Source organism: Cololabis saira, chromosome 18 (assembly GCF_033807715.1).
Source record: "Cololabis saira isolate AMF1-May2022 chromosome 18, fColSai1.1, whole genome shotgun sequence".
NCBI classification, from domain to species: domain Eukaryota; kingdom Metazoa; phylum Chordata; class Actinopteri; order Beloniformes; family Belonidae; genus Cololabis; species Cololabis saira.
In genome coordinates this window covers 2,877,902-3,022,080 of record NC_084604.1, presented here as the reverse complement: position 1 = coordinate 3,022,080, position 144,179 = coordinate 2,877,902, and the positions used below count along the sequence as shown (strand labels likewise).

At 46.9% G+C, this 144,179-nt stretch overlaps 3 protein-coding genes across 3 annotated transcripts; 1 reads left to right on the top strand and 2 right to left on the bottom strand.

Annotated features, from left to right (window-relative positions):
* Positions 1-25,005: 25,005 nt before the first annotated feature.
* Positions 25,006-46,921, top strand: LOC133418502 (endoribonuclease ZC3H12A-like). Its single transcript, XM_061707222.1, has 6 exons — positions 25,006-25,290; positions 28,256-28,621; positions 35,305-35,444; positions 39,471-39,705; positions 40,915-41,021; positions 45,675-46,921. The coding sequence occupies exons 2-6, from the start codon at positions 28,293-28,295 to the stop codon at positions 46,442-46,444; spliced, it is 1,581 nt and encodes a 526-aa protein (XP_061563206.1). The 5' UTR covers positions 25,006-25,290; positions 28,256-28,292; the 3' UTR covers positions 46,445-46,921.
* Positions 46,922-57,744: 10,823 nt separating this feature from the next.
* On the bottom strand, positions 57,745-117,232 carry slc16a10 (solute carrier family 16 member 10). Its single transcript, XM_061746343.1, has 6 exons — positions 116,759-117,232; positions 87,447-87,591; positions 82,943-83,363; positions 67,139-67,282; positions 65,288-65,516; positions 57,745-59,103 (listed from the first exon to the last, which is right to left on the bottom strand). The coding sequence occupies exons 1-6, from the start codon at positions 117,075-117,077 to the stop codon at positions 58,883-58,885; spliced, it is 1,479 nt and encodes a 492-aa protein (XP_061602327.1). The 5' UTR covers positions 117,078-117,232; the 3' UTR covers positions 57,745-58,882.
* An 11,207-nt stretch (positions 117,233-128,439) lies between these two features.
* rpf2 (ribosome production factor 2 homolog) lies at positions 128,440-137,791 on the bottom strand. Its single transcript, XM_061746549.1, has 10 exons — positions 137,710-137,791; positions 135,371-135,503; positions 133,363-133,400; positions 133,130-133,169; positions 132,957-133,038; positions 132,798-132,874; positions 131,471-131,570; positions 130,509-130,611; positions 130,275-130,419; positions 128,440-128,728 (listed from the first exon to the last, which is right to left on the bottom strand). Exons 1-10 carry the CDS (start codon positions 137,730-137,732, stop codon positions 128,540-128,542), a joined length of 930 nt encoding a protein of 309 aa, XP_061602533.1. The 5' UTR covers positions 137,733-137,791; the 3' UTR covers positions 128,440-128,539.
* Between the last annotated feature and the right edge of the window lie 6,388 nt (positions 137,792-144,179).

The following is a 144,179-nucleotide window of genomic DNA, read 5'->3' as shown; positions in this document are numbered from 1 at the left end:
AAAATCTGAACAAGAATATTTGTCTTATTTCTAGTTAAAACAAGACTCATCACGGGAAAAAACAACAATTTTCACCTGTTTCAAGTAGATTTTCACTTGAAATAAGTAGACAAATCTGCCAGTGGAACAAATTTTTTTTGCTTGTAATGAGAAGATAAATCTGATCCCACTGGCAGTGTAAGCATCTGGTTGCAGACTGTGGGATTGTTGCTCCAGTCTCGATCAGAAACATGATAGCTGCCCTCCACGGACACCTGGCCCAGATGTGTTACCCTGACCCTTGAGAACGGAAGTCACAGGTTTCCAGTCAAGCGTGAAGCTCCACTTTCTTCACAGCTGGCAGCTCAATCCTCCTGGTGGTTTCTGCAGAGAGCAGAAGTGATTTCAAGCCAACTCTCAAGTTAACCGTTACTGCCCTCATGAGGGCAGCATGTAGAACGTTATGGTGTATGATTTTTTCCTTCTTCTCTTACTGCATGACTTCATGTTAAATGGCAAAGGGAAAGTCCCGTGACTTTGAATGAACTTGCATTTAGGATCATTTATTTTGCCTGTAAATCTTTTTCTCTTTTTCTAACATGTACACAAGCATTGATTAAAGTGATATAAATATCATAATAATAAACCACCTGTCTTCATTTTTATGTGGTATTTGTGTATGTCATGTCTCTGGCAATGTGAAAGTTTGGAATCTCTTAAATACTTTAGTCAGTGGCAGTTTACATGAAGAACTGATTTAGAGGATGCTTTTGAAAATCTTTTTTAAAAACAATGCCAAAAGCTGAACTCTGTATTAAAGTAAATTGCAACCATGAAGTCTAAATACGAATACATATGCAAGGTTTTCAAACCCTTTCAAGACTCACCCTAAAATGAAGGAAACTCAGATTCCCTCTCACCAGTCAACACACGATACACCTCAATGATAAAGCAAGTTTTATTGGAATCTTTTGTTAATTTGCATCCACTTTGTTATTTTTTTCTAAGTTCTTGATATATATATATATATATATATATATATATATATATATATATATATATATATATATATATATATATATATATATATATATAAATATTATTAATTAATATTAATATTAGGTTAAGTGGGACAATAACGGGTCCTACCTGGTGACAGATGTCACAACAAGACAGTGTACCATTTTTGACATACTCATGCCACAATAACACTAACCACTACTCATCGCTGCAGTGAATTAATTTTTAGAGTGCTTTGTAATGAGTTACAGGTGGATGGTGCAGAAAAACTAAAAGCAGATCTACCAGATCTGCTTATCCAAGGTGGGGTTGCACGGGCAGTAGCTTAAGCAGGGTAGTCCAGACTTCCCTTTCCTCTGCCACTTCATCCAGTTATCTCAAGGCATTCCCAGGCCAGCCAAGAGACTGTCCCTCCCATGTGTTCTGGGTCTTTTCAGGAGTCTTCTTCCAGTGGGACATGCCTGGAAAACCTCACCAGGGAGGATGTGTCCAGGGGCATCCTCGCCAGATGCCCAAGCCACCTCACCTGGTCCTCTCAATGCAGAGGAGCAGCGGCTCTACTCTGACCCCCTCTTGGATAACCAATATTCTTACCCTTTGTCTTAGGGACATCTAAAATATCTACCTGTCAACCACTTACAAACTACAATAATGTGCTCAGAATCTGATCGTTCTACCTTTGTTGATACTGAAATGCTGTGGACATTCCCATGTATTCCTATAATAGAGCCTCAATGAAAATGCAAAGGAGAATTAAAGCACACTTATTTATTATAAATATTTTCAGTTTATATCAACCTGATCTCACAAAAATCTGTGAAATGCCCACGACCTCTCACCACTATTTTCCGTGGTACCACCACGGAAAGTGGTATAATTCCGTGTGAGCACCACGGATATTGTACCATGCAAAGTCAATGGGATCCGTGGTCGTGATATATACACGGATTATGACATTATTATTATGTATAAATGATTCTTTGTTATAGTGGCTAAATTATGAGTTTTCGTCGCGCAAGGTACTGTTTGTTACTGTCAGTTTGTAAAAGCATGTTTTTAACGCTGTTTTAGCAGTGTTTTATTGAGGTTTTAATGTTCACATGCACTACATAATAGGTACTAACACGGAATTATACCACTTTCCGTGGTGGTACCACGGAAAATAGTGGTGAGAGGTCGTGGGCATTTCACAGATTTTTGTGAGATCAGGTTGGTTTACACATTGATTTTTTTTTATTACAGAAAAGAGCTGTGAGAATAATATACAATGCAGGTTACCGGGACCACACAAATGAATTATTTTTACAATCTAAATGACTAAAATTTATAGATCTAGTTAATTACAATACAGCAAAACTAATGTTTAGAGCCAAGAATAATTTATTACCAGGACATATACAGGGGATATTCTTTGAAAGGGAGGGAGGTTATAACCTCAGGGGCCAACTTAATTTCAAAATTATCAATAGACGCACAACACTGAAGAGCTTCTGTATGTCGACCTATGGGGTAAAACTTTGGAACAGCCTGAGCATAGATCTAAAACAAAGTAAAAACATATCACAATTTAAAAAAAGATATAAAGAAACTTTTTTCTCAGAATACAGTGGCGAATAAAAATTTAGATATATATATAGATTTATTTAATATGTGTAGATATATAGATTAATATTATGGAAACATGTTATATATATATGTATATATATGTATGTATATGGATATATAGTGATATATTATACATACAGTATTTATGTATGGGTATATCTCTGTTAATATATATGGATATATAGCTATATGTAGATATGTTGGTAAATGGATGTATATTCATGTTGATATATAGACTTATATTATGTTTTTTTTTGTGTTCTATAAGTAAGCTCATTGATTCTCTTGCTATTTTGGAAAAATTAATATAAGATTTATGGGTAGGACCTGATAAGTATATACTTCAATCCTATATAGTAATATATAATAATATATAGTAATATATATAGTAAAAATATAGTAGTATATAGTAGTATATAGTAATATATAGTAATAGGTAGAAGGCACACGACGAGGGCACGGCCAGAAACACATACATACACATACACACTCACAAATGATGATGATTGTTGTTACTGTTTTATTTTGTTTTACTCCTTAAGTTGATGTATGAGATAGTTATTTTTGTCTCATTTTATTTATTTATTACTATTATTGGGTAGTATTTTTTTCTGGTTGTTTCTGTTTTTTGTTGTTTTGTAATTTTACTTAATTGTTATCATTGTTTTAATTATTGCTGCAATGGTTGCAGTCATCATTAGTGTAAGTTTTTCCTTATCATTATAATTTGTATTTTAGTTGAACTTTTTCATTACCGGTACTCAATGTGAACTTACGGGTGGACCCCAGGAAGATTAGTAGCTGCTGTGCAGCTGCTAATGGGGATCCAATCAAATAAACAAATAAACAAATAAACTCCCTTTCGAATATGCTGGTGGATCTGCGAGGTCTGCCTTGTCTTTTTTTTTTTTTTACTTTTTAGTATTGTTTTTTCTAATTTGCATATTCGAAATAAAGCTCAATAACAGTGTTTTATTGAGGTTTTAATGTTCACATGCACTACATAATAGGTGCTAACACGGAATTATACCACTTTCCGTGGTGGTACCACGGAAAATAGTGGTGAGAGGTCGTGGGCATTTCACAGATTTTTGTGAGATCAGGTTGGTTTATATACACATTGATTGTCTTCAAGTGAAACATTTACATTTTCTTTTAATTTGTCATTTTCACACATGTGGCTCTCTGGCATTCACTGATTGATGACACAGACGCACGTTCCTTCCCCCGTGAGAAACACTAACATCGCAGTTACACGTCTTTCAGAACGCGTTACTGAGCCCCATCCTGCTCCTCTTCAGGAAAGTAAACTGGTTTCCCATTTTTAGAGATATTTACACGAAGTCTTTGCTTTTTGGGCAGAAATGTCTTCTCTCTCGTTACATAATAATAATGACTTGGATTTTTATATAGCGCCCTTCTAGGCACCCAGAGCGCTTTACAGAGATCATTATTCATTCATACACATTCTCACCAGTGGTGGTAAGCTGTATTGCAGTTAGTAGCCATAGTATTGTATAGTATATTGTAGCCACAGCTGCCCTGGGGCAGACTGACAGAAGCGTGGCTGCCATATCGCGCCTAACGGCCCCTCCGACCACCACCAACATTCATACACATTCACACGAGGCAAGGTGGGTAAGGTGTCTTGCCCAAGGACACTACGACAGCAAACTGGGACAGAGCGGGATTCGAACCGCCGACCTTCGGATCATTGGACGACCCGCTCTACCACCTGAGCTACTGCCGCCCCAGTACATCCATCCATCCATCCCTGATTTGTTGTTCTGAGTTTGTTCCCGTTGTTGCCACCAACACCAGAACTGCCACCCAGGCTACAGCAGGGGGCAGTTCTCACGAGGCTAGTGACAATTCAGTTTGCAGTTTAAAAATGATTATATTATAAAACAGGAAAATTACGGGAAATTACTAATACGGGAGGACGGTGGGAAAGAGGGGTAAAATACGGTAGTTTCCCGGCCAAAACGGGAGATTTGACAGGTATGTTATCTGCACACTTGATCCTGACCTTCTGGCATCTGCTCTGGTTTTTAAAAAACTTTTTCTGCTTTATTGCTTCTCCTTCCTTTTCTCCCAAAGCATGGGGAGTGTCTTCAGTGGTGATAGCTGGCGCTGTGTCTGTGCCACGCAGCCGTCCTGGTGCGTCGTCATGGCTCCTGACAACCTACCTCCTCAGCAGACAAGAAACATCTTAACTGCTTCTTCGGATTCACCTGATGATACCGCTGGATCTCGGGGGACCCTAGGGGGAACCCTGGGAAACCCTAGTCTCCAACATCCGTGTGATTCATGGTTTTTAAGGTGTATTTGAATTTCCCTAAATTACCCTGTTTTGTAAGGGGGGGGGGGGGGGGTGTGAGTACACTAGACTAGCGGGAGGTTTGCAGCACGGAGCGGTTTCCGGGCTGCAGAGCAGTGAGCGCTCAGAGGCTTCCCCACCGCCCACACCCTGCACACCCTGCACACCCTGCACACCCGCGAGCTCTGCGTTAGGAAACAGGCCGCACACCTCCGGGGGAGTGTGAACACACCACACCGGTGCTTCTCGTTGTTCATCCACTCTGTTCGTGCACTCAGAGATTAGATGGTGTTGCGATGGCTTCCAGTGCAACTGTGAGAAACCTTGGTGTTGTTTTCGATCAGGATTTGTCGTTTAAACCATATGTTAATCAGGTTTGTAAAATAGCATTTTTCCATCTCCGTAATATTGCTTAGGTTTATATATAAGATTAGGAAAATCCTCTCGCAGAGTGATGCAGAAAAACTAGTTCATGCGTTTGTATCTTCTAGACTAGATTACTGTAATGTGTTGTTAGCAGGATGTCCAAGTAATTTGCTGAATAGGCTCCAGCTGATCCAAAATGCAGCAGCCTGAGTGCTGACAGGAATCAGCAGGAGAGACCACGTCTCTCCAGTGTTAGCGTCGCTCCATTGGCTACCCGTAAAATTCAGAATCCAATTCAAAATGTTATTACGTGCATTTAAAGCCCAAAACATACAAGCATTATTTGCAAGACCTGATAGTGCCTTATGTTCCTGGCAGAGCTCTCCGCTCTCAGAGTGCAGGTTTACTCGTAGTTCCTAGAGTATCTAAATGTAGATTTGGAGGGCGGGCGTTCTGCTATCAGGCACCATTACTATGGAACCAACTTCCAATCTGGGTTAAGGAGGCTGACACCACCTCCACCTTTAAAAATAAACTTAAAACCTTTATGTTTAGTACAGCCTATAGTTAGTGTTTAGTAAACCTCTAACTGGTGTTGGTAAATCTCTAGGTAGTGTAAACTCTAGTGTGTTAGAGTCAGTAGTCATAGTTGCATCTATAGAACAAGACTATAATAGTTAGTCTCAAATATAGCTTGGTGGTAGATATGCTGCTATAGGCCTATGCTGCAGGGGGGCACCGACATGATCCACTGGGCGGTGCCTCTCACCCTTCTTCTCCTCTCCTCTTCCCTTCCTCTCTTCTCCATTTCCATTTTTATTTATTATAAATATTATCATTTTTGTCCATCACTCCTGTAGTTTCTTGTGCTGGCCCCCCTTTTTTCTCTTTTGTGCATGTTTGCAGGCCGGAGCTTCGGGAGCTGCATGCTGACCTGCGGTCACGGTCCCCCCCCCCACGCCTGGTCATCCCGTTGCTGCTTCCCACAAAATGTTTCAGTTTCTTTGTATTACACGCATTAGCAGACCTCCACATGCAGCCCAGTTAAACAGAGCGGTTCAACCAAGTATAGTTCAGTTATACAGTGGGGCAAAAAAAGTATTTAGTCAGCCACCAATTGTGCAAGTTCTCTCACTTAAACAGATGAGAGAGGCCTGTAATTTTCATCATAGGTAACTTCAACTATGAGAGACAGAATGGGGGGAAAGAATCCAGGAAATCACATTGTAGGATTTTTACTGAATGAATTGGTAAATTGCTGGGTAAAATAAGTATTTGGTCACCTACAAACAAGCAATATTTCTGGCTTTCACAGACCTGTAAGTTCAAGTTCAAGTTCAAGTTTATTTGAGATACATCATTGCATAACAATATGAATAATAAAAAATAAATATCAACTGTAAGACAGTGCTAAAAAAGTTCATTTTACTTCCGATAAAGCTTGTACGCTCTTGGGAGGAACGACATCTGGTGCCTTTTTGTGTGACTCATAGGTTGTGTGAGTGTCCTTCCATTGCGCAGTGTGTAGCGACTTGTATTTGCAGACAGGCTCTAGATCATTGGGCTGGTCCCTTCTTTCACTAGCCGATGGAATTCCCTTAAGGTGGCCTCCTCTCTCCTCACCTCCAGAGTGAGGAAGGAGTTAGTCGGTATCCCTATGATGCGGCAGCACCTTCTCTGCAGACATTCCAGTTCCTGGATCAAGTGCTTTGGGAGGCCGGCCCAGACAGGTGAGGCATATTCCAGCACTGGTCTGATGAAGGTCGTATATACCTGGGTCAACACATCTGGGGGCAGCTGTGCTCGTTTGGCCACACTCAGATAATGAACCCTAGGCTGAGCCTTCTTCAACATGAACTGGACTTGTGCATCCCATTTCAGGTCAGAGGAGAGCTGTATTCCAAGGAGCTTGAATGTGTCCACCCTCTCTACAGCCTGGTTGTTCAAAACGATAGGAGGGGGTACCGGACGGTTATGAGGCTCCCTGAGGCTAATAACCATGTTCTTAGTCTTCACAGCATTGGCCGCAAGCCAGTAGGTAATATAAGCTCAGATAACATTTGGCTAAAAAGTCAACTTTAAATCTCACCATGCCCACCAAACGAACTTGCAAAGTTGATGGCATGTCTTAGCATGTAGGTAGTTAACGTCAGCTACTGTAGTTAATTAGGTAATTAGGTAATTTAACATTATCTCCCCATACACTGCAAATTTAGCATGAGTAGGCCTACGTCACTAGGTTAACGTTACTACAGTATTTTGCCCATAACCCACTGATAATAAGAAATTTTAGTTTCATCTTACCTCAATATGCTTTTTCAAATTAGACGGCAAGTTTTTGAAAGCCATTAGCTCGTGGTACTTCGGTGCGCAGAGCTTGCACCGCATTATAAAGGAGTTGTTTTTGCATCCAACCATTTGGAACAATTCCTCCAGGTACGGCCAGGGATGTACAAGTGTTGGTTGGTCTTCCTGGGCCTGGCTACCAATCTCCTCGCTGGTGCTTGGTTGGGACATTTCTCCCGACGAGTTCTCTTGCGTCTCTGCCACGGACATCTTCAGACTAACGTGACCAGCGCTGCTGGAGCGCAACGTGATTTGTGTCATGTGCACGTGCAATTGATCGCGTATAAACCAATAGGGTGTCGGAATGGTATTATGTTTATACTTCTCATCCAACCACAACCAAATTCACTCTATCCGGATGGAGCAATTTAACTGGATAGTTTTTTTTTAAAGGCCGAAATGAAATAGAGTAACGAGGCTGTTTTTAAAATGTAAGGAGTAGAAAGTACAGATAATTGTGTGAAAATGTAAGGAGTAAAAGTAAAAAGTCGTCTGAAAAATAATTACTCCAGTGAAGTATAGATAACCAAAATTTCTACTTAAGTAAGGTAACGACGTATTTGTACTTCGTTACTTGACACCTCTGCCAGCTGGGAACCCAAACATGTGCTGTCACAGGAAAACCTTACACCGCGCTGCCCAGTAAAAGCCCCCTGTGGAGTGAAAACTGGGTCCAAGTACAGAGCCCTGTGGAACACCACAACCATCTCTGAGGTAGGAGGAAGACTCCTGACTCCCACGAACAAACGGGGATCTGACTCGGAACGTTGCTCCTTCTGTCCCCAGCTTCCATGTTCGAGACTCTGTAATCAGTACTCCAGTTGTAAAAAGAATCAGGGGGGATGGTGGTTTTTATCATATGGGGACAGATAATTTGTGCTGATTACAAATAATATAATATATTACAAATAATAGCAGTGACCAAAACACCTGCAGAAATACTGCAGGAATGACATAGCAGCAGTTAAATGCAGCCTTCTGTAAGCTTTAAATATCCACTGGGCTTACATCAAATACATCAAAACACAACAATAAAAAACACTTTTCTGAACTTATCAATATGACTCTGTCCTTCACAGGATAAGTAAAATGGATCACTGCAAAAACTCACAATCTTAACAAGAATATTTGTCTTATTTCTAGTTAAAATGTCTCATTTTAGTAAAAGAAAATCTCATTACACTTAAAACAAGACTCATCACTGGAAAAAAAACAACAATTTTCAGCTGTTTCAAGTAGATTTTCACTTAAAATAAGTAGAAAAATCTGCCAGTGGAACAAGATTTCTTTGCTTGTAATGAGAAGATAAATCTTGTCCCACTGGCAGACTTTAATTGAAACAGGTGAAAATTGTCAAATAAGTTATTTTTCTGGTGATGACTCTAAATGTTGAAATAGCAGTAAAACCACATTCATTGATGAAATGACATGAGGGATGGAAAGGAGGGATGGCAGTTTTACAGGGGGGATGATTTGGACCGTTTTTATTTCAGGGGGGATGATTTGGACCGTTTTTATTTCAGGGGGGATGCCATCCCCCCTCATCCCCCCTCAACTCCAGTACTGGTTGTAATACACTATTGTGATTGATCGAAGACATTGATTATTATTTCATTTTTGGGGAAAAATCAGCACGCGTGTTTTGAACTCTCCCGAACTTGCTCAGTGTCGTAGGCGGGGAGGCTCTGAGCACGCTCAGAGGCTTCCCCACTGTGCACGATGTGCACGCCCCCGGGATTCCACGAGTCTCCTCGGAAACACGCCCACATGTAGGCCTGTAACACCAGAGACGTAAACAAGCTCCTTCCCGTCAGTGCAGAACCCAGCCGGTTGGGGTTCACCTGCCACTCGTGTCACCACAGGTTACTCACTGTTACTCACTGTTACTCACTGCTGTCAGTCCAGACTCCTCACCTGCACCAACTCGTGTACACCTAGGGTTGCAACTCCCTGAAACATAAATAAGGGCCACCTCATCCTCAGGGCCGGCCAACCCGATGGCCTTCACCTTTCCTGACTTAAACCTGAATTGAATTAGATGCATATTTTTGAATGCCATGAATACATGGAAAACAAATTATTATCCAACTATTCACTTTAATACAAAATAACAAAAAGGAACTGAATAAAATACGTATCTTTCTTAACCAGAAACCTGTCCTGCTTAACTTAAAATTGTATAAATGAATATAAAACAATAGAAAGAAAGCAGAACATCCATTCTGTAATAGTGCACATTTTTAGTGCATAACAAAAGTGCAAACAGAAAGTCTGTAGAAAACTTGTAAACATATTTGTGCCTCAAAGGCCATGACTACAGTTGTAGTAAAACAGAAAAGAATAACTTATGAACTCAACAGCTCAATGCCATTTACCATTGGCATTTTCTGACTATTTTCCCTACGTACGCCAGCACCGGCTCGTGTCATTGATTCACCTGTCAGGTTTCAAAGTTGTTACTTTCAGCAACAAATACAACCCATGAAATGGCTAGTGTTCATATTTGTGTAGAAACAAATCACAATAACAAAGCTTGAGATAAAATAAGACTTTATTGATCCCACAAAGGGAAATGTTGGCGTTACCCAGGCTCAAGAGCGAATAACAAGAGTAAGCACAAAAGATAAGATACGACACGAGTACATTTTATGGACGGAGGGTTGAGGAGATAAAGAATATCCTAAATAAGTCATTTCTGCGTTAGCAGCAACCAACGGCCAGATGAAGGCAAGGCAAGTTTATTTGTATAGCGCAATTCAACACAAGGTAATTCAAAGGGCTTTACATAAACATTAAAAGCGGCAAGACACAATTAAACAGTAAATAAATCAAATGAAATGAAATTATAAGAAAAGAGGCAAATAATAAAAAGCACAAGTTGTTAAAAAGTAAAGGCAGTATAGTACAGCAGGTACATCTCATTCTTACAATGGCAAGATGTTTCTATATGGTTAAAACGTACAAAGACCAGGTCAAATACAGTATTACAAAAGAGCTATTTAAGAAATCATATACTTGCTTAAGATATGTTTAGATATTTATGTGGATATTTATGTAGTATATATTATATGTTGAGAAGGATAGTTATAATTATGTAATATATGTTATATATTTTTTATGTATGTAGCATATATATATTTATAGGGATATTCATGTAGTTTATATAGTATATATTTATATAGATTGATATAATATTTGTATTTTCTATATATTGATATAATATTTATGTAATATTTATATTGTCTATATACTTATATGGATAATTATGTAATAATAGGTATGTTTACGTAGTATTTATATAGACTACATTTATATGGATATTGTGTAGATATAATAATAGCAATAATGTAAATTCATAGAGTTATAAAGCGGTAGGAACTAGGAAAAAGTGTAAACTTCTTCCTACTCTTTCAAACCTATGTGCATATGAAGATTTTACTGTTTATTTTCATTTTTTATATACATGTTCGAAATAAAGTCATTCATTCATTCAATCCGATTCGTGCGGTGAATCAGACCAATTTGACAATTGTACGTCCCAATGCCTGCATTCAGGGCTTTTCCATCACTAGTGTAACTTTGCGCGGTTTTGAAAAATCATAAGTATTTAATTTAAGAGTACAGATGAAGGACTCAGACGGCTGCGATACACTTTCTCTGCAGGATGGATGACCCTTCCTTGGGGATTGGAGAGGTTCAGCCGTTCAGGAGGAGCTTGGGTTAGCGTGGCTGCTCCTCCAGGTCCAGGTGGTTCTGAACGCCTCCCCCCTCCTGCACTGGACCTGGGATCTTCTGGACAGAACGCCACGGTTCCCGCCAGGAGGAGGTCTGAAGGAAAGGGAGGTCTGGACCTCTCTGCTCAGGCGTACGTGGAAGTTGATGGACGTTTGTAGCCTACTCGTGCTACCGGGGTCGCCAGACAGGAAAGAGGACACAGGGTTTAGTGGAGAAATTGCTGGTTTTTATTATCACCCTGACCCACACGTGTACCAGCACTCGGCAGCTCCGTGTATTCCCTCTGAGCCCTGCTGGTGCAGCCGCTCATTAAGTAGCCAGGCAGGGTGGAGAGATTGATTGGGCACAGGTGTGCCCAATTAGCTGAACCAGGCACACCTGTGTGCTGCTCCCCCGCAGACCACGCCCAATCCTCCACCCTGCCACAACGTTAAATTCCAACGACATACATGAAGGGTGAAGGGCAGAGCGAGGAAAGAGCTCCATCAGCAGTACCGGCCTGGACCAGCATAGCTCAGGAGATGGTTCCTGAAACGTCTCGTTCTGTCAGGACCCAGACGTTCTGAGCTCCGACAGACACCTGGAGTGAACGGGTCTAGAAGCAGCAGGGTCTTCTAGTCTTCTAGACTGTCTTCACTCAGGGAGTTCCTGATGTTGGGCAATGTTACAAAAGTGAAGGAATCCAGTCCTTTTTGTTTTGATATGTGTAAATTAAAGGAAAATTCGGAACAAAAGTAACTTAAATTAGTAATTTTCTCCATTGTAACCATGGTAACTCCATGGTAACTCCACAGTATTCCTGAAGCACTCTGCTCCAAAGTCTTATCTGAGTTTTGTACCAGGAAGTGAGCAGACACTGATAATAATGAATTTAACTTGTAATGCACTAGCTACGTTTTGTAGCGCTAGCTGCCCTGGGGCAGACTGACGGAAGCGTGGCTGCCATATCGCGCCAAACGGCCCCTCCAACCACCACCAACATTCATACACATTCACACGGGGCAAGCTGGGTAAGGTGTCTTGCCCAAGGACACTACGACAGCAACTGGGAAGGAGCGGGATTCGAACCGCCAACCTTCCGATCATTGGACGACCCGCTCTACCACCTGAGCTACTGCCGCCCCCTGATTGACCTCATCAGGTTTTATGGATCACTATAGTTGACAATCATCTACTGAGCCTGTCATTTTAATATTATAGAAGCTATTGGAAACATGCAGTGAAAATGATTGGTCCGAGTACAGAACCTTGTGGAACACCATGACAGAATTCTTCAAGTTCCTTGAGATTATATTTGTTGTGATTTGGCTCAATATAAATAAAGCAAGTATCTAAAGTATCAGATAAACCTGCCCTACACCGGGCTGGAGCATTCCTCCCATCCAGTTAACATCGTCATGGGTCTGAAACAGACTGTCGTCACTGACGGCATAAAACAACCAACAAACATCATTTCGTGTGATTCATCATTTTAAGAAAGACTCTGAATTTCCCTGAATTACTCTGTTGTTTGAGGCGGAGAGGCGGAATGGAAAACTCTGAATAAACTTTACTGACTTATGGAGCTCAGAGGCTTCCCCCCCCGCCCACACCTGCACCCCCCAGAGCTCTGCCAACATCCTCGGAAACACACCCACATGCACAAACCACACATGCACCACCCACACACACAAGGACAGATTATTAGCAGAGCTGGGTAGTAACGAGTTACATTTACTACCTTACATTTACTTGAGTAAGTTTTGGGAAATGTTGTACTTTTAGGAGTAGTTTTGAATCACTATACTTTTTACTTTTACTTGAGTAGATTTGTGAAGAAGAAACTGTTCCTCTTACTCTGCTACATTAGGCTACGTTGAGCTGTTACTTTTCTTTTATCCCTTTTATCCACGTACGCGTCAATCTCATGACATCACTGGGTGATTCTTTGGGAAAAATGTTTGTTTTTACATGTTTTGTCACATTTACACAGACTCAAACACACACAGAGTTTCTATGAGTTCATGGGCTTGTTCTAGTTCTGCCTGGTTAAAAAAGAAAAGTACAAAGGCTTGAAATTTTGTGCTACTTGTGCTTAATTTATTTTTTTATTCTGTTATTTTATTTATTTTATTATTTATTAAAGTACTTGAATTTACTTTAAGCTTATTTTAATTCAAGCTATTTTTTATTTTTTATTTATTTTAATTTATTTTATTATTTTATTGATTTAATTTGCCTGAAGATGATTATTTTGTACTTTTGTCTGTTTGAATGGTTGTGTTAAAAAAATAAATCAGACGTTACTCAACAGTTACTCAGTACTTGAATAGTTTTTTCACCAAGTACTTTTTTGCTTTTACTCAAGTAATTATTTGGATGACTACTTTTTACTTCTACTTGAGTCATATTATTCTGAAGTAACAGTACTTTTACTTGAGTACAATTTTTGGCTACTCTACCAACCTGATCCCAATCTGATTAGTAGGTACGCTTCCATTAGAGAAAGGAAAGTGAAATATTAAATAAATGAATGAAGATCCATCCATCCATCCATCCATCGTCCGCTGCTTGTCCGTTCCCGGGTCGCGGGGGCAGCAGTCTCAGCAGGGATGCCCAGACTTCCCTCACCCCAGACACTTCCTCCAGCTCCTCCGAGGGGAGTCCGAGGCGTTCCCAGGCCAGCCGAGAGACAAAGTCTCTCCAGTGTGTCCTGGGTCTTCCCCGGGGTCTCCTCCCGGTGGGACATGCCTGGAACACCTCCCTAGGGAGGCGTCCAGGAGGATCCAGTACAGATGTCCAAGCCACCTCAGCTGACTCCTCTCAGTGTGAAGGAGTAGCGGCTCGACTCCGAGCTCCTCCCGGGTGACCGAAATCCTCACCCTATCTCTAAGGGAGCGTCCAGCCACCCTGCGGAGGAAACTCATCTCTAAGGGAGCGTCCAGCCACCCTGCGGAGGAAACTCATCTCGGCCGCTTGTATCCGCGATCTTGTCCTTTCGGTTACTACCCAAAGTTCATGACCATAGGTGAGGGTAGGTGCGTAGATTGACCGGTAAATCGAGAGCTTCACATTTCGACTCAGCTCCTTCTTCACCACGACGGTCCGGTACACCGACGGCATAACTGCGGACGCTGCACCGATCCGTCTGTCAATCTCACGCTCCATTGTTCCCTCACTCGTGAACAAGACCCCGAGATACTTGAACTCCTCCACCTGAGGCAAGACTTCTTCACCCACCCGGAGAAGGCATGCCACCCTTTCCCGATGGAGAACCAAGACCTCGGTTTTGGAGGTGCTGATTCTCATCCCTGCCGCGTCGCACTCTGCCGCAAACCGCCCCAGCACATGCTGAAGGTCCCGGTCCGATGAAGCCAACAGGACAACGTCATCTGCAAAAAGCAGAGACGAAATCCTGTGGTTCCCAAACCCGATCACCTCCGGCCCCTGGCTGCGCCTAGAAATCCTGTCCATAAAAATTATGAACAGGACCGGTGACAAGTCCAACATGCACCGGGAACAAGTCTGACTTACTGCCGGCAATGTGAACCAGACTCCTGCTCTGATCATACAGAGACCGGACAGCCCTTAATAGAGGGCCCCGGACTCCATACTCACCGAGCACCCCCCACAGAATGGCACGAGGGACACGGTCAAATGCCTTCTCCAGATCCACAAAGCACATGTGACCGGTTGGGCAAATTCCCATGAACCCTTGAGCACCCTGCGGAGGGTGTAGAGCTGGTCCAGTGTTCCGCGACCGGGACGAAAACCGCATTGTTCCTCCTGAATCCGAGGTTCAACTATCGGCCGTAATCTCCTCTCCAGTACCCTGGCGTAGACTTTCCCGGGGAGGCTGAGAAGTGTGATCCCCTTATAGTTGGAGCACACTCTCCGGTCCCCCTTTTTAAAAAGAGGGACCACCACCCCGGTTTGCCACCCCAGCGGTACTGTCCCCTTCCTCCATGCAATGTCGCAGAGGCGTGTCAACCAAGACAGCCCAACGACATCCAGAGACTTGAGGTACTCAGGGCGAATCTCATCCACTCCCGGTGCCACTGAGGAGCTTACGAACCACCTCAGTCACCTCGGCTTGGGTGATGGATGAGCACTCCCCACTCTCTGCTTCCTCAGGGGAAGGCATGTCAGTCGGATTGAGGAGATCCTCGAAGTATTCCTTCCACCGTCCGACGATGTCCCCAGTCGAGGTCAACAGCTCCCCACCCACACCATAAACCGTGCCGGCAGAGTACTGCTTCCCCCTTCTGAGGCGCCGAACGGTCCGCCAGAATTTCCTTGAGGCCGACCGAAAGTCTTCCTCCATGGCCTCCCCGAACTCCTCCCAGACCTGGGTTTTTGCCCCCAGGACCGCCCGAGCTGCGGCTCACTTGGCCTGCCGGTACCCATCTACTGCGTCAGGAGTCCCACCGGGCTATGTTAGGCCCCCGAGCAATAATTACATAAACAATGGCAGGTAAAAACTCCCCTAGTGGGAGAAAATCCTTAAGCCAAACAGTGGCAAGGAAAAACTCCCCTTTAGGAGGGAAGAAACCTTGAGCAGCGGGGATAGCATCTGAAAAGAGAGAAACACAGAGAAACGCACAACGGGCACACAAGCCTTTGAAATGTGCAAGAGAAAAAACAAACAAACAAACAGACACGAGAACAGGCAGAGACACAGAGGGCAACCATTTCACATCCCTGAGACTGAATCAAAACTAGGCTACTGCGATTATCTGTCCCCCAAAACTGTGGAGTGAGTATGTAGGTGAGTGAGCAGGTGTGTGTCTGTGTAAATGTCTGTGGGCAAGGTGAAAACAAGGCTTTACCTGAACTGCAACTATAGTGGAGGAGGGAGGGCACAAACACGCCACCCGAGAGACCAGAAGCTGACAAGGAAGGAACCCGAACCCAGGCCACCAGCAGGCCCACGGAGGACCAGAAGAGAGTAGGGACCAGGGCCGGCTTTAGCGAGGCCCACTAAGGTAGGCAGACTGAAATGTAGGGTGGGCAAAAAATTTGGGGGGTCAACCCCCCAAAATGTATAGAAAACTATGCTATCATCATATCCGTTCATCTATCTTCTCCACAGTATGCTAACACAATTGCCCTTCCTGACACTACCCTTTGCATTTACCCGGGCTTGGGATCGGTGTTCTGCCAATCCTTGCTACCTGCCGAGAAATGCTATTTTGTGGTTCTGCGCATGCGCACAGTCGATTTTCAAAGTTTGTTTGCCACGCCCATCATTTACTTGCACGATGTAAAATTGATAATATGGGATGTTGAGTATTTGATCCTTCAAAATACACTACCCATGACATGAATTGCATTACACTTTGTGAACATTATACGATAAAGAGAAAAAAAAACAATTCTATCTCTTTATTTGATATTCATTCAGTCATTGGCCTTTGTTTAACCAGGCAGGTCATTAAGAACACATTCACTAGCAAGGACCACGCCATCAACAGGATACGTTTAAATGATTTATTGATACGAAGATGATAACGATGACGATGGTGATGATAATGGCGATGACGATGACAATGACGATGATGATGATCTATGGATCCGTCGATGCGTTGTGGGGAAGCTGGTAGGGAATCCGCCGCAGCGCCCGGGCAACGACGAACCCCCAAAACCGTGGATTATTTAAGGAGATGAGACTGAGCGGATCTGAGGTCGCTAAGATCTGAGCGAATGTAGCGATGATAGTTGGGAGGACCATCGGCCCATGAGCTGTATGAGGTGCTCTGGGATACGTGGGGGGAGGCTGAAGTGGCGGCTCCGATCCTAAGGAGTGACCGGAGTAGTGCGTTGGGGAGATGCCAGATAAGGAGAGTATATGACGGAAGCGATGGTGAAACCAGAAACTGGTGTCGACTGTCCTGACTCGGACGCAAGGATCTGTTGAAGATGTGCTCTGTGGTTTCCAGGAAGACAAGTAGTTGGCCAGGGTCTCGAAGTATTCAGGGGGGATTGGTCTTCGGGGATGAGAAACGAGAAAGAGAGTCGGTGATGGTGGTGGAGTGACCGGGGACATGTGCTGCATGGAGGATAAATTGATGTATGGCTGAGTGCCAGACTAGACGGCGCATGAACAGCATGATGGATGTGGAGTTGGAGCGTCCTTTATTAATTATGTCGATACTTATCGATATGAAGATGATGGCGATGATGGTGGCGAAGAAGATGGCGATGATGATGGCGATGAATGATGATGGCGATGATGATGATGGCGATGATTATGGCGATGACGAAGGCGATGACGATGGCGAAGGCGAAGACGAAGGCGATAACGATGATGGTGGCGAAGACGATGCCGATGATGATGGCGATGAATGATGATGGCGATGATGATGATGGCGATGAAGATGATGATGAAGGCGATGACGATGGCGATGACGATGGCGATGACGATGGCGAAGACGATAACGATGCCGATGCCAATGACGATGCAAATGATGATGGCAATGACGATGTCGATGCGATGACGACGGCGATGACGATGACGAAGGCGATAACGATGACGATGAAGATGATGGCGATGATGGTGGCGAAGACGATACCGATGATGATGGCGATGAATGATGATGGCGATGATGATGATGATGATGATGATGATGATGGCGATGATGATGATGGCGATGACGAAGGCGATAACGATGCCGATGCCAATGACGATGCAAATGATGATGGCAATGACGATGTCGATGGCGATGACGATGGCGATGACGATGACGAAGGAGATAATGATGACGATGACGATGAAGATGATGGCGATGATGGTGGCGAAGACGATGCCGATGATGATGGCGATGAATGATGATGGCGATGATGATGATGATGATGATGATGATGATGGCGATGATGATGATGGCGATGACGATGGCGATAATGATGACGATAACGATGATGATGCCAATGACGATGCAAATGACGATGGCAATGACGATGGCAATGACGATGGCAATGACGATGATGATCTATGGTTCGGTCGAAACGTTGTGGTATTCGTTTGCACGCTCTGAGGGCCGTCCTGCTGCGAACCATCTGCCATCGTAAAAGCCCCCAAAACCGATTGAAGGAGCAGCATCAGTGTATGGATTGATGTCGTGGGGGTGAGCCAGTTGGTCATCATAAAAGAAAGTGATCCCCTTCCAGGTGGCAAGGAGGTTGAGCCGCAATGAAGCTCGGCACGGCTCGAGTTGTCTGGGGAGATGCGAGACAAGAGAGATGGAACAGCGGAAGCGATGGACGGCAAGTGGGAGATGAAGGCCCGCCCTTGGGGAATAATGCGCATGGCAAAATTGAGGTGGCCCAGGAGGGAGAGGAGTTGGCGTTTGGTGCAGCCTGGGGCTAAGAGGAAATAAGAAAACCGATAAATAAGAAGACCGATTCGGTTGAGCTTTTCGGTTGGAAGAGAAGCCTGAAACAGATCCGTATCGAGAGTGATACCAAGGAATTCGAGGGAGGTGGAGGGGCCCACCGTTTTCTCAGCAGACAATGGAACCCCGAGTTCGGAGAAAACGGAAGTCAGGGTGACCAGGCCGGAAGCGGGTGGCGATGAGAGATGGGTAACGATGAGGAATCATTCAAGAGATGGACGAGGAAGGAATGCCGTGGTTGTTGGAGAGGATCCAGCAGAGGGCCTCTGAAGGTGTCGAAAAGTTAGGGGCTACTCTTGCAGTGACTGACTGCAAGTAGTATGCACCTCGCCAGCGGACGCTGAAGTACGCCAGCCCGGAAGCGGGTGGCGATGAGAGAGGGTGCCAGAAACCCTGGCCGGATCTAGCGGCTGTAGTTGGTGGAGGTGGGCTGAGGGGGGCAGTGGCATCCCGGTGCCAGTAACCCCGGCTGAAGTTAGCTGTTGTAGGTGCTGGAGGTGGATTAGGTGCTGGAGGTGGGCTGAGGGGGGCAGTGGCATCCCGGTGCCAGAAACCCCGGCCAGATCTAGCTGCAGTAGTTGGTGGAGGTGGGCTGGGGGGGGCAGTGGCATCCCGGTGCCGGAAACCCCAGCCGGATCTAGCTGCTGTAGTTGGTGGAGGTGGGCTGGGGGGGGCAGTGGCATCCCGGTGCCAGAAACCCCAGCCGGATCTAGCTGCTGTAGTTGGTGGAGGTGGGCTGGGGGGGGCACTGGCATCCCGGTGCCAGAAACCCCAGTCGGATCTAGCTGCTGTAGTGGCATCCCGGTGCCAGAAACCCCAGCCGGATCTAGCTGCTGTAGTGGCATCCCGGTGCCAGAAACCCCAGCCGGATCTAGCTGCTGTAGTGGCATCCCGGTGCCAGGGACCTTGGGGAGGGAGGGAGGAGATTGCTGGTGTGGGTGGAAATCCGACCTGCGACGACGGCTATGGGCTGATCCGGATTGTCCGCGTCCTGTTCCCTCCGATGGCGGAGGTGGGCTGGAAAGGCTGGAAGATGGTGAGCTGCAGTGATGCCGGATGTTCAGAAGGGATGAACCGGGTGGAATGTGGACGACTGAAGAGACAGAAGTTTCTGGGCGGCTGTCAGGCTCGGGAGAGTGGTGTTTCGGGCACGCCGGCGGCTGAGGAGTTTGCCTCCTCCGAAACATGGCGGGGTGTGCTAGCATCCCGGTGCTAGTAACACCGCTGAGTTAGCTGTTGTAGGTGCTGGGGGTGGGCTGGGCTGGGGGGGGCTAGCAACCCGGTGCTAGTTACCCCGGCCCCGAAGTTAGCTTTTGTAGGTTTGTTTGCGCAGGTTTGGCCGGAACCGGAGAAGTGCGGGAAGCGAAAGCGTTGGGATGACGGGCGGCGGGACCAGCCGCGGACAGGGCGAAACGAGCAGCTGCCCGCGGGGCCGGAACGAGTCGAGGAAGAAAACCGGGCCGAAATGCGGTGGGAGGGAGGCCAGGCACTGGCCGGAACTGGGGGAAGGGCGGGAAGCGAAAGCGTTGGGATGACGGACGGCGGGATTAGCTGTGGACGGGGTGAAATGAGTAGTTGCCTGCGGGGCCGGAACGGGTTGAGGAAGGAAACTGGGTTGAAATGCGGTGGGAGGGATGCCGGGTACCGACATCACGATGCCGGTGGCCCCCAACCGAGGTAACCTGTTGGGACTGATGGAGCTGGGAAGCAGAGGATCCTGGCAACCCGGTGCCAAGAGCCCCTTCTAGCGCTGGCGGTTGAGGCTGCTGAATGAGCATAGCCGGGGTTTCTAGCATCCCGGTGCTAAAAACCCCGGCTGAGTTAGCTGTTGTAGGTGCCAGGGGTGGACTGGGGGGGGGGGGGGGGGGGGGGGGGCGCTAGCAACCCGGTGCTAGCAACCCCGGCTGGATCGCTGCTGTACTTGCTGGAGGTGGGAGCTAGCAACCCGGTGCTAGCAACCCCGGCTGGATCGCTGCTGTACTTGCTGGGGGTGGGCTGAGGTGGGAGCTAGCAACCCGGTGCTAGCAACCCCGGCCGAAGTTAGCTGTTGTTGTTGCTGGAGGTGGGCAGTGTAACGATGGAATCGTTTATGTTTCCACACGGACGGCTTAAGGTGAAGGACCGCTCATGTGCAGTTGAGGTTTCTGCAATGAGGCAACGTTGTTCGGAGATTATGTTTAACGAGAATGTTAATAAAAGACCTTGTGAGTAAAGGTAATGCTCAACGTCCGGTTTGTACGATCGCTTCTCTTTTACTATTGCGGTCTATGGGAAAAGCTTTCGGGGCCCCATGGGATGATTTGATATGATTTTTTTTTTTTTTTTTTGGCGCAGTACCGCGGCTGGCCACTGGAAAATCTTCTGAGTGCGAGACCTGAGGGTCGACGTCACGGCGCTGTCGGAGTTGGCATGATGACGTCATCCGGAAGAGAGCAGGTGTCGGCGGGGCTGATGGCGTGGCAGGCTGGCATGAGATGGTTGAGAAGTTTTTTCTTTTTGTCCATGCGGTGAAAAGGGGCTCCTCCACCAGGCGGTGGCCCTATGGAGGGTGGCGACAGTCCAGCCCGAAACACCTGCAGAAGGCGGGCCGTCGGGGCCCCCTGCCGGGGCGTGGCTAGACCGCCAGCGGATTGCGCAGCCTGGGATTGCCCGCGTCCCCGCCGGTGACGGAGGCGGGCCGGGGGACGGGGAACACACCCGCCGCGATCCCGGATGTTGATGAGAGATGAACCGGACGGGATGGACCACTCGTTTCTGGGTGTGTGTCGCTGGAGCAGGGTTAAACGCGGGCTCCGCAGGAGGCTGAGAGAAAAGAAAAAGGGTTGGAGAACACGTGCGTTCCGGAGGAATAAACCGCCGCCGGAGCGGCAGCCGACGTCGGAGATCGGCGGGCTCTTGGCGGGACACCGGGGGGGACGGGGCGGCTCGGTCTCGCTGCGCGGAGGATGCGCGACGCTCGCGGCGGATTGCGCAACCTGCGCGGATTGCGCAACCTGCGCTGTCGGATCGATGGCGAGGAACACAGGAGAGGAGTCGGAGACCTGCGGCGACAATCACGGATGTTCAGGAGAGGTGAAGCGGACGGGATGTGGATCACAGAGGATGCAGAGCTTGACCGGCTCGCCGGGCGGCCGTGGGGCCGGGAGAGCGGCGCTTCAGGCACGGCGACGGCTGAAGAGTTTTCCTCCTCCGGATCCCGATCAGCTGGTGTTTGCTGGTGATCTCCTGCAAGCCGATCGTGGTCCGAAGGCGATAGCAACACGAGATCCATGCCTGAATGGGTGAGTAACTGTTTTCGAGATACGAGAGTGTGTAGTAGCGTTGACGTGCTGCCCGAGAGCCAGCGTGCATAGAACGAGAGCGAAGAGGAAGTGAAGGTTAGGCTGGTATTTGAAGGTTTGCCGGAAGAGGCGTGGTGCTGGAGGAGGCGTGGTTGAGGCGTGGTCCTACTCCTGAAATTCGCTTGTTAAGCTCCAATTCTTATTTACAATAACGGCCTGGCAAGAGACAAGGACCACTTGGGGGAAAGGGATGTGGGCTATAGGGAGTAAAATACAGAAAAAAACTAAACACAAAAATTGTAGCTCTGCAAAGGTAGAAAACCATTAGGTAGCATTTTTGGTAAAGCAGCAAGAAATGGCAGAACACCGGCACAAATAGGACACTGGCTTGTGCCCTGTTGAGGCTGCATTTATTTTATGTTTTTTGCTTTTTTTTTTTTTGCTTTTTTTTTTGTTTGCTTTTTTTTTTATCAATTAATCGTACCCTACGGCGTAGGCTCTGCGTTGATTTAAAAGGTCCCGCAGCAGGCTGGTGGCTCCACAGCCTGCATGGCACCGCAGCGCGTCTCCATCCCAGCGAGGGCGGAGAGCGCCGGTGTGGGTGGCGGTGCGCTGCGGTGCTGTGCAGGCTCTGGAGCCAAGGCTACACCGTAGGCTACGCCATAGGGTAAAACCGACCTCGGTAGGGACGGTAGGACCTGCGTGACCAGCATCACCATGGTAGGACCTGCAGGACCAGACAGGTGAGCTCTGACCGGGGTTCTGATGTAAGCGGTCCAGTTCCAGGTGAAGCTCCTCCACGCCTAGAGCCTCTGAAGGACTCAGATCCCCCACAATCCTCCAGAACCTGTGGTTCAGGAGTTGCGTCTCACAGCGTCACCAGGGGCAGGGAGGGTCCGCACACCTGTTCAGTACATAACTCGATCACGGTCTCGTGTTGCATGTTGACCCCAGAGACGGTAGAAGAGGACCCGGGCCGTGGTGTCCTCCGCAGGCCTGGTAACGAGGGTTTCACCTCGGCAGGTCCTTCTGATGCTGATGCTGGTCCCCAGGTTCACCGCTGGAGAACCACTCAGATGCCGACCATTTCTCCTTTTCTGAACTTCTTTGGTATTTGGTTTTTGTGGCCTCTGAAGTTAGTGGGGCTGGTTTTCTGCCCCTCTTGTGCAACGAGGTGAGACGTGCAACCGTTTCAGACGTTGCATCAATCTGAGATCAATGTTTTATCAGATAATGTTGGACGTCGGTGTGCCATCAGCGGGCCGTAAAATATCTGTTTTACGGCCGGCAATTTTTCTTATCTCAGCAGAAGTATGAAGCCGTAAATTATATCACAAATAATCATTTTAAGTGTGTCTGTTGACAAAATCAGCCGATTTGTTTTACTTTGTAATTCAATCACTTGTTTCCTCCTGCAGACACCCAGTGATGATACACACCTCCGCTTCAGGGTTCACACCAGAACTTTAATTTCCTGCTTGTCTCACACGGACGCACGCACACACCTTTTCCACATCCAGCATCCTGGTTAGATACGAATAAAAGCCGCCTCGAGGCTGTTTCACTGTGAGTCGGCACTTTTTGAATTTGATGGCAGCAATATGACTAAAAAAGGTGAAGACGAGATTATGTGAAGACGGGGAGACGTGATTACGTGAAGACGTGGAGGTGTGGAGACTTGGAGACGTGGAGACATGAAGACGTGGAGACGAGATTACGTGAAGACCGCAGCCAGGTGGAAGCAGCAACGGGATGACCGGGGGGGGGGGGGGGCGCTGGCAGGTGGAAGCAGCAGCGGGATGACCAGAGGGGGGGGGGGGGGGACCGCAGCCAGGTGGAAGCAGCAGCGGGATGACCGGGGGGGAGGAGGCACGCAGCTCCCGAAGCTCCGGCCTGCAAACATGCACAAAAAAAAATCAGAATCAGAATCAGAATCAGAAAGGGGGTTTATTGCCAAGTTTGTTAACACACACAAGGAATTTGTTGTGGTGATTGGTGCAATACAGTAAAAATAAAAATAGAAATACAAATATAAAAGCAAACAAGTATATGGAGATAAAAAAGAGATAGAATAAAGTAAAATGTATAAACAGAAATAAACAGAAATGCACAATATGAGGATTAAAAAGTGCCGGATATGAATCTTTACAAAAATACCCAGAGGTGTCAAGTAACAAAGTATTTGTATTACCTTACTTAAGTAAAAATTTTGGTTATCTATACTTCACTGGAGTAATTATTTTTCAGACAACTTTTTACTTTTACTCCTTACATTTTCACACAATTATCTGTGCTTTTTACTCCTTACATTTTAAAAACAGCCTCGTTACTCTATTTCATTTTGGCCTTTGAATAAAAACTATCCAGTTAAATTGCTCCATCCGGATAGAGTGAATTTGGTTGTGGTTGTTTCAGATGTTCTTGTCCAGTTTTGTTCTTACATCCGTTCCCTCAGATTCCTGCAACTAAACTTGGATGTACATTCCAATAAAGGTTAGGATAAATGATAACATGAACATGAAGTTTGACTTTTTGCACCATTACAATACTTATAGGCAACTAGTCATCATATCTGCTGCTCTCTGAAACACATGTTAATGCTCAATAGTACACATATATGCTTCTTTAATATATTTGCATTATACTAAGATACATTCATTTTCAATGGCTTTTGTCCTTAATGGCTTTTTTCCCCCTTACATTACTTTTACTTTTATACTTTAAGTAGTTTTGAAACCAGTACTATTATACTTTTACTTGAGTAAAAAACTTGAGTTGATACTTCAACTTCTACAGGAGTATTTTTAAACTCTAGTATCTATACTTCTACCTGAGTAATGGATGTGAATACTTTTGACACCTCTGGGTATACCCACCACCTGGGGGGGGTGGGGACCCACCATGCTGCTGCTGTTTTTCTCCAGGCCCCTCCCCGCCCTGGAAGGGGGCGTGGCCTAGAAGAGCTTCAACAGCGAGTGACAGACTCAGGTGACAGACAGCTCTCAGCTGTGGCCCCGGAGTCGGTCATACGGGCTTCTCGGAGCCGCAGATCTCCAGCCGGCAGCTGTTACACCAGGAAGTGCACGCAGACCTCCGGGGGACCAGAGGACGAGCAGAACCCCGGGTCCTGGATCAGAGCCTGGTCCTGACGAGGAAGTAACGAGCACCAAACCCGGCTGTTCTCTTCCTGGACGGGGACGCGGACGCTTCCCGGCAGCTCCCCCCACTAACCCCGGGAGCAGGAGAGCAGAGCCGGGGGGAGATCCAGGTGAGTCCCGACCCGGACCGGTCCGGCCAAAAAGTGATTGCCTGCCAGAATGAAGAAAATAATTTCTTTTAACTCTTTTAAAGGACCATTACAACACAAAATAGGCATTTTCACCTGCCAAAAATTGATTGAAGGCCAAATACAGTTAATGAAAAGTTGTTTCTGCCTAAATATGACGTTTTAGCGCTATCGCTCCACGAGCTGCTGTGCGTTGTAAATAATAATAATAAATTATTATAATAATAATAATATATTATTAGTAATAAAAGTACTACTCCTGCTCCCGCGGCCAGAAATCACATTCTGGCAGGCAATCACTTTTGACACGACACCGGTCCCCTCCGGGGGTTATGTCAGTTAAAACACCTACACTAGTCTGTTTGGTTTGTTAGGTTTTTGCTTTTGTTTCCGTTTTGTTTTGAGGGTTTATGTTTGGAGATCAGTTTGGTTCTTTAACGGACCAGCCCCAACTTAGGATAGGAAAATGATGAGACCCCTTCATCATGAAGTATGGTAGGGAGAATATTTAACTATGTAATTATTATTTCAATTCAATTCAATTCAATTTTATTTATATAGCATAAAACAGATGTTGTCTCTAGACGCTTTCCAGAGACCCAGAACATGAACATGAACATAAACATAAACATAAACATAAACATAAACCCCCGAGCAATTATTATATAAACAATGGCAGGTAAAAACTCCCCTAGTGGGAGAAAAGCCTTAAGCCAAACAGTGGCAAGGAAAACTCCCCTTTAGGAGGGAAGAAACCTTGAGCAGGACCAGGCTCATAAGGGGGGACCCTCCTGCCGAAGGCCAGACTGGGGGAGTCAGGAACGTCAGCAGCGCAAGCAGGCAGGTGGAAGCAGCAGTGGGATAACCAGAGGGGATAACCAGAGGGGGGGGGGTATGGGGGGGGGCGCAGTCAGGCGGAAGCAGCAACAGCAGACATCCACGTAGGCAGGTGGAAGCAGCAATGGGATGACCGGGGATGGGGGGGGGGGGACCGGGAACACAGACCAGAACTGTTTCAAATCTTTTTTATTATTTTTCACAATGAATATAAAAGTAACAATGTTACTTGTGTTGTGTTGTGTAATGTTGGAAAAAAGAGGAATCTCCGACCATACTGCTTCTATTCTATTCTCTCCATGAGATTCTTAATAAAAAATTGATCACAAAAAAAGTAACAATGTTACATTGAGAAAAACTCTACTCTCTGAGCCTCTAATTGAAAATCTGGACCTTTTCAGAAACTTTTCAAGTAAGTTATTTATGGCTCTTAACAACAGTGATCCATTTTACTTATCCTGTGAAGGACAGAGTCATATTGATAAGTTCAGAAAAGTGTTTTTTATTGTTGTGTTTTGATGTATTTGATGTAAGCCCAGTGGATATTTAAAGCTTACAGAAGGCTGCATTTAACTGCTGCTATGTCATTCCTGCAGTATTTCTGCAGGTGTTTTGGTCACTGCTATTATTTGTAATATATTATATTATTTGTAATCAGCACAAATTATCTGTCCCCATATGATAAAATCCACCATCCCCCCTGATTTTCTTTACAACTCGAGTACTGCCTGTAGGATGTGCGTTAATGTGACGGTAAGAAGATATCAGTTGCCCCCCCACCCCAGGATCATGCACTTCCTCTCTAGGCGTGTTTGGGGCTTTCTCCGCCAGTGACGTCTTGCGCTCGCGCTCAGCAGACATCACCTCTCAGTCGGTTAGTGTGAAAGCCCCCGAGCGACCACACCGGCACGTCCTTCTGACCCCGCCCCTTTCTGACACCTGTCACCCGCTCCACAACACACAGGTGGTTGCCATGGAGACGCGGATGAGCCAGGACCAGGGGGAGGCGGCGCGCGGGATCCCCCGAGCCATTATTTGTAAAGTCTAAAATAACAAAACTTTATGATATGGTAGAATTCCAAACAGCACAATTTCTATACAAAGCCAGGAACAATTTATTTCCAAATCACTCCAAATCACAGAAACTGTTTCATGAAAGAGAGGGAGGGTATGATTTAAGGCAAACATTACATTTCAAGATTCAGCAATATCGAACTACAATGAAAAGATTCTGCATAACAGAATCGGGATGATCCTCTGGTCATCCCGCTGCTGCTTCCACCTGCCGCCCTTATTTTTTCTTCCGACGAAATGAGGGCCTTTTTGCCCCCATAAACGTGCCCCAAAAATCACCAAATTTTGCACCAAGCCAGGCCTGGCGAAAAATGTGATATTTAAGGGTTTGCATTAATGGGCGTGGCCTAACGGCTCAACAGCGCCCCCTAGAAAACTTTGTGCCTCAAGCCCCACAATACGGTTTGACGTACATGCACGAAAATTGGTACACTCCTGTGTCATGTCGCAACTTAAAGAAAAGTCTCTTGGCGCCATGGCCGAAACTGAACAGGAAGTCGGCCATTGAATTAATCGTGTAATTTTGGCGCAATTTATGCCATTTCTTCGGCCGCTTCTTCGCCCCGAACCGTAACTTGCACCCAGGTGTGTTACAGATCAAAATGTGCGTCTCGATCCTGCGACGATGCGCATTACTTTTCTCAGTCAAAAGCGTTTCCGTGGTGACGATAGACGCCAAAAAGTGCGCCCCCCTTCATCTGATTGCTTCATATTTGATAGTTTTGAATGGTTTGACATAAAGACTCGTGGGTGGTTTCATAGGACTCAGTTTTGAGTCCTTGGCTATAATTGGTGCAAATGAACCCCGCCCCTTCTTCTGATTGGTCGATATTTGATAGTTCCTATTTTCTGCCATAACTTTTGATTGGTTTGATATAGAGAGTCGTGGGTGGTGTCATCGGACTTCGTTTTGAGTGACCTTTATTGGTGAAAATTGTACGCGTGAGGGCCCGTTTATCGCTGCTTTTGTATTCATTACTGTTTCATGTTCAAAATAAAATTTCAATTCAATTCAATTCAATTCAATTCAATTCAGGCGTGAGGAGAGCGTGCACGTGGCCCGGGACGCGGCCATGGACCAGCAGCAGCAGCAGCGCAGCTCCAAGGTGGAGCGCTTCATCCGGCTAGGCTACTCCCGCGCCGACATTGTGCGCGTGCTGGAGAGCCTCCGGCACGACGCGCAGACCAACGACATCCTGGAGGAGCTGATCAAGAGGTGCCACGCGCGCAGCGGCAGCAGCAGCAGCAGCAGCGGGGGCAGGAGCGTGCACGGCCCCGGCAGCCCCAAGCTGGTGGCCCGGGGCTGCAGCCCCGCGCACGGCCAGAGCGCGCCCCCGGCGGAGCGCGACGCAGCCGCGCGCTTCAGAGCCGTGGTCATCGACGGCAGCAACGTGGCCATGAGGTGAGTGCGCTGCTCGTGCTCGTCCTCGCCTCCAAAAGGTTTTCATAGGGGGGGCAGATGGGTCCACTTAAATTCTTGGGGTTGGGCACCAAAAATAAAAGACATCATTACAGGATTTTATTATACTGTTGTATAGGGCTGGGGATCGATTCAAATGTCAATAATCGATTCGATTCCGATTCTTAAGATTCAGAATCGATTTTCAAGATTTGATCGATCCGATTCGATTCAGATATTGATTTGGGTTAGTGTTATTAAAACAGTTTTTTCAGCTGTTGCATGAATTATATGACTGTAGTTTTGCAACTTATTAATACTAGTATTATATTGAGATTCAACAGCAAGTATTGGTAGCTAATGATGCTGTAAGGACCAATCAGCTCCCAGAATGCTGATAGAACTGCTTTCAGAAACATTGTGTGGGTCAGAATTATCAAACGGATCCAGGGCAAACAGAGGACGAATGAAATCGGTTTTATTTTTTTGCATATTCCGTTTAAATTTTTTCCATTTTTTGTCTATTTTGGTTTTTAGCATGTTTGTAGTAATGTAGTAATGTTTTCATACCTTTAAAAATATTTAAAGGCAAAAACATGGCACCAGTTATTCTCGTGTCGAACAAAACATTCTTTTTTGGGCATAAATAAAAAAATACTAAAAGTTGTATTGATAAAGAAAATCAATCTTTAGACATACAAATCGATTTTTAGGAATTAATTATGAGAATCGATTTAGAATCAGAAAATCGATTTTTTCAACACAGGCCTACTGTTGTAGTATACAGGCTCAGAAATACTTACAGAAACGCCTACTGATATACTTAGGTTTATTGTGTTACATTTAATGTTACTAATGGTCTAATGTGCATAGACTAGTAGTACTACTGTGAGTGATGGCAGATCAGGAGCGGCTTCCTGGGCCTGGCTGGCTGTGCATTTGGCCCAAATGATTTGGGGTGAAACGCATAACTGACTACGTTTACATGCAGTCAAAATTCGGGTTATTGCTAATGTTCCGGTTACTGAAACATTGGGAATATACCGTTTACATGGTAATTAATCATTCGGGATATCTGGATCAAACCAGTGACGCACGGAGAACGTGATGACGCAATTCCCATCATTTCTGCTTCTTCTTCCTGTATCCAAATTCAAAACAAATGCTGCTTCGTGCAACTTTTCTCTCACCTTCTTGTAAATCTTCTATCCCTTTACTTTCTACCGTCTACAAATGCAGAAATGTTCATATCCTTCATTACATTTATGAAGTGATTAGTCTCCTCCTGGTCTTGTGTTTCTCCGTGTTTATAAGAACTTCCTGGACTCAAAAGACCAGGATTCCTTGTTAAAAGAACATGTGCAGAAAACAAATTCCTGTTCCGTTTGATGGGGATATTCCGTTTGGCGTTTACATGACCCAATATTCAGTTTTAAAAGGAGTAACCCAGGGCTCATATTGGGGTTTTTAAAAACCTGAATATGAGCAAATTCTGGTTATTCAAAGGGGTTATTGGTGTTTACATGGCCGTGCAAATTTGGGTTATTGCCAATATTCGGGTTTTAAAAGGGTTATTGATGCATGGAAACACAGTCGCTGACCATAGAATCTGTGACTGGCAAGTGTTTTTTATTTTTTTATTGTGGCAAGTGGGGTGGCCAGCAAATTTGTAGGCCCCCACGCACGTGCTCGTGCGTGGGGGCTGCCCCCCCCCCCCAGGCCGCTTTTACGCGTCTCCGCCTCATGTCTAGCTCCACGTGCGCCGCCAGAATAGAATAGAATACTTTATTGTCACTATGCATGGGTACAGTGAGATTAAAAGCAGCATCACCTTTCCAGTGCAAGACAGTAGAAATATAAAATCATTGAGCTGAGCCACCGTGCATGTAGCGCTTCAAACATTCTTCATTTTCAGCAACTAATTCACTCACAAAACATGTTTTGACGTGTCAGTGAAAAGAAAAGATTTTTCTCAACTTCCTGGTAAACTTAGTTCCTTGAAGAGGGGGGCACGAGAGGGGGGGGCGTGTCTGTTCAGACCTCCAAAGGAACGTTATAAACCTGCTATCTTAGTTTTAAAGCCTGCTCCAATTTGTTTATCGACTTCCCTGTTTGTGTCTGAGCTTGTTTCGGTTCCTGGATTTGGTCGGAGCACTTCCTCTTTGCAGATGCTGGAAGTAACGTGATGTGTGTCTGTGTGACGGCTCGGGTTTCACGGCCCCCTCGGGTCTGAGAGGAACCCTGGCCCTGAGCTGGTGGGGGTGCAGCGCTGGGCTCCAGCTGGGTGGAGGTCAGAGATCAGGGCCGGCCTTGAACCCTGCTGCACCTCAGTGTCACATGACCTGGTGACACCTGGCCCAGATGACTGGAGAAGGAAGTTCTGGGGGTGGATGTGATCAGACAGTTGAGGCCGCGAGTGGGCGGAGGAATAAGGTGTGGAAAACAACGGAAAAACAGCGCTTCCTGTAAAGAGATGCCGTGTTTACGGCCACACCTGTTCTCAGGTAACTGCGTCACCTGCTCATCGCCCGCACACCTCACTCCCAAGAGGTGCTCCACATCCTGGTTCACACGCTTCTGAGTGGACCAGTGCATTTCCATGACATTAGGTCCGGAAGGACCGACCTTTGACCTCCACACATGCTGGTCCGGCGGTCCGGCGGTCCGCTGGTCCGGTGGTCCGGCGGTCCGGCGGTCCGGCGCGGAAGTTTGACTGAGAGCTGTCACAGGTGTGGGCAGCACGCCCCCCGCCGGGGGGACAAACGGGTCTGTTGTCCCGGGTATTCTCATTAAATTATGGAATAATTTTTCCAAATGTTTCAAAATATGCCTATTTGTGGAAAAAATAGGGAGTATTTGAGTTACATAAAAGCTTGTTATTTGTTTTCTTCCTAATTGTCCTTGTGGTCAAGAACCCCCAACACTAAAATGGTTTGGCCGCTGATCAAAATTTGATGTTATCATTTAATCAGAATGGTCAAAATGTCCGGTCAGCACAAGTCCGGTGCTCAGAGAAGAGAAGAAGAAAATAGAGGCCTCAGAGATTCCCTACACAAATATTTTAAAAAGGGTGGTGACGGTGAAGCTGGAATTAATAAAGTCAGCATAGAGCAAGGTAAGAAACAGCGCAGCCAACGTTTACCAACCTTGTAACTTAACCTAACTGGCTAGCTCTAAAGTTAACGTCCATTAGCTTGTATAAAAACCTGAAGAGCAGAGGAAGAGCAGAGGAAGAGGGAGAAGGAGAGATCCGGGCGCAGGGGGGCCCATCTTAGATTATTTTGTGCGGGGCCCCGGCAAGACTGTCAGCTCGCCTGGTGGGCAGCACGGTGGTTTAGTGGTCAGCACTGTTGCCTCACAGCAAGAAGGTTCCCGGTTCCACTCCCCGGCGGGGTCTTTCTGTGTGAAGTTTGCATGTTCTCTGCGCTCTGACGCCCCGACCTCAGGCCCGGTTCTGAACAGAGCTGCAGAGGACACGCTGGAGTTCACGTTACAGATGTGTGTTAGCATCCGTCATCTGAAACGTGCACGTGGACAGATGTGTTAGCATCTGAAACATGCACGTGGACAGACGTGTTAGCATCTGAAACGTGCACGTGGACAGATGTGTGTGAGCATCTGTCATCTGAAACGTGCACGTTACAGATGTGTGTTAGCATCTGAAACGTGTACGTGGACAGATGTGTGTTAGCATCTGTCATCTGAAACGTGCACGTGGACAGACGTGTTAGCATCTGAAACGTGTACGTGGACAGATGTGTGTTAGCATCTGTCGTCTGAAACGTGCACGTGGACAGACGTGTTAGCATCTGAAACGTGTACGTGGACAGATGTGTGTTAGCATCTGTCGTCTGAAACGTGCACGTGGACAGACGTGTTAGCATCTGAAATTTGCACGTGGACAGATGTCTTAGCATCTGTCGTCTGAAACGTGCACGTGGCCAAATGTGTTAGCATCTGAAATTTGCACGTTGACAGATGTGTTAGTATCTGAAACGTGCACGTGGACAGATGTGTGTTAGCATCTGAAACGTGCACGTGGACAGATGTGTTAGCGTCTGTCATCTGAAACGTGCACGTGGACAGACGTGTGTTAGCATCTGTTGCCTGAAACGTGCGCGGTACAGATGTGTGTTAGCATCCTTCATCTGAAACGTGCACAGTTACAGATGTGTGTTAGCATCTGAAATGTGCACGTTACAGATGTGTGTTAGCATCTGAAACGTGCACGTGGACAGATGTGTTAGCGTCTGTCATCTGAAACGTGCACGGTTACAGATGTGTTCTAGCATCTGAAACGTGTACGGTTACAGATGTGTTCTAGCATCTGAAACGTGCATGGTTACAGATGTGTTAGCATCTGAAACGTGCACGGTTACAGATGTGTTCTAGCATCTGAAACGTGCATGGTTACAGATGTGTGTTAGCATCTGAAACGTGCACGGTTACAGATGTGTGTTAGCATCTGAAACGTGCAAATGGACAGATGTGTATTAGCATCCGTTGTCATTAGCGCCAGGAGTTCACTCTGGGAAACGGTGAAGCTGTTAAGTTTCCGCCTGATATTTTTCAGTTAAAGTATTTCCGGTTTATTTCACTCCAGCACACATTGGTGCAGCAGTCTGAAACACAAACAAACAAACAAACAAACACGCTTTGTTGTGCGGCTGAAAAGCCGGCGGTCTGATAACGGCAGGAAGGACGTGGACAGTATGCAGCATGTTACCGTTACAGTATGCAGCATGTTACTGTTACAGTATGTAGCATGTTACTGTTACAGTATGCAGCATGTTACCGTTACAGTATGCAGCATGTTACCGTTACAGTATGCAGCATGTTACCGTTACAGTATGCAGCATGTTACCGTTACAGTATGTAGCATGTTACCGTTACAGTATGCAGCATGTCACCGTTACAGTATGCAGCATGTCACCGTTACAGTATGCAGCATGTTACCGTTACAGTATGGAGCATGTCACCGTTACAGTATGCAGCATGTTACCGTTACAGTATGCAGCATGTCACCGTTACGGTATGCAGCATGTTACCGTTACAGTATGGAGCATGTCACCGTTACAGTATGCAGCATGTTACCGTTACAGTATGGAGCATGTTACCGTTACAGTATGGAGCATGTTACCGTTACAGTATGGAGCATGTTACCGTTACAGTATGCAGCATGTTACCGTTACAGTATGCAGCATGTTACCGTTACAGTATGGAGCATGTTACCGTTACAGTATGGAGCATGTTACCGTTACAGTATGGAGCATGTTACTGTTACAGTATGGAGCATGTTACCGTTACAGTATGCAGCTGACCAATCAGATAGGCACCTTGCATAGTGTATCCCATGATGCAAGGGGCCACAGCTACATACTGCATACTACATACTAGATACTACATACTGCAAACTACAAACTTCATACTACATACTACATACTGCATACTGCATACTAAATACTAAATACTAAATATTACTTACTGCATACTACATACAGTACTGCATACTACATACTGCTACTGGTCATAATAATATTTAAATGAACAGCCTTAAAAATATTTTTTCTTTTTTTTTTTAATTACTCCTTATTTTTATGCCTTTCAAGTATGTCCTAGACCAGTGGTCCTCAACCTTTTTTCAGTGATGTACCCCCCTAACCAGCGCAAAGCACTTTTGGTTGTAAAAAAAAGACCTAAAACGGAGCACTGTGCCATCAGTAACTGATTTATTAAACATAAAAATATTGCTGCTAGGCTTCAACCACGACTCCATCGTTGGTCCAAGTGATTGGCAGGTGAAGCCAGGTGGTGATTGACAGGTTAGGTGGAACCATCCTGGTGTGAGGGATACTCTGTGGTTTTAGGATAATAAGTTGAATAGCCTACTCCTGAAGATAAAATTCATTTTATGAATTTAGACTTATATTTTCCTCAATTATTTATGAAATATTTATTTTTAAAGGATTTTTGCATGGATGCTACTTTTGAAATATATGTATATTTTAAAATCTCATGTACCCCCTGGAGAGTCTTCACGTACCCCCAGGGGTACGCGTACCCCCATTTGAGAACCACTGGTCTAGTAGAACGTGGGCTCGTCCAGAAACATGAAATCTGCAAATATAAGAGTGCAGGTTTTTCTGGTAGGCCTGACGAGCGTGGACTCGGCGGAGCTCTGAGGAGGTTTTAGGTTTAGGTTTTAGGTTCATATGCGTTCGTCCAGACTCCTCAAAGCGGCTCGTGTCAGATTTTATCTGGGGCATGCGTTGCAGGGTGTCACTACTTCCTGCTGACAAGCAGAAGGGGAATTCCCTCAGCACGCTCACGTCTGCAGGCAAAACAATTGAGTTAACCTCGTCAGCGAAGTTTGACAAGGAAATGCAGGTTTAGGAGCGGTTTATGTGGTGCTGCTGCTCGGCGGTGCCAAGGTTCCTGGTTCCCACCATAAAATATCCAAACCCCGTCAGATGAAGCTGTTCTCAAACCGTTGAAAGGTGGCTCGTCGCCAGCCAGATGACACAGGAGACGGTTACAGACGTGAAACTCTCAGTTCTGCGGGAGGTGACTCATATTTGTGCTTCTACATCAGCAGCTTCCTGAAAAAAAAAAGACCGCCTCGTCTGTTTTTACTTGCAGAAATTAAAAAAGAGGAATTACATCTATTGTCGTTTGTGTGTTTGTAGCCATGGTGACAAGAAGGTGTTCTCGTGCCAGGGCCTCCAGCTGGCCGTGAACTGGTTCTGGGACAAAGGCCTGCGTGACATCACCGTGTTCGTGCCGTTGTGGAGGAAGGAGCTGCCGCGCCCTGAGGCGCCCATCACAGGTGAGGTCACATGACTGCACCGCCTGCAGTTTCAGGGAGGTTAGACAGAAGCCAACAGCTAGTCTGAGGCCACGTTTACAAAAACTGATATTTCCCCCTCCACGTTTTGAAAAATACCATCCACCAATACATGAACCCGCATAAATATCTGTAAAGGTGCTATGAGCAGCCAAACCTACAGGGGGCAGTGTAACGAGAAGATAAAGTCATGCTAGCCCAGGGGTCGGCAACCCGCGGCTCTTTAGTGCCTCCCTAGTGGCTCCTGGAGATTTTTCAAAAATGTTTTTTTCTTCTTTTTTTTCTCTTTATTTTCTCCTTTTTTCCTTTTTTTTTTTTTTTTTTTTTTTCCTTTTTTCTTCCTTTTTCCTTTTTAATTTCGACGTTTTGACTTTTTTCTCGACATGTCGGCTTTTTTCTCGAAATTGTACTTCAACATTAATTTCGACATTTCGACTTATTTCTCGAAATTTTGACTTTTTTCTTGACATTTCCACTTTTTTCTCAACATTTCAACTTTTTTCTCAACATTTCTCCTTTCGCCATTTGCCTTCATTCTAAGGCTTATACAAAACGTTTCATTTTTTGCGGCTCCAGACATATTTGTTTCTTGTGTTTTTGGTCCAATATGACTCTTTCAAAATTTTGGATTACCGACACCTGTGCTATCCAATCGGAATCCTGGAAAAAAACATCAACAAATGACACATGTTACTTCCAGTTACTTCCAAGATGAACGAGAGTCTTTGGTTTGGAGTGACAGAGAAGTGGAGTTACTTGTAGGTGTGACGTTAGAATATAAAACAAGTAAAATTCAAGAAAATATTGACGGTGGCCAAACAAATTGTAAACACAGGTGGCACACATGACGCTGGTGACGTTTCTGTCTCATAATGTGACGTTCTGAAGCCTAAATGTCCGTTTCTCTCTGTTTACAAGCAAACGTGAAGACGGAGTTTTTGAAAATCTCCACTTTAGCCGGAGTTTTCAGAAATTATGGTTTTTGGTGACTTTGAGCTTCGTTTTCGTGTAAACGAACGGCCAAAACGCATGAAAACACCACCGTTTTTGCTACGTGGAAACGGGGCCTGAGCTGTAGACGCTCCTTCACAGCAACGCACTCAGCGACCAGGTCTGCCGTCCCTCCTCGGTTGAGTCTGCGGTCTCTGGGCCGATGCTCCAAACCGCCCGTCGGCGTTTCCTGCAGACACATCTCTGTGAAAAACGTGCTGCTGATTTCCCAGCAGCCCTGATTTTTGGTCACCAGCTCCGAGCTCTGATCCCACGTTTTCTGCAGAACTCCCCGAAGCAGCGGATCGTCCCAATCGCTCGAGAAAACTGCTCCACAGGGAGAACAGACGACCTTAAACCGGCTTTGGAAGACAAATACTAGTTAAAAAAAGTCAGAACTGTTCAGAAGTGGTCCAGACAAGCTCACATGGCCCTGGTGCTTGAAACGCGTCAAACGGGCCGAGAACATGACTGCAGGTAAAAATAGGAGGAACTGAAGTCTTTTTTTGTCTTTATTTTTTTCTCAAACATATTTTTATTGATTTCCACATACAGAGACATGGCAGAACTGTGAAATGCTCAGGCATCCAAGCCCCCATTCTAGCCCAAATCCGATAGAACTTTTCTTTTTGTATTCTGAGGGAAAATGACAACTTTTCCATGATGTAAATTTTGCGGACAGTATCAATCCACTCTGAGGAACTGAAGTCTAAACCACTAAGCAGTCTCAGTTTACTAGCGGTTCATGACACGTCCTGATGACGCGGGGGGTTCTGCCGGGTGGTCGGAACCAGTACTGGAGTTGAGGGGGGATGAGGGGGATGGCATCCCCCCCTGAAATAAAAACGGTCCAAATCATCCCACCTGTAAAACTCCCATCCCTCCTTTCCATCCCTTATGTCATTTCATCAATGAATGTGGTTTTACTGCTATTTCAACATTTAGAGTCATCACCAGAATAATAACTTATTTGACAATTTTCACCTGTTTCAAGTACATTTTCAATTGAAATAAGTAGAAAATCTGCCAGTGGGACAACATTTATCTTCTTATTACAAGCAAAAAAATCTTGTTCCACTGGCAGATTTTTCTACTTATTTTAAGTGAAAATCTACTTGAAACAGGTGAAAATTGTTGTTTTTTACAGTGATGAGTCTTGTTTTAAGTGTAATCAGACTTCTTTTACTAAAATGAGACATTTTAACTAGAAATAAGACAAATATTCTTGTTAAGATTTTGAGTTTTTGCAGTGATCCATTTTACTTATCCTGTGAAGGACAGAGTCATATTGATAAGTTCAGAAAAGTGTTTTTTATTGTTGTGTTTTGATGTATTTGATGTAAGCCCAGTGGATATTTAAAGCTTACAGAAGGCTGCATTTAACTGCTGCTATGTCATTCCTGCAGTATTTCTGCAGGTGTTTTGGTCACTGCTATTATTTGTAATATATTATATTATTCGTAATCAGCACAAATTATCTGTCCCCATATGATCAAATCCACCATCCCCCCTGATTTCTTTTTCACAACTCGAGTACTGATCGGAACCACTGCTAACTGGAACCGGGAGAACACATTTGTAAACACTGATGTTACTCTGACGCACACGACTTGAAACCGTCAAGCTGGGAGGGTTTCACCGATCAGGAAACGCGCTCTTTCTATTTCACAGACGTCAGCCTCTGAACATGTAAACAGGAAGTGCTGCGTTTTACAGTAACAGGCACAACCAGCGGCTCCGGTTCAATAAACCCCAGAACAGAACCAGGGGAGCGAGCAGCGCTGCAGCTCAGATCTGCTTCAACAGCAGCCATAAAAGTAACACAACGAGAGTCGGCCCTGTTATGGTCGGGAGGGGACTGATGGTTCTGGTCGAATCTGGTCGGGTATGGGACTTATTCTTCTGGTTCAATTCAATTCAATTCAATTTTATTTATATAGCGTCTAATACAACAAAGTTGTCTCCAGACGCTTTCCAGAGACCCAGAACATGAACATAAACCCCCGAGCAATTATTACATAAACAATGGCAGGTAAAAACTCCCCTAGTGGGAGAAAAACCTTAAGCCAAACAGTGGCAAGAAAACTCCCCTTTAGGAGGGAAGAAACCTGGACCAGGACCAGGATCATAAGGGGGACCCTCCTGCCGAGGGCCAGACTGGGGGTCAGGGACGACAGGGGCAACAGCACAGCAGGCAGGTGGAAGCAGCAGCGGGATGACCGGGGGTGGGGACCGCAGGCAGATGGAAGCAGCAACGGGATGACCAGAGGGTGGTGGGGACCGCAGGCAGGTGGAAGTAGCAACGGGATAACCGGGGGTGGGTGACCGCAGGCAGATGGAAGCAGCAACGGGATGACCAGAGGGTGGTGGGGACCGCAGGCAGGTGGAAGTAGCAACGGGATGACCGGGGGTGGGGACCGCAGGCAGGTGGAAGTAGCAACGGGATGACCGGGGGTGGGGACCGCAGGCAGGTGGAAGCAGCAACGGGATAACCGGGGGTGGGGCCCACAGGCAGGTGGAATCAGCAACGGGATGACCGGGGGTGGGGACTGCAGGCAGGTGGAAGCAGCAACGGGATGACCGGGGGAGGGGACCGCAGGCCAGCACGCAGCTCCCGAAGCTCCGGCCCAATCAGCAAGCCCCAGGTTAGGTTCAGGGTCGGGGAAAGGTTGAAAAGGGGCAGGGCCAGGGAGAGGAGTCTTGACAGACAAATCTCTCTCCAGCCTGAACGGGCCGTTACCCTGCCCCCCTCACTCCAGCCAGACTGATGGTTCTGGTTGGGTACGGGACTGATGGTTCTGGTCGGGACGGGACTGGTGGTTCTGGTCGGGACGGGACTGGTGGTTCTGGTCGGGTACAGAACAGATGGTTGCTGATAAGCCCCATAGTCTTCCAGAGACTTGTGGGGCAGCAAAGCCCGGCCATGTGTCAGGTGGTATCCTGGTCCAGTACGGACCCTGATCAGAGGGAACCAGCGGTCAGAGGAACCCGTTGACCTGGAAGCTCCGTGTCTTCCAGATCAGCACATCCTCCATGAGCTGGAGAACAGGAAGATCCTGGTCTACACGCCGTCCCGCTCCGTCAACGGGAAGAGGGTGGTGTGCTACGACGACCGCTACATCATCAAGCTGGCCTTGGACTCGGACGGCATCATCGTGTCCAACGACAACTACCGCGACCTGCAGACGGAGAACCCCCAGTGGAAGAAGTTCATCGAGGAGAGGCTCCTCATGTACACCTTCGCCAACAACAAGTAAGGCCCAGTCCCAATCCCCCAACTAGTCCTTCTTTTCAGCACTACCCCTAAATTTTGCGCATTCTCGTGAGGGTAGTGGTGTCCCCTCTTTTCACCTAGGGCAAGTGGCCAAAACGAGGGCTAGTGGATATCAATCTAGCCCTTCAGAGTGAGGGATTTCAGATGCTGACTTCCCGACCTAGGGCCAGAAAAAGTCATTTGAATCAAACGAAAAAACATGGCGGACATTTCTTATTTTTTAGTGAATAAAATCAATATTTTGAGTTCGTTTCTGCATAAAAATGCATTTTGATTACATTTCTAGCGAGAAATATATATTTTACTTTCATAATATTCACTCAGTGAATGTACATAATCACTCGCTTGCTCGTTTTTTCAGATCTCGCCAGAATAAAGGCTGATTTATGGTTCCGCGTTACGCCAACGCAGAGCCTACGGCGTAGGTTACGCGGCGACGCACTGCGTACGTTGCGCGTCGCCGCGTAACCTACGCCGTAGGCTCTGCGTCGATTTAACACGGAACCATAAATCAGCTCCCGAGCCGGCGGCTCTAGATATCCCCCGAAAACATCGGATCAAATTTCTTAACGGGCGTTATTTGGATAAACTGAGCCCAGGTTGGGGATCTTAACGGTTACCTTTACGCCTGAAAAAATATTAAAACTTAATAAAGTGGCATATATACAGCACCTACAGCGTAAAACTTGCTTTTAGCTCTGGGCTTCCTGATATGGTGTGACGTATGTGCAAACGTAACTACGCAGTCGCTTACGTACCCGAATGTAAACCACGCAGTGACGTAGCAAGTGGTGTCCCAATCCCTAGGGAAGATTACAATGGCCCTACTTAGGGCTAGTGGTAGTGAGTGAGGGCTAGTGGTAGTGAGTGAGGGCTAGTGGTAGTGAGTGAGGGCTAGTGGTAGTGAGTGAGGGCTAGTGGTAGTGGTAGAGGGCTAGTGGTAGTGAGTGAGGGCTAGTGGTAGTGGGTGAGGGCTAGTGGTAGTGGGTGAGGGCTAGTGGTAGTGGTAGAGGGCTAGTGGTAGTGGGTGAGGGCTAGTGGTAGTGAGTGAGGACTAGTGGTAGAAAGTAGGGAGTGTATTGGGATTGGCCCTAAGACTTCTTTCTGAGGGCATAGGCGCCTGCAGGCCCGGTCCGGGTCGGGGTTGGTGTCTTGCTTTGGTCTGACTGCGTCACCGTGCCGTTGCAGGTTCATGCCTCCAGACGACCCTCTGGGTAGAAACGGTCCCGCCATTGATGACTTTCTGAGGAAGAAGGCGTGGACTCCAGACAACAGGCAGCAGCACTGCCCATACGGTTGGTTCCCGGGTCTTTAAGCACCCGCTCGTCACTCCCAGTACACGACCATAACTGATCATTTACTTGCACCGTTTATTGTCCGACACGAGAGTGAGATTTAAGCACCTTAAAAACTGGACCTGCTGTTGGTAAGATGTCCTCAGAAGTCCAAATGGTCCAAACGGTACACATCAACCAGAAGTGGCTCTTAGGTTCCAGTCCTCCGAAGAGACCTCGGTGCACCTCTAGGTGGCGCTGCGGGACAAAGTTGGGATTCCTTCATTTGAAGACCTAATCTGTCACTTTGAGTCTTTCAAAGCTTTGAATAAACCCTCCCATTCACACCCGTTCACACGCATCCCTCTTGTTCACACTCGTAAAACCTTTACTGACATTTAAACAAAAACCTGGAATGGAAGTCAAGTCCAAGACGCTTGAATTTGAGAGTTCTGTTGTAATATTTGGAAATGTGATCAAGCGCCTGACATCCTGACATCACCTGACATGTGACTGGAAACCAAATATGATCTTGTGGTTGAAACTAGAGGTGAGGACGTCCGTCCGTCCGTCCCAATTAAGGGTTCAGCTCTTGTGTTCAATTCAATTCATCCATCCATCCATCCATCGTCCGCTCCTTATCCGTTCCCGGGTCGCGGGGGCAGCAGTCTCAACAGAGATGCCCAGACTTCCTTCACCCCAGACACTTCCTCCAGCTCTTCCTCCAGCTCTTCCAAGGGGAGTCCGAGACGTTCCCAGGCCAGCCGAGAGACATAGTCTCTCCAGCGTGTCCTGGGTCTTCCCCGGGGTCTCCTCACGGAGGGACATGCCTGGAACACCTCTCTAGGGAGGAGGGACATGCCTGGAACACCTCCCTAGGGAGGAGGGACATGCCTGGAACACCTCCCTAGGGAGGAGGGACATGCCTGGAACTCCTCCCTAGGGAGGCGTCCAGGAGGATCCGGAACAGATGTCCAAGCCACCTCAGCTGACTCCTCTCAATGTGAAGGAGCAGCGGCTCGACTCCGAGCTCCTCCCGGGTGACCGAACTCCTCACCCTATCTCTAAGGGAGCGTCCAGCCACCCTGCGGAGGAAACTCATCTCTAAGGGAGCGTCCAGCCACCCTGCGGAGGAAACTCATCTCGGCCGCTTGTATCCGCGATCTCGTCCTTTCGGTCACTACCCAAAGTTCATGACCATAGGTGAGGGTAGGAGCATAGATTGACCAGTAAATCGAGAGCTTCGCCTTTCGACTCAGTTCCTTCTTCACCACGACGGTCCGGTACATCGACCGCATAACTGCGGACGCTGCACCGATCCGTCTGTCAATCTCACACTCCATCGTTCCCTCACTCGTGAACAAGACCCCGAGATACTCCTCCACCTGAGGCAGGACTTCTCCACCCACCCGGAGAAGGCACACCACCCTTTCTCGGTGGAAAACCATGGCCTCGGTTTTGGAGGTGCTGATTGTCATCCCTGCCGCGTCACACTCGGCCTCAAACCGCCCCAGCACATGCTGAAGGTCCCGGTCCGATGAAGCCAACAGGACAACGTCATCTGCAAAAAGCAGAGGTGAAATCCTGTGGTTCCCAAACCGGATCCCCTCCGGCCCCTGGCTGCGCCTAGAAATCCTGTCCATAAAAATTATGAACAGGACCGGTGACAAAGGGCAGCCCTGCCGGAGTCCAACATGCACTGGGAACAAGTCTGACCTATTGCTGGCAATGCGAACCAAACTCCTGCTCCAATCATACAGAGACCGGACAGCCCTTAATAGAGGGCCCCGGACTCCATACTCACTGAGCACCCCCCACAGAATGGCACGAGGGACACGGTCAAATGCCTTCTCCAGATCCACAAAACACATAGACTGGTTGGGCAAATTCCCATGAACCCTCGAGCACCCTGCAGAGGGTGTAGAGCTGGTCCAGTGTTCCACGACCGGGACGAAAACCGCATTGTTCCTCCTGAATCAGAGGTTCAACCGGCCGTATTCTCCTCTCAGGGCCTTACACTAAGGCACAGACCAGCCAGCCATATTAAATAAGTAGCCAGCCGGGGGGGAGGGGTTGTTGGTGGTCACGCCGTAGCCACGATCATATACACTGGTCTTAAATGTAATAATAATAATAATAATAACATATTCATATTTATTTTCATTTATTGAAATAGTAAAAACATAAAATAAAAACAAAAACAAAACGAAAAATATAGACAACTGAGGAGTCAAGTTCAACATTATTAAACAAAAGTCCAGAATGCTACCAGTGGTACCCCCCGAAAAATCTAGGGAAGTACTGAAATGAAAATTTGAGGCCGAAACTGAAGCCGAATAAAATTTAAAGACTTGGCTGAGTACCGAATAGCCTACCGAATGCGGTCGTTCAGTTTTTCATTTATTTTGCCTTTTTTTTTTCACAATTGCATAGATTAAATTGCAATGACATTATTAACAACAAAAACAGTAAACTAATATGAGAGGTTATTTCTTACAGTATTAGCCTAAAGGGACTTACTCACTGCCGCAACGTGTTGCCTCCAGTCATTTCAATGAGAAGGCGGCGGCACTCGCAAAACACCGCATTGCATATTCAGCGCCGCACAGAGGCTACCAAATGGAAATGATTATTGATTTCTGAATGAATGGATAGATACGTCGCTTATTTTTGGCATATTATTTTTTTCTTTTCTGGCCTGGCGGGGGCTCTCATTGGCCTGGTGCCCTGCCAAGCCTGTACAATTCAATTTTATTTATATAATTCAATTCAATTTTATTTATATAGCGTCTAATACAACAGATGTTGTCTCTAGACGCTTTCCAGAGACCCAGAAAATGAACATGAACATAAACATAAACCCCCGAGCAGTTATTACATAAACAATGGCAGGTAAAAACTCCCATAGTGGGAGAAAAGCCTTAAGCCAAACAGTGGCAAGGAAAAACTCCCCTTTAGGAGGGAAGAAACCTTGAGCAGGACCAGGCTCATAAGGGGGGACCCTCCTGCCGAAGGCCAGACTGGGGGAGTCAGGGACGTCAACAGCACACAGCAGGCAGGTGGAAGCAGCAGCGGGATGACCAGAGGTGGGGGGGGGGCGTCAGCAGCACACAACAGTCATGTGGAAGCAGCAGCGGGATGACCAGAGGGGGGGGCGTGCAGGCAGGCGGAAGCAGCAACAGCAGACATCCACGTAGGCAGGTGGAAGCAGCAACGGGATGACCGGGGATGGGGGGGAGGGCCGGGAACACAGGCCAGAACGCAGCTCCCGAGGCTCCAGCCTGCAAACATACACAAAAGAGAAAAAAAAGAAAAAAGGGGGGCCGGCACAAGAAACTACAGGAACGATGGACAAAAATTATAGCTATGAGATACTTATAATAAATAAAAATGGAAATGGAGAGGAAGAGAGGAAGGGAAGAGGAGAGAAGAAGAAGGGTGAGAGGCACCGCCCAGCGGATCATGTCGGTGCCCCCCTGCAGCATAAGCCTATAGCAGCATATCTACCGCGAAGCTATATTTGAGACTAACTATTATAGTTTTGTTCTATAGCTGCGACTATGACTACTGACTCTAACACACTAGAGTTTACACTACCTAGAGATTTGCCAACACCAGCTAGAGGTTTACTAAACACTAACTATAGGCTTTACTAAACAGAAAGGTTTTAAGTTTAGTTTTAAAGGTGGAGGTGGTGTCAGCCTCCTTAACCCAGATTGGAAGTTGGTTCCATAGTAGTGGTGCCTGATAGCAGAACGCCTGCCCTCCAAATCTACATTTGGATACTCTAGGAACTACGAGTAAACCTGCACTCCGAGAACGGAGAGCTCTGCCAGGAACATAAGGCACTATCAGGTCTTGCAAATAATGCAGAGCTAAGCCGTTTTGGGCTTTATATGCAAGTAATAAAATTTTTAATGGGATTCTGAATTTTACGGGTAGCCAATGGAGCGACGCTAACACTGGAGAGACGTGGTCTCTCCTGCTGATTCCTGTCAGCACTCGTGCTGCTGCATTTTGGATCAGCTGGAGCCTATTCAGCAAATTACTTGGACATCCTGCTAATAACACCTTACAGTAATCTAGTCTAGAAGATACAAACGCATGAACTAGTTTTTCTGCATCACTCTGCAAGAGGATTTTCCTAATCTTTGCAATATTACGGAGATGGAAAAATGCTATTTTACAAACCTGATTAACATATGGTTTAAACGTCAAATCCTGATCGAAAACAACACCAAGGTTTCTCACAGTTGCACTGGAAGCCATCGCAACACCATCTAATCCCTTCTTAAGATGCTCTGGACCAAGAAAGATAACCTCTGTTTTATCTGAATTTAGAAGCAAAAACATTTCCGGACATCCAGGCCTTGATGTCCCTAAGACATGCCTGAAGTTTAACTAACGGTTCTGTTACATCTTCATAGACAAATAAATCTGCGTATCATCAGCATAGCAATAAAAGTGTATGCCGTGATTCTGGATTATACTTCCCAATGGCTGCATGTATAAACTAAACAAGATTGGCCCTAGCACTGAACCCTAGCACTGTGTTGTGGATCTGAGTCGTGTTCACAGTCGTGGAGGCAGGAAGTGGGCCTTACCGCCCGCTCCTCCTGCACCAGGCTCTGTGGAGATGCAGCTTCACAGGTTTACTCTTGTTTCCTCTCACAGGAAGGAAGTGCACGTACGGAGTCAAGTGTAAGTTCTACCATCCGGAGAGGACCAACCAGTCGCAGATGTCGGTGGCTGATGAGCTGAGGGCCCGGGGAGCCGCTGGATTCCACCCGGAGCCCCGCTACGCTTCGCCCACGCCAGCGGACGACCTCCACCACAGAGTCCCGCCCAGCGACCTGAGGGACGGCGGCCCTGGGAGCCGGTCCAGCCTGGGCCCCCGGTCCTGCGACAGCTGGGACGGGGACGAGGCCTTCAGCTCCCTGGGCAGCGCCATGTCCAGACTCCACGTGCACAGCATGCCCAGTCTGGAGCCGGCCGTCCACAGCTGCAGCAGCGGCGTGGCCAGCTACGACGCCTCCGTGTCCGGCTCGTACGGCCAGAGGCCCGCTGGGAGCGGCCCGGGGTTCTACCCGGGCCAGAACGGGGACTTCCCCCCATGCAGCCAGTGCAGATGTGTTCCCCAGCAGGTCAGGGTGTCTGTCAGCCACCACCGCCCGGCGTGGAGCTCCTGCCCGGCACTGCCTCGGTACAGCAGCGAGCACCTGGACCCGTGGCTGCAGGACAGCCGGGCCCAGAGCCGGGCCCAGAGCCGGGCCCAGAGCCGGGCCCAGAGCCTGCAATGCGACGACAGGAAGGACCTCAGGAACCAGCTGAGCACTCTGTTCCCGCTGAACCTGGTGGAGCAGGTGTTGAACGCTCACCCGCACGTGTCGGACATGGCTCAGCTGCTTTCTCTCATCCAGACCTACAGCGCCGCCCGCTTCTGAGCCCCGACTCGGAGCCAAACTTTTATCCCTGGAAACTGAGCACACTGTGAACGTCTGTCTTTACTCCAGCCTTCGTGCTGGCACACTGAGGACGTCGTTTGAAGCATTAAAAAATGACTAGATCTGGTGAATCGTATATACCCGGGACCCCCTGGGCCCCCCCGGTAGCCCCTAGATCCCCTGGACCCCCGGTACCCCCGGTACAGGGGCTACATGTCCCCTGAGAACCTGAGATCCGGCCGGGCGCCGGAAGCGGATGTTATTCCCTGAACATAAGTGCAATGCACTGGTCTCCATCACCAGCTACGTCTGGAGCCTGAAATACGTGCACGTGTTGTGCACGTGTCGTGTTCTCATGTTGCCTCAAAGTGAGGAACTCTAGATTCTGTACTTCTGTAAAGAACGTTGATAATTTCCATTTGCTGTAGCTGTGATATAAAGAACTTGAACCACTCGGGCTGCTGGTAATGAGCGTCTGTTCATTTACTGAAATGAGATATTTTAAACCTGTTGCCGCTCTGACAGCCTGCGCGCGGATGGAGTCTGTACCCCCTCCTTTTTTTTTTTGGAACTTAATTTTTATTTAGTTTTCAACAACAATACACCACATACATTTTCTTCTTTCTTTTTCCCTTTTTCAGCTACATACAACATTTGTACAGATTATACTTAAGTATTAAGCAAATAAAACAAGAGAAAACAACAACATAATTATTCACTCCAAAATATACGTATATAATAACAAACCCATAAATTAAAAAAAAAAAAAAGAATAGTAAAGTCAATAATAATAATTGTCCACTCCAAGTCACAACGGTGTGTATAGAAAGCAGGCACCATATTTACTCTAGGAAAAATTGGCATGTGTATAAAATCTGTGTATAGAGGGAATACAGTAAGAATTAGGCAGGTGGGCCGAGCAACACTGGGTAATAGACCTCATTTTATTAATAAAGCTATGACAGGATCCACCGCTTAATAAAGGTGGATTTTTGAAGTACCCCCTTCTTTTGATTGACAGCTCATTGGACCATACAGGAGCTTCCCTGTCCCCTCTACAGCCCACAATAGCGAATGAGCGCCTGTATGCAAATGAAGCGCATGTCCCCCTTTTGTCATGAAAAAAAATGAGCCGATTGGAGCAATCGTAAAAACCTTCTATTTCACTGTGTAATGCTAGTAGCAGTTACAGTGATTCTGACGGGGGGGGGGGGTAAAACCTTTTCAAGAGACCAAAACCATCTACAGGACTGTCTCAGAAAATTAGGATATTGTGAAAAAGTTCTTTATTTTCTGTAATGCAATTTAAAAAAAAAAAAAAAAGTACTTCCACTGCAGTTGTTCTGCAGTCATTCTGCTAATGAATCTGACTCATTTAAGTAGAAGAGAAAATAGTGATAACTTAAGTCAACTTTGCTCTCCAAATAAACCCCAGCGTGATCCTCTCCACGGTTTAGTCTCTAGTCTTTTCCGCCCTCTAGTGTTGGTGCTCCTCATCTGTAGTCCTGAACCTGCAGGGGAAATTCAGAGCAGAGACAAGTTGTTTTGTTGTTTTTTTTTACTTATTTTTTCTAATGAAAATTCCGTCCGGTGGTGCTCTTGCTCTACAGGACTGTCTCAGAAAATTAGAATATTGTGATAAAGTTATTTATTTTCTGTAATGCAATTTAAAAAAAAAAAAAGTCATCCATTCTGGATTCATTACAAATCAACTGAAATATTGCAAGCCTTTTATTATTTTAATATTGCTGATTATGGCTTACAGTTGAAGATTAAAATTCCCAGAATATTCACATTTTTTGAGATAGGATATTTGAGTTTTCTTAAACTGTAAACCATTCTGGAGTGTTCAGGGCACGAGCAACCAGGAGGCCCCGAGGCAGACCCAGGATACTCCGGTCCTCCAGACCTGCAGGAGACCCTCCAGACCTGCAGGAGACTCTCCAGACCTGCAGGAGACTCTCCAGACCTGCAGGAGACTCTCCAGACCTGCAGGAGACTCTCCAGACCTGCAGGAGACCCTCCAGACCTGCAGGAGACCCTCCAGACCTGCAGGAGACTCTCCAGACCTGCAGGAGACCCTCCAGACCTGCAGGAGACCCTCCAGACCTGCAGGAGACCATAGACATATATAAAGGCTAGATGACTCGTCCGCGCTGCTGCGACGTCGTCACACGGCGGCCATCTTGCCACAGGAGAGCTCGCTCACTCATAACATTGTGTTTAATGGAGCATGTACTGCAAAACAACCATAACTTGCTCAATTCTCAACAGATTTTCAAACAGTTTGGTTTGTTATGAACGTCAGAGATGTATGCATACTTGTGAATAACTATAAACATTGAAAAACGTACTTTTATATGAAAATAACCAGAAACAGATAGCTATGACATGGTATTTATATTAAATCAATATTTCCATAGTATTCTTAGTAACATTTATATTTACATTATAACATATATACATATATATTATTACCATATAACATGTATATATATATATATATATATATATATATATATATATATATACACAGATGTTATAATGTAATAATTTATAAACATTTTATAATGTCATATAAATACATGTTATAATGTAATATATATATATATATATATATATATATATATATATATATATATATATATATATATATATATATATATATATATATATGTTATATGGTAATAATATATGTTATAATGTAAATATAAATATTACTAAGAATACTATAGAAATATTGATTAAATAGAAATACCATGTCATAGCTATCTGTTTCTGGTTATTTTCATACAAAAGTACATTTTTCAATGTTTATAATTATTCACAAGTATGCAGTGTCATAACTACATCTCTGACGTTCATAACAAACCAAACTGTTATAAAATCTGTTGAGAATTGAGCAAGTTAAGGTTGTTTAAGCAGTACATGCTCCATTAAACAATGTTAAAGTGAGCGAGTTCTCCTGTGGCAAGATGGCCGCCGTGCGACGACGTCGCTCTCCATTGCCAGCAGCGCGGACGAGTCATCTAGCCTTTATATATGTCTATGCAGGAGACCCTCCAGACCTGCAGGAGACCCTCCAGACCTGCAGGAGACCCTCCAGACCTGCGGACCTTAGTCGTCAGTAGACGAACTGCAGGTCTGGATCCAGATCCTGGTGGTCGGTAGACTATAAAGTCTATAAAAATGACCGTTACTCAACATTTATCAGCTTGAATTCACATAACTTTTTCTTTGCTCCATCACCACCTGCGGCAGGTGGCGGTACCTGGTGTTCGGTGGTGTCATTACAACAATCTAAAATCCCATCACTTTGGTCCAGCAGGTGGGAAGTGCGCACAGCTGCGACATAACGCCATAAGCTACGGTTCTGGGGGGGTCGCCATCAGGTCACGATGTAGGGTTCCCGCCTAGGGCTGCCACCTTTCACACTGGCAAAAAAAATGTATTCTCATTAAATTATTATTATAGGATGCGGATGTCTAACTTGGGCATAATAGCTAGATTTCTCAGCTTAACATACTGCTTTTGACTGACAATGGTAACACTACAGCCCGTATCAACCTCAAAATGGACTTCTGTGCCATTGATAAACACTGACTGTAGGATAGGGGGCACCTTCTGATTGTTCTGTCCTACCATACATAAAGCATGCATGGAGTACATATCCTGCTCTGATTCAGAGCTACTACTACCCCCATCTCGCAATAGATGTGCTCTACGGGACCTCCCCCCCACTGCCTTGCCCTGGGGACCTGACTGACCCGGGGTGGGCTTTCCTTTGGATCTACAGGCCCGAATTAGATGCCCTTTTTTTCCACAGCCATGGCATGTCTCGGCGGCAAAACGACAGTCGGAGGGTGAGTGCCGCCCCTTGCACCTGAAGCATTGGGGCCCCGGAGCTGGTGAGACGTGGGCTCGCTGCTCCGAAACCTGGTAGACCGCTTCCCCAGGCTTGGCTCGGCCTGCTGCTCCAGCTTCCTCCCTCCACAGGGCCTGGATGTCCCGCACGTCCTTATCAGCTGTCTCCATGGACTGGGCGATCTCCCAGGCCTTTTTGAAGTCCAGCTCCCGGTGTGACAGCAGTTTCCTCTGAATACTGTCATCATTCACACCACAGACCAGCCGATCTCTCAACATCTGTAGTAAAGTGTCTCCATAATTACAGTCCCGTGCAAGCTTCCTGAGATCAGCCACATATTCTGCAATGGACTCCCCTGGACGGCGTGTCCGGGTATTAAACTTGAACCTTTGCACAATCTCACTGGGCTTAGGGTTGAAATGTTCCTTTAAGGTAGTGACCAAAAATGCAAAGTTTTTTTCTCCAGGTGTAGCCGAGCTCACCAAACTCTTCAATAGACTGTATGTTGCTGGGCCACAACAACTGAGTAAAACGGCTTTCCTCTTACCAGCATCAGTGATCTCATTAGCTGTGAAGAAAAACTCCAAGACTTCACAATACTCTTCCCATGTTTGAGATTGGCTGTCAAATGGCCCGACGGTGCCTATAGTGGCCATACTTGCTTCTCTCCCCCTCCAAAGTTTATCCTCGTCGCCAATGAAACATCCAAGGAAGAATGACAAAGACCAAGGCAGGTTAATTCTTTATCTATTTTCAGGGAGAGCAAACATTCCAACAGCAGTCCCAAAATGGCTGCTCACAGGGCCTGGGTTCAGACAAAGGTCAACACCTATATGGAAGAGAGAGAGGGAGTGCTGCCTCTAGTGGGCAGGTGAGGTTATGACATGAACACAAGACACAGAATATCACAATTATGGAATCATTTTTCAAAATGTTTCAAAATATTCCTATTTGTGGAAAAAATATATAGTATTTGAGTTACATAAAAGCTTGTTATTTGTTTTCTTCCTAATTGTCCTTGTGGTCAAGAACCCCCAACATTAAAATGGTTTGGCCGCTGATCAAAATTTGATGTTATCATTTAATTCAACCATTAGAATGGTCAAGATGTCCAGTCAGCACAAGTCCGGTGCTCAGAAAAGAAGAGAAAAGAGAAGAAGAGAAGAAGAAAATAGAGGCCTCAGAGATTCTCTACACAAATATTTTAAAAAGGTGGTGACGGTGAAGCTGGAATTAATAAAGTCAGCGTAGAGCAAGGTAAGAAACAGTTACAACGTTTAGCAACCTTGTAACTTAACCTAACTGGCTAGCTCTAATGTTAACGTCCATTAGCTTGTATAAAAACCTGAAGAGCAGAGGGAGAGGAGAGGAAGAGGGAGGCGCAGGGGGGCCCATCTTAGATTATTTTGTCCGGGGCCCCGGCAAGACTGTCAGCTGGCCTGCTCCTATGCTTGTACGTCCACATCAGCCCAGATGTAGAATATAGCTACAGGTGAAGAATATGGTGTAAAAGTTAATTTATTTCAATAATTCAACTTAAAAGGTGAAACTAATATATTACCAAGTCTTATTACATGCAAAGCAAGATATGTTGAACCTTTATTTGTTATAATTTTGATGATTGAATTGTTTATTGATTTAATTAAATATTCAAATTTTTTGAGATTTTTTATTTGGGGTTTTCATAAACTGTGAGTCATAGGCTAATCATCAACATTATAACAAATAAAGCCTTGAAATATCTCACTTTGCATGTAGTGGGAAATAATATATTTGTTTCACCTTTAGTTGAATTTACTACGAATGAAGTTTTGCAATAAGTTCAAATTTTCAGATCTCCACCTGTATATTATGACATCAATAAATAAGAGCATAATATATGTCCGTATTGGTTCAATACGGAACGCAACTTTTAATTCTCAATTACGTAAAGATTCCGTATTTTAAGGGAGGGGTGGCGACCCTGTTCCCGCCGTGTACCTGTGTCCACGGTTCCAGGGGAGACATGAACAATGCAGTCAAGTCTTTTCGTGAAAGTGGTGAATTCTCTTGGGTTTGAGGTTCAGAGTCCCCTCAGTCGGGAGGACCAGAACTCTCCCAGGTCCTCTGGAGGGAGGACCAGAACTCTCCCAGGTCCTTTGAAGGGAGGACCAGAACTCTCCCAGATCCTCTGGAGGGAGGACCAGAACTCTCCCAGATCCTCTGGAGGGAGGACCAGAACTCTCCCAGGTCCTCTGGAGGGAGGACCAGAACTCTCCCAGGTCCTCTGGAGGGAGGACCAGAACTCTCCCAGATCCTCTGGAGGGAGGACCAGAACTCTCCCAGATCCTCTGGAGGGAGGACCAGAACTCTCCCAGATCCTCTGAAGGGAGGACCAGAACTCTCCCAGGTCCTCTGAAGGGAGGACCAGAACTCTCCCAGATCCTCTGGAGGGAGGACCAGAACTCTCCCAGATCCTCCGGAGGGAGGACCAGAACTCTCCCAGATCCTCTGGAGGGAGGACCAGAACTCTCCCAGATCCTCAGTCGGGAGGACCAGAACTCTCCCAGATCCTCTGGAGGGAGGACCAGAACTCTCCCAGATCCTCTGGAGGGAGGACCAGAACTCTCCCAGATCCTCTGAAGGGAGGACCAGAACTCTCCCAGATCCTCTGGAGGGAGGACCAGAACTCTCCCAGGTCCTCTGGAGGGAGGACCAGAACTCTCCCAGGTCCTCTGGAGGGAGGACCAGAACTCTCCCAGATCCTCTGGAGGGAGGACCAGAACTCTCCCAGGTCCTCTGGAGGGAGGACCAGAACTCTCCCAGATCCTCTGGAGGGAGGACCAGAACTCTCCCAGGTCCTCTGGAGGGAGGACCAGAACTCTCCCAGATCCTCTGGAGGGAGGACCAGAACTCTCCCAGATCCTCTGGAGGGAGGACCAGAACTCTCCCAGATCCTCTGGAGGGAGGACCAGAACTCTCCCAGGTCCTCTGGAGGGAGGACCAGAACTCTCCCAGATCCTCTGAAGGGAGGACCAGAACTCTCCCAGATCCTCTGGAGGGAGGACCAGAACTCTCCCAGATCCTCAGTCGGGAGGACCAGAACTCTCCCAGATCCTCTGGAGGGAGGACCAGAACTCTCCCAGGTCCTCTGGAGGGAGGACCAGAACTCTCCCAGATCCTTTGAAGGGAGGACCAGAACTCTCCCAGGTCCTCTGGAGGGAGGACCAGAACTCTCCCAGGTCCTCTGGAGGGAGGACCAGAACTCTCCCAGGTCCTCTGGAGGGAGGACCAGAACTCTCCCAGATCCTCTGGAGGGAGGACCAGAACTCTCCCAGATCCTCTGGAGGGAGGACCAGAACTCTCCCAGATCCTCTGGAGGGAGGACCAGAACTCTCCCAGATCCTCTGGAGGGAGGACCAGAACTCTCCCAGATCCTCTGAAGGGAGGACCAGAACTATTTTTCAGATTTTTTCAATTATTTTATTGTCTGTAAAATGGTTCAAATGTTATTTTATTGTCTGAAAAATGGTTCAAATATGTTATTTTGTTATTTGAAAAATTTTAAATTTGTTTTGTTGATGAGAAAATATGTTTCTCTATTTTTCTTATTTTGTTCTTATATTGTTTTTCGGCACTACCTTGTTCTCTATAGCTGATATAACATGAATTACTCCTATGTGGGATCAATAAAGTTCTTATTTTTGCCATCTGAGAAAATTAAATATATTATATTTGGTGCCTAACTGTTTCCCAAGTATATTAGTGCGTGTGTGAAGGAATAAATGAGACGTAAAACGTACATTTCTTTGTAGAAAGGCGCTTTATGAAAATAAGTCAATTTACTTGTATTAGTTTACAGCGCAGTCTTGAACATCCAATATGGCGGCGACGTTGACGGATCGATGCGGCGTCTACGTATAAATGTCTATGGTTTGCCCGTTTGGCAACATGTTTTATAGAACAGAGGAAAAGTCGCAGGTTACTCAGAACGACACAATATGATTTATTAGTCACAGGAAACACATCAAAACTGAGACTCAAAGAAACCAAATTAAAAATATACATATATATGAAACAATGAGACATAAATGGCACACATATTCAAATACAAACGAGTGGTTGGCCTGGCCGCCCAACTGTAGAGAGCAAGTAAACAACAGGTTGCTATAAACACTCCGTCTTTGTCCCAGAAACCTTCAGGTTCATGAACGCAGCACACACTCAGTTTGGTCTGATGGCGAAGGAAAGCAGAGCTTTCTTTGGTTGTGGTGGTCATCTATCTTTGGATGGCATGGATCAACAAGCGCGTATTAAGATGCAGCTGAAGAAAATCAGGGAATTAAAAGTATTCAAACGTATAAATGGCTCTTTGGAAATATGACTGATCAGTCACAATGAAAATGTTTTGAAGCTCAAACCAGGAAGAGTTGACGATTTGCAAGACTCGTGCATTTATTGATCTGTTTTCTAGATAAAGATAACAGCTGGAACTCTTCATCACTCAGCCAGACGGAACAGCGACGTCAGAAAGTCTCAACTGGTTTGTTTTTGTATTCCTAAAATGTCCAAATGGATGTTATTTTTGAATTTTTTTTCACAGGCTCTAGTGGCCCTTTATTCAAGTTTCAGACAGGAAGGGTGTAGAGAGAGAATGGGGATGACATGCAGCAAAGGTGTGCAGGCTGGGATTCAAACCTGCGACCGCTGCAGGAGGACTGTAGCCTCAGTACATGAGCCGCTGCTTAACCCACTGCACCACCGAGCGGCCCGAAACGGACGTTATTTAACAATAAGATGAAGTTGACAAGTACAAACATGAAGCATCTTGAGTTCATGGTGTCTGTAAAAGAAGTAAAAGTTACACAACGTCTCATCTCTCTGACTTGGTTCAGGGAACAAGAAAGGACGTCCTGATAAGATTCCCTCATTTGTTGCATAAAAAAAGGCCTCTCTGGTTTTGTGCAATTGAGCTCAGATGCAGCTGTCGTTCGTACCTGCGGCTGCAGCCTGTTGCTGCAGACGGGGGGGACGGGGAGGACGTTGCGGGGAGTCCTGCTACCCTCGGGGGTAGAAGGTCCGCAGCGTCCCCCCCCTGCAGCATCCCCCCCCCTGCAGCATCCACAGAGCAGGGAACCACCTTCTCAGACGCGTGGCTGCCTGCAGAACGCCGCCTGCAGAATAGGGCTGGGCGATGTATCGAGATTTTAATATATATCGATATATTTTCAAACACGATATAGTACAAGACAATATCGTTTATATCCATTTTTTTTTTAAATAAAAAAGAATGATGATTTTGATATAGCTTATTTTGTGATAAATTGACTTCAATGTTTTATTTGAGATTTGCACAAATGTTTTATTTGCACAACTCAGTGGAAAAGTCTGCCTGTTACTGTCTACATTGTATTAATTGCACAGTGTATTTTAATTGAATTGTTATGCAGGAAAGGGATATTTGTTTTATTTTATTAGGCAGTTTATTTTTATTTCATTTGTTTTATACATTTTGATATTGTGCAGACCTCTGTTAATAAAGGAACCTGTGTGACATTTGGTACGAGGCTGTTTTTTTAAGGGTTTGCCTCAGAAAAAAATGAAGCTAACAGAGATGCTATGCTTTGGGGGAAACCCCAATTATGGTACAGAAAAAATATCGATATATATGGAGTATCGCCATTCAGCTAGAAAATATCCAGATATGACTTTTGGTCCATATCGCCCAGCCCTACTGCAGAACGCCGCCTGAACACCCATTTGAGATCATTTCATGTTGGTACTTTTTGGTCTTTAGCAAGTGAAATCAAGACTGGACATACATTCTTCACAAAAATAAGACCCTGGACACCCCCCCACCCCCACAAGGAACCCTGGACTGGGCTCAGCGTTAATCATCAACGCTCCTGATGTCAATTATTAGTCAGCACGTCTTCAAATGAAGCAGAAATGATAATCTTGTGGGAGTAATGGCGCTTTTCCACTAGCACCTACTCAGCCCGACTCGACTCGACTTGCCCTCGTTTCTTTTCAATACCCAGATCAGAAGTAGGCGGGTTGGAGCGAAGCTGCTGTGACGTATTCGATTGTGCGATTGGGCCAACCCCCCGACCAATCGGTGGCCTGTAGTGTGATGATGTCAGATACAGCCGACTCCGCAGCTTAGAACCTCAGCAGAATAGTTACAGAAAAGTATCTACTCAGCACGTTAGACCCCTAGTGGAGAAGAACCAAACCGAGGTGAGGAGAGTCGGGCTGAGTAGGTGCTGGTGGAAAAGCACCATAAATGTGTAATAGACGTGTTCAAGGTCTTCAGACTTTCTTTGGTCCTCCTGCAGGATGTCGGCAGGCCTGCCGGCTGTCTCCTGTCTGGTCGTTGGCTCTGAGGGGAAATGGTCCGGACGACATCACAGGGACTGGAGGGGGCAGGATGTCGTACTGCTCCTACGCACTAATACTTGGTCTTCAGAGAACGCTCCCGCCCGCAGGCTTGGCTTTACAACACCAGCAGAGTGAGCGGGGAGCAGCGGGACGGAGGACAGACATGGTGGCAGTGAAGCGACACGCTTGAGCAGGGACCCACGTTAAAGGTATAGTCTGTAATCGTATTCAAAAACATTTATTGTTATACTGGGTTAAAATAGTCCTTACATCCTGAGAGTAGCCAGTGAATAATGTGTTCAGAAAAAGGAAAGAAAAAAATCCGACCTCTCTGACAGCTTTAATCCTGTAAAAACTCCCAATCTGTTTTTTGCGCACCGAGTGGCACGGATTGGTCAGAGGACCAGAGGATTGGCAGGGGGGAAAGAACCAATCAGATGCCTTCATTTTAAGTCCCGCCCACGCCCCCGTCTGTCCCATGCGCACACTCGTCACGTCGAAAATCTTGCCGGAAAACTCGAGTCACGTTTGCTGAAGAATGGTGCAGAAAACGAGAAAACGCAGCCAAAAATCCCACCTCCCCAGTATGGGGGTCCGTGGGGATGGAGGCGTCTCCATCCCGGCGAGGACGGAGAGCGCCGGTGCGGGTGGCGGTGCGGGTGGCAGTGCACAGCGGTGCCCTGCAGGCTCTGGAGCTACGGCTATGCCGTAGGCTACGCCGCAGGGTACGCCGTAGGGTACGGCGTAGGGTACGCAGCGACGCGCACCATTCTGCGTTGGTGTAACACGGAACCATAAATCAGCTTCAGTGTGTCTCTGTCTGCTGTTCTGAACACTTCTGTTGTCTCATTTCGCTGGGACGTCGGGTCCCTCCGCCGAGACACAACTTTTGCGGTATGCGTTCATTGTTGTGTCTAAAAATGATGCGCAGTGCCCACCCAATCAGAAACGGTACAGATATTCTGTGATATTTTTTTATATTTATAAAAAAATAAAATTATAAAAAAATAAAGGATCCCCATAACTTTGATTGGGTGGGCAGGACGCACGTTTGGGTGGGCACAGCCCCCCCTAAAACCGGCCTCACTTACAGGTGAATGAGACATGGGGTAGTTTTGTTGAAAATGTGCTGTCCAAAATGTCCTGGAAAACTCGACTCCTGCAAATGCGCGTTCCCCAAAGTTTGTGGGGGCGTGGCTTTGGACGGAGCGCTGACGGGAGGGGGAGGAGGGGGCGGGGCTTAGAGGAGGTGCCATTTTCAAATCTTGCTAGCTCTCCCACATTACTGACTATACCTTTAACGCGGGACCTTTTAATCAGACCACTGCAAACAGCAACGTTTGGCCACTTCAAAGAAGTACATCCCAGAAGTAATCTGACTACAAGCGGCTTGTTCAGAAGGAGCTTCTGGGAGGTAATCTGATTACAGCGGCTTGTTTCAGCCAGTCGCAGCGCCAGTAAAAATGCTGGTGATGCAGAACCACTGAATAATTAAGAATAAGTGGTCATTTAGAAAAAAGTAAAAGGTAAACTGAAGACGGGGGTCTCTCCGCCGGGGCGTGAATCTGCCGTAAACCAGCCCAGCAGAGAACCCGTCCGTGTGGAACCAGTTTCCTGGACCAGGCTCAGGGACAGAACTGAAGTCCTTCAAGTGCATCCGCTCGGATCCCAAAGAACTGAATTATTCCTAGAAGCAGTGATATCCAGCGTGCCTCGCGTCTCTGAAGCCCCGGTGGTCTCACGCTGAGCTCCAGAGGGACGGAGACGTCGGTAAAGGCCTTCCCACGACCTCTGCTCTTCCCACACACCTACAACCTGACGGTAGTGTTGAGAGACGACTGTACACCCATAAAAAAACACCCACAATGCCAGAGGACGGCGTCGATTTCTGCAGAAACACTGATTAAAGACTGAATCTACTGCTTGTCAGTAATTACAGCGTAACTTGTGAACCTCAAGTGATTTTGAAATGTGCAAGCTTTTCCCTACTTTCATTTAAAATTTTCAAGTTGGCAGATCTAATGCATAGTTCTCCAGGATCACAGTTGCGGTGCGCTGCTACAACACGTGACACTGATATGTTTCATTGCATGAATTTAGTCCTACTGATGGCAGTCATCAAAACTTTGGCTTAAAAAACACCAAGGCAGCATGGGGAAAGCTGCCGGAGGGGCAGCGGCCCCAGTCCAGTCTGCTCGGGGGGGGGGGGGCTCTTAGAGGACCGAGTCCCCCGATTTGTTTTCCTGAGCCTTCTGGTGGTCCAGCATCTTCTGGGAGAGGTCCTTGTCCTTGCTGGACGCCTCCTCCTTTTGTCTCCTCCTGGCCTTGGCCTCCACCCAGGGGATGAGGCACAGCACCAGCCCGCCGATGATGGGGGGGATGCCCGCCAGGTAGAAGGCCACGTCGTAGCTGCCCAGCTTGTCCCTCAGTAAACCTGCACACAGACATGGGGGGGCACAGGTCAGTCTGGGTGGGGGCACAGCGGCCTCTAGTGGTGAGCTCAAGGATTACAGTCACCTCCTCACATTATGTCAAATGTTGGGTTTTTGCCGCTTCCTTCACTCTCATATCTATTTACCGTATTGTCCCGAATATAAGACGACCCCGATTATAAGACGACCCCCTCTTTTTCAAGACTCAAGTTTGAACACCAAGTTCAATTTTTATACAGAAAATAATGACAGTACATCTGAAACAAATGATTATAACATATATAATATATTCGAGAGAAAAAGCCTGTTATTTTGACTATTTGAAATCATCATCTTGAAGTTTGCATCATAACTTCTCCTCAGCTGCCGGTTCACCTGCCGAACTTCCACCCACTTTTCTCCAGATTGTCGCTACGTTTCTCCACTTTCTGTTATCTCTTCTCTTATTTTCTTCTCTTTTCTTTCTTATACTATTTTTTATTTTTCTTCTTCGTGACAGGGGTTCCTTTGGCCTGGAGAGTTAAGTTCAGCATTCACTTTAAAGATATCTGGCGCCATCTAGCGTTGTAAATATAATAATAATAATAATAATAATAATAATAAACTTTATTTATATAGCACCTTTCAGACGAAAGTCGCAGCTCAAGGTGCTTTACAGTAACAATACAAATAAACAACAACAGCAAATAAAACAAAAAACACAAATATTTAAGTGCAGTGATATAAAACATAACCCTCACAAAATTCAGTTCCAAATTCCTCCACAGAACAACTACTAAGATAGGATAATATAAAAAGGAATATAAAAATTGAATATATGAATATAAAAAGGTAAAAATGCTGCATGAGTCGTAGGCATATGAAAATAAAAAGATAAAAATATCAACAAATAAGAGTACAAGATAAAAATGATCATATAAAAACATTTAAAAGTATAAAAGTAATGCAGACAGTAAAAACCAATGATATATACGGTAGATAAAAGGAACGTGGCAGCTAAGGCGCGGTTATCTTCTGTTTAAATGCTTGAGTAAAGAGATAGGTTTTAAGTTGTCTTTTGAAAATATCTACCGACTCGGCTTCCCTGATGTTTTTGGGCAGTGTGTTCCATAATTTTGGGGCGTAGTTGACAAACGCTGCATCACCGATCTGCTTTTGTCTGTTTCTGGGAGCTTCTAATAACCCAGCAGCTGACGACCGCAGGGTTCTTTTTGGAACGTACTTTTTTAGAATGTTGGAGATGTAGCTTGGTCCTTGTCCATTTAGGGCTTTGTTATGTAAGTAAATGGGTATAACGTCTAGACCCCGAATGGAAGGCGACCCCCACTTTTTCAGTCTTATTTCAATGCAAAAAACACCGTCTTATATTCAGGCCAATACGGTAGTTGACGTGCACGTAGCGAGCAATCGTTGCCATTCGTCACGGTTGAAAGCCAAGGCAAGTTTACAGCTGTACAGCACAATTCAACACAAGGTAATTCAAAGTGCTTTACATCAACATTAAAAGCGGCAAGATACAATTAAACAGTAAATAACAAATAAAATGAAATAAAATGATAAGAAAAGAGGTTCAGTTAATGAGCTTATGATAGAATGACTAGTATTATTGGTAGCATCGCTCCCAACATCGCTGGTAAGGAGAAACCTCCCTGGAGAAACGGGACGACGCTCACAGGATGTGAACACACGACCGTCACGGGAACCGTGTGACAGGACGGGTCACCTGCATCCCAGGGATTAGAACGTCTATCCATGTAGTGTGTAAGACACTTTGGCTGAAAAACATCCTTAAAACTTGCCTCTGCAAAACATGTAAAGTAATCTCAACCCGGTACAAAGGTTTGCTGTCATGCAGGAAGACTTCCTCTCTTTATTTCAAAGAAAAATTGGAAAAAGAGTTGAGAGAATGGAGAACTGAGGAGGAATGGTTTAATATTTGTAAAACGCAGTGAACGGCCACTAGCTCCAGGATCTGGAGAGAATTCAATTGGAAAAATATAGTCAGATTTTTTATAACTCCAAACATTAGGAAGGAACCTGTATGTTCTGTATGTTGAATGTTTTCCTTGCCACTGTCACTGTCACTGTCACTGTCACTGTCACTGTGACTGTCACTGTCACTGTCACTGTCACTGCCACGGTTTTTCTCCCACTGGGGGAGTTTTTACCTGCCAGTGTTTATGTAATAATTGCTCGGGGGTTTATGTTCATGTTCTGGGGCCTCCTTTATAAAAGAGTGCGCAGGATTCATACTAAAAGTGCACGTTAACCCAAAAGCTGAAAATTGGCGGGCACAAAAAAAAAATCTGGATTTATAAAACCATGTGCACGCACACTTGCACGCAATGGTCTCTTTATAAATCATAGTCCAGCTGGAAGGTTGCGCACGTGAATTCGCCTCATATCCCGCCCCCTACCACTTTTTACCATAAATGGGCAATGCAAAGTAGTTAATGACTGTATTTGCATATGAATGAGCCTGCTGAGCATGCGCAGCGGCTTCCTGCAGTCATTTTCTGCTGCGTCAGGATGAATGAGACATGTCGAGCCACCGTGATACTAAATTTCACGGAGACTGAGATGGAGATGTTGTGGATGAGGTGGAGGCAGGAAAACCACATTATTTGGTGGTCACAGTAAAAGAAGAAAAAGTATATAAATAGTATAAAATAAAGTGAGTGAGTGGCAGCACGCCGTTGCTGCGCTAAACGCCGTGAGTGCCCCGGCGCAATTTCCACTGGGGACAGGGGGGACATGTCCCCCCCACTTTTCAAAATCATGTATTTGTGAATGGTAGGCTCAGTCTGTAATTGCAAATCATCAAGACACTGTGCGAAGGCGATGCGAAGACGGCACGGCAGCCCCGCACCCCCTCCTCCCTCCCCTCTCCCCTCAGTGCTGCTCAAGGCTGATTTATGGTTCCACGTTACACCAACGCAGAGCCTACGGCGTAGGTGCGCGTCACCGCGTACCCTACGGCGTAGGCTCTGCGTCGTTATAACGCGGAACCATAAGTTAGGCTTACGTGCGCGCGTAAAACTCATTATATATTAAAAAAAAAATCTGTGTCCCTTTAGGCTAAACGCTCTACGGAGCCCCTCATTTGTTCTGTCCTCAGTCACTCTACGGTTGTCGCGGTGGGTGAGAGGAGGTTCCCGGGGCGTGTCCTGCACCGCGGCTGCAGCAGCACCAGAGTCCTGACAGGGACACGATTGGCGCTATTACATTACAAGTCTGATATGTGATGACATTAAGAGTATGACATGAATCTGGCTTCATTTCACCACCTCACCGTCTGCGTCGCCAGTTCCCCATGTCTTCAGTAAGTTCCTACGGGAGGGTCAGGGTTGGCATAAAGATACGCAGATTTTACGGTTACCGTAGTTTTTTCTTTTTAAATCCCAACCTTTGCGTAGAAGGTGGCTTGCGCATCTTTCAAGCCCTGTTTTGTGCGCAAGCAAGCTTTATAAATGAGGCCCCTGGTCTCTGGAAAGATCCTAGAGACAACTTCTGTTGTAATAGATGCTATATAAATAAAAAATGAATTGAATATGTAACCAGCAGCCGTGCTGGAGACTACGTGGACACAGGGATGTGATTTTCTGGTCTTGCCAGAAGATAATAGGATATTGGGATAAAATATGGCGGGGTTTAAGAAAAATAATAAGATACGAGATTCCCAAATCTTGTACGATACTTTATTTGGGAAATTTGACACAAGATATAATACAAAGAGGATGAATATCTTGTTAAAGTTCTGCTATGGGCAATAACGAGGTTATGGTATAAAGCAGAGCCAGCAGCCGCGGGGCCGTGGCTGAGCAGTGCAGAAGAAATATTTGTAATGGAAAAAAATTACATATAAACTACGATTACAAGAGACACAATTTCTGGAAAATGGACAGATTATACAGGACTGTCTCAGAAAATTAGAATACTGTGATTTTCTGTAATGCAATTACAAAAACAAAAATGTCATACATTCTGGATTCATTACAAATCAACTGAAATATTGCAAGCCTTTTATTATTTTAATATTGCTGATCATGGCTTACAGCTTAAGAAAACTCTGCAGTAAAAAAATACAATATTCTGGGAATCTTAATCTTAAACTGTAAGCCATAATCAGCAACATTAAAATAATAAAAGGCTTGCAATATTTCAGTTGATTTGTAATGAATCCAGAATGTATGACATTTTAGTTTTTTTAATTGCATTAATTAATTGGTAATAATGGCAATAAGGACATTGATATGAGAATAATTGCTTTGTGAAATTTGTAAAACCTGACACTGTAATTGTTGACGGAATTTTCATTAGAAAAAATAAGTAAAAAAAACAACAAAACAACTTGTCTCTGCTCTGAATTTCCCCTGCAGGTTCAGGACTACAGATGAGGAGCACCAACACTAGAGGGCGGAAAAGACTAGAGACTAAACCGTGGAGAGGATCACGCTGGGGTTTATTTGGAGAGCAAAGTTGACTTAAGTTATCACTATTTTCTCTTCTACTTAAATGAGTCAGATTCATTAGCAGGACGACTGCAGAACGACTGCAGTGGAAGTAAAGGTTTCCGTACAGGGTTGAGATAAGAGTGACAGCACTGATGACTCGGGCAATTATCAGGTTTGGACGTCATAAAAAGCTCAGAGGCCAGTGACAGAGAAAGTCGAGCAAAGTTAGTTCCCTCTTTTAATCCTGTTTTTTTCATTAATGGAGAACTTTGTTCCCCCCACACCATTATTTATATAATGAAAATGAAACAACCAAAACTAAATCAATCCTGTGGGAAATACTGCGTATCCCCTTGGTGCTCCACAGGATTTAAACGGCTGGCCTGCAGCCAGGCTGCTAATCATTAGCCCGGCATCAACCCACCGTCAGCAGCTCTGCACAGATAACAGCACATGTTCAGGCACTTCATTCATCTGGAGCATGAAAATGTGTCCAATCAGAACCTTCCCAACCCCCAGACCTTAAGAGGAATTGGAGAAAGACCATCAAACCTGGGGCCGGATTCACCAATATGTTGTTAAGAACGATCTTAAGAAATGTCTTAAGATCTAAAATTAAGAAGTTCATAAGAAAGTTCTTAAGTGCAATTCCTCAATATTTTCTTAAGAACCGTCTTAATAACTGTCATTTCTTACGAATTTCTTATTTTTCCTACTTAAGACCTTCTTAAAATATGTCATTGCATTGCACGCGCCAACAAACAACATTTATATATAAATATATTATATATACAGGTAGTTTGGTCTTAACCGTCAGTCACTCACTAAACATGGAGAAGGAGAAAAAGAGATGCAGGAACTTTTCAAGGTTATGGTGGATGAGATTAATGTGAGAAAAAAAAATACTATTGGGTAAAATTAATAATAATTAACTACCACGCTAACTAACATGCTAACTAACAGTTAACAGCTCTTTGTGTAATTGATTACAAAGTATATTAAGTATATTTGAGTATCCTCAAACTATGACCTACTAGTCTAAACTTGTCTAAAATGTGTTGAAAAAGGTGAAATTAGAGGCTTATTATTATTATTATTATTATTATTATTATTATTATTATTATTACCTTTTCACAGAAGAAATTTTAAGACAGGTCAAGGTTGTCTTAAAGTTAAGAAAAAAGTCAAGAACAAATTTGAGAACTTTTATTTCAAGAATACCATTTATTCTTAAGTTTTTTCTTAAGAAGAAACTTAAGAAGAAAGTTGAGAAAATACTTAGAACTTTTTTGGAGAATATGTCTTCTTCTCTTTTTTCTTCTTAAGACTGAACTTAAGAAAGAAAGGACACTTAAGAAGATTTTTTTTCTTAAGAATGTTTTGTAAATCCGGCCGCTGTTTTCCATGTAAACCTCAATTCGGAATTACTATTTCCATGTAAACTCGAAGGAAAATAGTTTAATTCAGAATTATTTAATTGGGAATAATTAATTCAGAATTAAAAAACATCATGTAACCGTGGCCAGTGATCCCAAACGCAGCAGAATGAACTGTTTAAGATGCCGTGGTGGCTGGGACCTCCAGGGGCAGTAACTCTGTACGTTACTGTACTGAAACATCACATCCACGCTTTCGTCAAACTCAGGCTGCAGCGGTAACATCCACACACCAGATGTGTCTAGGTGTGTGTTCTGGGCAGAAAGCTTCCCCTCGTGAGTTTGTTTGGTTGTACCTGCGATCGGGGGGCCCGCCACCATGGGGACGGACATGAGGCCCAGCAGGCAGCCGATGGCCTGAGACACGTCTTCCGACCCCACCAGCTCAAAGGCGATGGGGGCCATGATGCAGATGAAGCAGCCGTCAAACAGCCCCATCAGCAGGCACACGGCGATCAGGCCGCCGAAGATGCTGCAGAGGGGGATCATCATGGACATGACGCCGATGACAAAGAATGAAGACACCTATACAGGAGAGGACGTGTTATAGTAAGGTCATCTTATGGGATATTTGGCAAATCTGGGAACTAAATCGTTACCAAGAAATCTCTTCACCAATGTGTTTCTAAAGGTGTCTAATAACATGTCCTAAAAAGTTGAAATTCAACTCCTGGGGGAAACCTCATAAAAAAACTGCACAAAGTCGGGGTACCAATAACCGATTTTCGAAAATTTGAAAATGCTTAATTTGGCGATGGAACGGAAAGTCATCATTGAAATGCTGAACTGAACTGAATCAGTGCGTTTACATGGGGAGTTTAATTCCTCTTTAATTCAGAATTCAAATTAAATCTGATTTAAAATGAGTTAAAATGACCATGTAAACACCTAATTCCGAATGAAAATGGCCATTCCAAATTAAACTTAATTCCGAAATAAGTGGCTGGTTTAAATTTTTAAATCCGAATAGAAAAATCCTGCGATCATGTATCCACTCATTCCTCTTTAAATTAATTTGGGTCTTTCTTTCTGCTCGTTCCCTCCCCCGTCTGTCTCCATGATCTTATATTCCACTGGGCTGGTTTTCCTAACAAAGTTTCAAGATGCAGCAGCAGTAAACGCTGGTCAAGAGCAGAGACCATTTATTTAATAAATAGCTTGGAGGACTCAAAATTGTGAGCTTTTCAAAGTTGTAGCGGCTAAGTTAGTTTTTCTTCCGGTAGTTTAACTTCCGGTCCCCCCCCTATCCAATCAGAACCTTCCCAACCCCCAGACCTGGAGAGGAATTGGATGAAGCCGATCAAACGTGTTTTCCATGTAAATCTCAATTCAGAATTACTATTTCCACGTAAACTCGAAGGAAAATAGTTTAATTCTGAATTATATAATTCTGAATAATTAATTCCGAATTAAAAAACATAATGTAACCGTGGCCAGTGTGTACTTTTCAACTCTTCTTCGTTCTTGGTTTCGTCTCTGAAATTAATATTTGACGTTTTGTTAAAATAAAAAGTCCAGAAACAGATTGAATCTAAGCTCCTTGAAGGTTCTCAGTGTGTTTTCAGGTTTTCTGCTTATTTACGATCATTTTTTGGGCGGTTTCACAGGTCTCCACATCTAGGTTCAATTTCAATTCAATTTTATTTATATAGCGTCTAATACAACAGATGTTGTCTCTAGACGCTTTCCAAAGATCCAGAACATGAACATAAACATAAACATAAACATAAACATAAACATAAACATAAACATAAACCCCGAGCAATTATTATATAAACAATGGCAGGTAAAAACTCCCTTAGTGGGAGAAAAGCCTTAAGCCAAACAGTGGCAAGAAAAACTCCCCTTTAGGAGGGAAGAAACCTTGAGCAGGACCAGGCTCATAAGGGGGGACCCTCCTGCCGAAGGCCGGATTGGGGGAGTCAGGGACGTCGACAGCACACAGCAGGCAGGTGGAAGCAGCAGCGGGATGACCAGAGGTGGGGGGGGGGGGGGGCGTCAGCAGCACACAACAGTCATGTGGAAGCAGCAGCGGGATGACCAGAGGGGGGGGGGGGCGTCAGCAGCACACAACAGTCATGTAGAAGGAGTAGCGGGATGACCAGAGGGGGGGGGGGGGTGCAGGTAGGTTTCCTGGACACACTCACCTGCAGGAATACTTTGTTGACCCCTCGGACGTAATCTGCCACCCTGCCAAAGATGAGTCGGCCGATCCCGGATGTGATGCCGATGCACATGAGCAGAACCTCCTTGTTGGCGTCCGCCCCGAACCGCTCCTCCACGTGGTTCATCTGAGGACAAGCACACATGTCAGACGTGACCATCCAGGTTTTTCATCTCAACTGCATCTCCAGCGTTTCCAAAGATGACTCCTCTGGGTTTGCAGCTTATTTTTTATTTTTCTTATGATATGAATTTTTCATATACCGTAATATGTACAGTAGCGTACACAACGTTGGGAACGTAGCGCCGCTGGACACTGTTTGTGAGGGGACTGTTTAGCAGCAGTGATGCACCGATTGTTCGGTAACCGAAATTGTTCGGCCGAAAATGGCAAAAAAACACTTTCGGTGTTCGGTGGAAGTAAGTGGGAAAAAAACGGCATTGTAATATAAGGAAATAGACTGGCTGCTCCCGTAACTGCGCCGCACCACAAACATAAATCGTTGGCCAACCAAAAAGTAACCACATAAGAATTTTACCTAACATTCACCAGGAGGTGGAACCAAAACAACATAATGCTGGGAGATTAAAACATTTTCAGTTTTTTTATGTTCAATAAATATTTTCCACCTTGTAAATTTATTTGATTTATGCAATGGTGAAATTGGCAAAATAAATGAAAAACTGCCAAGAACCATGTTCGGTATTGTTCGGTATTCGGCCAAGTGTTTATTATTATTTTCGGTTTCAGTTTCAGCCACAAATTTTCATTTCGGTGCATCACTATTTAGCAGTTGCATTGTTTACAGCGGACATATTGTGAAGATGGCTGAAAACGAAAGTCCCACAACTGTTCCAGAACATGACACAGGGGAACTTGTTCGGAAAAGAGGAGCCGTGTCGGCTGTGTGGAAATTCTTTGGCTTTAAAAAAGATGACGTCCAACAAACAACAATCATCTGCAAGTGTTGTAAAGCTAAAGTTGTAGCCGCGGGAGGCAACACTAGCAACTTGCTCCAACACCTCAGCCGCAAACATGTGATAGAATATCAAGAATGCATGAAGCTGAGATCTGCGTCCACCACGTCTACAGGTAACACTAGAAGTGCGGGAGAAAAGTCAAGTCAGACAACACTTAAAGTCTTTAAGTGTTGTCTGACTGATTCTCTCACTTCATTAGAATCATAAGTGCCGCCACCTCATTGTAAACGACATCATTTTGTGAGGCCATGCAAACCTGTATTTATACTAGTGTGGACATTAATGTTTTTCTACAATAGTTCCTCCTCATGACAGTAAAATAGCCCATTCTAAGCCAATTTACTGCAGCAATTCCTTTCCAAATCATTAGAAAATGTGGTTAACACCCAGTTGTGCATGGAAAAAAAAAAAGTGATATACCGTGAAACTGATATAATTTTGAAAAATACCGTGATATACATTTTCGGTCATACCGCCCAGCACTACTGGAGAGGATGCCACCATAACTGAGTTTTAAAGTTCATTAGCTGGTAAAAGAGGTTTTTGCAATCGTTTCAACCAGCGACGGGTCCAACACATGACAACAGCCACACTCTGGATCGTGTTCTTTGTTTGGCTTCTCAAACAGTGCAGCATGTGAAACCGTCTTCTCTGATTCTGGTCCTGCTCTGTCGCAGCTCTAAGCCACATATCCCGATTCGCACCAGCTTTTCCTGCTTTTGAAAATATCACAGATTTTCCACGGTGCCTTACCACTTAAAACATTTTTGTCATAACTGACTAAAAATTCTTAGATATTGTTTTGTGGCCAAACCCGTCCCTCCCTCAGAGCACCCATCTGGTTGAGCTGTTTGGGTTCCTACCAGATATTTCTCCTACAGGCAGAACTGCTCAAAGGGTCTGTCTATTGGCGCTTTTCCACTAGTACCTACTCAGCCCGACTCGACTCGACTCGCCCTCGTTTCTTTTCAACACCCAGATCAGCAGTAGGAGGTTGGAGAAGCTGCTGTGACGTATTTGATCTTCTAAATGAAGAAGACAACAACACTAAAGATGTAGAACCTGGAGGAGATGATAGATGTGCTGCTGGGTCTGTGGCTTGTGTTCCATATCAAGTTAAAAAATGAGAGTGAAAGAAGCTTCAAGCAGCAACGCTTTATTTTTTTTGTCTCGGCGCTGCTTAAAAGTCAGCTGGAGCCGTGAGCAGCTATGAAGAGACAGAGCTCCTGGTAGATCTGGTCGTTCCTTATCTCCGTCTAGATCCCTTTTTAATTCTCTCCTCAGCACCAGGTTTATGAACATCTGACCCTCAGAGTTGGATCATGAAACAGACTTTTGCTGCCGTTGCCTGTTGGATAAAATGAACAAGAATCCGTCAGTCTCTTTCTCTGATTTCCTCCTCCTGACTCAGACGTCTGACTCCAACCCCCCGACCAATCGGTGGCCTGTAGTGTGATGATGTCAGATACAGCCGACTCAGCAGCTTAGAACCTCAGCAGAATAGTTACAGAAAAGTATCTACTTGGCACGTTAGACCCCTAGTGGAAAAGAACCAAACCGAGGCGAGTGGAGTCGGGCTGAGTAGGTACTAGTGGAAAAGCACCATATGTCTCTGCTGCCGCTACAGCCGCCAGCGCCCCCCCCCCCCCCCAACATCCCCACTGACCTCTGCTTGACTTTATTCAGTCTAGAACAACGTGTTCTGTGTGCAAGAGAGTTCTGCTCAGAGGGGAAGTCAGATGGCCAGAAGCGATGCTTCAGGAGTCTTGGTTGTGCGTGTGTATGTGTGTATAGTTTCCATACATCAGCAGAGTAACTCGTGATGCTCACGCTGACCACGAAGAAGCGGCGTGTTGTGTTTAAGGGCTCTTGCATCCCCTTGGGGTTTCAAAGCAAAGATGTTTCTGGAGGTTTAACTTCCTTCTGAAGTGGCAGAGGTGTATAGTAACGAAGTAGATGTACGTTGTTACATTACTTATGTTGTTTTTTGAGGATTTGTACTTTACTTGCGTAAATTTTTTTTTTTTTTAAATCAGGACTTTTACTTTTACTTCACTACATTTAAAAGTTAAAAAATATACTTTTACTTCCTTACTTTGACATTCGCCACTTCATTACTCGTTACAAATTAAAATAATCAAAGAATTATATTTTGCAAGAAAGACAGTTTATTTCATATATCTATACCACATTTCATTCACCTGAAAGTGAAATAAAAAAAACAAGCAAAAAAAAAAAAACAACCAAAAATTATCCTTAGTTTTGGTTGTGTTGCTTCTTTTCATGCGTACTATAAAATACTTTTACTTTTGATACTTTTTCCAAGATACTTTTGATTTCTAAGTACATTTAATGTGAGCTACTTTAAGACTTTTACTCAAGTAATTTTCTTATGGGTGACGTTAACTTTTACCAAAGTCTTTTTCAGTTATGGTATTTCTACTTTTACTTAGTTACTTTTTTCCATTACTCTATGCACCTCTGTGCAGTGGTCACTTGTTCCTGGCAACTCTTCCAGCTCATGTTTACACTCCCGTCTGTCCTATTTCCTCAGTTCCTACCCCTCTTATTTTACCATCTGATATTTTTCACACTCTGCTGCCGCTTGTTCCTTTTCCCTGGACTTTTGTCTTGATGTGGAACACGGAGGGGGGGGGGGGGGGAGACCAAGAACCTGCACCACAGCCTCATACGCTGCAGGAGCAGCAGGAAACAACTAGGGCTGGCAGTTTAGCGTGTTAATTAGATTAATTAATTACACTGCTAATTAACGCAATTAATTATGAGTGGGAAAATGCGTGAGTATTTTAAATGTGTCCCATTGAGGGAGCCGTAGTTCACTCTGCAGTAACAGGTCACTTCCCTCCTGCTGCTGGTCAAACTAACAAAGACCTGACAGACCTGGACGACTCAGGGGAGACTCAGCAAATCTTTGTTAGGACCTTTGGACCTGCAAGTTTATGTATAAAAAGAAAGAAGACGGGACTTTCAACAAGAACGCAGTGATTTGTACATTTTGTAAAAAAGAATGTTCCTATCAGCGGAGCTGCTCCAGCCTGAATTATCATTTAAACACTTAACATGTCCGGACAAGTTCCACTGTAAACGTTACAGCTACTAAATTTAAATTTAAATGTATTTATTTGATGACAGGGACTGTACATGTTAATGAACACGAGTGTAAACATGTATGGTTATAGCCATAGGCTAATTTCCACCATTCGTCCCTGTGGCAAATCAATGCCAAACATAAAACATAAAATCAGACACCAGCAAACAAGGAAGACAAGATATAACAACGAAAGACAACATTTAAAAACACGACTAAGCTAGATAAAATCAATGAGAAATAAAAACATGTTACAATTGATACCAGTAAGTGACCGTCATGTTTAAAGTGCTAAGTGCTTAAGTGCAAGAGATTTAAAGTGCAGGGATTAAAGCAAAAAAAATATTTTTGACTGAAAAAATTTTTTCACGCCAGTTCATATGCGGTCGCTTCCCAAAGGTTTCAAGTAAAAAAGTTAAATGCTGTATTAGCCCTTCTGTTTTCTAATACAGCATTTAAGGTGTAATAAGACTTTAACCAACACTATTTAAATACTCGAGACCAATAGCATTTTATAGGAGGAAGGTGTTTTTGAGCAGTTTTATTATTGTTAGTTTGCTTTTAATTTATGGTCCACATCAATTGGTCATTAAAGCCTTAGGCCTGTTCTCCTAGATCTGAGTCGACCTGGTAAACTGCACTTCTTCATCCAGTTGACCAGCTGCTCTGATGTCACTGCACTTGGCAAGGCTTTGGCCAAGGTGATGAAAACATCCTGGACTGTTTCATGGACAATCAGTGATGGTGTTAGTGCAGACAAAGAGATGATGTTATTGTTGAGAGGAAGGTTTTTCTAAATCACATGGCGTCAACACCGCCCATGGGCCTTCGCAATGCTTTGTTTTAATTAAACAGTGGGATTCCCCTGGTCCGCACCAGTTCTAAGTTTAGCTGCTAGGCGCCAGCCGAGGTGACAAGGCTCGCCACCCATCCCTTGATATGCGGAAATGTTACGTAATTGCGAATTAAAAGTTGCGTTCCCTATTGAAACAATACGGACACATATTATGCTCTTATTTATTGATGTCATAATCTACAGGTGAAGGTCGGAAAAGTTGAATATATCACAAAACTTCATTCGTAGTAAATCCAACTAAAGGTGAAACAAATATCTTATTTCCCACTACATTTAAAGTAAGATACTTCAAGCCTTTATTTGTTATAATTTTGGTGATTATGGCTCAGTTTATCAAAACCCCAAATAAAAAATCTAAAAAAATTTGAATATTTTATGAAATCAATAAAGAATTCAACCATCAAAATTATAACAAATAAAGGTTTAACATGTGTTGCTTTGTATGTAATGAGACTATGTAATATATTAGTTTCACCTTTTAAATTTAAATAAATTTACACCATATTCTAATTTTCCAACCTTCACCTGTAGCTATATTCTACATCTGGGCTGATGTGGACTTACAGTAGCATAGGAGCAGAGGCTATGGTTGTCTGTCTGTACAGTCGTGCAAATCCAATGCTATTAAAGCACTTTAAACCAAAGCATTTTGTTTTTTCATATAAAATAAATACATTTCTATGCAGTTTAGAAGTTTTGGGGATGTTGCCTTTTTTGGCGCCTGCGCTGCTGAAATCAGGCATTCCTTATTTCTATTTCTGAAAGGTGGTAAACCTAGAGGAGACCCGTCGGGGGCCCGCGTTAACGGGTCCCCGACGGGCGCCGCAGCTGGGGAGATCCGCGAGAAGGGCCCGGTGCGTCCAGAGTCGCCGCCGCCGACCGCCGTACCCGATCCCCCCCACCGGCCCGCCTTCCGCGCGGCGCCGGAAACCGGCCCGCGAAAACCCCCGCCCGACGACGCGCGAACGCCGCCTGGACGAAGGCCCCGCGAGGCGGGCCGGGCTGCCGAGCCTCCGGCGGCGGGGAGAGGAGGGCGACGGGGCTACTGCTCCCCCAGCCGCGGCTCGAGCCCAGCCCCGCTTCGCACCCCAGCCCGACCGACCCAGCCCTTAGAGCCAATCCTTATCCCGAAGTTACCGCCTCCTCTGCTCTGATTGGCTAATCCAAGGCTCCGGCAGTTTTATTGGTTTACAACAGCGTCAGTTTAATGCCTAACACGATTTCATTGGATAGTCTAAAACTATACCACAACAAAACTCACATGCAAAGTTTTTTTTCCAATTGACGGAAACTTTAATCCCTGTAAAGTGTCAATGCAGTTTACACATCGTCCAATTATTTCTTTAAAGTGCTCCAATGCTCAGATGTATAAAGTGCTAATGCATATTGCACATTGATTTCTTGCTAGTACTTGCTAGTACTACTACTTGAATTGCTGTATTGAGTCAGCTTTAGTTTTAATTTTGAATTGAGAGTCTGCTTAAGTGCCTATTTGAGACTCAGCCTTATTTTATTTCTGAATTTTATTTACCGGTATTTAACTGTATTTGCATTGCAGTATTGAATAATGCACCTGGCCTAATTGGTTTGCTGATGTGCTTGAGCTTTTTCTTTTGAATTTAATTTAAGAAACACACTTTACCAATAAAAATGTGGATTTCTAATCTTCTCTTCTTAGTGTATTCAATTGATTAGTCATGCACTGCAATTTTGCAAAGTCCTAGAATTCGAATTCTTTATTTGGGGACCTTTAGCAGATATGACATTAAAATGTGATTAATTAGATGAATTAATTATAAATCCTGAAATTAATTAGAGAGCACTAGCAAGAAGCCACCCCGACACAGATGTCACACATGTGAAATCTGCTCACGGAGACCAAGATTAACTTTTTAACCAGACTGTTAACAAAGTCAGTGGAGCTCACTTTTAGACCCCGAGTGGTCAGTAGAGGAACTGCAATTTATCCTGGTGCCACTCGTTTATTAATACACGTATTACATAATCACACCCTCCACGCAGTATGTAGCACTGCATCTCCACAGTCACACGTTAGTGAGAACAAGCGTGGCAAAGTGGGCTCAGCATCCAACCCAGGTAGGAAAGAGCTGAAGGTCAGACCGCCAACTGCTCCACCCACGGGCCCACGGGTCCACGGCCACCCCACCCAAAGATGCTGCATCCTGCCCGTCACCCACCCAAAGATGCTTCATCCTGCTGGTCACCCACCCAAAGATGCTGCATCCTGCCCGTCACCCACCCAAAGATGCTGCATCCTGCCCGTCACCCATCCAAAGATGCTTCATCCTGCTGGTCACCCACCCAAAGATGCTGCATCCTGCTAGTCACCCACCCAAAGATGCTGCATCCTGCCCGTCACCCATCCAAAGATGCTGCATCCTGCTGGTCACCCACCCAAAGATGCTGCATCCTGCTAGTCACCCACCCAAAGATGCTGCATCCTGCCCGTCACCCATCCAAAGATGCTTCATCCTGCTGGTCACCCACCCAAAGATGCTTCATCCTGCTAGTCACCCACCCAAAGATGCTGCATCCTGCTGGTCACCCACCCAAAGATGCTGCATCCTGCTAGTCACCCACCCAAAGATGCTTCATCCTGCTAGTCACCCACCCAAAGATGCTTCATCCTGCTAGTCACCCACCCAAAGATGCTTCATCCTGCTAGTCACCCACCCAAAGATGCTTCATCCTGCTAGTCACCCACCCAAAGATGCTGCATCCTGCTGGTCACCCACCCAAAGATGCTTCATCCTGCTGGTCACCCACCCAAAGATGCTTCATCCTGCTGGTCACCCACCCAAAGATGCTGCATCCTGCCCGTCACCTTCATGTTCATGGGTCGTAGAAACACGAGAACTTGAAAAACTACTTCTCCACCAGCTACATACAGCACTCATATCTCTGCTGTTTCTCATCATCAGTTGCTGCATCGGCAGGACTAAGGGCCCGATTTACTAAGATCCTAAATAAAGAGTACTAAATTGCGTGTGCACTGAAAAAGTTTGCGCGTGCTGTTGTTGCGTGGTTTGCGGGTGATCAACTAAGATTGCATGCGCAATTGATAACAGGTGCAAACAGCAGTATTTAAATGAGGTGTTGCACGTCTTACGGTTTGCGAGCCCAAACTCTGCGCCATGGAGAGTCTGGATGGAAAGCACAGTCACAAGTCACAAGCGCAAAATGAAATTGAACGAGTTGGAGTTAGAGATATTAGTGGAAGAGGCAAATAAACACATTCATGAACTACAGCAAAGACATTTAAACATTACCAAAAGAAACGCAATATCGGAGAAAATCTGCGATAGAATAAATACAGTTGGTAACACGAAAAACGGAAAAACGTCTGGTTTTTTCATATTTCAATTTTAGGCACAGATAAAAAATACGAAATAGAAAAACGGGCCACAGGACTGAATTTGATTTTAATATTGAATTGGTCGGGTTTGCGTGACCCGGCGGTGCTCGGCATGATCTGAGGAGAAAAAGACAATCAGACACAGAGCTGGAGAGCGCTTTGATTCAATCTATTTATGAGTTAAGTTTTTATTCAGATGTCCACAGTATATTGCAAATATTATATATTATATAGCAAACACTGACAGTAAATGTGTGACAGACGGGACCATCATATGGCAAGAAGAGAAGAGAAGTGTTCAGAACAGCGCACAGAGCGCACACTAAAGGCTGATTTATGGTTCCGCGTCACACCAACGCAGAACCGACGGCGTAGGCTACGCGGCGACGCACACCGCAACGCGACCCTACGCCGTCGATTTAACGCAGAAGCATAATTCAGGCGAAGCTGCAGTCTGTCTGCGCTGATCCTGACACAGCGGGTCGGAGCGGATTTGGTCATGATGTTTAACCTGTGTTTTGTGATTAATAAGCACGGGTTTTAATTAAATGTAATTTACGAAGGATGATTTCACGTTCAATAAGATAAGTAATCAATAAAATACAAAGTTTTGGCACAAAGGCTTGGCCTGCTTGTGGGCGAGTGGAGGGGGGCACATTAAAAGAAGGTGGCAAGATATAAGGCGGAGAACTAAAGAAAAAGTGGCCTTTAATAAAACTTGTGCAACCATTTTTAAAATAGCATGCAGCAGAATAAAGACTCTCTCTCTGCGTATTCTTTGATTTTGGATGTCGCCTCCTTGCCACAATAACAGCAGCAGCAGATTAGCACCTTCCTTTCCAACGTATTAAATACAGACGCAATCACAATACGCGCAATTACTTTCAGGCTTGGTAAATCTCATTGCGCGTGGTAAATGGAGCAATTTGCATCTTCCCCTCCCAGTATTTAGGATTTCTGCCAGGTACGCCCCATATTGATTATTCATCAGGGCAAAAGTACTAACTGAATTGCGTGTGCAATTTTGCGCATTTCAGAGACGCAGTCGTCTTTGCACGCTGTTAGTAGATCAGCTCGCACTTTGGTTTGCGGGTGCTGTCAAGTTTGCACACGTTTTAACACACGCAAACCTTTAGTAAATCAGGCCCTAAGAGTCTCCAGTCTCCCGACGGCTCTGGTTGAACGGCCCGACAAACCATCTCAGATCGCGCTGTTTTCTTTACCGAGATCACAAGGAAAGCAGGACAGTGATCTCCTCTCCATCCTGTTTATTTATCTTTTATCTCCTGGTGCTGTTTATTTATCTTTACTCCACCAACTCCAAATATTAATCACTTTTCTAAGTGAACAGCGCTAACGCAGTTCAAACAGCAGGTGTATCCGCCCCTTTAATCTGATTGGTTTAGAGTAAGTCGTGTTTTATCCACTGCTCTGCGTCCCCCCCACGTGGGGTGTGCTCTTATGATTGGCTGGAACAAAGAAAGACATCTGATTGGTTGCAGATCCTTCTGTGTTAAAAACGTATTAGTGGATCGAGTCATGTCAGGGGAGTCTCAAAAGTCACACGCAAATCCAGCGCAGCTCACAGACAAAAAAACGTTTGTAAACCAGGTTATATTTGTGTGTGCATCAAAAATACATTTGTATATCTTGTCCCACGCACGTGTGAATTGTTCTGTGCATTTGTGAAACGGTGTGTGTATTTGCAAATCTGTCTGTGCATTTGTAAAACTTGTCCTGTGCATTTGTGAATTATGAGACTGTTCTAGCTCCATACATGCATGGGTGTGTATGTGAGCACCATGCATGTGTGTGTGTATGTGTGTGTGTGTGTGTGTGTGTGTGTGTGTGTGTGTGTGTGTGTGTGTGTGTGTGTGTGTGTGTGTGTGTGTGTGAGGACCATACATGCATGTGTGTGTGTATGTGAGGACCACGCATGTGTGTGTGTATGTGTATGTGAGGAGCATGCATGTGTGTGTGTGTGTGTGTGTGTGTGTGTGTGTGTGTGTGTGTGTGTGTGTGTGTGTGTGTGTGTGTGTGTGTCTGTATGTGAGGACCATGCATGTGTGTGTGAGGACCATGCATGTGTGTGTGTGTGTGTGTGTGTGTGTGTGTGTGTGTGTGTGTGTGTGTGTGTGTGAGGAGCATGCATGTGTGTGTGTGTGTGTGTGTGTGTGTGTGTGTGTGTGTGTGTGTGTGTGTGAGGACCATACATGCATGTGTGTGTGTATGTGAGGACCACGCATGTGTGTGTGTATGTGAGGACCATGCATGTGTGTGTGTGTGTGTGTGTGTGTGTGTGTGTGTGTGTGTGTGTGTGTGTGAGGAGCATGCATGTGTGTGTGTGTGTGTGTGTGTGTGTGTGTGTATATGTGAGGACCATGCATGTGTGTGTGAGGACCATGCATGTGTGTGTGTGTGTGTGTGTGTGTGTGTGTGTGTGTGTGTGTGTGTGTGAGGAGGATGCATGTGTGTGTGTGTGTGTGTGTGTGTGTGTGTGTGTGTGTGTGTGTGTGTGTGTGTGTGTGTGTGTGTGAGGAGCATGCATGTGTGTGTGTGTGTGTGTGTGTGTGTGTGTGTGTGTGTGTGTGTGTGTGTGTGTGTGTGTGTGTGTGTGTGTGTGAGGAGCATGCATGTGCGTTGCAGCAGGGTGTTTGTGTGTGTGTATGTGAGGAGCATGCATGTGCGTTGCAGCAGGGTGTTTGTGTGTGTGTATGTGAGGAGCATGCATGTGCGTTGCAGCAGGGTGTTTGTGTGCCTGTGATCACGTTCTCATGACGGTGTGATGGTGTAACCGAGGACCTGGCAGACAGACTGGGCTAAAGGACCATAACCCTGCAGAATAAATAAACACAAGTGAGCTGAGCTGGTAACCACTTCCCATAATGCCACAGGCCTGACAGAAAGGCTGAGAGAGAAAACAGTAAAAAGCTGAGATGATTCATGAGTTAAAAGGAACATGGAGAGTTACTCAGGCAGTTCCATTAATATATGAGCAGAGAGTCTGTGCAGCCTCTTCTGCTACCGTAAGTCCAACACAGACACGATCCTGAAATGAAATCAGCACATTTCACCAACTGGAAACATCTGGAGCGCCATGGAAGGAAAAAACAGACTAATAAGATCAGCTCCCACCATATATCAGGCAAGAATGGCCCAACATCCCTCCCCCAAAGGTCCAACAACTGGTTTTCTCAAGTTTCAGGGGGAGGTTCCCTGTGGGGGTCCTCACCTCCCCCTCCCGGAGGGTCGGTGATGGATGGAGACTTCATCCTGCAGCCGCTCCTCATCACACACACCCAAACAAGTTGAGAACAGAGGCGGCAGCGCTCTCCCCGCTGCTCACTGTCCAACCAGTGACTCAGTGAGGGGGGTGGGGGGGGGCCTTATCTGCTCACTCCTTCACGGTACCACCCGGCTCCCTGCCAGCAGGCCGCCCCCAGAGCCGGCGCCGCCTCTCTAATCAACAACAGCTTGGAAAGCTGTTATGGCTGCACCTTGGACTCTGGTCCGGTACAGACTTCAGATGCAAGCGGCTGATTGGACCAGAGGAAGCACGGTCAAGGCGCGAGGGGCTGGGCCTTCAGGAAGAGGTCACGCCCAGCAGTTTGTTTACGGCGATGTAGGAGGGAGGAGCGGGTTTGGGCATCTGGCCGCTCATCCTTCCTCCCTTGTCTCTTCTTCACGTGTCACAAGTCAGTCGTTTGACCTTAAACCCCGGGGGGGGGCAAGGAACATAAAGCACTTGACAAGGACAGCTGTTTGGAAGCCGAGGGCAGGAGAGGTGCCGAGGCTGCCGCCCCCGCAGTGTCCCGGTCCGTCCTGGAACAACACCAGCTGGGGTCCTCAGAACCAGCTGATCCGTCCAGCAGCAGTCCCCACGTCCAAATAAACAGCCTCTGTCCAGCTCCTCTACCCCCCCCCCCCCCCACCTTCAGCTCCTCTGCTCCCCTTCCCACCCAGCTCCTCAACCCCCCCTCCCCCAAGCCCTGCTGCATTAATGGTTTTACAGATGACCCAGTCCGCCAGCGTGAATGCCGACCGGGTCGGACTACAATACAATGAATGATTAACTGGCTTTATGAAGCTTTCTGATCCCAACACAGACGCTGCACACCTGAGAGATTGTCGTGGTTTGTTACTTCCTGTTTTATTTTGAAGTGTTTCAGTTCTAGTTTGAACTTCCTGTTTCCCATCTGCCCTGATCGTCTGCACCGGTGTCTCGTCAACCCTTCTGTATATCTAGTCTTGTCATTCCCTTGCTCCCTGCTGGTCCGTACTGTTTCATCCCTCCATGTTTCCATGTCAGGGTTTGTAGTTTCTTTTTTATTCTTGTTCCGGGTTTTTGCCATCCTGCTAAGCAGCGCTTTTTGGTTTTCTAAGATGTTTGTTAAATAAATCACCTTTTTGAAACTCCTGCCTCCTGCTCTCCTAAATCTGGGTCCTACTCCAACCATTTCCTAACAGAGATAGTATAAGAGCTTCCCGGCGAAATAACTGAACGTCCATTCAGGGCCGCCGCAAAGGGTGTGCGAACCGTGCGACCGCACGGGGCCTCGCGCTATGGGCCGTTTTTTGTACATCAGGCAACATTTTCTTTTAGTAAAAAAATAAAATGTAGATGCACCCAGATTGCAGCCATAGGCTAATATATAGTCATAATAACAACAACAATAATAATAATAATTAAAGCTGCAAGCAGCAATGAACGGGCCCTCGCACTCACGGCCACCGCCCCCCATAAGTATCAGAAATGACACCACCCACGACTTCCTATGTCAAACCATTCAAAAGTTATAGCAGAAAAAAGGGACAACCAATCAGAAGAAGGGGCGGGGCTAATTTAAGCCAATGAAGGTCAAGGGCTCCATAAAGAATCCCATGACACCACCCACGACTCTCTATGTCAAACCATTCCAAAGTTGTAGCAGAAAATCCGGACAACCAATCAGAAGAAGGGGCGGGGCTAATTAAGGCCAACGAAGCTTGAGGACTCATTACAGAGTCCCATGACACCACCCACGACTTCCTATGTCAAACAATTAAAATGTTATAGCAGAAAAAAGGGACAACCAATGACAAGAAGGGGCGGGGCTAATTCAGGCCAATGAAGGTCAAGGACTCCATACAGAATCTTATGACACCACCCAGGACTCTCTATGTCAAACCATTCAAAAGTTATAGCAGAAAAAAGGGACAACCAATCAGAAGAAGGGGCGGGGCTAATTAAGGCCAACGAAGCTTAAGGACTCATTACAGAGTCCCATGACACCACCCACAACTCTCTATGTCAAACCATTCAAAAGTTATGGCAGAGAAAAGTATTCTAGGGGGCGCTGTTGAGCCGTTAGGCCACGCCCATTAATGCAAACCATTAAATATCAAATGTATCACCAAGTCTGGCTTGCATGCAAAATTTGGTGACTTTTGGAGAACTATCAAATATGGACCAATCACATGAAAGGGGGGCGCGCCTTTTGGCGTCTAGCGTCGCCACGGTAACACTTTTGAAAGAGAAAAGTAATGCGTGGCGTCGCAGGATGTAGACTCACATTTTGATGTATAACACACCTGGGGGCACGTTATGGTTCGGGCTGAATTAACTGCCGTAGGAATGGCATAAATTTCGCCAAAATGACACAATGTATTCAAAATGGCCGACATCCTGTTCGGTTTCGGCCATGGCTCCAAGAGACTTTTCTTTAAGTTGTGCCATGATACAGGTGTGCAGCGATTTTCGTGCATGTACGTCAAACCGTATTGTGGGGCTTGAGGCACAAAGTTTTCCGGGGGGCGCTGTTCAGCCATTTTGCCACGCCCATTAATGCAAACCATGAAATATCAAATTTATCGCCAGGCCCTGCTTGCATGCCAAATTTGGTGCCTTTTGGGGAACTATCAAATATGGACCAATCAGATGAAGGGGGGGTGCGCTTGTTGGCGTCTAGCGTCGCCACGGTAACACTTTTGAAAGAGAAAAGTAATGCGTGTAGTCGCAGGATGGAGACGCACATTTTGATGTATAACACATCTGGGTTCATGATACGGTACAGGCCGTATTAATTCTCGAAGGAATGGCATATATTGCTCCAAAATTACGTGATTCATTCAGAATGTTCAAAATGGCCGACTTCCTGTTCGGTTTCGACCATGGTGCCAAGAGACTTTTCTGTAAGTTGCAACATGATACAGGTGTGTACCGACTTTCGTTCATGTACGTCAAACCGTATTATGGGGCTTGAGGCGCAAAGTGTTTTCTGTCTGAACCAATCAGATGAAGGGTGGGCGCGCTTTTTGGCGTCTAGCGTCGCCACGGTAACGCTTTTGAGAGAAAAAAGTAATGCGTGGTGTCGGAGGATGGAGACGCACATTTTGATGTATAACACACCTGGGTGCTCGTTACGGTTCGGGCCGTATTAACTGCCGAAGGAATGGCATAAATTTCGCCAAAATGACACGACTAATTCAAAATGGCCGACATCCTGTTCGGTTTCGGGCATGACGCCAAGAGACTTTTCTTTAAGTTACGTCATGATACAGGCGTGTACCGATTTTCGTGCATGTACGTCAACCGTATCGTGGGGCTTGAGGCACAAAGTTTTCAAGGGGGCGCTGTTGAGCCATTTTGCCACGCCCATTAATGCAAACCATTAAATATCAAATTTTTCGCCAGGCCTGGCTTGGGTGCAAAATTTGGTGACTTTTTGGGCACGTTTAGGGGGGCAAAAAGGCCCTCCTTTCGTCAGAAAAATGATAAGAATAATAAAAAAAATACAAATAATTCCTACAGATACAATAGGGCCTTCGCACTGAAGGTGCTCGAGCCCTAATAATCACAAAAAGTCAACAATATAACACACATAACATGGCATATGCATTCACAATAAAAATGACGATAAAACCCGTGCTGGGGAAATGGATGGTTTGTGAACTAAAGTGCTGTAGTGCTATGTTGTATCTGCTGTAAAACATGATAAATAGTAATAAATAGATAAATAGTTGAACATTACAGTGCTGTCAGTACATGAGTATGGTACATGCAAAATAAAATAAGTGGGAAAAAAAAAAAAAAAGAAAAAAGGGGGATGAAAAAAGAAAAAAACTAAAGAAAATGGAAGAGTTTATTGCCTCTCTGAAAGACTCGTTTGATAAATTTGTTACAAATATCACCGATGCGACCGGGTCTCAAGCAGCCATGGGGCCCCGCGTCGAGGCAAACCCAGACGATGATGAGGCAGGGGAAGGTATCCAGTATTTTGCTAATTGGAGTTAAAATTGCGCATATAGATACCCGATCCGACCCGAAAAACCCAAAGATTTCGCGCGCGCTCGCTACACTCACGCGCGAGGCCCCCCCCCAGTCATTTCGCACAGGGCCTCGCAAATCTCCCAGGCGGCTCTGCGTCCATTTACAGGGGACAAAAAATACCGTACGCTGGAGCTAAGGGGGGCAGACACAGGCTTACCAGGTGAACGTAGGGCACGAAGTAGCCATAGAGGGCGGCGGGGATGCCGAAGGCCCAGATGCGGTAACCCACCGACTTCCAGATGTTGGTGTTGAACAGCTGGCTCATGCGCGAGCCTCCCGTCTGGCTGCTGACCTTGACGGGCAGCAGGGGCCGGTAGGTGAATCCGGCCAGCATCAGCACGAACATGAGGATGCAGAGGACCCGCATGGTGTTCTGCAGGCCCACCTTCTCCAGCAGGCCCGACATCACGAAGGGCAGGGTGACGGTGAAGAAGCTGCTGCCCGCCGTCACGATGCCGTTCACCAGACCCAGGCGCTTCTTGAAGTAGTGGCCCAGAATGACCAGGCTGGGCTGGTAAGCGAAGGAGCAGCCGCAGGCGAACACGATGCCGTAGGTGAAGTACATGAGGCTGAGCGACCTGAAAACACACAAGACGTACGTCAGATAACAGGCGTGTGACGACCGAGGAGACGGAACACAAACCACATGAACACGCCTTATTCCCAGAGGGAAGGAGCCAGGAGGGACACCATTGACCAATGATCCGGCTGAACGTTTACACAGGCGTGGCCGAGGAAGATGAGGGTACGGTAGCGGACCGGCATTCAGGGCATCTTCATCACTTGCTGTCCTCAACACACCTTCTAGTGTTCTTAAAACAAGCAGCAGCACCGAAAACTAGAAGAAACATCACTTATCCGGGACCCGGGCTGAACCTTCAGTAGATGTTTGGATCAGCAGGTACTCAGAGTAGATGGTTCCTTCATCAGGAACTCTCAGCAGATGTTCCTTCAGCAGGAACTCTCAGTAGATATTTCCTTCAGAAGTTTTTCTGTCTGCCTGGAGGGATCGGTATCCCCCTCTGCTCCTCTCCCTTTGGCGTTCCTCAAGGGTCTATACTGGGGCCTAAACTCTTTTCCCTGTACATGTTTACTTCACTGTCTGGAGGACAACAAAGCCTGGATGGCTTTAAACTTTTTAAACTTTAATGAAAATAAAACTGAGGTCCTAGTTTTTCGTCCCAGTGCTGCCTGTGACTCAGATGTAGATCTAGGACCCCTAAAGCCACATGTCAAAATACTGCCAAAAACCTTGGTGTCATTTTGGACTCTAACTTTAAAATGGATAGTCAATTTAACGCAGTTGTAAAATCTACTTTTTCCCAGTTGAGGCTTTTTTCCTAGGTTAAGCTCTTTTTATCTTTTGAAAGCTTTGAGAAAGTTATACACGCCTTTTTGTCATCCCGCCTAGACTACTGCAATGCACTGTATGCAGGCGGTAGCTGGTCCTCCCTGTCCCGTCTGCAGCTCGCCTCCTAACCAGCACGCCAAGGCGGACCATATTACACCTGTGCTTGCAGCTCTATATTGGCTCCCAGTCCGTTATAGGATCAATTTTAAAATTATTTTATTTGTTTTTAAATCTTTACATGCACCTGGTCTTGGTCTTGCACCTTCTTATATCTCAGGTCTTTTATATGTCCATAGACCTTGTCGGGCTCTTAGGTCAGCTGACCAATTCCAGGCTACAGAGAAGGATTGACCGGGCCTTTGCAGCAACTGGCCCCCAAACTCTGGACCGAGTACGCCTGGCTCCTTCAATGGCTGTTTTTAAATCTCATCTTAAAACTCATTTTTACTAGCATTTAACTCGCCATGATTGTTGTATTTCATTTATGTGTTTTACGTTGTCCTGTTTTCTTTTTCTTTCACTTGTCCAGCACTTTGGTCTGTTGTTGTTTTTAAAGTGCTTTATAAATAAACTTGAACTTGAACTTCAGCAGAAGGAACCCTCTGTAAATGTTTCCTTGAGCAGGAACTCTAAGTAGATGTTTCCTTCAGCAGGAACTCTCAGTAGGTGTTTCCTTCAGGAGACGTTCACTCCTGGGACATACACTTCTGCAACCTTCACTCCTGGGACGACGGACAGCTGTCTTGAATGTTCTCCACTTGTGGATATTTTTTCTTAATTTAAACATTGAACTCAAAATTGTTTGTAAAAAGTTTCATAACCGTTTCCAGACTGATGAGTAATAATCACTGCTTCTCTCATGACCACTGCTGATATCTTTCCCTCTTGGCACCTGAATGCTCCAGACCAGCAGGTCTGCTCCCCGGCTAGTGATCAGTTCATCACTGACGATGACCAGCAGCGCCGGGCTGCAGCCTACGCTCTTAGATCCCGAGAGGCAATAAAGGGAATGATGACGTCACAGATGCAACTTCACAGTGGGTTACGCCCACTGAGTGGCAGAAAAACTGAGTATCAGAAAGACTGAGTATCAGAAAGACTGAGTATCAGAAAGACTGAGTGGCAGAAAGACTGAGTGGCAGAAAGACTGAGTGTCAGAAAGACTGAGTGTCAGAAAGACTGAGTGACAGCGTAAACTTTCAGTGTGAGCAACCAGAAAATATCTAAAATGGGAAAGAGCTGTTGTGCGATCGACTGTACTCATAGATTTAGCAAGAAATCAGAGTTATCGTTTTACAGACTGACGAAAAATAAGCTTAAGAGAGACAAATGTATCGCTGCAATTCACAGAAACAACTGGATTCCAGACACCGAAACGTGGATTTGTGGTTCCCATTTTGTATCAGGTAATGTTGGATTTTTGGGTAGATAACGTTAAACGGTCAAATCATAAAGTTCAGTGTCCTCATCACTTTAATTTCTACAACAAATCCTGCCTTGAAGTCGGACCAAGCGTCAAGACTTTTGTAAGCCTTCAAGCTTTGCTTCGTGTATTTCCCCGGTGTAGAAATGAAGTACATATAAATATCAGGAAACTGGATTTGTGGCCAAATATTAATATCCATGGACCACTGGTTCTTGGTAACTGTACCAAATATTAATGTCCATGGACCACTGGTTCTTGGTAACTGTACCAAATATTAATGTCCATGGACCACTGGTTCTTGGTAACTGTACCAAATATTAATGTCCATGGACCACTGGTTCTTGGTAACTGTACCAAATATTAATGTCCATGGACCACTGGTTCTTGGTAACTGTACTAAATATTAATGTCCATGGACCACTGGTTCTTGGGGTAACTGTACGGGTCACTGTCAAGTCCAACTGCCGGGGGGGGGGGGGGGGGGGGGGTACACGCTGCTCAACAGTATTTTGAAAGTGACTGCAGTACCAGTTTTGGCCATTTCTTACACACGGCTCCTTTAAATTTAAAATAATAGTTTTTGACGTGACATCAGAGATTGCGCATGCTCTCTACGAAAGGATGAGGCCAATCAGGTCGCAGCACTGCTTCAACTGTGCGATTCCTTCACGAGGAGCGACCAGGATTTCAAACACGCTTGATTTTCTTGCGACCTCACGATTTGTGATCGGGAGCTCGTCGTGAGGTGTTAATCTCTCGTCGTGAGGTGTTACTCTCTCATCGTGAGGTGTTAATCTCTCGTCGTGAGGTGTTAATCTCTCGTCGTGAGGTGTTAATCTCTCGTCGTTACCCCACGTACACTGCACGAGGCACGACCAACGATTGTGTCGAAATCCGTCCCGATCCAAAAAATAGTCGCACGACTGGAAAATCGCCTCAAAACGAGCCGATAATCGCACAGTGTATGCCCGGCTTTAGTTGCTGTACTTAGTTGCTCTGTTCCCCAGATCAACTTGTTTGGGTGTGTGTGATGAAGGCTGGATTATGGTTCTTCGCTGAGCGTGCGCCGCAAGTTGCGCCGCAATGAGCACCCCACGGCGTACGCCACACCGTGCCTGACGCGCACCTCCCAAAAATTGTAACTACGCGTCAAGAGGTCGCAAACCCAACGCAGAGGGAGAGAGCTGTGATTGGTTCGCTTGCTAGCAACACATTTCCGGTTCCGGTCCGTGAAGCAGTAGTGAACTTTCAGCGCTCTTTTCTTCGTGTGTGTGTGATTTTTTTTGTTTTGGTTTTTTGCACAATAGTTGTCCTTATCTCTTTAATTCACTGTGACCGGAAAAGTCGGATAAACCATTCAGGAAAAGAACGCACCCCCCTTAGCGCTCGCGGGGGGTACTGCACCACGGCGAAATGGAGTGTTGGAGAAGTCCGAAGGGTTCGCGAAGGCGTCACAACGGCGTCACGGCAGCGGCGTGTGCTCTGCGTTGGTGTAGCACAGAACCATAATCCAAGTTGAGGAGCGGCTGCAGGATGAAGTCTCCATCCATCACCAACCCTCCTGGAGGGGGAGGGGAGGACTCCCACAGGGAACCTCCCCCTGAAACTTGAGAAGAATCAAACCAGTCCAGTCTTGTGCCAGAACGTCTGACCCAGGTCTCCAGTGGCACTAGTGATGCACAGTGGTCAGCAGTGTCAGACGCTGCGCTGGGGTCCAATAGTACCAGCACTGTGGTTCTGCCACACCCTGTGTTTATGTGGAGGCCGTTGAACACTGGAGATGGGTTCTAACATCTACAAACCACTGTGATTATTGATTGATTTGGTGTTTGATACGAAGCCTGAGACAGACAACAGCAGGAAGAGGATTTCATTCGTTCTTACTTCACGAAGGAGCTGGCCAGCAGGCCGACCAGGCCGACGGCGGCGCCGCCCACCGCCGTGATCCGGCAGCCAAGGACGTCGGTGAAGATGCTGACGATGGGAGAGCAGAAGAAGATCATCCCCATGGAGAGGGAGCCCACCCACGCTGCGGAGACACACACACAGGACATGAGAGGAGAATCACTCACACTCACACAGACACACACACACACACACACACACACACACACACACACACACACACACACACACACACACACACACACACATACTGTACAGTCAGAACCAGCACCGCTGGTAACACTCAACATTCACTTTTGGCACCTTGAAGAAAAAAACACTACGAGGAGACGCCTCCTCAGCCTCTGCAGTTCACACTGCAGCACCACCCAGCACCACCCCAGCACCACCCAGTACCACCCCAGCACCACCCAGTGCCACCCCAGCACCACCCCAACACCACCCAGTACCACCCAACACCACCCAGCACCACCCAACACCACCCAGCATCACCCCAGCACCACCCAGCACCACCTAGTACCACCTAGTACCACCCAGTACCACCCCAACACCACCCCAGTACCACCCAGCACCACCAGCACCGCCCAGCACCGCCCCAACACCGCCCAGCACTGCCTAGCACCGCTTCAGCACCACCCAACGAGAGCAGAAGCTGCCTCGGGGACAACCACTGTGGTGTGGTGTCACATATTCACCACGCTTTGAACCACAGCGTCTGTGCATGAGTGACAGGTGTCCTTGCAGGTCCACGTCCCCCGTGAAGGTGCGCGCACTCAGATCTGCACCAGATGTTGCACCAGAGGGGTGAGAGCGGCATAGGGAGGGCTGTTGGAGCAGAACCACCAACCCCGTATCACCTCCAGGTTGACAGGAAACGGCTGCAGTGCTTGCTCAGCGCTTGCTCAGCCGTCCTGGCTCGGCCTGAGGCCAAGTCACTGTGTCAGGCCGCCGCAGAGCGCTGCAGCCTGTGCATGTGCAGATACGGGAGTGCTTAGCGTTACCAGGGGAACATGAGCGTGCACACTGCCCTTCGCTGATGAGGACAAGGAGGAGGTTAGGAGTGATTGACAGCTTTCTACATGAAGGACTGGAACACTTTAAAGCTCCAGTGACGTCACACATCCTGTACAAATTGGCAACGCTCTCTAAACTACAGAGAGAGGTCATGTGACATGAGGTCTATACAACAGGAAAGGCTGTTTTTCTAAATCCCGGCCAGAGGAGACTTGTGGGAACAGCAGTGTTTTTGTTGCCTGTCTGACGCGTGAGAAACGGCAGACGGCCGTGTCCCGTTTCAGGGCTGCTGACGGTTCGACCGCTGTGTCTTCAGCCGCTCTGGATGCTCAGCTTCACCGCATGCTGTCAGAGCACCGAACACCCAGAGGAGTTCAGAGGAAAAACACTGCTCTCCTTCCAGGACTCGTCCCTGTCGGGGTCCAGAGACGTGCATGATCTTACACCCGCCTCAACGCCTCTCAAACAGGCCATGTACAGCTAATTAGGCCAATCACCAACAGGCGGAGGACAGAGCATCCTAGAGCGGCTGAAACGTAGAGGTAGAGGTTCAACAGCTCAGGCATAACCGAGTCTACAGATTGGGAAACTATTTCAGAATAATGTTCCTCTGTCTTAAATGGCGAAAAGATGTTGAAAATCTGGTCTTCCACAAGAGGTAATATCAGAGGATTAAGAGAATCTGGAGAAATCTCTGTGTGCCAGGAACACAGAAAATCAATATTTGATGGCGGCAATCTTCAGGTCCTCGGGCGATTCGACATTAAAAACAGACATGATCCAGTAATGAAATCACTGCGCGGAATCAGGGACACGTTCAGGTCCCACAGGGTGCAGAACCGCCCTGATCCAGGTCTGCAGGCACTTTGCCGGGAATGTCTTCCCTCCTCAGCTCTCGCCGGGAACAGTGCACGGGCCGAGCACTTCCAAGTCCCGCCTGTGCTGCTGCGTTGGTGAGAGTTTACCCAAAGGTTTGGACATCATGTGAGCGTCACGCAGGTTACAGCTACACACTGCGGCTTTCTGGGCCAGAGCTCGTTGGAAATGAAAGTGGAACAGTGGAAACCATCCTCTAGGGCTAAAGAGTAGGGGGACCCTCCAGCTCGTCATCTTTAAAGTCATTAACCCTTTACCTACATGGTAATCAAGGGGTTTCAGGTTGGGAGGTGCATTTGCGGCCATGGAAGGGGCAGCTGGCACATCTGGAGAGGAAACATAAGTCCTGAACGCTATAAACAGGTTTCAGAGCAACATCTGCTTCCGTCCACGTGTCTCTGTCAGGGACGGCGTTGAATCTTTCCACAAGACAATGTTGAAGCCTTCAAAAGACACGACTGTAACATCAGAAATCTCTCTCCAAGCCAGCGTGTGTCCCCCGACCGGGCCGTGCCTTTCAGGCCGTTTAAATATCTTCATTCTTTGTGTTAAAGTTGGTCATAACTCCTCTATAAAACGGGCTGTTCTGTGAGGTCACCTCAAACAAGCCAGCTCCAATGAGTCTCTGAAGAATTCCCTCCAGGCAGATCTGATAAGGGGGGGGGGTCCACTCCTGGACAGGATCTAGTCTGTAGCTCCCAGACACCCTGGTTCACGCTGCGCCCGCCATCAGCAGACATGTGCACTTTTACAGTTGTGTGTTGAAGTAGCAAGTACTCATCAGGTGGGAGAGACGTGCTGCATCTGGCACCTGAGGGGTTTCCAGGGATGGCTCTCGTCATTCTCTTCTCATTTCCAGGAAACGTTGACCCACCCATGCAAACTCCTTCTACCCCAGGAAACGCGCTCTCCCCATCTCAGAGCATCCGCTAGGCGGATGGTGTTGGGGCAGTTTATTAGTGTTGTAGTAGAGGTCTCACCACCTTGTGTCAAGGGAGCCCCTGAGCCAGAACAGGAAAACCACAACCATACTCTGTTGTTCCTTTAAAACCTGTCCCTCGACCTTCCCCTGGGGCCCAGGGCCTGGCGGCTACAGACGCTGCGTCCCCTCTACAACCACCGCTGTAAGCATCACGTCGGTGTGGGTGGCCTATAGGCTTATGCTGCAGGGGGGCACCGACATGATCTGCTGGGCGGTGCTTCTCACCCTTCTTCTCCTCTCCTTTTCCCTACCTCTCTTCTCCATTACCATTTTTATTTATTATAATTATCTCATAGCTATCATTTCTGTCCATCGTTCATGTAGTTTCTTGTGCCGGCCCCCCTTTTTTCTCTTTTGTGCATGTTTGCAGGCTGGAGCCTCGGGAGCTGCGTTCTGGCCTGTGTCCCCCCCCCCCACCCATCCCCGGTCATCCCGTTGCTGCTTCCACCTGCCTACGTGGATGTCTGCTGTTGCTGCTTCTGCCTGCCTGCACCCCCCCCTCCCCCCTCTGGTCATCCCGCTGCTGCTTCCACCTGCCTGCTGTGTGCTGCTGACGTCCCTGACTCCCCCAGTCTGGCCTTCGGCAGGAGGGTCCCCCCTTATGAGTCTGGTCCTGCTCAAGGTTTCTTCCCTCCTAAAGGGGAGTTTTTCTTGCCACTGTTTGGCTTAAGGCTTTTCTCCCACTATGGGAGTTTTTACCTGCCATTGTTTATATAATAATTGCTCGGGGGTTTATGTTTATGTTCATGTTCTGGATCTTTGGAAAGCGTCTAGAGATAACATCTGTTGTATTAGACGCTATATAAATAAAATTGAATTGAATTGAATTGAATTGGCCTGGCACCGGCGTACCCCCTTATTGACATTGGCGGGGTGGTCTGGATGGATGGCGGTCGGCCAATATCCTCTGCTGGTCAGTGAGGCACTATAACCTCCCCTAGAGCAGTGGTCCCCAACCCCCGGGCCCCGGCCCGGTACCCGGCCGTGGGTCATCTGGTACCGGGCCGCACAGAGAGAAAAAATAATTTCTGTAGCCCCGACTGATGATGGATGACTCTCAAACTGATGGTTCACAATGTTTTTATTCCTTGGATGTACAATAAATACACTGCAAACAAACTGTAAGAGCTATAAAGGAATACAATCAAATAGAGTTAGTCCTTCTACATTCATATAAGTTTCATTTAACTTAAATACAGACCGACGCAGCTGCTGCTCGGTCGGTAATAACAGCTACAGGCTGATTTATGGTTCCGCGTTACACCTACGCTTAACGCGGAACCATAAATCAGGCCTACCGCTAACCACAATACATGAGTAACCATGACACCCAAACTCAATATGTACATAAATACGGCATAACATTTGCAAAGAAAACAAATCCTTATCAGCAGGTGCTTTTTGTGTCAGTTGGCCACCACTTTAGCATTTCTGACACTAGTTTAGTCTTTCAGACACACTTTCTACTGCCGTTAAACTTTTACCATTAAAGTCTGAAGCGCAGGATGTTTACAAGGTCTCGGCGAGACGCCTTCAAAATAAAAGCACTAAATATCGGTCTCCTTAACAAATAAAATAAAATAAAAGCCAAGGTAACCAAGATCCCTTTTGGTGGGGGAGAAGTCTGTGAACGGTGATCTTCCAAGTACTGCTTGTGTCTGCTGAAATGGGTTTCAAGGGCAGAAAGCTTGGAATGAAGGCTGTGGCTAGCACTGCCTTGACACGTAACTGTGGGAGTGGGTTAGAGGGAGTGTTGTGCAAGTTAATACTTCTCATGAACTAGTTCAAAGTTCAGTTCACATAGTTTAAAAATGAACAGTTCATATTCATAGTTCACCATTTTCATTTTGAACTAGTTCAAATTCAGTTCATTTCAATATTTTTAGGTGAAAAGTACAAATGAAACGCCCCCCCCTATCCTAAAACTGTTGTAGTGGTCTTCAACCCTGGTCCTCAGGACGCCTGTCCTGCATGTTTTAGATATTTCCCCTCAGAACCCTGATACAAATGACTGTAATTAACAGACTTGTGCAGACCTGGATGACAAGCTGATGACGAACATTAATTAGAATCAGGTGTGATGATGCAAGGAAACATCTAGAACATGCAGGACAGGGGTCCTGAGGACCAGGGTTGGAGACCCTGCTGTATACGATCATGTATTGTCCTAGTGGCTTTTCAACTTCACAGAGGCTTTAAATCTCCAACAATGTAGTCCATTATCAGTGTTTCTACCTGTTGCAGGTAAATCCTCCCCCTGAAGGAGCAGCAGTGGGACTGGGGTCTTTTGGGGCTGTTGGGTCTTCTTGGTCTTTCCAGATCACTTTGTTTGATTGTCAAGGACTTGCAGATATTTTCTCACACTGGACGGATGCTTTAACTCCACATGACGTTTCAAATGTGAAGTTGACGAGGCAGACGCTCAGACTTGTTTTCTCAGCGCAGGTGGACATAATTTGCACAGAAAGGTTAGATTTCTACCGTCGGACTCTTTGGGAGACGATGTGTAAAATTCCTGCAGATAATGATAAGGATCATCATCTGACGTCTCGCTGGCGCTTTTTTCTGCAACGTCTCTCTTCACCTGTCAAGGCTGATTTATGGTTCCGCATTACACCAACGCAGACCCACGGCGTAGGGTACGCAGCAACACGCACTGTACGGTGCGCGTCGCTGCGTACATTACGCTGTAGGCTACGCCGTAGGCTCTGCGTCGATTTAACGCAGAACCATAATTAAGGCTTCATACGTAAAGTATTTTAAATGTGCGCGCCACCCGCTGGTGAAATGACAAGGATTATTCTGTAATAATTTGAGTGAAGTGAAGCTGAAACTCACATAATCTGAACAGTTCAAATTCCAGTTCATGATCTGCAGAATGAACAAGTTCACGTTCAAGTACTTTATTTGCAAATATTTTGCGTTCAGTTCAACGTTCTCACAGAAATGAACGTGTTCAATGAACGTGTTCATTTGAACGTGTTCATTTGAACGTGTTCATGCACAACACTGGTTAGAGACCTGCACAATTTCATCATATGGCATAGCTTACAATACAAATTGTGTCTGGGGGCATGCAGGCTGAGGGCGTATGAGCTGAGGGTGTAAGAGCTGAGGGTGTAAGAGCTGAGCGTGTAAGAGCTGAGGGCGTAAGAGCTGAGGGTGTATGAGCTGAGGGCGTATGAGCTGAGGGCGTAGGAGCTGAGGGTGTAAGAGCTGAGGGCGTAAGAGCTGAGGGTGTAAGAGCTGAGCGTGTAAGAGCTGAGGGCGTAAGAGCTGAGGGTGTAAGAGCTGAGGGTGTAAGAGCTGAGGGTGTAAGAGCTGAGCGTGTAAGAGCTGAGCATGTAAGAGCTGAGGGCGTATGAGCTGAGCATGTAAGAGCTGAGGGTGTATGAGCTGAGGGCGTATCAGCTGAGGGTGTATGAGCTGAGGGTGTATGAGCTGAGGGTGTAAGAGCTGAGGGTGTAAGAGCTGAGCATGTAAGAGCTGAGGGCGTATGAGCTGAGGGTGTATGAGCTGAGGGCGTATCAGCTGAGGGTGTAAGAGCTGAGGGCGTATGAGCTGAGGGCGTATGAGCTGAGGGCGTATGAGCTGAGGGCGTATGAGCTGAGGGCGTAGGAGCTGAGGGTGTATGAGCTGAGGGCGTATGAGCTGAGGGCGTATGAGCTGGGGGCATAAGAGCTGAGGGCGTATGAGCTGGGGGCGTAAGAGCTGAGGGTGTATGAGCTGAGGGTGTAAGAGCTGAGGGCGTATGAGCTGAGGGTGTATGAGCTGAGGGTGTAAGAGCAGAGGGTGTAAGAGCTGAGGGCGTATCAGCTGAGTTTGTAAGAGCTGAGGGCATATGAGCTGAGGGTGTAAGAGCTGAGGGTGTAAGAGCTGAGGGCGTATGAGCTGAGGGCGTATGAGCTGAGGGTGTAAGAGCTGAGGGCGTATGAGCTGAGGGCGTATGAGCTGAGGGCGTAGGAGCTGAGGGCGTATGAGCTGAGGGCGTAGGAGCTGAGGGCGTAGGAGCTGAGGGCGTATGAGCTGAGGGCGTATGAGCTGAGGGCGTAGGAGCTGAGGGCGTATGAGCTGAGGGCGTATGAGCTGAGGGCGTAAGAGCTGAGGGCGTAGGAGCTGAGGGCGTATGAGCTGAGGGCGTATGAGCTGAGGGCGTAGGAGATGAGGGCGTATGAGCTGGGGGCGTAAGAGCTGAGGGCGTAGGAGCTGAGGGTGTATGAGCTGAGGGCGTAGGAGCTGAGGGTGTATGAGCTGGGGGCGTAAGAGCTGAGGGCGTAGGAGCTGGGGGCGTAAGAGCTGAGGGCGTATGAGCTGAGGGCGTATGAGCTGAGGGCGTATGAGCTGAGGGCGTATGAGCTGAGGGCGTATGAGCTGAGGGCGTAGGAGCTGAGGGCGTAAGCGGGCTGAACTCAGCGGCAGCGGAAGGTCATCCGGTGTTGCAGGGAAAGCAGAACCAGGGGGGCATTCATCGGCTCGGCGGCTCCCATGATGCACCCTGGGGAGGTTTTCAGCTTGAGTCTTGTGATGATACTCTACACTCAGCCTATGGCCGGGTGATGAAAATCACGGTCATGTGGTTTACCATACCACACTCTCCTGTCATTACAGGAACTATGACAAGAAAACACATTCCTCACAGAGTCTGGGCGTCCATCCATCCACAGTTAGACATGGAGACATGGAGACAGTCTAGACATGGAGACAGTCTAGACATGGAGACAGCCTAGACATGGAGACTATGGAGTAAGATAACTTCCAAAAAGATGTGTCCATGTTATAACTATTCGTATTCGTAATGATAAACATTTATATGTAAATAAAAAAGTTGTCCGCAGGACGGCACGGGAAATTCGGGCCCGAATTGCAGCACATTTTGCAGCACACAGCCTGTTCAAGGCAACGGAGAGATACACTAGAGGGCTCATTCTTTTTGGTTTGGAACGCTTCATCTGACATTATTACTAGAAAACTTAAAACGTATACCCATTTTTTTCATAAATCCTGCCTCAATCCTGCCGCAAGCTCCTTTAAGTTTCTTCTTAAGAAAAAACTTAAGAATAAATGGTATTCTTGAAATAAAAGTTCTCAAATTTGTTCTTGACTTTTTTCTTAACTTTAAGACAACCTTGTGCTGTCTTTAAAATGTCTTCTGTGAAAAGGTAAAACTCTAATATCACCTTTTTCAACACATTTGCACAAACAAAGACCCGCAATATTGTGGAGCGATGCATCGGTGTAGTGAAGTCTCGCTTCAGGTGCATCGACTAGATATAATGAAATGATAATAATAATAATAATAATAATAATAATAATAATAATAATAATAATAATAATAATAATGATAATAATAATATTATTATTAGGGCCCGAGCACTTGCAGTGCGAAGGCCCTATTGTATTTGCAGGAATTTTTATTATTATTATTTTTCTTCTGACAAAGTGATGGCCTTTTTGACCCCCTTAACATGCCCAAAAAGTCACCAAATTTTGCACCCAAGTCAGGCCTGGCGAAAAATTTGATATTTAATGGTTTGCATTAATGGGCGTGGCAAAATGGCTCAACAGCGCCCCCTTGAAAACTTTGTGCCTCAAGCCCCACGATACGGTTTGACGTACATGCACGAAAATCGGTACACACCTGTATCATGGGACAACTTAAAGAAAAGTCTCTTGCCGTCATGCCCGAAACCGAACAGGAAGTCGGCCATTTTGAATTAATCGTGTCACTTTGGCGCAATTTATGCCATTCCTTCGGCAGTTAATTCAGCCCGAACCGTAACGTGCACCCAGGTGTGTTATACATCAAAATGTGCGTCCCCCTTCTGCGACCACACGCATTACTTTTCTCTTTCAAAAGCGTTACCGTGGCGACGCTAGACGCCAAAAAGCGCGCCCACCCTTCATCTGATTGGTTCAGACAGAAAAAACTTTGCGCCTCAAGCCCCATAATACGGTTTGATGTACATGAACGAAAATTGGTACACTCCTGTATCATGTCGCAACTAAAAGAAAAGTCTCTTGGCGCCATGGCCGAAACCGAACAGGAAGTCGGCCATTTTGAACATTCTGAATTAATTGCGTAATTTTGGAGCAATATATGCCATTCCTTCGAGAGTTAATTCAGCCCGAACCGTATTGTGAACCCAGATGTGTTATACATCAAAATGTGCGTCTCCATCCTGTGACTACACGCATTACTTTTCTCTTTCAAAAGTGTTACCGTGGCGACGCTAGAAGCCAACAAGCGCACCCCCCCTTCATCTGATTGGTCCATATTTGATAGTTCCCCAAAAGGCACCAAATTTGGCATGCAAGCCAGGCCTGGCGATAAATTTGATATTTCATGGTTTGCATTAATGGGCGTGGCAAAATGGCTCAACAGCGCCCCCCGGAAAACTTTGTGCCTCAAGCCCCACAATACGGTTTGACGTACATGCACGAAAATCGCTACACACCTGTATCATGGCACAACTTAAAGAAAAGTCTCTTGGAGCCATGGCCGAAACCGAACAGGATGTCGGCCATTTTGAATAAATTGTGTCATTTTGGCGAAATTTATGCCATTCCTTCGGCAGTTAATTCAGCCCGAACCGTAACGTGCACCCAGGTGTGTTATACATCAAAATGTGCGTCTACATCCTGCGACTACACGCATTACTTTTCTCTTTCAAAAGTGTTACCGTGGCGACGCTAGACCCTTCGTGTGATTGGTCCATATTTGATAGTTCTCCAAAAGTCACCAAATTTTGCATGCAAGCCAGACTTGGCGATAAATTTGATATTTCATGGTTTGCATTAATGGGCGTGGCCTAACGGCTCAACAGCACCCCCTAGAATACTTTTATCTGCCATAACTTTTGAATGGTTTGACATAGGAAGTTGTGGGTGGTGTCATGGGACTCTGTAATGAGTCCTTAAGCTTCGTTGGCCTTAATTAGCCCCGCCCCTTCTTCTGATTGGTTGTCCCGATTTTCTGCTATAACATTGGAATGGTTTGACATAGAGAGTCCTGGGTGGTGTCATCAGATTCTTTATGGAGTCCTTGACCTTCATTGGCCAGAATTAGCCCCGCCCCTTCTTCTGATTGGTTGTCCCTTTTTTCTGCTATAACTTTTTAATGGTTTGACATAGGGAGTCGTGGGTGGTATCATGGGACTCTGTAAAGAGTTCTTAAGCTTCGTTGGCCTTAATTAGCCCCGCCCCTTCTTCTGATTGGTTGTCCCGATTTTCTGCTATAACATTTTAATTGTTTGACATAGGAAGTCGTGGGTGGTGTCATCAGATTCTGTATGGAGTCCTTGACCTTCATTGGCCTGAATTAGCCCCGCCCCTTCTTCTGATTGGTTGTCCCTTTTTTCTGCTATAACTTTTGAATGGTTTGACATAGGAAGTTGTGGGTGGTGTCATTTCTGATATGCTTAAGGGGGGCGGTGGCCGTGAGTGCGAGGGCCCGTTCATCGCTGCTTGCAGCTTTAATTATTATTATTATTATTATTATTATTATTATTATTATTATTATTATTAATAATATAATTCTGGGATACTTGGCTGGTACTGCTGTGTGAAAGGTCTGCTGGAAAGGCGTACCGAATCCTTCATTTAGTATGCAGTATACAGTACATACTGATGCAGTATGTGGCATGTAGAACTTAGTATGCCATTTCGGATACAGCCATATTTTAAGAAGTTCTTAAGTAGGAAAAATAAGAAATTGGTAAGAAATGACAGTTCTTAAAAGGAACCCTGGCTATTAAGACATGTAGTCCCTAATTAGCCACAATTGTTCTCTTATACTAAAATATGTTGTTAGAAACACATAAAATAATCTAATTGCTTTAAAAATCTACAATGTTTATCACATATTTTGACCTGCGGGAGGCGCCATGTTTTACCTGCGCAATGCATTCTGGGGGCGATGACGTAGAGCGGTGGCTCTGGGAAGATAAGCCGCGTTAGTTTAACTGGGACAGGTATCCAAAACATAGATGAGCAGCACTCTCCCGGCCGTGGAGGCTGACGAGGGAGCCCATAAGACGTCTCGGTTCAGGCAAACTGGATCAAAGTTCTGTGATGCACGGGAGATCTGCAAAAATGATCAATGTCGTGCGCATCTTACCAGTGCATTAGGCTCCTGCGTAGCCTGCATAGCCTACGCCGTAGACGGCGTAGCCGGGGCTTTAGAGCCTGCGGTGCACCGCCACCCGCTCTCCGCTCTCGCTGCCGCCGCCGGGATGGAGACGCCACTGGGCCGGATGCACGTTTGGGTGGGCATAGCCCACCCCTGCCGCCCCCTAAAACCGGCTTCGGTGCTGGGTGATGACAGACCAGAGGCTGAGGGGACTGGCCCGGGACTTTGACGAAACGGGAGGCGCAGACTTCGCTTCAAATAGGCAAGAACATCTTTATTTAATTTAATGACACCAGATGGGGCTGGGATTTTTATTGTAGCATCGGCTACCTGCTAGTTGAAACGTGTGGTCGGTTAGTCTATCTGAGTTTTATGGTGTTTTTGTAGTTCATGCTGTATGGTGCAGCACTTTTTTTTTTTTTTTTTTTTTTACTTTTTTGTAGGTGCGCCGTCACCTTAATGTTTAGCTGTGTTTTGATCTGTGTTTCTGGTGCGCCGTCACCTGTTAAGCTGTGTTTTCATCTGTTTCTGGGTGTCAAAACAATGTTCGGGGGTTAGCAGGAGCCACCGTCTGACGTCACTACCCAGAATGTAAACAACAATGGCGACCTACTAGTTAAATTATATTTTCAAATTTTATAAAAACTAAGACATCAAAAAGGTTTTTTATATCACATTGTTATAATTGATACCAACATTTATCTTTTAAGCCCTACATGTCTTAATAGCCAGGGTTCCTTTTAAGACGGTTCTTAAGAAGATATTGATTAATTGCACTTAAGAACTTTCTTATGAACTTCTTAATTTAAGATCTTAAAGCAGCACAACGTAACTTTCAGCTTTTCTGAGTTTGGCGGCATCTTTTGGACAAAAGCGGTAGTGCTTTACCAGAAAGAACACTACGTTTCCCATGAGCACCAGCGCGTACTGCCGGAAAACTCCTGTCCCGTCGCGTGCATTTGTTTTGAGAGAAGACGGGACGCTTTTCTGTTTCACCAAGTGAACAGACGGAACGCAAAAAAAAAGATGTTAAACTGCTGGAAAGGAACTGGAATTTACCGGGATACCTTAAACAAGGAAGCCAGGGAGCGGTATATGGAGAAAATAATCATTATTAACGGTCTGGATCCATATGAAATCCCTACTAAAGAATGGAGCTCCTGGTCGGAGCTGCACTCTTTAGAAAGGATTTACTGCTGCAGTTCTGCAGAACCACGGTCTCCGGCTACCTTGTTTAGGAGTGTTTGGCAGCTGCTTTGGTAAATGTTTGACTCGCCATGTGTTTCAATAAATTAGTATAATAGTACAACATAGAGTACATGTTTTGTATTACTCTTACTTTTTTTTTCTTTTTTTTTTGACTGCTTTGAAGAGGCTCCGAGGCGTGAGCAATATTTTTTTTTCCTCGTGAGATTATTTTTTTCCTCTGCAGCTACAAATCAAATAGTTAATATTTTTTCCTCAACAAAATTAATCGCACCGCAGAGAGCTGGCCAGCAACTGCGTTTAGCTGGAGAAGTGGGGGATAAAACCCGTTTGAATGATCCGACCCCGGTCTGTGAGTGTTTGTTTGTTTACTGAGGAACGTTATGTTTGGTCGGACTCGTTACAGCCGCGATCCAACCGAGCCGACGACTCTTTTACTCTTTTAATTTGTTATCTCAGATAATTGGCCGGCCTCCGTGGTTATGCCTCCGAGCAGGAAAGCGGTGAAAAGTTAAACCATTAGCGATCTTTTCCCCACGTCTGTTGTGTGGAGCTGCTGCAGCCACAACACAGCAACGGGTTACCAGCTTCTGCGGAGCTGCGCTCCAAGCCCCGCCCATTTTCATCTCGACTACGAATCGGGAAGGAGGGGGAAGTGACGTATGCCGTAAAGCAGCCAAAGCCGTAAAAATTTGTAGTTTTTTAGTGTGGCAGGGTTCCTACCATGCTCCTCAAAGTTACATAGTGCCAGTGAAGGTGATACAGACCCCCCCAGACCATGACAGAGGTGTCATTAAAGCTGGAAGTTGGAATTTGATGTACCATCACAATGACATTTCTTAAGATCGTTCTTAAGAACATATTGGTGAATCCGGCCCCTGGTTGCTGTGAGGCAACAGCACTAACCGCTGAGCCTCCGTGCTGCCCGACCTCCTGATCACCAAGGTTAAAAAACCCCTTCAGGGCCTGCAGCCGTGACGGTGGTGCCGGTTAGTCGGCTCCGAGCAACAAATGTTGCAAAATGTTTGTCAGAGTGACGGAGTGTGAAGGTGCATATTCGGTTGCCATCCCCTTATCTGCTCCGTCCTGGTTTTCCAGCCTCTGTAGAGCCATCGCAGACAACACAGGCCGCCAGAGAATACCCAGAATTCAATAGAGCTCATTCTTCTCGGCCTCATCCTTGCGGGAAGGCTGCTTTAAGCTACATAATGTAATAAATAGTAGTGAAGGGAGAAAGATTGCCTAAAAGACAACAGGAAATTGCCCCTTGTGGTCTGCTGGCTGCCTCAATTTAAAAGCATTTATGCTTCAGACAAAGAAAAATTCAGAAATGTAATATCAGGGTTCCCACTGGCCCAGTGACTTCCAGCCACAGACCCCTCATTGGACACTGGCAGCAGCAGGACTGCCTTAAGTAGTCTGTCTGCTTAGTTAAAGGCTTTGCTGGAAACTTTTGTGGTCTGAACCCGGTCACCCCCCGATGTCTACAGAGAAGCCTGCTCGGGCTCCATCTCCACTGCTCTCATGAACCACTCTTTAGGTCTCAGCAGGACAGGGGAAACGTGTCATGGGTTTAAACCCAGGAAATGTGCTGTGTTAGGCTAAAGAAAACGCTCATTTTTTATTTGATCGTAGCAACACACCTCAGAAAGTAGGCCTGTGTTGAAAAAAATCGATTTTCCGATTCTAAATTGATATTAATTCCTAAAAATCCATTCGTATGTCTAAAGATCGATTCTTTTTTTTTTCACCAGTAAAAAAAAAGGTTTTGTTGGACTCTATGTTTTTGTCTTTAAATATGTTAAAAAAATATGTTTAAGTATGAAAACATTAAAGTTTTCAGTTATAATTGCATAAATTGTCTATAATTCATTACTTTATATACTGTCTTGTGGTTACATTTGTATAAAATGCTAAAAACCAAATTCTCAAAAATTAAAAACCCGAAAAGGGAAAAAATTGAAAACGGAATGTGGGAAAAAATAAAACTGATTTCATCCGTCTCTGTTTCCTCCCTGGATCTGTTTGATAATTCTGACCCACAATGTTTCTGAAAGCAGTTCTATCAGTATTCTGGGAGCTGATTGGTCCTTACAGCATCATCAGCTGCAATACTTGCTGTTGAATCTCAATATAATACTAGTATTAATATGTTGCAGAACTATCATAACATAACAGTCATATCATTCATGCAACAGCTCAAAAAACAGTTTTAATAACATTAACCCAAATCAATATCGGAATCGAATCGGATCGAATCAAATCTTGATAATCGATTCTGAATCTTAAGAATCGGAATCAAATCGATTCTTGACATTTGAATGGATCCCCAGCCCTGTCAGAAAGGTCTATGTTTGCCACTGTGCATCATCTCCTCTTCTTTTATAACAACCCAGTTCCACTTTGCCTCCATCCATTTCAAATGAGGGTTGGTCCAGAGAAGGTGGCAGCATTTCAGGATCATCATCACTTGAGGGGTGGATGGATGGATGGATGGATGGATGGATGGATGGATGGATGGATGAATGGATGGATGGATGGATGGATGGATGGATGGATGGATGGATGGATGGATGGATGGATGGATGGTTGGATGGATGGATGGACGGACGGACGGACGTACGGACGTACGGATGGACGGACGGACAGACGATGGACGGATGGATGGCCCGGGTACAGCCCGGTGTCGCAGTGGAGAACAAATACACAACATGCACCATTTAACACCAACTGCACTGCTGCTCAATGAGCCAGAAACAGGCCCAGATGTCCCCCAGTACCAACCTGGCACCACCCTGGTACCACCCTGGACTGATACCACCCCGGCACCACCCCGGTACCACCTCAGCACCACCCCAGTACCACCCCGGCACCACCTTGGACTGGTACCACCCTGGCACCACCCTGGACTGATACCACCCTGGTACCACCCTGGTACCACCCTGGTACCACCCTGGTACCACCCTGGACTGATACCACCCCGGCACCACCCCGGTACCACCTCAGCACCACCCCAGTACCACCCTGGCACCACCTTGGACTGGTACCACCCTGGCACCACCCTGGACTGATACCACCCCGGCACCACCTCAGCACCACCCCAGTACCACCTCAGTACCACCTCGGCACCACCCCGGTACCACCTCAGCACCACCCCAGTACCACCTCAGCACCACCCCGGTACCACCTCAGCACCACCCCAGTACCACCTCAGCACCACCCCGGTACCACCTCAGCACCACCTCAGCACCACCCCAGTACCACCTCAGCACCACCCCGGTACCACCTCAGCACCACCCCAGTACCACCTCAGCACCACCCCGGTACCACCTCAGCACCACCCCAGTACCACCTCAGCACCACCCCGGTACCACCTCAGCACCACCTCAGCACCACCCCGGTACCACCTCAGCACCACCTCAGCACCACCCCAGTACCACCTCAGCACCACCCCGGTACCACCTCAGCACCACCTCAGCACCACCCCGGAACCACCTCAGCACCACCCTGGTACCACCCTGGTACCACCCTGGTACCACCTCGCCACCACCCTTGTACCACCTCGCCACCACCCTGGACTGGTACCACCCTGGCACCACCTCCGTACCACCCTGGTACCACCCCAGCACCACCTCAGCACCCCCCCGGCACCACCCTGGACTGGTACCACCCTGGCACCACCTCGGTACCACCCTGGCAGCGATGGAGCGTGCAACGGGCCACCTTCCTTCCTGCCACTCTGGATCTGCCGTGTTGAGAAGCCGTCTCGTTTAATACCTCAAATACGCACTCATCAGTGAGACAGACGCACGGATCCGACCGCTGCCCGGACAGTCAGAACATCTGTGTTACGTAAAAGGTCCAGTGCAGTTCATTTAAAGACAACAAGACGGGGCCAAATCAATGAAAAGAGATGGAAGGTGAAGTGATTAAGAAGATAAATGAACCATGAGATAAGGCGGTATGAGGAGGCGATGCAGCGGCATCAGCAGAGATCTGGACACGTGCACGCCTGACCCAGGCCGCTGAGGATGTAAACTCTTCCACAGGCTCAGGGCAGCCACTTCAAAGTCTTCAGCACCTCCGTGTTTTAATCTGGATTTTGGAATACTGACGCTACATTCAGACTGCAGGTCCTAATGCTCAGACCGGAGGTTCTGTGAATCCGCATCGTGCTCCGGTGTGACTTGGCCACAGTCCTCACGCAGAACGGTGCGCACGTGGACGATACTGAAATAGAGGATGGAAGGAAGGAGTCTGTACGGGGGTTTGGAGTGGTGGGAGGGGCTTCACAGGAACTGACTGGATCCACCCAAGCTGCCTCCGACAGACCTGCGACCGGTCCAAGTCCTTATCTCCGATCGAGGAGTCCAGCCAAAACCACGTCTGCAGTAATCTCACGGAGAGATAGCGGCATGAACAGCTTGCCCAGAGCTGCACGAGGACGATAAGGCTCCGCCTTGGCAGCAGCTCTCCGCTGCTTCATCCAGGCTTTATAAAGAAAACCATCCCGTGACCCCACAAGACCCCCAGCCTGATGTCTGCAGTGTAAACTCATGTTTCCTCAAAGATTTGAGAGGATTACGTGAAGGGTCTGGTTGAAACAGAGTTACTGGCACAGCTCCACGGTTCCACCGCCAGAGAGGGTTTCCTGCAGCTGCAGCCGGACTGGCGGCCAGCAGGGAGACGTCTGAGGAAACGCTGGCCGCTCCTGCAACTCAGACCTGACTATAGACCACACCGCTGCTGCTCAGGGCCCTGACGCCGCCGTGGGAACCCTGATCAGATGCTGCAGCTGAGACGCTGGAACTCTGGGACGACGTGGGACGCTGACGGCCGTGCACCAAACTGGCCCCGCGGTCGCGGGGTCCGCGTCTGTGGGCGGCTGCAAGGCGGCCATGTTACACGAAGTTGTGCTTGGTGCCAGAGGGGTGGCCTGCCGCTGCTGCGTGGTGATTGGACGAGATCTTCATCCACCCTCTGTTTCAGTGCAGGATACGGAGATGTAAGTGGAAGCAGCTTGGACACGGCCCTCGGAGAGTCTCCTCCCCAGATGTTCCTGACGGGGGAGAGTCTCCTCCCCAGATGTTCCTGACGGGGGAGAGTCTCCTCCCCAGATGTTCCTGAAGGGGGAGAGTCTCCTCCCCAGATGTTCCTGAAGGGGGAGAGTCTCCTCCCCAGATGTTCCTGATGGGGGTCTGGACTATGATGAAGAACTAAAGGCAGCTACGCCTCCAGAACGTCGGAGGGAGACTCCCGTCTCATCACATGGCTTCTACCAAACAACAACAACAGGCTTCCACGTTCCAACACACACAAATAAAAACAGGAGCCCATCATGCACTGCAACTCCTGCGCTGATCCTGAGGACAACTAGACCACATGTGTCCTGCAGCCCCCCACACACCGGGGGCCCGGCAACTGCCCCATCTGCCCCCCCGCCGGGCCGCTCTGACAGGTTGTGTACCAACAGCAGCTGTTATCTCCACGCAGCCTTCACCTGCGCTCAGATGCTCAGACACCTGTCAAATATTAACTCCTGAATCCTCCGACCGCGCACGTAGCACGGCGGGGAGGCAGCACAGCGAAGAGGTAGCACGGCGGGGAGGAGGCACAGAGAGGAGGTAGCGCGGCAGGGAGGCAGCACAGAGAGGAGGTAGCGCAGTGGGGAGGCAGCACAGAGAGGAGGTAGCGCGGCAGGGAGGCAGCACAGAAAGGAGGTAGCGCGGCGAGGAGGGAGCGCGGCGAGGAGGTGGCACAGAGAGGAGGTAGCACGGTGGGGAGGTACCGCGGCGAGACGGGTGTGCGGCGAGGAGGTAGCGCGGCGAGGAGGCAGCGCGGCGAGGAGGCAGCGCGGCGAGGAGGCAGCACAGAGAGGAGGTAGCGCGGCGAGGAGGTAGCGCGGCGAGGAGGTAGCGCGGCGAGGAGGTAGCGCGGCGAGGAGGGTGTGCGGCGAGGAGGTGCACAGAGAGGAGGTAGCGCGGCGAGGAGGCAGCGTGGCGAGGAGGTAGCGTGGCGAAGAGGTGAGGAAGAAGTCTCTGATCAGGGTTCCCGTCCACGCTGAGACCAAAAGAAGGAAGCCGTTTCCAACAGCTGGACACGCGGCTGACATTCCCAGCAGCGCGGGACGTGGGAAAGGTCCTGGCCAGAGCGTCTCCTCGTCTCCTCGTCTCCTCGCCGCCACTCAGACCACACATGATGCAGAAAACCAGTCCAGCAGGACCAAACAGGTCTGGTTGCAGCTTCACTGGGTCACACCTGTTTTCACGTTTGTGAATCCATAAAGTGTTCATTAAAAGTTATAAAGTATTTCAGCAGTTCTTTTGAGTTTATAAAGACACATCTCTGAGTTTAAACACTCAGAATATCCAATTTTATTTTTTTGTTGAAAACTTCCAACTTTGTTGTAAATTTACAAGTAAAATTGGGAAAATCTTTTTCTTTTTTTTGTATCAACAACATTTTCAACATATTTCTCACGTTTGTAGGCAGGAACTGATGGATTCTTTTCTTTTTATTAGTGAGTTTATAAAGTTTATAAAGTCACCGTTTCCAAAATCTTCATTTCAGATGTATGTAGTTTTTTTGTCTGATTGTTCCAAGTTTGTACAAGTTTTTTTTTTTGCATTTGCAGAATGTGGGTTACCATAGCAACCGCGTGGACAAGGTAACGTTAGCAAGGACACACGGTTCAGGTCCGATCGCTTCTGTGTTTAGAGCAGACGATCGGTCGGGATGATCAGATCATCAGATCAGTCAATTTTCTTGGAGAATGAAGTGTTTATTTTAGTTTTACGTTTGTAATTCTAAGAGGATTTTCCGGAGGGTTTTGATCACGTGTGTGTGGCCCGGGACAAGCAACAGAGCTGTGGACCGCCTCGCCTCGCCATGATGCTAAAACAATGTTTTCAGATCATCTCAAAGTGGGCTTGGCTTTACTTCCAGGGTCAAAACACCAGCTTCCTCACTCCCCTGATGTTTTCCTTTCAAACTGAGTGAAACTCAAACTCAGCCGAGAAGACGTCACATGACGCCTCGTTATTGACGTGGGTGTCAGTCAAAGTCATGAAAACAGCTCAGTGGGGAGTAACCCCCAGGGAGGGGCCCTGAGCGCTACCACATGTGCGGGCCCCCCACCCCACGTATGAGGCCCGTCTGCAGACCGGACATTCCCGCCCCAGCAGACTGCTCTGTGATTGGCTGATGAAGTCCTTCCAGCGGGTCCATCTGTGGTTGGACGTCTGCGACCGCAGAGTGTTTCTGAGCACTACACACAAAATACTAGGAATGCCCCGGTACCATTTTTTTCACACTGAATACGAGTACGAGTATTTTAATTTGTGTACTCGCCAATACCGAGTACCGATCTGATACTTCTACCACAAAAATAACTAGGCTAAAAATGCAATGAAAAATGCAATGAAAAATGCAGGTTTTATTTGCAACAGAAATTCAATTTTAAACAAAACTCGGCCAGCTGGGCTTTCCTTCACGCTGTCTCGTCGCAGGAACATCAACTGAGCATGTGCGGTGCTTCACCTGAAGCCGTCCGTGTGAAACAACATAAACTATCAAATAGAATTTGAAAAACAGGCTAAATGAAATGATGTTACACACTCTTGTACAGTAGGTGGCGGTATGCACCTTAAAGTTGGTTGCGATCCGCCAATAAAACAGAGAAGAAGAAGAAGAACATAAACAATCCCATTGTTACAGTCCGGTTATAGAGAGTGATACCCGTGAGTGAGACTGGCAGCGCCGTTTCAGGCAAGATAGTGACAATTAATGTAAGCAGGATGTCAGCAGGGTGGACATAATTCAAAATAAGGGACGACGACAGAAGCAAGACAGACTGCAGGCTGTTGGCGCGGCTAACGCGGTTAACGCGACTAAACGGCTAGAGCCACCCCCCCTGCACCAGCAACCAGTAAACGCCATTAACCAGCCTGCGACACTGCTGGCGGCGGTCTGAGTGACCGCTGGTCCCAGCATCATCGATCCCCCAGCATCATCGACCCCCCCAGCATCAACCGACCCCCCAGCATCATCGACCCCCCAGCATCAACCGACCCCCCCCAGCATCGTCGACCCACCAGCATCAACCGACCCCCCAGTATCAACCGACCCCCCCAGCATCATCGACCCCCCAAGGCATCAACCGATCCCCCAGCATCAACCGACCCCCCAGTATCAACCGACCCCCCCCAGCATCAACCGACCCCCCAGCATCAACCGACCCCCCCCAGCATCAACCGACCCCCCCCCAGCATCATCGACCCCCCAGCATCAACCGACCCCCCCAGCATCAACCGACTCCCCCCAGCATCGTCGACCCCCCAGCATCAACCGACCCCCCCCAGCATCAACCGACCCCCCAGCATCAACTGACCCCCCCCAGCATCAACCGACCCCCCCAGCATCAACCAACCCCCCAAGCAGTGACTAAAGGTGCTTTCAGATTTGTGGCCCGTTTGTTTTGTTCCGATTCAGGGGCTAAATCGATACAGTTGTTTCGTTCTTTGTTTGTGGCGTTTGTGTTCACAAGGCAACCGTCTGTAGCGGTTCAAAGCTGTTAACAAATGCCATGAATCAACTGTTCTCTCATTGGTCAGAAATGAACACGGAAGGAGTTTCTTCTTCCATACCCCGGGAAAAACAACAATGGTTATGAGTGAGTTGTGTCGGTTGCTGTGTGGATTGGGTGGTATGGAAGCGAGCTGAGACCACCTCTCCTAGAAGATCTCAGCTCGCTTGTTTTGTCCCGCATCCGAGCGCGATTGCTGTGTTCACATGTACCAAACAAACCGATCTTTAGGTGGAAACGCTCCCTGTTTGGGAACAACTGCTCCAAACGGGACAGAAGTGAAAGCACCCTAACAGGGCACAGAGCTGGATCACCCCATCCTGGAAGTCTCTCACGGTTCCTGCCACCGCGCCTCACGGCAGCCCGGCTCCCAGTACAGGAGGCGTGCTGCAGCCTGTGCTCTGGTATGCCGGCGTGTTTGGGACGCAAGTCCCGGAGCTCCGGCATCTTTCTGATCTGTGCCGTCTAGCATCCTCTGCCGGTGGCGAAGAGCATCTCTGAATGCAAAACACCGGATCCTGCAGCGTGGGAGTGAGAGGGGCAGGGTAACGGCCCGGGCAGGCGGGGGACAGATTTGTCTGTCAAGACTCCTCTCCCTGGCCCTGCCCCTTCTCAACCTTTCCCCGACCCTGCACCCCAACCTGAGACTTGCTGATTGGGCCGGAGCTTCGGGAGCTGCGTGCTGGCCTGCGGTCCCCACCCCCGGTCATCCCGTTGCTGCTTCCACCTGCCTGCGGTCCCCACCCCTGGTCATCCCGTTGCTGCTTCCACCTGCCTGCTGTGCTGTTGCCGTCCCTGACCCCCAGTCTGGCCCTCGGCAGGAGGGTCCCCCCTTATGAGCCTGGTCCTGCTCAAGGTTTCTTCCCTCCTAAAGGGGAGTTTTTCTTGCCACTGTTTGGCTTAAGGTTTTTCTCCCACTAGGGGAGTTTTTACCTGCCATTGTTTATGTAATAACTGCTCGGGGGTCATGTTCTGGGTATGGGTCTCTGGAAAGCGTCTAGAGACAACTTTTGTTGTATTAGACGCTATATAAATAAAATTGAATTGAATTTAATTTAATTTAATTTAATACGGCAGAGAGGTGACTGAAGTAGGCTGAACCCAGGGGCTGAAAAGCATTTTTCCCCACAGAAGGATTTAACTTTCATGTTTCATTCATGCGTCACGCAAACAGGCAGTATCTAGGATCCTGCAGGCAACGTCCCGCCAGGCCAGACGCAGGACGTCCTCGCACGTCTCTGTCTCCAACCAACTCACAGCAGCGTGCGTTTGAATCACAGAGTTATGACGGCTGACGGCAGACGACAGGGGCAGAATCCCTGGGGATGGAAGAGAAACTGCTGTGTAAAGATAAACTTGATGTCAGTCCGGATGGGGAGAGCAGTTCCTCTGCCCAAACCTCGGGTTTGAGGAAGTCAGTCAGATGTCCAGGACGCGTCGAGGACACGCCGAAGACGCAGGGACGAGGCTCAAACTGGATGAGCTGACACTTTTCAGTCTCCTTTACTTCAGGCGCACAAAGTTGTGTGCCGAGTCGACAGGTGAGAAAATGAATAAGGTATGGAAAACAGCTGTCTCTGAGGACAGCTGTGTAAAACAGCTGTCTCTGAGGAGAGCCTCCCAGTCTGTCCTCAGAGACAGACTGGGAAGAATGTCCATAGTTGTCCTCCAACACAGCAGAATATCTTTAAACCATTCCAGGAGGAACTCCTGTAAATAAATAACAGACACGAGACTAAAGTGACACAGCAGTGACCTCTGACCCCTCAGACAATGCTGCATCAGGAACCAGGGTTACCATGGAAACCTTTGTTCAGAAATACAGTACAGAGCCAAGGACACCAAGGATAAAATAAGCCTTGCGTTTACGTTGTCCAGAGTTGGCATCAATATCTCTAAAAAGACGTATCACTTGGAATGCACGGGACTTGGGTTCAGATTTTTAATGACTTGGACTCGACTCAGGTTGACCTTTAATGACTTGATCCAGATGTATCTTTAATAACTCGTACATGACTCATATTAATCTTAAATTGAACTCGGCTGAGCTTTATCTTTAGTGACTTGGACTCAACTCAGATTTATCTTTAGTGACTTGAGTTGCACTTGATTCAGAATGATCTCGAATGACTTGGACTTCACTCATGTTAATCTTTCTGAACTGGACTTGTTTTTATTTTAAAGATTTTTGTGGTGTAGGTAAAAGTAGTGGCTTTTCTTGGTAAAATAGTTGGTTATCTTTAGTGACTTGGACTCAACTCAAATGTATCTTTAGTGACTTGGACTCAACTCAGATTTATCTTTAGTGACTTGAGTTGCACTTGATTCAGATTTATCTTTAAGAATATGGACATAACTCAGATTATCTTTAGTGACTTGGACTCCGCAGAACGTTCCTAGCCATGTACGCTAAGTTTGGACTTGTGCTCTTGGTAGTTCATACTTGGCAAGTACGACTCGGCAGACCTTCTTAAGAGGACAGGACGATGCATTTCAGTCCATCTGTAGTTAGAGAGTCAGTGAACTTGTGCACTTGATGATATCAGACCTCAGCTAACAGGCGAACACATTCAAAAACACCCCGAACACGACTTTCAACAGTCCATGGAGTCATCTGGTAAAACTGTTTGTAATACTTACTCTTTATGATGAGTTTCAGACAAGCACACTAGTTGAGAAATGGTTCCTGTTAGACACATTAAAATGTGCCTCTAGTGGGGTAAAGTGGTATTGCGAGACTTGCCGGACTGTCCCTGCTCATTAGCGCAGTCTTGTCAGCTCTTTTATCAACACAGCGGGTCTCTGTGCCCTTGGTGGTCAGACGTGGTACTGCTGCATTTGCACTTTGAGGGTTACGAGAAAAAGTAGGAACAAAGTGGCAAAAGCTTCACCCACCTTTCTTTTTTGGTTTGTTTAGCTGGCCTGAAATCCAGAAATAGATGTGTGGATGTAATATGTTACTGAGTCAAAAATACGACTGTGGGAAGGAAGGAGATCCCATTACAGAGATTTATGATTTATCTTGTTTATCAAGTTGTCCTGGCCTCCCATCCTGCCGTTGAAGCAACGAGCCCCTCGGCCTGCCTTTTACCATCCTTTGCCCTCCCTTTGGACCGGGGTCCTCCTTCCACCCAGTCAAGAGGCCATTTGTTCTCCTCCTCTCACGACAGGAAGAGTTCAGGCTGAAGTACTCCGTGACTCGGCTGAAGTACTCCGTGTTCTCCCCGACGGCAGGCAAACACAGTCGGGAAAAGGCACAGATGTATGTGCACTCACATCAGGAAGCAGATTGGAGCGGGAAAAACGAGATAAAGCAGGAAATGCATGGGTATCAGTTCCCTTCTGTTCACAACTGCTGCCGACTGAAACGGCGCTGGGGGGAATCTGTGTCAAGCGGTTAACTCTAGAGGGACTCCCCTCTCAAGGCGTCGCTCACGTTCACGGCGAGGTGTAATTTCATACAGAGAGGTATGTTCAGCGTGCTTCTGCGTTTGTAAGAGAAGCGAAGCAGGGCGGACTCTTCCAACACAGCAGGTGACTTCATCCAAGTCCCAATCACAAACGCAGCGTGCATATACTGAAATCACATGATTATAAACCCACTAAACATTAAGAGCGCTGGAGACATGCCATGCAAGGAGGTCAGGGTGTCTGTCCAGCAGCCGAAGCTGCAGCAGGACACCGATCCACAACATGGAAGTACATCCACCACAGAATGGATTCAGAAAACCCTTCTGGACTGGTCCAGCCAGAGTCCAGACCTGAACCTCATACAGGCGCTGTGGAAGGAACTCCAGAGTAACATCCTAGAAATGTGTCAGAGCGGAAGCAGCTCTTGAAAGAACAACGGCCCAGAATTCCTCCTGGACATTGAGCGGGTCTGATCCAGAAATGACAGGGGGGGTCCAGCTGGTCCTGACCACCTGAAGAACCCCAAGACTCGTTCGCTTACTCCTTCTTGCCACTGCAATCTTGGAAGACATCTGTCCTCAAATAGATGTGTGACTAACACCGAGCACCTGAAAACTTACACCCGAGAGGAGCGCAGCGGGAGCAAAAGTCCTGCAGGATTATGTAACCGCGGGTTTGAACTCGCTCCAAGGGCACAGCATGTTCTGATTTACGCTAAAACACCAGTTTCACTGACTGGCCAGGCAGCAGGGCCCAAGCTGCCTTTACAGGAACCACTGTATCATCTCACTGCTTCTTTAATGCTTATTTTTCTCTGTTTACAACTCAAATGCTTTCCTGTCACCATATTATTTTGATCAAGACAAGTTAACTTGATTAAAATATTATGTTTACAAGATAAGAAACGTGAAAAACAAGTGCACACCTCCAGTGATAAAGTCCATATCACTGAGCAGTTCTGTAAAGATAAGAGAAGACAATCAAGGCCGCTGAGTCAGAGTCCTCCACACCACCGTCCACTCTCACAACAGCTGTAAGATGACGGATTTGAGGCTCTGATTAAAGTGGGGGCTTCCCAGAATGCTTTGCCAACAAGTGCTGACACACGCGGTTGGAGGAGAACGACAGCGACCGGCCCCGGGGGCATCCGCTGAACATCTATGCAAGTATAACCCACTTCTGAGCACGTGTCACCTCGTATCTCCTGGCCGCTACAGCGGGAACATCTGCTTGTTTTCAGTCTAGAAAAACAGACGCCCACATTTCACAATCAGCAAAGTGTAGAGACCACGTGTTCAGCTGAATGCCTCCACCGCTGGAACACGCTCGCCTGCCAGACAGCGGTACCAGCGACAGCTGGGTTACACTTGCAGTCACTGGTCATGGGCTAAGTCCACCGCCCGCTCTGCCCCGTACAGGGTGGCACGACATACCTAGACCCCACCCGGGCCCCCACCCGGGCCCCCACCCGGGCCCCCACCCGGGCCCGACTTTGGTGTTTCCTGCCTCATCTATAGTGCTATTAAGATAAGATAAGAAATCCTTTAATAGTTATATAATATTATGATCGTTTATCATCTTACACATGGCCAGAGGTACGAAAGAGCATGAACAAAAATGTTGCTACTACTGAACTACTTCTACTACGGAACTAGTTCTACTACTACTGAACTACTACTGAACTAGTTCTACTACTACTGAACTAGTTCTACTACTGAACTAGTTTTACTACTGAACTAGTTCTACTACTACTACTGAACTAGTTTTACTACTGAACTAGTTCTACTACTACTGAACTACTACTGAACTACTACTGAACTGCTACTGAACTACTACTGAACTATTTCTACTAGTACTGAACTACTACTACTACTACGACTGAACTAATACCACTACTCAACTACTACTACTACCACTACGACTGAACTAATACCCCTACTGAACTACTACTACTATTGAACTAGTTCTACTACTACTGAACTAGTTTTACTACTACTGAACTGCTACTGAACTATTTCTACTAGTACTGAACTACTACTGAACTACTACTGAACTACTACTACTACTACGACTGAACTAATTCCACTACTCAACTACTACTACTGCTACTACTATTCAATTCAATTTTTCAATTCAATTTAGCGTCTGAACTACGTCTACAACAGAAGTTGTCTCTAGGATCTTTCCAGGACCCAGAACATAAACCCCCGAGCAATTATTACATAAACACTGGCAGGTTGCCACTACTAAAGTACAACCAGACACACTCACACTCACACCTACGGGCAATTTAGACTCATCAATTAACCTACAACGCATGTTTTTGGACTGTGGGAGGAAGCCGGAGTAACCGGAGGGAACCCACGCAAGCATGGGGAGAACATGCAAACTCCACACAGAAAGACCCCGCTGGGCCAGGGAGTGGAACCGGGAACCTTCTTGCTGTGAGGCAACAGTGCTAACCACCAAGCCACCGTGCTGCCCTAGTTGTAAATGTCTGCTTTGGAAATGAATGCTGGTGCTCTTGGCTCGAGAACATATGGAAACTCTACCCTCTACTACATCACAGAGAGTCCATGTTATAAAAAAGCCTCCAGAATGAAGAGTTGTTGGCACCGTGAAAATACTAAAACCCTTCGTTTACATTGTTTTTGAGTCATCAATGATGTTGGTAAATCATCGCAACGACATTGTATTCAATAGGGGTGTAATATAACGTGCCACGAAATTTCGCGATACAAAAACGTCACGATACGTGTCGTGGAGGTGACAAACTGCAGCGCGATATTGGGTTATTAATATTAATATATTGTGATTAGTAGTAACATCCTATTGGTGCAGCGGCATCACGTGACGACCTCGACCCGCGGACCAAAATCTACGCTCAGACTACGCTCAGAAGAAACTAGTACCGTTTTACGGCCCCGATCACGGGACTCTTGGGGGGTTTTGAGCTCCGAACTTTTACTTATAAGGTGAGCATGAATCAATCTTTATGATGTAAAGATTGTGTCGTCCCCGATGGTGTGAGGATGAAACGATACCGGGGTTCACCTTACGGCCTCAGGCTGGAGCAGGTGAAGCTCTGAGCTCTGGCACAAGATCAATAACAGTCATGTTGACTTTGGAGTTTGGGACTTTTCATAGTTTATTTATTTATTTATTTATTTATTTATTTATTTAATTTTAGTTGTTACATACATGAGAGAAACTATTCAGTTTGTGGCAAAATATTTTTACTTGTATGAAACTGAAGATGCATAATGCAAACCTGACATTTACATTTAGTTCAGTTTGTGGAAAATTATTGGCCTGGCTTGCTCTTTAAAACTTAAACAGTTATAAAGCTGTTTAAGTTTTCGTAAGCATTACAAACTGTAACAATAGTGCAAACGCACAGTATTGTTTTGTATTTTGTGTCTTTCAAATAAAAGACTATTTTTTCCAGTCATATGTTCCTCATTCAAGGTTGTTAAAAAAATACTGCTATAATATCGTATCGTTATCGTGACCTCAGTATCGTGTATCGTACCGTGAGATTAGTGTATCGTTACACCCTTAGTATTCAAACAAGAAAGCCAAAGGAATTATGACCAGGACTCCTAGAACTGGACTTCTTCTAGGAGGACTGGACGCCAGTTCTTTCCACAGTCCCTGGCCGGCTCCTGCACAAACGGTGGAGGACCAAAACTGCTAGGGGGGGGGGGGGGGGATACGATCCAAGGGGAACCAACTGAGGTTCAGTTCAATTTATTTAGCACATGGAGTCCACAGAGCCCTCCCCTAATCAGAGGTGGTAGTAACGAGTTACATTTACTCCCTTACATTTACTTGAGTAAGTTTAGGGAAAGTTTGTACTTTTAGGAGTAGTTTTGAATCACTATACTTTTTACTTTTACTTGAGTAGATTTGTGAAGAAGAAACTGTTCCTCTTACTCTGCTACATTAGGCTACGTTGAGCTGTTACTTTTCTTTTATCCCTTTTATCCACGTACGCGTCAATCTCATGACATCACTGGGTGATTCTTTGGGAAAAATGTTTGTTTTTGCATGTTTTGTCACATTTACACAGACTCAAACACAGAGTTTCTATGAGTTCATGTTTGTTCTAGTTCTGCTGGTTAAAAAAGAAAAGTACAAAGGCTGGAAATTTCGTGCTACTTGTGCTTAATTTATTTTTTTATTCTGTTATTATTTTATTTATTTTATTATTTATTAAAGTACTTTAATTTACTTTAAGATTATTTTAATTTAAGCTATTTTTTATTAATTTTAATTAATTTTATTAATTTAATTGGCCTGAAGATGATTTATTTGTACTTTAGTCTGTTTGAATGGTTGTGTTAAAAAAATAAATCAGACGTTACTCAACAGTTACTCAGTACTTGAATAGTTTTTTCACCAAGTACTTTTTTACTTTTACTCAAGTAATTATTTGGATGACTACTTTTTACTTGTACTTGAGTCATATTATTCTGAAGTAACAGTACTTTTACTTGAGTAGCCTACTATTTCTGGCTCCTCTAGCAGCTCTGGCCCTAATGAAAACCCTACTGTTCCGTCGGTCCGTCCGCGGCCCGAGAGCTGACAGATGTGCTCAGACTCACGCAGCTGCGCAGCGTTTCCACCTCAGCAACTTCCCCAAAGCGGCTGCTGAAGGGGGTTATAAAGGACTTTATTACACCGACATGCTACACGATCCCCGGCTCCTCCAGGCCAGGCGAGACTCGTAAGAAACGTGGCCGCGGGGGAGCGCACTAGCGCGGGCGCGCTGGAGCCGCTCCAACCGCTCCAACCGCGGCTTTGGTCACTTTGGTTTTAATTCCTGACTGCAACTTCCAGCGCCGTCACAATATACCACGAGGCTTTTCTGCAGTGAGCGCCTTCTCCTTTGTCAGACACACCAGGAAACCACAGATCAGATTACTTTCTGACGCGCACTGACTCAAGTGGAAGTTACAGTGCGCTCCGTGCGCACGGAAACGGACCCATGGTGCTGCATGGTCGCCGGTTCAAACTCGGTGCCACACTTTTTTCTTCTGCATGTGCAAACCGGCTCCCTCGTGCATGCGCGCATATACAGTACCTACCCGTCTTGAAGCGCAGGTCCTTGTCCTCCTCGGAGCCGAACTCCCGCAGCAGGGACAGGAACAGCAGCCCGAACGCGTTCTGGATCCCGAACACGGAGCCGTTGCACCACATGGAGGCGAGCATGACCACCCAGCCCCAGCCGCCCTCCGGGTGCACGAACTCCGCATCCTCCGCTTTCTCCGACACTTTCACCTTGTAGTCTCCGTTCTCCTTCTTGTCCTCCCCCTCCTCCTCCCCATTCCTCTTCTCCTCCAGCGGGACCTCCTCGGGCTGCGTCCCGGCCGCATCTCCATCGGAGCTGTTGTTTCCCTCTGCCATCCTGGCCACAAGTTTTTCAGGTTGTTCTTGGTCTGGAGAGTGACGCAGAGGCCTTCAGGTGCTGCTTCTCTGCATCTGCAGCTTGTTAAACTGTCACAGCGCTGCTGCAGCGGTTATAAATAGACTCGATGCAGGGGCGGAGCGCCGCGGCATATCGTGCAGCTCATTGGACCTCCAGTTTCACCCACTGCATCAAAGTTTAGAAATACGAGCAAAAAATCCGCCTCTTCTGCACGTGCAAAAGTTATCTTGCCATATGCTGCGCATAATATAGACGTATGGACCGGCCACCGCCTCTAGGGGGCGCTATGATCCAGTACACAGAGGTACATCAATGTACTTTATTTGTAGCATCCTCCTACATAGGAACATTTAAAGGGGACCTATGAAATAAAAATTATGTCCAATAATGCAGCTTCAATGGACATGTTGGAGAAGACAGCAGAGGTGGTGAATGCTGGTGCTCGAGAACATGATATGGAAACTCCACCCTCTACTACATCACAGAAAGTCGATGTTATAAAAAAAAGCCTCCAGAATGAAGAGTTGTTGGCACCCTGAAAACACAAAAACCTTTCGTTTGCATTGTTTTTAAGTCATCAATGATGTTTGAGATGGTAAATCACCGCAACGACATTGTATTCAAACGAGAAAGCCAAAGGAATTATGACCAGGACTCCTAGAACTGGACTTCACTCTACAGAAACGCCAGTTCTTTACACAGTCCCTGGCCAGCTCCTGGCACAAACTGCTAGGGGGGGTGGGGGGGTGTGATCAAAGGGGACGTAAGGACCAGCCACCGCCTCTAGGGGGCGCTATGATCCAGTACACAGAGGTACATCAATGTACTTTATTTGTAGCATCCTACATGGGAACATTTAAAGGGGACCTATGAAATAAAAATGATGTCCAATAATGCAGCTTCAATGGACATGTTGGAGAAGACAGCAGAGGTGGTGAGGAAGTGATGGACAGGTTGGGATACCGCCCCCCCCCCCCCCCCCACCACCATAGACAGGGGGGGCATGGTGGACCGGAGAAGTGCAGGAGCATGTACAGACAAAGGTTAGCTAAGAAGAAGTGGGACACTGACTACGTTTACGTGCAGTCAGAATTTGGGATAAGGTCAATATTCCGGTTACTGAAACTTTGGGAATAATCTGTTTCAGGGTTATCCCTGTATACATGGTAATTGTAATCATTTGGGATATCTGGATCAAACCAGCGACGCACAGAGAACGTCATGATGCAATTCCTGTCATTTCCACTTCTTCTTCCTGTATCCAAATCCAAAACAACAACAATAACAGCAGCTCGGCGGATAATCGGACCCGCTGGTACCAATTTGTTTCTCAGCCCTGTAGATGCCTTTCTCAGCGTCTTCCAACGGAGCTTGATCTGGTCCGGCGTTCGTACAAATCCTGCTTCGTGGAACTTTTCGTTCACCTTCTTTTAAATCTCGCTAACCCAGTACTTTCTACCGTCTACAAATGCAGAAATGTTCATATCCTCCATTACATTTATGAAGTGATTAGTTAGCGTGTTTATAAGAACTTCCTGGACTCAAAAGACCAGGATTCCTTGCGAAAAGAACATGCGCAGAAAACAAATTCCTGTTCCTTTTGATGGGGAAATCCCATTAGGCTTTACATGACCAAATATTCGGGTTAGAAAAGGAGTAACCCATGGGTCATTTTTGGGTTTTTAAAAACCGGAATATGAGCGAATTCCGGTTATTCAAAGGGGTTATTGGTGTTTACGTGGCCGTCCGCAACCGGGTTATTGCTAATATTCCGGTTAGAAAAGGATTATTGACAACATGGAAACGTAGTTAGTGAGACGACTGAAGAGAGGAGACAGGAGTACAAGGGAGACGCGGTATAAGGTGAAGGTAGGGGCGGTAATAGTCAAAAGAAGGGCGCATGACGATTTGTACGATAGGATGGACACCAAGGAGGGAGAGACTGATTAATGCTGGATGGCCAAGCATAGAGACAGAGATGGGAAAGACGTCCAGCAGGCTAGGGGGATTACGGATGAAGATGGAAATGTGTTGACAGGTGCCAGAAGTGTGCCGAGAAGATGGAAAGAGTACTATGAAGAGTTGGATAAGCAGGTGGAGGAACGACGGAGGTGAGACCAGTGGTGTTTGGTCTGGACACCGTGGCGCTGAAGAGAAGACAGGACGGAGAGTTGGACTTAGAAGAGGTTAGAAGGTTGAGGTTCCCTTTAGGAGAGACGAGGATGGATCGGGACGGCTTATGTTAGATGGTATGGAAAAAAAGTCAGAGAGGCCAGACCACCACCCTGGGGGTTCAACACCGCCACAACACAGGCGGTTTACCACCACCACCCTGGGGGTTCAACACCGCCACAACCCTGGGGGTTCACTACCACCATCCTCAGACATCCTTAGCATCGCTGAGGACGGCTGTAAGCTGAAACGCGTCCGATTCTCTGCTGCTATGCAGTGATTTAACCATATATTAAAAGTTTTGTACTTACAGTGAGTGCTGTCGGGTTTTGATTTTTTTGGACTGGCACCTGGTGACACACTTTTGGCCTTTTTGAGTGAGCATGCCAAGTCTGCCGGTTCACTACCACCACCACCCTGGGGGTTCACCACCACCACCACCCTGGGAGTTTACCACCGCCACAACAGAGGTGGTTTACCACCACCACCCAGGCGGTTTACCACCACCAACCTGGGGGTTCACCACCGCCACAACAGAGGTGGTTTACCAACACCACCCAGGCGGTTTACCACCACCACCCTGGGGGTTCACCACCGCCACAACATAGGTGGTTAACACCACCACCCAGGCGGTTTACCACCACCACCCTGGGGGTTCACTACCACCACCACCCTGGGGGTTCACCACCACCACCACCCTGGGGGTTCACTACCACCACCCTGGGGGTTCACTACCACCACCCTGGGGGTTCACTACCACCACCACCCTGGGGGTTCACCACCACCACCCTGGGGGTTCAATACCACCACCCTGGGGGTTCACCACCACCACCCTGGGGGTTCAATACCACCACCCTGGGGGTTCACTACCACCACCACCCTGGGGGTTCACTACCACCACCACCCTGGGGGTTCAATACCACAACCCTGGGGGTTCAATACCACCACCCTGGGGGTTCACTACCACCACCACCCTGGGGGTTCAATACCACCACCCTGGGGGTTCACTACCACCACCCTGGGGGTTCACCACCATCACCCTGGGGGTTCAATGCCACCACCCTGGGGGTTCACTACCACCACCACCAGGCGGTTTACCACCACCACCCTGGGGATTCACTACCACCACCACCCAGGCGGTTTACCATGTTAAACAAGATTCATGTGTTGTGTGTATTGTCATGCATGTGCATGTACGTATACGCATGTATGTATATATAGATATGTGTGTGCATGTATAAAGGTATGTATATATGTATATATATATAGATAGAGGTATGTATAAATAGATAGGTGTCTGCATGTATATAGGTATGTATGTATGTGTATACAGTATATATACACACACATACACATATACATACAGTTGTGTGAAAAATGTTTGCCCCCTCCCTGATTTCTTATTTTTTTGCATGTTTGTCGCACTTAAATGTTTCAGATCATCAAACAAATTTAAATATTAGACAAAGATAACACAAGTAAACACAAAATGCAGTTTTTAAATGAAGGTTTTTATTATTGAGGGGGAAAGAAAGAAAGAAAAGTCCAAACCCACATGGCCCTGTGTGGAAAAAGTGATTGCCCCCTAAACCTAATAACTGTTTGGGCCACCCTTAGTAGCAACAACTGCAATCAAGCGTTAGCGATAACTGGCAATGAGTCTTTTACAGCTGTGGAGGAATTTTGTCCCACTCATCTTTGCAGAATTGCTATAATTCAGCCACATTGGAGGGTTCTGGAGCATGAACCTCCTTTTTAAAGGTCATGCCTCAGCATCTCAATCGGATTCAGGTCGGGACTTTGACTAGGCCACTCCAAAGTCTTCATTTAGTTTTTCTTCAGCCATTCAGAGGTTGGACTTGCTGGTGTGTTTTGGATCATTGTCCTGCTGCAGAACCCAAGTGGCTTCAGCTTGAGGTCACCAACAGATGGCCGGACATTTTCCTTCAGGATGTTTTGGTAGACAGCAGAATTCATGGTTCCATTTACCACAGCAAGTCTTCCAGGTCCTGAAGCAGCAGAACAGCCCAGACCATCACACTACCACCACCATGTTTTACTGTTGCTAGGATGTTCCTTTTCTGAGATGCTGTTACTTTTACGCCAGATGTAATGGGACATACACCTCCCAAAAAGTTCAACTTTTGTCTTTTCAGTCCACAAAGTATTTCCCCAAAAGTCTTGGGGATCATCAAGATGTTTTCTAGCAAAACTGAGACAAGCCTTTATGTTTTTACTCAGCAGTGGTTTTGGTCTTGGAACTCTGCCATGCAATCATTTCTGCCCCGTCTCTTTCTTAAGGTGGAGTCATGAACACTGACCTTAATTGAGGCAGGTGAGGCCTGCAGGTCTCTGGATGTTGTTCTGGGTCTTTTCTGACTCTTGGATGAGTCGTCGCTGCTCTTGGGGTCATTTTGGTCGGTTCCTCCTGGGAAGGTTCACCACTCTTCCATGTTTTCTCCATTTGTGGATAAAGCCTCTCACTGTGGTTGTGAGTCCCAAAGCTTTACAAATGGCTTTGGAACCTTTTCCAGACTGATAGATCTCAATTACTTTGTTTCTCATGTGTTCCTGGATGTCTTTGGATGGCAGCATGATGTCTAGCTTTTGAGGATCTTTTGGTCTAGTTCACTTTGTCAGGCAGGTCCTATTTAAGTGATTTCTTGATTGAGAAGAGGTGTGTCAGTAATCATCTTTCCAAAGATGTGATAAACCACAGATAATGTGTTTTAACAGGGGGGATTTTTCCTGATTTTTTCCCCTTTAATAATAAAAACCTTCATTTAAAAACTGCATGTTCAGAACGTGTGTGTATGTGAATGTACAGTACTTGTATATAAATGCATAGATTCATACTAGAGTGAAGTTTGTTGCACGGTGGTTCTGAAGTGCCTGGAATGAATCAATACATGAAAATCCTTAAACAATACCCATTATTACCAGTGAAGGTCACCCTTGGGGCAGAGGCTCAACTCAGACCAACCCCCAACAGCACCCTGACCTGCTGCCCCCCTTATGATCCAGGTCCGGATCCAGGTTTCCTAGAGGGAACTTTTTTCCTGCTGTGTTTATGTAATGATCCGGGTCATGTTCTGGTCTTTGGAAAGATCTTAGACAACTTGTGTTGTAATAGTCGCTACAGTATATAAATAAAAATTAGCAGAGCTGAATTGAATTCTGGTCTACAGAGGAGTCCGTGGTCCCCTCAGTGACTGACAGGTGTCTAGGTGTCCAGGTCGAGACCAGCATCCCTCCCCCACCGTGCTGGACAGGTGTCCAGGTCCAGACCAGCATCCCTCCCCCACCGTGCTGGACAGGTGTCCAGGTCCTGACCAGCGTCCCTCCACCACCGTGCTGGACAGGTGTCCAGGTCCAGACCAGCATCCCTCCTCCACCGTGCTGGACAGATGTCCAGGTCCAGACCAGCGTCCCTCCACCACCGTGCTGGACATGTGTCCAGGTCCAGACCAGCATCCCTCCTCCACCGTGCTGGACAGGTGTCCAGGTCCTGACCAGCGTCCCTCCACCACCGTGCTGGACAGGTGTCCAGGTCCAGACCAGCATCCCTCCTCCACCGTGCTGGACAGATGTCCAGGTCCAGACCAGCGTCCCTCCACCACCGTGCTGGACATGTGTCCAGGTCCAGACCAGCATCCCTCCTCCACCGTGCTGGACAGGTGTCCAGGTCCAGACCAGCATCCCTCCCCCACCGTGCTGGACAGGTGTCCAGGTCCAGACCAGCATCCCTCCACCACCGTGCTGGACAGGTGTCCAGGTCCTGACCAGCGTCCCTCCACCACCGTGCTGGACAGGTGTCCAGGTCCAGACCAGCGTCCCTCCACCACCGTGCTGGACAGGTGTCCAGGTCCAGACTATCATCCCTCCACCACCGTGCTGGACAGGTGTCCAGGCCCAGACTATCATCCCTCCACCACCGTGCTGGACAGGTGTCCAGGTCCAGACCAGCGTCCCTCCCCCACTATGGTCTCCAGTGGCTCTGAGCTGGTTCTGCTGGTTTCCTCCAAACATGGTTCTGGACATGAAGAACAAACATGTCCACGTTGGTCTCATGTGTCCAAAAGTCTGCTGGTTTGTTCAGGTGCAGGTTTGTGGACCTAGTCCTGCTCCCAGGTTCTGTTCAGGTGAGGTTTTCTCCTGCAGCCGTCCCAGTCCAGTCTTCCTCAGACTGTGTTGTCGTGGACTTTAATGTGCTCGCAGCCTTCACAGAGCCCCATTGGGAGTGATTGACTGCGTTTCCATGCATCAATAACCCTTTTAAAACCTGAATATTGGCAATAACCCGAATTTGCACGGCCATGTAAACACCAATAACCCCTTTGAATAACCCGAATTTGCTCGTTTGCTCGAATTTGCTTGTTTTTAAAAACCTGAATATGAGCCCTGGGTTACTCCTTTTAAAACCTGAATATTGGGTCATGTAAACGCCAAACGGAATATCCCCATCAAACGGAACAGGAATTTGTTTTCTGCACATGCTCTGTTCACAAGGAATCCTGGTCTTTTGAGTCCAGGAAGTTCTTATAGACACGGAGAAACCAAGACCAGGAGGAGACTAATCACTTCATAAATGTAATGAAGGATATGAACATTTCTGCATTTGTAGACGGTAGAAAGTACCGGGAAGATTTACAAGAAGGTGAGCGAAAAGTTGCGTGAAGCAGCATTTGTTTTGAATTTGGATACAGGAAGAAGAAGCAGAAATGATGGGAATTGCGTCATGATGTTCTCCGTGCGTCGCTGGTTTGATCCAGATATCCTGAATGATTAATTACCATGTAAACGGAATATTCCGAATGTTTCAGTAACCGAATATTAGCAATAACCCGAATTTTGACTGCATGTAATCGTAGTTATTGTTTCACTTTTCTTTGTTTTTCTCAGATTTTCTGACTGGATGAGTCCAAATGAGGGTGTAAGTGGAAAACAGCTGGTGTAGGGTCGAGGGTCCGTGTACTTCGCGGCCATCCGTTTTTTGTTTTGAAATGACAAAATAAAAATAGAGAAAACATCCAAAATAATCAGTTTCCCATTTTTTGTTTTGATAATAAAAAACGAAAAATGGATCGTTATCCGTTGTCTGCTGAAGCCTGATAACGAGCCATTCATTAGAATCAGGTGTGTTGGAGGAGGGAAACATCTAAAACATGCAGGGCAGTGGGTCCCGTGGACCGGAGTTGAGAAACACTGCTTTAAATCATACAAAAATATCATGGGAATACATTTTAGCAGCAGCGATCAGCTGCATAATATATACCTGTGGAATGATTTAGCTGGGAACCAGTTCCATGTGAAGCTGCATTTTCATTAGATGATGAAGATGAAGAAGCAGATGACGAGGCTGGAAAGCTAAAAGAGGGGACAGCAGCAGTGGAAACGAATAGGAAATAGAGAAAAGAGTTTCCACTCGGTCCGTGTATCTTTTGGTCATTGGATTTTTCCGTCATGAGTGGGAATCAAAAAACAAAAAACGATTGGTTTATTTGATTTTCCTTTTAAAACAAAAAACAAATATTGAATTACACTGCATTTTTTCTTTTTCTGTGTTAATATGATTTAACAAAGATTCAAAATACGCTTTTATTTTCTTTTTCTATTTCATATAAGAAAAATGAAATCCCTAGTCAACAGGAAGGAAAAAACGAACCAAAAACAACCGTTTATTCATATTCGTGCACCGGAAGCTGGCATTTACAACCGAGTGAACTTAGTTCTGGATATTTAACAGGCATTCCTGTGACAATTCTCTCCAGGGGAAGTTTGATTTTAATATTTTATTGGTCGGGTTTACGTGACTCGGAAATGGCTCTGTATGCTGCAGTTCGGGTAACCATGGCAACCATAGCGGCGCTGAAACAACAGATTAAGGATTATTTTTTAAAGATTGATTAAGGACTTGTTCCACAGCGGTTTGACGCACAAACACATTTCCTGCACGTTGCAGCAGATGTGTCTCCTGCAATGCTCAGAAATGAGCGTCAGAAGATTCTGTGCTCGGCATCATCTGAGGAGAAAAAGGCTACGCAGAGCTGGAGAGAGAAAAGAAAAGAACGCGCATTATCTCATTTCTGGCGGTCGACAGCACCGTAGCTTGAGGAAAAGTATGGTGGACTACTGCGTGAACTTTTTTGAAAAGCGAGGAAAGATGGAGAATGAAAAGGGACTTTTGAACGGCAAGTTAATTTTCAAAAAGATGCCAAATGGTTCGCTGGACAAGGCTAAAGTTATTTGCATGTTCTGTTGATTTGAAATGAATTACCATGGAAGTACGTGGAGTCTCAAATACTTGCAGCCAAACACACGACTGATGCAGAGAGCGCATAAACATTGGCATAAAGCAAGCATATTTGCCCTTTCTCACGTTAACAGTATTAAAAAAAAAAAATTTAGAACAGCAAAAAATGTGTAAATAAATGTGCGATTAATCACGAGTTAACTATGGACAACATGCGATTAAAAAAATAATCGTTTGACAGCCCTAATATATATATATATATATATATATATATATATATATATATATATATATATATATATATATATTTTTTTTCTTTCTTTTCTTTCTTTTTTTTTACCCTGCGCGTTAATCATGCGTTAAAAAAATTGTCGGCATTAAGAGGACGTTAAGTTTTGACAGCCCTAATATATATATTCAGGACTGTCTCAGAAAATTAGAATATTGTGATAAATTATAGCTTAAGATTCCCAGAATATTCTAATTTTTTGAGACAGGATATTTGAGTTTTCTTAAGCTGTAAACCATGATCAGCAATATTAAAATAATAAAAGGCTTGCAATATTTCAGTTGATTTGTAATGAATCCAGAATGTATGACATTTTTGTTTTTGTAATTGCATTACAGAAAATCACAATATTCTAATTTTCTGAGACAGTCCTTATATATATATATATATATATATATATATATATATATATATATATATATATAGGGGGATATGGTAGTTACAGGTACAGTCCCAGACCATCACTCCCCCCTCCGTGCTTCACAGCAGCTCTGGTCCTTTGAAAGCTTCATTTTTCTTTCAAAGGACATGTGGCACGAGAGACCAAAAGTTCTGGTTCTGTCTCGTCATTCCAAAGGACCGTCTTCCATAAACTTTGTGGTTTGTCAGAATAACTTCAAGTCGTTGGTTCAGAAGATGCAGGATGGCGTGTGATCAGATCTATCTTCTGCTGGGAGCTTGGACATTTCCTTGTCTGTCTCCCGTCCACACGGTCCTTTTTGCAAGAGTTAAAATATGGAACAAACTAAATAATGAATTAAAAAAAACTGTAGTTCAATAAATAAATTTAAAACGATGTATAAATCCAATATAATCGAAAGATACAGAACATAACAATACTGTGATACAAAACTATATATACACATACATTGTTGTTGTAATAATATTTATATACCAAAAAATGTAATGATTGGTCTTTGGTTTCCTTTTGTTTTCACTCTTCTAGAGATTGTTTCCGTTTCCTCTAGACCAGTGGTCCTCAACCTTTTTTCAGTGATGTTCCCCCTGTGAAATATTTTTTCAGCCAAGTATCCCCTAACCAGCGCAAAGCACTTTTGGTTGTAAAAAAAAGACCTAAAACGGAGCACTGTGCCATCAGTAAGTGATTTATGAAACATAAAAATATTGCTGCTACGCTTCAACCACGACTCCATCGTTGGTCCAAGTGATTGACAGGTGAAGCCAGGTGGTGATTGACAGGTTAGGTGGAACCATCCTGGTGTGGGGGAGACTCTGTGGTTTTAGGATAATAAGTTGAATAGCCTACTCCTGAAGATAGAATTCATTTTATGAATTTAGACTTATATTTTCCTCAATTATTTATGAAATGATTATTTTTAAAGGATTTTTGCATGGATTCTACTTTTTAAATATATGTATATTTTAAAATCTCACGTACCCCCTGGAGTGTCTTAACGTACCCCCATTTGCGAACCACTGATCTAAGCATTGATTATTTACTTGTTAGTTGTTAGTTGTTTTTCTGAGATCCGTCTTCTGTTTGTTTTTTTTACTTGATTTTTCTGTCATATTTACATTTGTCTTCCTTCTTGTTTTGCATGTGTGTTTACTTAGCTGTTTTTATGTTGTTGTAGAATGTTTGTCCTTGTTGTATTAGTAAAGTAGTAGTACTATGAAGGAAACAAAGTTAAAAAGGGAAGGCACAATAAGCTTAAGCTTCAGCTACACCTTTATTTCTTTCCTACAAAAGGAAATGAAATGCAATGTATTTATCAATGGAAACTGATCGACCAAATAAACTACTTCATCATCCTGACCGCCCTGGGCTTGCACTTTGGTCCTGGGAGGTCTGCTCCCGGCAGCTGCTCGCAGACGCTCCCATAATCTCTCTCCTCCGCTGTGACGTAACCCTGAGCTCAGTGGGGTGAACACACTAACGCCACACCACAACGTGTCTCCTCCCTTTAGTTTGAAATGTGACTAGTGAGTTACGACCTCTTTTAGGGACACCGACAAATCCGTCTGTGTTACATTACTATTGTCACTCTGACAACAAGCAACGTTTTATTTCTCTCCTGCTTCAGTGAGCCGCCAGACAGCTGAGCTGTTTCCTCCGGCCTGCAGTTCCCGGGCCGGCCAGCGGGGGGCCCCGCTGCACCTGGAGCCCAGCGACCCCCACGCCGCTCTGCTCTCCGTGGGAGCAGCAGTCACATGATGAGGGGAGTTTCCTGTCTGAGTAACTGCTGCGGTGCAGTCTCTGGTGTCACCCGCTGAACTCGGGCGTCTGGGCTGTGGATTAAGACCCGATAAAGCCTAATCACTCCCAAAAGAAGAGATTAAAAGATTAACTTTCTTCATCGTGGGCTCAGAGCCGTGTAGCTAATGAAGGCCTCGGCGGAGTGAAGTAAACGAGGCTGAAGGATTAGATGTTTACACCAAACAGTCTCGAGCCGAGTTTGGATCTGGTTTTAATGACTGGACAAAGTTTTACACACTGCAACTGTAACGTGGAAACAATCGGACGACGCCGTCAGAAACACCGCGCTGCTGCTGCTGCTGCTGCTGCTGCTGCTGCTGCTGCTGCTGCTGCTGCTGCTGCGGCTGCTGCTGCTGCTGCTGCTGCGGCTGCTGCTGCTGCTGCTGCTGCGGCTGCTGCTGCTGCTGCTGCGGCGGCGGCTGCGGCGGCGGCTGCGGGGAGAGAGTCACATGACCCGGCGGGTCCAGACGGTCAGGCGGGGGCTCTGGGTCCGGGGGTGGGGGGGGCTTCAGCTCTCCTCCTTGGCCACTTTGGGGGTCTGGACGTCCTGCTCCCCGGCTCCCTCCTCCACCCTCCTCCTCTTCCTCAGGCCCTTCATCTTGCGCGTCTGCAGCTTGGACAGGTCCTGCTTCTGCATGTGCACTCGGCCGAACTTGGTACCGAAGAAATTGTGGGAAATGTTCTTCTTCTTCTTCGGCTGCGGGGGTGAAAAGGAAAACAGCGTGATTATTCTTTCTACCGACTAGGCCTGTGTTAAAAAAATAAATCGATTTTCCGATTCTAAAATCTATTCTCATTAATTCCTAAAAATCGATTCGTATGTCTAAAGATCCATTTTTTTTCATCAATACAACTTTTGGTATTTTTTTGTTTATGCCCAAAAAAGGAATTTTTTGTTGGACACAAGAATAACTGGTGCCATGTTTTTGCCTTTAAATATGTTTAAAGGTATGAAAACATTAAAGTTTTCAGTTATAATTGCATAAATTGTCTATATTTCATTACTTTATATACTGTCTTGGGGTTACATTTGCATAAAATGCTAAAAACCAAATTCTCAAAAATTAATAACCTGAAAAAGACCGAAAATGGGAAAAAAAAAAAAAACGCAATCTGCAAAAAAATAAAAACGATTTAATCCGTCTCTGTTTCCTCCCTGGATCTGTTTGGTAATTCTGACCCACGATGTTTCTGAAAGCAGTTCTATCAGCATTCTGGGAGCTGATTGGTCCTTACAGCATCATTAGCTGCAATACTTGCTGTTCAATCTCAATATAATACTAGTATTAATATGTTGCATAACTACAGTCATATAATTCATGCAACAGCTGAAAAAACTGTTTTAATTAAAGCTGCAAGCAGCGATGAATGGGCCCTCGCACCCACGGCCACCGCCCCCCATAAGCATATCAGAAATGACACCACCCACGACTTCCTATGTCAAACCATTCAAAAGTTATAGCAGGAAAAAGGGACAACCAATCAGAAGAAGGGGCGGGGCTAATTCAGGCCAATGAAGCTCAAGGACTCAATACCGCTTTTTGGCGTCTAGCGTCGCCACGGTAACGCTTTTGAAAGAGAAAAGTAACTCGTGTAGCCGCAGGATGGAGATGCACATTTTGATGTATAACACACCTGGGTGCACGTTACGGTTCGGGCCGTATTAATTGCCGGAAGAATGGCATGAATTGCGCCAAAATTACACAATTAATTCAAAATGGCTGACATCCTGTTTGGTTTCGGCCATGGCGCCAAGAGACTTTTCTTTAAGTTGTGACATGATACAGGTGTGTACCGATTTTCGTGCATGTACCTCAAACCGTATTGTGGGGCTTGAGGCACAAAGTTTTCTAGGGGGCGCTGTTGAGCCGTTAGGCCACGCCCATTAATGCAAACCATGAAATATCACATTTATCACCAGGCCTGGCTTGCGTGCAAAATTTGGTGACTTTTGGGGCATGTTTAGGGGGAAAAAAGGCCCTCATTTCGTCAGAAGAAAAATAATAAGAAAAATTCCTACAGATACAATAGGGCCTTCGCACTGTAAGTGCTCGGGCCCTAATAACACTAACCCAAATCAATATCGGAATGGAATCGGATTGAATCAAATCATGATAATCGATTCTGAATCTTAAGAATCGGAATCGATTCTTGACATTTGAATCGATCCCCAGCTTTAGTTCTGACACGTTCATGGCAGCAGTACCACCCCTGACCACTGGGGGGCGGTGCGTCCCGGCTACCTTCAGAGCTTTGGGCTGTTTGTGAGCCAGCTTGTAGAGGTCGTCTGACGCCAGGTGGGTTCTCCGCAGGACAAAGTCGAACGAGGGTCCGATCTCCTCCAGCTCGATGCGAGGGGTCCGGCAGCCGGACTTCTTCAGCAGAGACCTGCGGCACAGACACACCAACCACGTCAGCGGGCCCACCAGACACCTGGGGTTTCCTCAGGGGTTTCTGAGCCGTGCAGGCTGCCGTACCTGTAGCTGCGCATGTAGATCTTCCCGTCCACGGCGGTGAAGTGCAGGACGTGCTCCAGACCCGCCAGGCGGACCGCCGGCACCGTGGGGCCCCTGAAGAAATCTGAGACAGAAGAGGAGCCGTGAGAGCTCTGAGGGCGGCGGGCCGGGCCCGGTCCCGCAGCGCTCCCTGGATACCAGTACTGGAGTTGAGGGGGATGAGGGGAGATGGCATCCCCCCCTGAAATAAAAACGGTCCAAATCATCCCCCCCTGAAATAAAAACGGTCCAAATCATCCCCCCTGTAAAACTGCCATCCCTCCTTTCCATCCCTTATGTCATTTATATCAATGAATGTGGTTTTACTGCTATTTCAACATTTAGAGTCATCACCAGAAAAATAACACCAGAAAAATAACTTATTTGACCATTTTCACCCGTTTCAAGTAAATTTTCACTTGAATTAAGTAGGAAAATCTGCCAGTGGGACAAGATTTATCTTCTCATTACAAACAAAACAATTTTTCTACTTATTTTAAGTGAAAATCTACTTGAAACAGGTGAAAATTGTTGTTTTTTCCAGTGATGAGTCTTGTTTTAAGTGTAATGAGATTTTTTTTTGACTAAAATGAGACATTTTAACTAGAAATAAGACAAATATTCTTGTTAAGATTGTGAGTTTTTGCAGTGATCCATGTTACTTATCCTGTGAAGGACAGAGTCATATTGATAAGTTCAGAAAAGTGTTTTTTATTGTTGTGTTTTGATGTATTTGATGTAAGCCCAGTGGATATTTAAAGCTTACAGAAGGCTGCATTTAACTGCTGCTATGTCATTCCTGCAGTATTTCTGCAGGTGTTTTGGTCACTGCTATTATTTGTAATATATTATATTATTTGTAATCAGCACAAATTATCTGTCCCCATATGATCAAATCCACCACCCCCCTGATTTTATTTTACAACTGGAGTACTGCTGGATACCTATGAGCAGGCTCTTCAGGCGCTTGTGTTCCACGTCTTGGTCGAAAGCGTCTCCTGCAAACACCAGCATGGGTTTGGTCCCCTCGGGACACTTACTGACCTGGAGGAGAACAACAATGAGGGATTATCTGGGGCCGGATAACCCGTCCCTGGAGGACGGTGCTGGTCCATCAGCCAGTCATCGCTCCGTCCCCATCACACGCTGAAACCAATGGCGCTTTCCACTAGCACCTACTCAGCCCGACTCGCCTCAGTTTGGTTCTTTTCCACTAGGGGTCTAACGTGCTGAGTAGATACTTTTCTGTATCTATTCTGCTGAGGTTCTAAGCTGCTGAGTCGGCTGTATCTGACATCATCACACTACAGACCACCGATTGGTCGGGGGGTTGGAGTCAGACGTCTGAGTCAGGAGGAGGAAATCAGAGAAAGAGACTCTGACGGATTCTTGTTCATTTTATTCAACCAGCAACGGCAGCAAAAGTCTGTTTCATGATCCAACTCTGAGGGTCAGATGTTCATAAACCTGGTGCTGAGGAGAGAATTAAAAAGGTATCTAGACGGAGATAAGGAACGACCAGATCTACCAGGAGCTCTGTCTCTTCATAGCTGCTCACGGCTCCCAGCGCAGAGATGAACAAGATAAAAAAAAAGGAATCGCCGCTTGAAGCTTCTCTCACTCTCATTTTTTAACTTGATATCAAACAGAAGCCACAGACCCAGCAGCACATCTATCATCTCCTCCAGGTTCTACATCTTTAGTGTTGTTGTCTTCTTCATTTAGATACACAAATCAAATACAGGACTGTCTCAGAAAATTAGAATATTGTGATAAAGTCCTTTATTTTCTGTAATGCAAAAATGTCATACATTCTGGATTCATTACAAATCAACTGAAATATTACAAGCCTTTTATTATTTTAATATTGCTGATCATGGCTTACAGCTTAAGAAAACTCAAATATCCTATCTCAAAAAATTAGAATATTCTGGGAATCTTAATCTTAAACTGTAAGCCATAATCAGCAATATTAAAATAATAAAAGGCTTGCAATATTTCAGTTGATTTGTAATGAATCCAGAATGTATGACATTTTTTTTTTTTTTTTAATAAATTGCATTACAGAAAATAAAGAACTTTATCACAATATTCTAATTTTCTGAGACAGTCCTGTACGTCACAGCAGCTTCACTCCAACCTCCTACTTCTGCTCCAGGTGCTGGATTGTTATGGAAAAGAAACCAGGCCGAGTTGAGACGAGTAGGTGCTAGTGGAAAAGCCCCTCAAGGCGCTTCTTCGTGCTGTTTCCTCTCCATCAACCGCCGTTACCTTGATCTCACTCAGGGCGACGAACTTCTCCACTCCGAGTTCAATCATGTCCAGGACGTGGAAGTCGAAGAGACGGCCTGCAAGACACCAGGGACTCGGTCACACGCCCGTCCTCCGGAGCTGGGTGATCGTCGTCTGAGCCCGAGAGGCAGAACTTACCGAACACCAGGTTGTTGGGACGCTTCTTGTTGTGGGAGCCGAACAGGAACAACGAGCTGTCCGACTTCTTGGAGAAGAATTCCTGTAAAAAGATCAGAACCAATAGTGAGCCAACAGAGGAAGAGATGCGAGAAGAGACGGCGACGCGGGTCCAGGAGGACCAGGCTTCTCACCAGGGACGTGGAGTCCTCAAACGGACGAGTGATGTTCTTCCTGGAAAGGACATGGATTTAAGTTACGCTTGTTAAATAGTCGTTTGAATTTGCCGCCATCATGAAATCCTGCAAGTGTTTAATGGATGGATGGATGGATGGATGGATGGATGGATGGATGGATGGATGGATGGATGGATGGATGGATGGATGGATGGACTACCTCTGCTCCTCCACTTCTGAGGACTACTTACTTCTTGTAGAGGACAGCGTGAGGTTTCTTCAGGGAATACTGCAAAAGTCAGAGACAACAACTTAACCAACAACCAGACCAAACAACAGCTGGAACCAACAACTGTTCATGGTTTTCAGGACGTCTGTGTGGTTTGTGTGGAAATCTGCATCAAACACTTTCTGTGGGAAGACAGATCCTTCAGGTACGTCTTCAAAGGTTCTTCACAAAGACCCTAATCAGTTTCATGATAATACACTGACGTGGACGTCTAAGGAGGATCCAGACCAGACCTTTAGATCCGGTCTGGACGTCTAAGGAGGATCCAGACCGGACCGTTAAGGAGACCCCCCCTTACAGCCTGTCTTAACTGCACGCGAGCGTCCGACTATCGCGTGGCACTGCGTGGCACCGGACGCTCTCTGTCCTGAAACACTGAAACCGTTATGGGCCCCCACGTTCTTTTGATTGACAGCTGAAACTTGCTTTTTAAAAGGCTGATTTATGGTTCCGCGTTACACCAACGCAGAGTCTACGGCGTCGTTTTTACGCAGGACCATAAGCCCTGTCCCAATACTATCACTACCCCTCGTTTTCATCCCTACCCCTAAATGTTGCGCGTTCCCGTGAGGGTAGTGGTGTCCCAATTCCTCTTTCACCTACGGGTAGTGAAGAAAAGTAGTGTAGTGGCTATGAATCTGTCCCTACGGATCGAGGTACTTCCGATGCTCACTAGTTTGATCTAGGGACAGATAAAATTCCCAGAATGCTTTTCGTCGTCATTTGCTGACTGAATAAAAAAAAAACATGGCGGACATTTCTTATTTTTTAGTGAATAAAATCAATATTTTGAGTTAGTTTCTGCATAAAAATGCATTTTGACTACATTTCTAGCGAGAAATATATATTTTACTTTCATAATATTCACTCAGTGAATGTACATAATCACTCGTTTGCCCGTTGTTGCAAAGTCTTTTTCAAACCTCACCAGAATAAAGGCTGATTTATGGTCCCGCGTTACACCAACGCAGAGCCTACGGCGTAGGTGACGCGGCGACGCACGCAGTACGCCGTACCCTACGCTGTACCCTACGCCGTAGGCTCTGCGTCGATTTAACGCAGAACCATAAATCAGCTCCGGAGCTGGCAGGCAGAAATCTCGAAAATTTTCGGAGCAAATTTCTTAACCGGCGTAGCTACAACTGTTAGATTTCATCTATTAAACCAACATTTATCCTCCTAAATGATTTATTTCAGCCAGCGGTAATTCTCCACAGAGCTGCAGGTTTCTCCCCGGGACGACGGTGCAGGGAGATCACATCTGTACTCCGGCTGCTGCTGCTGCTGCTGCTGCTCCGGGCCGGCGGCTCTTCTCATCTCCGAAAACATCGGGTCAAATTTCTTAACAGGCGTTATTTGGATAAGTGCCCTAAAATCTGTCCCTTCTTTTTTAGGGCTAGTGAAAGAAAGTAGGGGGAGTATTGGGATTGGGCCTATATAAGCCTTTATTCACCGCACTACCCGCCCGTGCGCTCCTGAAAGAAACTCCTAAAAGAGTAAAGAGACAAGTAAAGGATGGGCGAGTACTTGTAATCTTCCTACGTTTGTACTTTCTAAACAGAAAACAAGCTTGATATTGTGATATTTAAATGTTCTTATATTTTCTTCCTGTCACTCGCGTTGAAAGCCGGTTGAAAGCGCTGTAGGAAACAGTCATGATGAGGAACGGCTGATCCAGTTAGTGGAAATGAGAAGTTATCTCTATGATTCCTCCTCATTTCACTACAAAAACCTCAATAAAGTGGCAGACAGAAATATTAGCTTATTATTATATTATTATCTTATTATTATAAGATAATATAGCAGGTCGTCCGACAAAAGTCCAGATCAAAATGGCGCAGCGCCGCGTTGCGTCGCGCTGCGTCGCTCGCAACCAGTCTGGACAGTCCAATAGAAAATAAAGCAATGGAATTGTTTTTGTCGCTGGCGCTCGCTCGCGTCGCATGCAGTTATGACCCGGTGTAACTTACGAGGTCTTTGAGGGCCTGGGTGACGGTCTGGCTGGTGTTGCCTCCCTTCATCATCATCACCTTCTTCACATCCTCCACCAGTTTGGGGGCCCGGCTCTCCAGGAAGCGCTTGGACCGCTTGGTCTTTGGTTTTCTGAGGACGGAGAGACGACAGAGTTGTTAGTGAAATAAAACCACCAGGATGGACCACCTTAGACCAGGATGGACCAGCCCAGACCAGGATGGACCACCTTAGACCAGGATGGACCACCTTAGACCAGGATGGACCACCTTAGACCAGGATGGACCAGCTCAGACCAGGATGGACCAGCTCAGACCAGGATGGACCAGCCCAGACCAGGATGGACCAGCCCAGACCAGGATGGACCAGCTCAGACCAGGATGGACCAGCTCAGACCAGGATGGACCACCTTAGACCAGGATGGACCAGCCCAGACCAGGATGGACCACCTTAGACCAGGATGGACCACCTTAGACCAGGATGGACCACCTTAGACCAGGATGGACCAGCCCAGACCAGGATGGACCACCTTAGACCAGGATGGACCACCTTAGACCAGGATGGACCACCTTAGACCAGGATGGACCACCTTAGACCAGGATGGACCACCTTAGACCAGGATGGACCACCTTAGACCAGGATGGACCACCTTAGACCAGGATGGACCAGCCCAGACCAGGATGGACCAGCCCAGACCAGGATGGACCACCTTAGACCAGGATGGACCACCTTAGACCAGGATGGACCAGCCCAGACCAGGATGGACCAGCTCAGACCAGGATGGACCAGCCCAGACCAGGATGGACCACCTTAGACCAGGATGGACCAGCTCAGACCAGGATGGACCACCTTAGACCAGGATGGACCAGCTCAGACCAGGATGGACCAGCCCAGACCAGGATGGACCAGCTCAGACCAGGATGGACCACCTTAGACCAGGATGGACCAGCTCAGACCAGGATGGACCAGCCCAGACCAGGATGGACCAGCCCAGACCAGGATGGACCAGCCCAGACCAGGATGGACCACCTTAGACCAGGATGGACCACCTTAGACCAGGATGGACCAGCCCAGACCAGGATGGACCAGCCCAGACCAGGATGGACCAGCCCAGACCAGGATGGACCACCTTAGACCAGGATGGACCACCTTAGACCAGGATGGACCACCTTAGACCAGGATGGACCAGCCCAGACCAGGATGGACCACCTTAGACCAGGATGGACCACCTTAGACCAGGATGGACCACCTTAGACCAGGATGGACCAGCTTAGACCAGGATGGACCAGCCCAGACCAGGATGGACCAGCCCAGACCAGGATGGACCAGCTCAGACCAGGATGGACCAGCTCAGACCAGGATGGACCAGCCCAGACCAGGATGGACCACCTTAGACCAGGATGGACCAGCTCAGACCAGGATGGACCAGCCCAGACCAGGATGGACCAGCTCAGACCAGGATGGACCACCTTAGACCAGGATGGACCAGCTCAGACCAGGATGGACCAGCCCAGACCAGGATGGACCAGCCCAGACCAGGATGGACCAGCCCAGACCAGGATGGACCACCTTAGACCAGGATGGACCACCTTAGACCAGGATGGACCAGCCCAGACCAGGATGGACCAGCCCAGACCAGGATGGACCAGCCCAGACCAGGATGGACCACCTTAGACCAGGATGGACCACCTTAGACCAGGATGGACCAGCCCAGACCAGGATGGACCAGCCCAGACCAGGATGGACCACCTTAGACCAGGATGGACCACCTTAGACCAGGATGGACCACCTTAGACCAGGATGGACCAGCCCAGACCAGGATGGACCAGCCCAGACCAGGATCCGGGTTTGAGGGGTCTGTCGTGCTTCTTAACCCGGTTCTGGTCCTTCTAACCAGTCGAAAACCAACTTTTAACCCCGTTCAACAACAATGCTCCACATTATGAGCTCCCGAAAGAGTTCAGTGTGAAAATAACCTCGACATTTCTGCTGTTTTAACAGAAATCTTTCTACATTTCTGCTGTTTTAACAGAAATCCTTCTACATTTCTGCTGTTTTAACAGAAATCCTTCTACATTTCTGCTGTTTTAACAGAAATCCTTCTACATTTCTGCTGTTTTAACAGAAATCCTTCTACATTTCTGCTGTTTTAACAGAAATCCTTCTACATTTCTGCTGTTTTAACAGAAATCCTTCTACATTTCTGCTGTTTTAACAGAAATCTTTCTACAGTTCTGCTCCAGTTCCTCGGCCTGGCTGGTTTCATCTCAACTCTCTGAATATGTGGACCTCAGATCGCTGAAAGCGGCGTGTCCCGGTGAAATAAACGCAAACTTACATGATTCCGTCCAGCTTCGTCATGTTTGTGTTTCAGTCCACGTGAAACGGAGGAAACAGGCGCATCTTCTTCTGCGGGTTTGTGGCGCTGGAACGCAGTGAACAGCCGCGACACTGCCGCCTGCGGCTGAAAGTGGAACTGCAGCCCACAGGAAATAACCGCTGGATGGATGGATGGATGGATGGATGGATGGATGGATGGATGGATGGATGGATGGATGGATGGATGGATGGATAGATATATAGATAGATAGATAGATAGATAGATAGATAGATAGATAGATAGATAGATAGATAGATAGATAGATAGATAGATAGATAGATAGATAGATAGATAGATAGATAGATAGATAGATAGATAGATAGATAGATAGATAGATAGATAGATAGATAGATAGATAGATAGATAGATAGATAGATCAGAATCAGAATCATCTTTATTGGCCAGGTTCGAACATTGTCCAACAAGATAATTTCGCTCTTTTGTGATAAAATAGAATAAACAATAAAACAAATGTGGAATTTCTATGATACAGAATAAACAGAATAAACATTTAAGGTGCAGCAGTTTGAGGTAGAGAGAGAGAAAAAGAAAAGAAAAAGGGACAGTTCTGAATAAAAATAAACAAAACCTATTTACAATTTTACAGGGCAATTATACAAAAAAATCTTCCTCTCTTTTTGTCCTTTTTTCTATTTATTTATTTATTTTTATTTATTTATCTATTTATTTATTTCTCTGTTATGTTATATTATCTCATTGTTTCGGTTACCCTACTTGTAACTACACTTATGTGGGTAGGGGTTGTGTGTGGGAGGGGGTGAGTGAGATGTCTGTTTGTTTTATATCATGTATGTCTGTACTGCAATGTAATATATTGTAATGTTGTATGTTTTTTGGGACCCCCTTGAAAATGAGATGTTGCATCTCAAGGAGCTATCCTTTAAAATGGTAAAACTGAATTTGTGTCTGAGGTTGGGCCCGTGGGGGGCGGATCAGCGGCGGGGAGAGTGGCCGATTCGGAGAAATGTCGCCATCTGCTGGACGAACAGGCGCACCGCAACAACAAACGGAGAGGAGGGGAAACACGTTCTATTTCGTCCCTACTGACCGCCAGGCGGTGCTGTAAGCACTGGATATCTCCCCTCGCGCATGCGCATGTCGAGTACAATACCAACAATGTCACGTCACCCGTGACCCCTGCATGACCCCCGGAAGGGGTATATCTTCCGGGGTCAAGCATGGGATCGGCTCCTCATTCTTCTCGCATCGCGCTGAAGTACAGGACGGAAATAGAAGGCTGGTTAAGAGCTTCTTCCTTTCCTCCCTAAAACCGCCGGCCTCTGTGCAGCTTCGTGCCGTAAGGTAGGAGTAACGATCTCTGTCGTCCTCCGAGAGGCTGTGGCCACGCGGTATTTATTGGTGTTCGTTGCGGCGGCGGCGGCGTCTCCCCGCCCCGCCCCCCTGGCCCAGCTGACAGAAGGTAAGCTGTTGGCTGCGCCCGACACCTGAACATTCTGTGCAGTTATTTTTTCTGCTGAAAAAAAAAAAAAAAAAAAAGAAGACAGAAAGGGATTATTTTTTTCTTTGGAAAAAACAATACAAACACCCTTTTTTGGTCTTTCTTACAGCCGTGGTGAAGGCCACGCCCCTCTCCCACCGGCTCGTTTGTGGTGACGGCAGCGTTTCGCTCCCTCTCCCACTTTATTAATGTGACATTATTTTTCCTTGCAGATTATTTTTTTCTTTTGGGAAAAAAAAAAAAAGGAAAAAAAGAAGACAGAAAAGGATTATTTTTTTCTTTTGAAAAAAACAATACGGACACCTTTTTTGGTCTTTCTTACAGCCGTGGTGAAGGCCACGCCCCTCTCCCACCGGCTCATTTGTGGTGACGGCAGCGTTTCGCTCCCTCTCCCACTTTATTAATGTGACATTATTTTTTCCTTGCAGATTATTTTTTTCTTTTGAAAAAAAAAAAAAAAAAAAGGAAAAAAAGAAGACAGGAAAGGATTATTTTTTTCTTTTGAAAAAAACAATACAAACACCTTTTTTGGTCTTTCTTACAGCCGTGGTGAAGGCCACGCCCCTCTCCCACCGGCTCATTTGTGGTGACGGCAGCGTTTCGCTCCCTCTCCCACTTTATTAATGTGTCAACATTATTTTTTCCTTGCAGATTATTTTTTTCTTTTGAAAAAAAAGAAAAGGAAAGAAACGAGAGAGGATTGTTCTCTTCTTTTTGAGTAGAGACGCCTATTTTTGCCTTTTCTCATAGCCGTGGTGACGGCAGCGTGGCCCTCCCCTCTCCCGCCTGCATATTGGCGGTGACGGCAGCGTGCTCGCTGTGGTGACGGCAGCGTTTCCGCTCCCCTCTCCCACTGACACACCTGTGTTGACTGTAGCGTGGCCCTCCCCTCTCCCGCCTGTATATTGGCGGTGACGGCAGCGTGCTCGCTGTGGTGACGGCAGCGTTTCCGCTCCCCTCTCCCACTGACACCTACGTGGTGATGGCAGCTCGTCCGCTCCCTCTCCCACCGGCACATCCGTGGTGACGGCAGCGTGACCGCTCCCCTCTCCCACCGACACATTCGTGTGGACGGCAGCGTGACCGCTCCCACCGACACATTCGTGTGGACGGCAGCGTGTCCGCTCGTCTCTCCTACCAGCACATCCGTGGTGACGGCAGCGTGTCCGCTCCCTCTCCCACTGACACATCCGTGCTGACGGTAGCGTGGCCGCTCCCCTCTCCCACCGGCATATTGGTGGTGACGGCAGCGTGCTCGCTGTGGCGACGGCAGCGTTTCCGCTCCCCTCTCCCACTGACACATCCGTATTGGCGGTAGCGTGGCCCTCCCCTCTCCCGCCGGCACATTGGCGGTGATGGCAGCGTGCTCGCTGTGGTGACGGCAGCGTTTCTGCTCCCCTCTCCCACTGACACATCCGTGCTGACGGTAGCGTGACCGCTCCCCTCTCCCGCCAGCATATTGGTGGTGACGGCAGCGTGCTCGCTGTGGTGACGGCAGCGTTTCCGCTCCCCTCTCCCACCGACACCTACGTTGTGACTGCAGCGCGTCCGCTCCCCTCTCCCACCGGCACATCCGTGGTGACGGCAGCGTGACCGCTCCCACCGACACATTCGTGTGAACGGCAGCGTGTCCGCTCCTCTCTCCTGCCAGCACATCCGTGGCGACGGCAGCGTGTCCGCTCCCTCTCCCACCGGTCGCTGTGATGGAGCGTTCATGCCCAGGGTGCATGGCCGCCCTGGACCCTGCGGATGACCAGGACCTCTGCGTGTCGTGCCTCGGCCCTGAGCAGCGGGGCCGTTGGCCAGCCTCCCCTCATCTCAGCCGGGGTCTTCTCTGAAGCGATCGGCAAAGAGAGTGGTGGGGGCCCCCAAACGACGGCGGATGACGAGCCAGCTCTCCTCGAAGGTAGATCGCTTGGCTGCCGACATGGAGCAGATGACGGCGCCCCTCCTCAATCTGCAACCTGGTACTGGCCAGGTGGAACCTGCCATGCCAGAGTTTGCTCTGGGGTCGCCACCGCCGCTGCCGGAGGACGCCATCTCCATTGCAGCCTCGGCGAGCCACTTCAACGTGTCATCAGGGGACCCGGCCTCACAGCGCTCGGGGTTCTCCTCGCACTCATCTGCCCAGAGCTCACGGGAGGGGACGGTTTGTTCCTCCGTGCAGAGCATTATCCGCACTGCCCTGGCACACTTGCAGCCGAATGCACCGCGTGCGGAGGTGGCCTCTAGCGCCTTCCACAGGCGCAATCCTTCTCCGGTGGAATTCACATTCCGTCTTCGTCGGATTTTTTTGAGGGAGCTGCACTCATGCTGGAGAGATGTCACAGCCGGCTGATGACCGTGCTCTGACGGGGATGGAGGACGCTGCTGTGGCTGGTCTCCACCACATGCCCCCCCCATCGAGCCCTCCATTGCAGCACTGATAGTGGCTCCTGATGAGGCTCTGAAGCCAGATCCCAAGTGCCCCTCTACCCAGAGTAGGGTTACTGATGGGCATATTTGTAAGGCTTATGAAACAGCGGCACGCATCGGCCGGCTGGGGAACACCCTTTTTTTCATCTGCTACTGGCTCTCTCCACCTCCCTGCAGGATGCACAGGTGGATGATTCCACACAGGACATGTGTGACATATCCCTACAGGCTTTTTGCCTCCCAAACGAGGGAACTGGGGCGGCTGATGTCCACCCTGATGCACACGCGCCGTCATGTCTGACTGGCGCAGTCACCCCTGACGGAGACTGCTCGTAGGGTTCTTCGTCAGGCACCGGCAGAACCGGGGGAGCTGTTTGGGGCAACTGCCCTGGAAGCTCTGAACCGCACCGCCCTGGCTGATGAGACCAGGCAGCGGCTGGTGTACCTTCACAGGGGTGCGGCCGCCTCCTGTACACCGGGAGGCCCTTCACCGGCCCCCGGGCCTCGCCCCCGGCCGCCTGCCCACGGCGGCCGGCGCGGCTTTCAGCGGTCTGTGAGTCAGCCTGCTGGTGACTTTCGCCCCCCTGTGCGCGGACCGTCCCACCAGCGTCGGGGCGTTGATCCCGACCGTCGCCCCCCCGGGACGTCCGGAGCCCGGGGGAGACGGCGCTAAGGCCACGGAGCCGGTCGTCAGCTACTTTTCCGGCAGCAGCTCGGTTACTGGGCTGCCTGCTCATTGGGGCCCGGGTGGTTTCCACCCTAGCCCAGGGGTACGTATTGCAGTTCCGACACCGGCCTCCTATCTCCGGCCGGGTTGAGATGACCATCGTCAGAGACCCGGCAAACATTCCGGCTCGGGCTCAGGTGTTGCCCGCCCCACTGGCCAAGAGCGCCATCATGCCGGTGGACCCCCCGCCGCGGCCTGGGGGTTCTACTTGAGCTACTTTCTCATCAGCAAGAGAGACGACGGACGTCGTCCCATCTTGGACTTGAGGGACCTCGACGAATACATGAAGGTCCTGCCCTTCCGGAGGCTTGACCACAGCAGATGCTCTGCGTAGGTCAGGAGGAAGTGGTTTGCAACTGTGGACCTACAGGGCGCTTGTTTCACGTGCCGGTCGCGGCACGTCACCGGTGGTTCCGGGGGCTAGCCTACCGGGGCCACCGTTGTCGGTTCAGGGTGCTCCTGTGCGGGCTCTCCCTGTCACCGAGGATTTTTTTCACCAGGTGCGTGATGGCAACCCTTGCCCCTCTTATACCTTTGGGCCTGCTGTCGCTACGCCCCCTGCAATGTGGCTGGACAGCCTCGCCTGGATGCCAAGAGGCACGGGCGCAGGCTGGTCAGGGTTTCGCGGGTGTGTGTCTATACCCTTGCACCCTGGAAAGGCGGGACATTCCGGCTGAGGGGTGTGCCCTTAGGCGCTGTCCCCTCCCTGCCGGGAGGCTGTCATCAGTAGTCCTCCCGGGTCCGCACGCGCCACATCAACGTGCTGGAGCTCTGGGCTCTGCACTTCACACTAACGTTTTTTGCAACTCCTGTGGGGGAGGCGCGTGCCGGGTCGGTCGGACAGTGTGTCCACTGTTCCTTGATCGGCCACCAGAGGGGGCCCCGACTCTGCACAGCTGCTGCAGGTGTCCCGGGGCCTCCTAGCGGGGACAGCTCCTCGCCTGCCCGGCCTTCGGGCTATGTTCCTGCCTGGAGACAGGAACCGGGTGACGGACTTCCTCTCCCGGCGCAAGCCGCCTTTGCAGAGGGTCCTCCAGAGGGCTCACGGGCTCCTCTTGGTGGCCCCCTTCCGACCGGGGAAACATAGTTTCCACTGCTGCGGGGGCTCTGCTGCGACACAACATGACGCCCCCCAGAGGGACCGTCTTTTCCAGCCGGGGATTCAGGTTTTGCACCCCGACCCCGTCGCTTTTGGCTCTGAGTCTGGCCGCTGCGGCGCCCGACCCATTGTTGTCAAGCTGTCCTGAACCCGTCAGGGCTGGCATCTCGAATGCCCATGTGCCTCCCACCCGCCTCTGGTATGAGTGCGAGTGGGGGAGATTCTCTGCCTGGTGTGCAGACGGGGCAGAGGACCCTGTTCTTTGCCCCGTGGCCACGATCCTGGGGTCCCTTCGGTCCCTCCTGGATGGTGGCCGTGCTCAGTCCACTTTAAGGGTGTATGTGGCGGTCATTTCATCGCAACATGCCCTGGTTGAGAATGCCACCGTGGGGTGCCGCCGGCTGGTTTCTCTTTCTCAGGGGGGCTCTGAGGCTGCCCCCCCCGAGGAGCCCAAAGGCCCCAGTTTTCGATTCCATTCGATTTTTATATAGCGTCTAATACAACAGGTGTTGTCTCTAGACGCTTTCCAGAGAACCTGAACATGAACGTACATATAAACCCCCGAGCAGTGTGGGACCTGCCCATGGTGCTAGGTGCCCTCTCTTCTCCACCCCTTTGGGCCCTTGGCCCGGGTGGGCCTGAAGTGGCTCTCTATGGAGATAGCTTTTCTCCTCGCCATGACATCGGCGAGTCGATGAGTTACATGC

What these genes read in the sequence shown, in the direction of transcription:
- LOC133418502 (XM_061707222.1), top strand. Translation starts at nt 28,293, where the DNA reads ATGGACCAGCAGCAGCAGCAGCGCAGCTCCAAGGTGGAGCGCTTCATC. An exon ending in TACACCTTCGCCAACAACAA is followed by an intron (nt 39,706 to 40,914) that starts GTAAGGCCCAGT and finishes GTGCCGTTGCAG; the next exon opens with GTTCATGCCTCCAGACGACC. An exon ending in GCAGCAGCACTGCCCATACG is followed by an intron (nt 41,022 to 45,674) that starts GTTGGTTCCCGG and finishes TTCCTCTCACAG; the next exon opens with GAAGGAAGTGCACGTACGGA.
- rpf2 (XM_061746549.1), bottom strand. Translation starts at nt 137,732, where the DNA reads ATGACGAAGCTGGACGGAATCAT. An exon ending in CCCAGGCCCTCAAAGACCTC is followed by an intron (nt 133,401 to 135,370) that starts GTAAGTTACACC and finishes TGACTTTTGCAG; the next exon opens with TATTCCCTGAAGAAACCTCA. An exon ending in AACAGCCCAAAGCTCTGAAG is followed by an intron (nt 128,729 to 130,274) that starts GTAGCCGGGACG and finishes TCACCCCCGCAG; the next exon opens with CCGAAGAAGAAGAAGAACAT.
- slc16a10 (XM_061746343.1), bottom strand. Translation starts at nt 117,077, where the DNA reads ATGGCAGAGGGAAACAACAGCTCCGATGGAGATGCGGCCGGGACGCAG. An exon ending in GGACCTGCGCTTCAAGACGG is followed by an intron (nt 87,592 to 116,758) that starts GTAGGTACTGTA and finishes GTGTCTCCGCAG; the next exon opens with CGTGGGTGGGCTCCCTCTCC. An exon ending in TCGTGCCCTACGTTCACCTG is followed by an intron (nt 67,283 to 82,942) that starts GTAAGCCTGTGT and finishes GCTTGTCCTCAG; the next exon opens with ATGAACCACGTGGAGGAGCG.